General features: G+C 59.6%; 3 protein-coding genes across 8 annotated transcripts in view; all 3 read left to right on the top strand.

Moving 5' to 3' along the window:
- Window positions 1-4,491, top strand: part of EEF1A2 (eukaryotic translation elongation factor 1 alpha 2) — a 7,921-nt gene extending 3,430 nt beyond the window's left edge. Inside the window, exons 4-8 of the mRNA XM_054723731.1 lie at window positions 384-680; window positions 1,950-2,100; window positions 2,639-2,895; window positions 3,518-3,752; window positions 4,107-4,491. Of these exons, the coding sequence (XP_054579706.1) occupies window positions 384-680; window positions 1,950-2,100; window positions 2,639-2,895; window positions 3,518-3,752; window positions 4,107-4,234 (1,068 nt within the window). The 3' untranslated portion in view covers window positions 4,235-4,491. The remainder of the gene's footprint in view (window positions 1-383; window positions 681-1,949; window positions 2,101-2,638; window positions 2,896-3,517; window positions 3,753-4,106) is intronic.
- Window positions 4,492-24,930: 20,439 nt separating this feature from the next.
- KCNQ2 (potassium voltage-gated channel subfamily Q member 2) lies at window positions 24,931-79,217 on the top strand. 5 transcript variants are annotated; one of them, XM_008157114.3, is made up of 17 exons: window positions 24,931-25,226; window positions 53,149-53,239; window positions 53,733-53,859; window positions 54,151-54,326; window positions 55,232-55,357; window positions 55,513-55,623; window positions 56,350-56,445; window positions 59,403-59,497; window positions 60,579-60,608; window positions 64,018-64,086; window positions 64,914-64,943; window positions 68,587-68,640; window positions 71,526-71,749; window positions 72,335-72,443; window positions 72,884-73,015; window positions 77,694-77,817; window positions 78,402-79,217. In XM_008157114.3, exons 1-17 carry the CDS (start codon window positions 24,931-24,933, stop codon window positions 79,131-79,133), a joined length of 2,622 nt encoding a protein of 873 aa, XP_008155336.1. In that variant the 3' UTR covers window positions 79,134-79,217. The 5 variants fall into 5 exon arrangements, with proteins under 5 accessions (XP_008155336.1, XP_027989270.1, XP_008155337.1 ...); XM_028133469.2 differs by lacking the exon at window positions 68,587-68,640 and adding an exon at window positions 75,126-75,233; XM_008157115.3 differs by lacking the exon at window positions 68,587-68,640.
- A 36,463-nt stretch (window positions 79,218-115,680) lies between these two features.
- On the top strand, window positions 115,681-124,868 carry CHRNA4 (cholinergic receptor nicotinic alpha 4 subunit). 2 transcript variants are annotated; one of them, XM_054724001.1, is made up of 6 exons: window positions 115,681-115,756; window positions 116,967-117,118; window positions 119,350-119,394; window positions 119,473-119,582; window positions 121,689-123,033; window positions 124,743-124,868. In XM_054724001.1, the coding sequence occupies exons 1-6, from the start codon at window positions 115,681-115,683 to the stop codon at window positions 124,866-124,868; spliced, it is 1,854 nt and encodes a 617-aa protein (XP_054579976.1). The 2 variants fall into 2 exon arrangements, with proteins under 2 accessions (XP_054579976.1, XP_054579977.1); XM_054724002.1 differs by lacking the exon at window positions 115,681-115,756 and having other exon boundaries at window positions 117,005-117,073.
- Window positions 124,869-131,491: the final 6,623 nt, after the last annotated feature.

A 131,491-nucleotide genomic window follows, 5' to 3' on the forward strand; every position in this document is an offset into this window, starting at 1 on the left:
GTGCGGGCTCTGGAGTCATTGGAGGGTAGTAGGGTCTCCTCTGCTTCCTCATCAGGGCACAGACCCTCACCTTTGTCCCTCTTGCCCCACCTGGTACAGAGTCACGAAAACAACCGATTAAGCACCTCAGCATCTCAACCAGGATAGTTCCTCTAAGGACAGTCAGCCAGTGTCAGGGCCACCCGTGCCACAGACAGACTCGGACAGCCCCTGGCCGTGCCAGGGCATCCATCCAGACAGACAGACGGATGAGCCCCTGCCACTTGTCCTAAGGTCGAGATTCCCAGGTCCCATCCCAGGGAGTGCCCAGGCCGCTGTCTGCTGCCCGGAGGGGCCTGGGCACTAGGTGAGGTCGGGCTCACGGTGCTGCGCCTGCTGGGCAGGCGGACTGCGCTGTGTTGATCGTGGCGGCAGGAGTGGGCGAGTTTGAGGCGGGCATCTCTAAGAACGGGCAGACTCGGGAGCACGCGCTGCTGGCCTACACACTGGGCGTGAAGCAGCTCATCGTGGGGGTCAACAAGATGGACTCCACGGAGCCCGCCTATAGCGAGAAGCGCTATGACGAGATCGTCAAGGAGGTCAGCGCCTACATCAAGAAGATCGGCTACAACCCGGCCACCGTGCCCTTCGTGCCCATCTCTGGCTGGCACGGCGACAACATGCTGGAGCCCTCCCCCAATGTGAGTGCCTGGCGGGAGGTGGGAGGGCTGCTCTGACCTCTTCCCGAGGGCCCAGAGCACTGGATCAAAGGTCAGGCAGGGTCAGGGTGGGGCGCTGGGTCAGAGGGCTGTCCCTCGACTCCCTTCACCCTACTGGTCTTCCTTAATCTGCATCAGTGCTGGGGCCAGCCCCTGTGGGTGTCCTCGGGGACCACACGAGGCTGGCAGAGGGTTCTGCGGCCCCTTCTCAGGCTAGGACAGTCCCCCCAGGCCAACACTGTAGAGACGGCAGCTGCTGGGCCCCTGGGCCATCTCCGGGAGCTGCTGTGCAGGGTTAGTTGTCATAGCGTCCTGGCACCCCTTGGAGCCTGGAGCTAGCTGGGCTCTGGGAGGGCTGAGGCTGGCGCTCTGCTGGCCGCTTGGGCAGCCACTGTCCCCGGAACTCTGGGCAGGAGGCGACGAGTGGAGCTGGGGGTTTTGAATTTGTTGAACCCGAGACGTAGTGCCTTGGCACTGTCAAGCCAAGGACACCCTGGCCCAGAAGGGCGGCCACCCACACTGAGAGAGGCAGGCATGGAGGGGACCTGCAGGTGAGCCAGCCTTGAGCCTTGTGGCCTGGGTGCAGTTGGAGGGCCGCCCACCTTGCTGGACTGCGTGTTTTCACATTACAATTGCACGTTTCCTCACGGGGCCTCATGTAGTGCTGGGGGGCTGACTGCACCCTCTGCCCTCCTGGGGAGGCCCACAGGACCCCCACCTCCACCTTCCCTGCCTGGCCTGCTGGCGAGTGAGGACCCCTCACTGCTGTTGACCTGGGCTGTCTGGAGGACAGGGTCCCTGTGGATGGACTTAGCATGGTGCTGCGGGCCTTGTCTCCCTCTGGGGCTGGTGGGCAGGGGGCTCGGTGCCAAGACGGGGCTGAGTCTACTGCCAGGAAAAGCCTGAGTAATGCTCTGTTGGTCGTGCCTAGAGATGGTGGCACCGTGGCCTCTGGGGCCGAGACTGGACTCTGTGCCTCGGCTCAGAAACCCTGTGTGTGGTCTGGGCCGAGGTGGAGGCTCTGCATCCTTTTTTCTCTCTGCCCTGGTCTCTGTGGTGTTAGCAGTGAGCTTGGGAGGGGTCAGTGTTTTAGCATCTCAATGAGCCCTTAGTGAAGGGGCGGCGCTTAGCGCCCCTGCCTCCCAGGCCCCCTCAGAGCGGTGCCTGCACCAGGATTCCCCCATTGGGACTGGAGGGGGTGGGGGGAGCAGGCTGTCTCTACCATGCGATGCGTGCCTGCTTCCTGCCCAGATGCCGTGGTTCAAGGGCTGGAAAGTGGAGCGTAAGGAGGGGAACGCCAGTGGCGTGTCCCTGCTGGAGGCCCTGGACACCATCCTGCCCCCCACGCGCCCCACGGACAAGCCCCTGCGCCTGCCCCTGCAGGACGTGTACAAGATTGGTGGTGAGTGAGGGTACAGGGTGCTCCTGTAGGCGCCCAGCCCACCTCGGCCAGCTCTGCCCCTCAGACCCCTCCCCTGAGACGAGGGCCCTGGCAAGGAGCTCCCGACGTGAGGGTCTTTCTGCCTCTCCCCCCACGCTGCACACTTTCTGGGTTACCCATCCATCTATCCATCCATCCCTCATACATTCATTCAACCATTCATCCATCCCTCTGCCTACCTGTTCACCTACCCACCCCAAAACCCTGTCCATCTATCCATCCATCCCAGTGCCTCACCTGGGGGCAGGGAAGGGATCCCCAGCCCGGATGGCCTCTCCTTGCCCCGTCCCCCTCCTGAGAGGTTCTGGGATCTCTTGTGCAGTCCCTTCCTTTCCCGTGGGTCGGGGCCCCCGTCCCTGTGCGAGCCTCTGTGTGTCTGCCTCGTCTGGGGTCTCCCTGCCCCCTCACTCCCTCCATGTGGCCACGCCCCTGCCTGCCAGGGGGACCAGGGGCACCCGTTTGGCCCGCCTGCCCCTCACGGCCCCCTTCCTGGGCCCAGGCATTGGCACCGTGCCTGTGGGCCGAGTGGAGACGGGCACACTTCGGCCTGGCATGGTGGTGACCTTTGCGCCTGTGAACATCACCACGGAGGTGAAGTCGGTGGAGATGCACCACGAGGCTCTGAGCGAGGCCCTGCCCGGCGACAACGTCGGCTTCAACGTGAAGAACGTGTCTGTCAAGGACATCCGCCGGGGCAACGTGTGTGGGGACAGCAAGTCCGACCCCCCCCAGGAGGCCGCCCAGTTCACCTCCCAGGTGGGTGGCCCTTCCCGCAGGGGTCAGGGGCCGTCCTCGGTGAAGTCAGTGGCTCCCCCTGGCCTGGCATTGGGAGAACTCAGACCCTGGCTTTGCACACACGACCTCCAGGCCGGGAGAGGTTGGCACAGGGTTAGGGCTCCGAGGAAGGGTGCGTTGGGGGCGCCCGGGCCTGTCACTCGGGCTGCACCGAGGCCCCGTTGGGTCCTGAAGGTGCTTTAACCACTTACTGCAGAGGCGCCTGCATTCTCACACTAGCGCTGCACCCTCTGGTCACTCCTCACATGACGAGGACGATTTAAAAACCGGCCTCATTGAGATGTAATTGAAATGCAAAAACTGAGGCCGGTTTTGTCATCAGAGTCGTAGTTCTGGCGTGGGGGGGGGGGGGGGGGACTTACTAGCACTTCCGAACAGGGCGCCGGCTGCTGTTCGTCCCGCGTGGCTGGTTGATCTCCACTCGTTCCAAATGCTCAGTGCCGACCTCGGCGTCCAGTCTGTCCCATCGCTGGACCTTTTTCCAGTCAGCGCCCCGGGCCCCAGGGCCCCGGGAGGTGGGCTGTAGCCTCCCCCTGCTTTGATGCCCACCGTCACTGATGGCCTTATGCCACTCTGCCCGCAGGTCATCATTCTGAACCACCCTGGGCAGATCAGCGCCGGCTACTCGCCGGTCATCGATTGCCATACGGCCCACATCGCCTGCAAGTTCGCGGAGCTGAAGGAGAAGATAGACCGGCGCTCCGGCAAGAAGCTGGAGGACAACCCCAAGTCCCTGAAGTCGGGCGACGCGGCCATCGTGGAGATGGTGCCGGGGAAGCCCATGTGTGTGGAGAGCTTCTCCCAGTACCCGCCTCTGGGTGAGCGGGCGAGGGGCCGGCCGGGCGCCGCTGCAGGGAGGGGCCTTGACTTTCCGTGCGCCTGGAGCTTTAGCAGGAGACCGGCCCCCTCTCCGGGAGCACCGTGGCCCCTGGGCAGGTCTGGGGGTGCCCCCTCTCCAAGTGACCCACCCAAGGCGCACAGCTCTAGTGGCTGCCGCGCAGACACCTAGGGACACGCCGATTTCACGGGAGCCTAGAGCCCAGCGAGGGCCGCAGCCCGGCCCGGCCGGAGGCTGCATCCCGGCGGGCGGGCCTGGGCGGGGCGGGGCGCGGCCGGGGCGGGCGGGGAGCGCCGCGCCCTCACACCCTCACACCCTCACACCCTCCCCGCAGGCCGCTTTGCCGTGCGCGACATGCGGCAGACGGTGGCCGTGGGCGTCATCAAGAACGTGGAGAAGAAGAGCGGCGGCGCCGGGAAAGTCACCAAGTCGGCGCAGAAGGCGCAGAAGGCGGGCAAGTGAAGCGCGGGCGCCCGCGGCGCGACCCGCCCCCGCGGCGCCGCGCCCCGCCCCGCGCCCCGCCCCCGCCCCGGCGCCCCGCCCCCCCGCCAGAAGCATGTCTGCACCTCCGTTTGCCAGAGGCCGTCCGTGAGCGACTGGATGCTCGCCATCAAGGTCCAGTGGAAGTTCTTCAAGAGGAAAAGAGCCCCCACCGCCGCTTCCGCATCCAGCCTTCGCCACGCTCAGTGCCCGTTTCACCAATAAACTGAGCCACCCGAGCTGTGTGCGCCTGCTGCTGGGGGGCCCGGCGGGTCCTGCGCTGCCCGGGGAGGGGTGGGCCCGCCCGCCCGGGAGGCCGGCTCCCAAGGCCCGCCGGTCTGGCTTGCCAGGAGGGGCTTTGCGGATCTGCAGCGTGGGGGTGGGGGCTGGGTGTTTCGGGGTCTCCGAGAACCGGATGAGGGCTGAGGGCCCCTTCCCCACGAGGGACTCTCTCTCACACACTACCGTTCCTCACCCACTTTCCTGGGGTCCCCTCCCCAGCCGGTCATTTGCGGCGGCACCGTGTCCACCCTGCTCCTCAGCTGGGCCCGGCACCCCCAGGAACGCCACCCCCAGAACCCTTGGCCAAGCCTGAGCTTGGTCGGCAAGGACTGGCCCTGCCACAGGAAGCGGCGCCAGCCTGCCCGTGGGGGCTGCACCTGGAGCTGACGGGGGCGGGCGAGGGGGGGGGGAAGCAGACCCCCAGCCTGCTCCCAGGGCAGACTCCAGGCCAAGAGCAGGCTCCCGTAGTGTGTGAGGTCCCACAACAAATGTCAGCTGGCCGTTTAAAGTGACAGCAAGGGGCTCTCACAGCCCAAAATCAGAATCACCGGGACAAAATCAAGGTGCTGGCAGGGCCCAGGGGCTCGAGGGCAGGGGCCACTCGTGGCCTCTTGAGCCTGGGCTGTGGCTATAACTCCGATCTCTGCCTCTGCGCCACGTCTCCTTCCGCATCCCTCTTACAAGGACACTTGCAATTGCATCGAAGACCTACCTGGGTAATCCAGGACAATCTCATCCCAAGGCCCTTAATTTAGTAGCTTTTCAAAGCCCTTTCTTGCCTCGTAGGTCATAGCGCAGGTCTCAGGGTCGGGGCCTGAAATCTCAGGGGGTGCATCCAGCCCACAACACCCCTGGGGTTGCTGCCAGTCAGGAGGGTGGGGGCAGGTGGCTCAGAGAGGCCTGTGGAGGGGCTGGTGTCTCCCCGCCAGCCCCATGGGGGGACGGGCCCTTGAAGCTGCATGACGGCAGAGTAGGACATGGGTAGGCAGAGTGCCCTTTGGATTCACTTCCGGGGTGGGTCATGCTGGCAGCTGACCCACAGAGACCTCCCAGGAGGGCGGCCGAGTCAGCAAATACAGACACAAGACAGCCAGGCACATTGGGATTTTGGGTAAGTGGGATAATCTTCAATATAAATCTCCCACACAATATTTACACGGACCAAGTATTTGCTGTTTCCCCGAAATTGAAACTGGTCTCTGTATTTTGTCTAGTGACCCTGCCCAAAGCAGGGACTGGTGCTTCCTGCCACGGTGCTGAGCCCCTGGCCACCGTCATGGGTGGGGGGCCTGGTGTGAGCCTGCCCCGGGAAGGTGCCCTTACCACACGGCCCGGTTAGAATTGGGCTCAAATAAAAGAAACTTGCCAGCCAGAGACAGGGCCCAGTGTGGTCCCTGAGGGATCCTCACCCTCTGGTCCTGGTCACTGGTCCCCTCTGGGAACCCCGGTCGCCCAGACGCCGAGGCGGGACGATGTTAGCTGTCCACACAGCGGAGGCCGAGCGGGGGCCACGGCTAGCCGTCCAGGTGAGTGCGTGTGGGGCGGGCACAGGTCCTTCCAGGCTCATGGACTCCCAGGAGCAGGTGAGGACAGGCGGGAGCGCGGTCCCATTCCCATCTGAGTCCTGGTGGTGGAGGGCGGGCCTTCTGGGAAGGGTCTCTATTCCTTGGGCACCACTTCTGGCGGGGGGGGGGGGGGGTTGATGAAAGCAGGTCTGAGAAGCCCCAAGCCCACAAGTCAGAAGCCCGGCCTCGCCCCCGTCCTCCCTGCACCCTGGCTCAGGCTGGCCCACAGGGTGGGGAGGGTTGGGGAAGGACAGCGATGGGAGGAGACGGAAATCTGGGACCTGGGCCTGGTGGAGCATGCAATAGCTCCAGGTGTCCACAAGGTGGCAGCACACGTAGGCACCTCTCCTGGGATTTTCCCACGGACCTCTGGGTGGGGGCTCCCCTGCCTCCAGCGCTGCAAATGGATCCCATTTCAGGCTGTCCCCGGAGCAGCCCTCATTCAGCGGGTCTTGGCCACACCTGGGGCCTGGGCTACAGAGTCTGAGGGCGATGGGCCCGCCTGGCAGGAAGGGAGGCTGGGGTGTGGGCAGAGTCCCGAGGTTATACTCCGGGCTGTGCGTCTCAGACCCTCACAGTGTCGAATGTCGCTGAGGGTGCATCTGTGGATGCCGAGTGGACAGGAAATGAAAACAGATGTTTAAAACAAGAATGCGGTGTGGCCCGGCCAGCGTGGCTCAGTGGTTGAGCACCAACCTATGTACCAGGAGGCCATTCCCAGTTGGGCCACATGCCCAGTTGAGGGCTCAATCCCCTGTGTGGGGCGTGCAAGAGGCAGCCAATCAATGATTCTCTCTCATCATTGGTGTTTCTATCTCTCTCTCCCTTTCTCTTCCTCTCTGAAATCAATAAAAACTTATTAAAAAACAAAGAGCCAAATCTTTTTAAAAAATGCAGTGTGGCGATTGCAGGGGCAGGGGGCTGGGGGGAGTGGAGGCAGAAGAGGGTATAGGGGGATAAATGCTGATGGGAAAAAATAAAGAGAAAAACCAAGATAACCCATAATCTCACTACAAAGGAAAAATAATAAAACAAGAATGCCTAGCACACACCACAGCATCATGACACACTGCGGGAAACCACTGCGCTAGGACAGGAAGAAGGGAAGAAGAGTGGTCCGGTGTTACGGCGAAAACAGTTCTGACCGTGAGAGCCTCTGGAAGGTTCTGGGGACCTGGGGCACTGATCTTGGCAGGAGTGCCTGAGTCCTGCTCCACCCCTGCCATGCCGAGGACAGGCCGGCGGCACCTGGCCGGCTGTGGGAAGGGTTGGGTGACGGCTGTGGTCAGGTGCTCTTAGGCGCAGCGCTGTCCCGCTCTGGGAATGGCCGTCAGTCAGAGCCGAGGCCCGCGGGCAGGGCTGAGACGCAGGGACAAACTTAGGTCTAGGGGCTGGGGGCCCTTTCCCTCCACAGGTGGGCAGTGGAGCTGGGTAGGTGCTGGAGACCGGGTGTAAGCTGACAGTCCTCGCACCCGAAGATGCAGTGTCCCCTGACTTGTTTTGATCTGACTTGTTTTGATGGCACTTTCCTATTGTCAGCAGATGAGCAGAATAGAGCGACCTTTCATAGCTTATCAGAAGACTGTAAATATTTACTGAGAACTTGGCCTCCTGCTTTATCTTAGAGATTAAGAGGAACAGAGAGTACATTCCTCTTTGTTGACCTCCCATTCAGTATCCTACCTAATAAAATAGTAATATGCAAATTGACCGCACCTTCGCTACGCCCAAGCCACGCCCACCAGCCAAAGCCACACCCACCAGCCAATCAGGGTGAGTATGCAAATTACCCAACAAAGATGGTGGTTAATTTGCATATGCTGAGGGAGGGAGGAGTGAAGACTGAAGACAACTTAGAAGGAAGAGGGAGGAAAAGCAGAAAGCAAGGCAGCTGCCAGAGGGAAAGCCCGGGCGGGGCAGAGCGGGGCGGGGCGGGGAGGGGCGGGGTGGTGGGGGGGGCGGGGCGGAGCGGGGCGGGGCGGAGCGGGGCGGGGCGAGGTGGGGCGGGGCGGAGCGGGGCGGGGCGGAGCGGGGCGGGGAGGAGCGGGGCGGGGCAGGGCGGGGCGGGGTGGGGCGGGGCGGGGCGGGGCGGGGCGGGGTGGGGTGGGGCGGAGCGGAGCGGGGAGGGGCGGAGCGGGGCGGGGCGGAGTGGGGCGGGGCAGAGCGGGGCGGGGCGGAGCAGGGCGGGGCAGAGCGGGGCAGGGTGGGCAGCAGTGGCACGTGGGTACAGGCGCAGCGGCTGCAATGGCAGTGGCAGCGGCACGCGGTCACAGCGGTCACTTGCAGGGTTCTTCCTGCAAATGGGCTACTAGTTTGTGTATAAAAGGCATTGCGTAGTCAATAAAGTAGCTGCAGTCGGTCAATGACCACCTGCAGACTCCTCCCGATCCCGCTGTCCTGTCTTTCTTTCTTTTCTCAATTCCCACCTCCCTACCTCAGCCCGGTTCAACCGTCAGGCTGGCCCTGGCAATTGGCGCCCGAGCAGGCACCTGAGGACTTGGGAAGCACGGTGAGGAACTCCTCAAGGTAAAGAGTGCACTCGATAAGAAGTGAGGAGAAATGTTTTGATCGTCGGGAGTAAAGCATGGGACAAGTAGAGTCTAGAGAAAATGCCCTTTAGAGGCAAATGTTGAAGTCTATGTGATCATGATCATAAAATAATGTGTTTTCTTGTTCAAATTAGAATCTTAGTTTGTGTGTGGAATTTAAAATCTGTAATAAGTGAAACTCCACTACTGAAACTACCTCTGGTGCAGAGAAATTCAAAGGTGGCAGGAGAGGGCAGGGCTATCTGCTCTCCCGCAATAAGATTACTTGCAATAAGATTACTTAAGGTTACATTTAGAAATTATGAGAGAACTCAGAGGGAAATGCTAATTTTGGCCAAATTGGGTGTGAGTTATTACTTCAGAAATCGAAAAGGAAAGAAAAAATTTGAGATCTGTCTATCTTTTAAGCATGAAAAGAAATTCGGCCAGATCTGTTACTAATGTTTCCCCCGAAGTAAGCAGGATGTGGGGGAAGGGAGAGACACGTGATGGTCCAATATGGATGCCCACTCTCCCAGTATACAAATTTAAAGTTTCCTTTCTCGCCATGAAAAAGTCTTAAAAATTTGGAAATGTGTCTGGAATTTCTGTACTAGTGGGGAGAGAACTTAGCTGTAAGACAGAATGTGCGCATAGTCTGATTGTCTTCAGCTGGGATCTCTCTGCAAAAGCTATAGAAAATTAAAAACCCAGAACTGGTTCTTTTTCCTAGGAAAAATGGCGAAAAAGTCTTCTGGAAAGAAATTCAAGCTAATTCCAGCAACAGGATTCGCATTTCCATAATAAAGAGTAGTTTTTAGAATGCTAGTGAACCTCAGTCAAAGTTAACTTTTAAAACCTTCAAGAATATAAGTAAATTTATCTGTCATAGAATTTATCCAAAGTGATGCTTTAAAATAATTATAATTGACTCTAGAATCTCAAAGAAATTGTTACAATATAGATAACTAATGTATTAATTATAAAGATCTAAGTAGCCCAGGTGCCTGGCTACGCCCTTTACTAATAGAGGAAGAGGCTGCTTGCCTTTCCCCCAGCGGACAGGTCAGTTTCCTGCCAGGAACCATCTTTGAAAAATGTGGTAATTTACATTCGAATAAACCAGACCTGGTTTTCCAGAGCCACTGGCAAAAATAAAAATTAAAGTTTAAATTTGCCTCATGAAAAACCTAGAGGACAGAATTGAATCTATTAATTGATTATATCTTGTGTTTTAGAAATTTATTCTTAAGAATATAAAAATATTATTAATCTAAGAAATACCAAATATATTTGACTTGCCAGCTTTAAAAGTTCAAAGTACAAATTAAATTGGGAGAAATTGTATAGTTGTAGTAATTAAATATCTAAAGTATAGGAACTTATTTTTGAGAAAATAAAATGTTGTATTTTCTCTAATAACAGTTTAAAATCTAATTAATATCTTAGGATAATTATAAAAGGTATTATAATCTTTAAATCATATGTGTGTGTGTATATATATATCTATATCTATATCTATATCTATATCTATATCTATATCTATATCTATCTATCTATCTATCTATCTATATATATATATCCTACCTAATAATAGACAAATATGCAAATTGACCATACCTCGGACACACCCACAAGCCACGCCCACCATCCAATCAGAGCGAGCATGCAAATTAACCCAAACCAAGATGGCTACAGCCACAGAGAGCAAGGTTTCCTAGGTAACAGAGGAAGCCAAGCTTTCCACCTGCCCTTGCCAGGCCTAAGCTTCCACTCAAGCTACAAAGTTTCAATTATAGAAAGTAAACAAATTCAAACAAATGGCGGCAGAATGGAACTTGAGAGAGCAGGCCAGGGTTCCCGCCGGCAACAGGGGAAGCAAAGCTTTCCGCACACCCTGGCCGGGCCCACCTGCTTAAGGCAACAAAGTTTCAATTATAATCCCAACACAAATGGCTGCCGGCCTCGGAGGGAGCCCCAGGCTTGGCTCCGCTCCAGGCTACAAAGTTTCAATTGTAGAAGGAAAATAAATTCCAGATACCAGGGCCTCCGCTTGGGTTGCCAGGGGGCGTGGCCCGCCTGCAAACCACCACAGGCCCCTCGCTCAGGCTGCCCCACGCCCCAAGGGAACCCCCACCTGAGCCGGGACACCCTTCAGGGCAAACCAGCTGGCCCCCACCCCTGTACCAGGCCTCTATCCTATCTAATAAAAGAGTAATATACAGATTGATCATCACTGCAACACACAATATAGCTGCCCCCATGTGGTCAAAGATCCTGCCCCCATGTGGACACAAGATGGCCACCACAAGATGGCCAGCAGGAGAGGGCAGTTGGGAGGCACCCAGGCCTGCAAGGGAGGGCAGTTGAGAAGGACCAGGCCTGCAAGGGAGGGCAATTGGAGGTGATCAACCCTGCAGGAGAGGGCAGTTAGGGGTAACCAGGCCGGCAGAGGAGGGAAGTTGGGGGCAAACAGGCTGGCAGCAGAGTGGTTAGGGGGTGATCAGGCTGGCAGGCAGAAGCGGTTAGGGGCAATCAAGAAGGCAGGCCAGGCAAGCAGATGGGAGCCAGCAGTCCTGGATTGTGAGAAGGATGGATCGGGCCTAAACGGGCAGTCGGACATCCCTTGAGGGATCCCATATTGGAGAGGGTACAGGCTGGGCTGAGGGACAACCCCCCTCCGTGCACGAATTTCGTGTACCGGGCCTCTAGCATATATATATATATATATATATATGTGTGTATATATATATATATATTTGATGTTTTTTTTCCATGTTAAAATTTCAAGGCCTTAACAGAGATGATTCTTGGAAAGCTCCAAGGGCCCAGAGTAATACAAGAAATTTATTCTCTCTTCTTAAAGGAAATCATTTTAAATTTAACAGATCTAATATACTTGAAGTTACATGGAAAGCCTTATCAAATAAGAATTAATAGATATATTTTTTAAATATTATAAAAGTTTTAGCCTCTAAGAGGTACAAAAATATAACTAAGACCTTGTCTATACAAAAAGAAATTAATAGCCAGTTTGAAATTAAATTGCCATGGCCTAGAGCAAAGAATATCCTTACATGATATTATTCTACAATGTCATTATAATTTTTAATATTTTACAACAGCATATTGTACAATTATCCCAAACAAACTTACAGACTAATTCTTTGAATGTTTGGCAGCAATTTTAAAAAGGAGTTGAGGCCTCTTGGGAAGGCACTTGAGCATTCTATATTGGCCTCTCTTGCCCTTTTTGCCAAGAGGGACCCTCCCACTTTCTGTTCATACTGAGATTAAATCTGGTACCATGGATCTGTCTCTTGCCCAATGGTGTGAGCTGGGCCCTCCCTAGAGAAGAAACCTGGGTTCCCCAGATATGTGATCAGTGCCGGGGTCCCGCCAGCAGGCAGGGGGATCCCAAGGCAGGTGCTGGGCGTGGAGATCATGGGGGCATAGGCTACCAAGGAGACAGGACTGAACCTCACATCACCCTGCTTGGCCCCAGAGGATGGCTGGTTAGCCAGAGACCGGTAAGATTCCTCAGGGAAGGAACAATCTAAGACAGGCACAGTCACAGAGGGACCATCAGGAGAGAACTTGGGGGTCAACAGAGGTGGGGCACAGATCCTCACCCCCCCCAACATTGCAGGGGCCTGAACACTCGCCCCTTCTGAGGGAAGTCTCCTGCCCCATGGCTGCTTCACACTTCCCATGACCAGCTCAGATCGGGACCCAGGCAACAGAGACTTGGCTGGCAGCAGCTGCCCTATATCTAAATCCAGCTTAACACCAGGAATGCTTAGAGCCTTCTCAAAGATGCAAATAATCCTTTGCATTAATATTTACAGGGTAAACTAAGATTGTTGTTAGAGTATTAAATTTGACAGTAGAATAGTAGTCAAGTTTTCAGATTAATTTAAATTGGCTAATTGAAATAAGTAAATAGTTCATCTCATGGTAAAATTGCTTAATATGCAGTAAACCTAAAGCAGTCATATTTTTGTGTAAAAAATTAAAATTTAAAATTATTAAGACTGCATTATAAAAATTTTCCAAAAGCCTCCTAATAATTAAATAAAAAAGGGGGGGATAGTGGAAAAATATTATGTAAGTAAAAATATCCTAAAAGTAAATTACATCTAGAAAAAATTTTTTACTTTGAAAATTAATTTTCATTTGTAATGCTCACAGCAAGACACCCATAAAAACACACATGGTGTCAAAATAAGCCAAAGGAAAATCATTTAGACAGAGGTCAGAGGATCCCAAGTCAAATTTATAGAAAAGATTCCTTTATTAACTTTTAGTTGAGAATATGTTTGTATATTTCCAGGAAAGCCCATGTATATTCCTACAACAACGGATCCCAGAGAGGACCTAATAGAACTGTTCCAGCCACAGGATAGGCAATGGCCCACAAGAACAAAAAGAAGAAATAGTCCAGAAATAAAAATAGTGAAGACGCCTTGCCTTGCTAGCAGTCAGCACCTACACATTGCTACAGGTTGCCCAGGACCAAGGGCAAGGAAGGTCGGTGTGCGTACTTCTAGATCATGTGTGCACACCCTTCTACATAAAAGTCAATGTTTAATGTTTTATATTCTACCGGGACCACTGGCTTAGGGACTTACTTTATTTCTAACACAGTGAATAGTATTAACTACCACATTAAAAGAAATGTTATACCTCAGGCATTAACCATTTTTACAGATAGGTCCAGTTCTAAAAAGGCTGGATCTACTACAGCAGAGGAGCAAAGGTCCTTCAAACCCCTTATATTTCAGTGGAAATACAAGCTCTTATTTATACCTTAACAGATTTTACTACAGAGCCCATCAACCTATAGTAATAGTGCTTATGTGGTAAGTATAGCAAAAATTATTGAAACAGCTACTATAGGGCACACTAATTCAGAGGAACTTTTTCATTTAATTTTCAGTCTTTAAAATATTATTTGAGAACTACAATTTCCATGTTTTATTAGAAGCAATGTCCTCAATATATTATCCACCTTCCTGTGCCAACTTTAGGGGTAAATCCCCGAGGACTTAAACCTAATCAAATCTAGCAAAATAAATATCACTCAATTGTAGAAAGAGCCAATCGTACTCTTAAAATCATTTACTAAAACAAAAAGGGGGAGACAGTTGTTATGTGTCACCTCAAGAGAAGCTCAGTCATGCTTTTTTACTTTAAAAATATTTTGAATTGTGATGCAGAGGATCGTACAGCAGGTGAAAGGCATCAGACCTCCTGTACAATAGCCTCCACCGAGTCAGCTAGGTGGAAGGAAGCATAAACCAGAAAAGAGTTTTATCAGATTCAGTAATAATGTGGGGAAGAGGTTGTGTTTTATATCTTTCCAGAAGGAGCAATGCAGCCAATTTGGGTGCCAGAGTGTTATGTGTGTCACCACAATGGACTCAGAGAAGCTCCTGTGTCCCTTCACTCAAAAGGACTAAATACTGCCCTAATGACAGCAAAGTGGAGGAAGAAGAAAACTAAAAGCTATGCAAGGGACTAAGGTGCCAACATAGAGTCATCTGAAGAAGTTAACGACTAAAGTGCAGCAGATTGTGGAAAAGCAAGAAGTTGAAGCTACTTCTTCAACCATGTTCCTACTCATGCTAGCATCTGTTAGCTGCCAGTCTTCTGCAAAGTCTTGCGCAGCCAAGTTCAAGGACACCAGCAGCAAAAGAGACTTTCTTTTATTTAGTAGCTAAAAATGTTAACATGTCCATAGTTTTGATTTCTCTCTTATTGTTTTGTTATTTAATAGCCAGAGTTTTGCTCTTGACATTCAAGTTTTGAAAATGATAACATGTATGTAGTTTAGTTTTGCATTGGCATTGTTTGCAATTGTTTTAATACTAGAGCTTTATTGTTAATGTTTAAATTTTACTTTTATTATTAGTAGCTTAAAATTAAATAAAGAAGGGGGATCTGTTGGAGACCAGGTGTAAGCTGACATGGTCCTTGCACCCGAAGACGCAGTGTCCCCTGACTTGTTTTGATCTAACTTGTTTTGACGGCACTTTCCTATTGTCAGCAGATGAGCAGAATAGATCGACCTTTCATAGCTTATCAGAAGACTGTAAGCCCTAGCTGGTTTGGCTCAGTGGATAGAGCGTCGGCCTGAGGACTGAAGGGTCCCAGGTTCGATTCCGGTCAAGGGCATGTACCTTGGTTGTGGGCACATACCCAGTGGGGAGTGTGAAGGAGTCAGCTGATTGATGTTTCTCTCTCATCGATGTTTCTAGCTCTCTGTCCCTCTCCCATCCTCTCTGTAAAAAATCAATAAAAATATATTAAAAAAAAAAAGAAGAAGACTGTAAATATTTACCGAGAATTTGGCCTCCTGCTTTATCTATCCAATCAGGAAGGCAGGCCAGGCAATCAGTTGGGAGCCAGCAGTCCTGGATTGTGATTAAGAAGAACAGAGAGTACATTCCTCTTTGTTGACCTCCCATTCAGTATCCTATCTAATAATAGACAAATATGCAAATTGACCATACCTCTGACACACCCACAAGCCACGCCCACAAACCATGCCCACCATCCAATCAGAGCTAGCATGCAAATTAACCCAAACCAAGATGGCTACAGCCACAGAGAGCAAGGTTTCCTAGGTAACAGAGAAAGCCAAGCTTTCTGCCAGCCGTTGCAGGCCTAAGCCTCCACTCAAGCTACAAAGTTTCAATTATAGAAGGTAAACAAATTCAAACAAATGGCGGCAGAATGGAGCTTGAGGGAGCAGGCCAGGGTTCCCACCGGCAACAGGGGAAGCAAAGCTTTCCGCATACCCTGGCCGGGCCCACCTGCTTAAGGCAACAAAGTTTCAATTATAATCCCAACACAAATGGCTGCCGGCCTCGGAGGGAGCCCCAGGCTTGGCTCCGCTCCAGGCTACAAAGTTTCAATTGTAGAAGGAAAATAAATTCCAGATACCAGGGCCTCCGCTTGGGTTGCCAGGGGGCGTGGCCCGCCTGCAAACCACCACAGGCCCCTCGCTCAGGCTGCCCCACGCCCCAAGGGAACCCCCACCTGAGCCGGGACACCCTTCAGGGCAAACCAGCTGGCCCCCACCCCTGTACTAGGCCTCTATCCTATCTAATAAAAGAGTAATATACAGATTGATCATCACTGCAACACACAATATAGCTGCCCCCATGTGGTCAAAGATCCTGCCCCCATGTGGACACAAGATGGCCACCACAAGATGGCCAGCAGGAGAGGGCAGTTGGGAGGCACCCGGCCTGCAAGGGAGGGCAGTTGGAGGTGATCAACCCTGCAGGAGAGAGCAGTTAGGGGTAACCAGGCCGGCAGAGGAGGGAAGTTGGGGGCAAACAGGCTGGCAGCAGAGTGGTTAGGGGGTGATCAGGCTGGCAGGCAGAAGTGGTTAGGGGCAATCGGGAAGGCAGGCCAGGCAAGCAGTTGGGAGCCAGCAGTCCTGGATTGTGAGAGGCAGGGATCGGGCCTAAACGGGCAGTCGGACATCCCTTGAGGGGTCCCAGATTGGAGAGGGTACAGGCTGGGCTGAGGGACAACCCCCCTCCATGCACGAATTTCGTGCACCGGGCCTCTAGTTTGTGTATAAAAGGCATTGCGTAGTCAATAAAATAGCTGCAGTCGGTCATTGACCACCTGCAGACTCCTCCCGATCCCGCTGTCCTGTCTTTCTTTCTTTTCTCAATTCCCACCTCCCTACCTCAGCCCGGTTCAACCGTCAGGCTGGTCCCTGACAGGTAGATAGGGGTGACCTCAACTTGGGGAGCCCCAGGGGCAGCTGCACGGGACAGTGCGTGGGTGAGGGGGACACTAGCCTGGGCAGTGTGCCCTGGAGTGGGGGCCTAGAGCCTCAGGGCCGGGGTTGCTAGGGGGACGCAGGGGCCAGAGAGGTGCATGCAGGGCTGGTGCCAAGGCCTGAAGGCAGCCTGGGCAGGCGCTCCTGCCCTTTACGGGGCTGGCGGGTGGTTTAGAGCAGGGCCGCCAGGACCCCCAGTGGCTTCCACCTGCACTGTGGGAGCCTCTGACAAATTCATGAGCTCTGAGGCTGCGGGGTCCGGCTGAGCTGCCGAATCTGATCTGCCTCCTGCCCTTGTCTGGCCAGGGCACCCTGCCCTTCCCCAGGCTCCAGGCAGGGCCTGGCGGTGACCGCCCAGTGTCCTGACAGGGGCTTCAGACCCCAGTGGCCGGATGTCCTCGTGGCAACGGTGGGCTTGTCTCTGCTGGGGGCCCCGGTGTGTCTTTGAGGGGCCCGTGGGTGTGCTGCATGACATGTGTGCATCTGGTTGTGAGCCCAGCAGGCCATGTGCTCCTGTGCGAGTGTGGCCTGGGTGTGGGGTGTGCAGTGAGGTGGCCCAGAGCCCTCAGGAGCTGGGCCAGTGAGCACGTGCATGTGTGTGTGTGTTCATGGGTGTGCATGTGTGTATGCACATGGGTTTGGATCCATGTGTGTGCATGTTACAGAGAGAGCATGTGTGTGCGTGCATGTGAGCACGTGTTTTGATTCTACCTGCACTGCTGGCTGGCAGCCTGGCGTTTGGGCTGAGCCGCTGGGAGGCGCTGGGCAGCTGCCCCGTCCTGCAGCTGTGAGGGGGTGGGGAGGCCGGTGGGCAGCTGGACTGTCCGGGTGTGAGCAGGGAGGGAGGGAGGAGCGCATCTGGTCTGGAGGTGCTGGGAGCTGGCTCCTTCCCAGGCCCCACTTGGCACTCCTGGCGTCTCACGGTGGGGGAGGCTGGGAGGAGGTGGAGAGCCAGGGCAGCCGGGAAGCACACGGAAGCTGCATGAGGCAAGAGCCCCCAGGTGCGGCAGCCGCCAGGATGGAGGTCGGATCAGCTCAGCACACCAGGGTCTGGGCCAGGCTGGGGCTGGCGGGGGGCCGGAGGCAGGGTGGGGGGCCAACGTTGGGAGGAGGTGAGAGAGCACCGGGGGGCCAAATGGGCGGCCCTGCAGGTGGGGGCAGGGACTAGACAGACTTGGGTGGCCTCCCTGAGGATGCACTGCAGGCTCCGTGGAGCAGCCATGGGGGCTGTGGGCTGGGCTTGTGCCATCTCTGAGGCCTGGTGGGCCCAGCTCCCAGGGGGACTCGGTGAGGAAGACGCCACCAGTTTGACGCTGTGGAGCCAGCGGGGCTCCTGGGTTCCGGGGCTTGGCGGTCTGGAAAGGGGTGGTGGAGGGGCGGACAGAACAGGGTGGGAACCGGAGGACAGGCGAGGGGTGGGGAAGAGGGGCCATGCTGGGGGTGTAAGGTCCCCCTTCCATCGCCCAGCGTCTGGGTAGAGCTCTTGCCCCTCGAGGGGCAGGGCCCGATGGATGCCCCACACCCAGGAACACCCAGAGCCCCGCCCTGCGCCTGGCTTTCTTGGAAAGCTGCGGTGGCCTCTGCAGGGGTGGGGCCCCGGGGACGTTCGGTGCCTTGGTGTCCCCCCTCCCCCTTTCCTGACACGAGGCCGTCCCCCTGCAGGCTGGGGACAGCAGTGCACACTGAGCCAGGCCTGCCAGCGATGCGTGTCCTTCCACTGTCATGCTTACATAGTGCTGTTCATGCAGCCTCGTGCTCAGCGCTTCGAGACTGCGCCCATCGCACCAGCTCAGTCCTGTGGCGTCTTTACTGTTCTCGCCCCCCATTTGCAGCCAGGAATCCGTGCCCAGAGAGGGTCTGCGACTGACCCAAAGTCATACATGCAGCGAGGCCAGCGAGCGGGGACACAGCTGTGACAGTGCATGTCGTCATCAAGGTAGAGAGCAGCAACTGGAAAGCCTAGACCAGTGATGGGCAACCTTTTGAGCTCGGTGTGTCAGACTTCGCCAAAAAACTGAGCGTAACTCGGGTAGCGTGTCACTTTGAGGAAAAAACATTATTTCGCAAATGTTTCATCCTCAGGAGCAGCAAATGTTTCATCAGAAATGGCTACGCATGTCAGTGCTGACACGCGTGTCATAGGTTCGCCATCACTGGCCTAGGGGTACTGTGCTGAACTCTGATGATGGCCACTCTGTTTCCACTGGGAGGGTGTGGCCCTCACACGGAGGCCGGCCCCACATCCCCGCCGCCTGCCTTCTTCCCATGAAAACCCTCATCCCGTGGCTTAGGTATTTTCCCAAGCTTTAGGGAGAAAGTCCATTTGTTTGCACTATTTCGTGCTGAGGTGCGAATGACTAACTTGCTGGAAATAGCTGCCTTTAAAAAGAAAACTTCTGTCTTACCCTCAGCACTGTTGGCGTCAGGGACAGGTAATTCTTGGGGCGAGGGGTGCTTTCCTGTGCCGTAAGGGGGGCTCCCACTAGATGCCAGCAGCACCTGCTCTGTCGTGACAACCAGACGTCCCCAGGTGAGAGCGGTTGGCCTACCTGGCCCTCATCCTGTGGGCGGGACACCGGGAGAGGACGTGGTCAGATGTCTGAGTGGGGAGGGACCGACAGGTGATTCCCTTCAATGACAGCCTGAGGGGGGTCCGTAAGAAACCAAGAGGAGGTGTTTCTAAGCAGGATCTGGGAGTGCCTGGCACCTTCCTGCCACTTCCTGGACCCTCCTCTGTGCCCACGCCACCCAGGGCGTTGGATACCCTACAGGATCCTCTCGGGTTAACCCCAGCAGCTGGCAGCTGGCAGCCCTTCTCTCCCTCCACCAACGAGGAACTTGGCCTCTGGAGGTTACCTGCCCTGCCCTCAGCAATCCCGTGGCGGAGCCCATGTTGGCGGCAGAGCAGTCTGTGGGGCCCTCTCGGCAGAGCCTGGTGCTGACCGAGCATGCCAGCTCTGTCTGGGCTGATGTATCGCGGGTTTGCTGGTCAGAGAGTCCAGCCTTCCTGGCCACCCTTCTGGCTTCGTGTGGTGATCTTGTCCTGGGTGAGCGGGGTGGGGGTGGGGACTCTGACAGGCCACAGGCCCTGCCCCAGACTGGACAGCTCTGTCCAAATCCTACTGGATATCTGGCCAGCAAGCAAGGCACTCAAGTGAGCCTGGGCCAGGTGGGCGGGCAGCCAGTGTCCAGATGCCGACAGCCTGTCTGTGGGCAGGGTGGCTGACTACGCTCCTGGCGGTGTGCCTGTCTCCACGGCACGGAGTTGCAGTTGCCCACATCCTCCCAGAGTCCCCTGGCTGCAGAGCCCAGGCCAGTCAGTGACGGCGCATCCTGGCTGGAGGATCCAAGTGATGCCCACCTGAAAACGTGACTGCTCACTCATTCAGGGAAAGTGGATGAGCTGGGCAGGGGGTGTGAGTGTGTGCACAGTTTGAGCATGTGCACGGGGTGTGAGTGTGTGCACAGTTTGAGCATGTGCACGGGGTGTGTGTGTGTGCACAGTTTGAGCATGTGTAGTGGGTGTGAGTGTGTGCACAGTTTGAGCATGTGCACGGGGTGTGTGTGTGTGCACAGTTTGAGCATGTGTAGTGGGTGTGAGTGTGTGCACAGTTTGAGCATGTGCAGGGTGTGTGTGTGTGTGCAGTTTGAGCATGTGCACGGGGTGTGAGTGTGTGCACAGTTTGAGCCTGTGTATGGGGTATGGGTATGTGCACAGGGTGTGAGTGTGTGCACAGTTTGAGCATGTGCACGGGGTGTGTGTGTGTGTGTGCACAGTTTGAGCATGTGTAGTGGGTGTGAGTGTGTGCACAGTTTGAGCCTGTGTATGGGGTATGGGTATGTGCACAGGGTGTGAGTGTGTGCACAGTTTGAGCATGTGCACGGGGTGTGTGTGTGTGTGTGCACAGTTTGAGCATGTGTAGTGGGTGTGAGTGTGTGCACAGTTTGAGCCTGTGCACGGGATGTGTGTGTGTGTGCACAGTTTGAGCATGTGTAGTGGGTGTGAGTGTGTGCACAGTTTGAGCATGTGTAGTGGGTGTGAGTGTGTGCACAGTTTGAGCATGTGTAGTGGGTGTGAGTGTGTGCACAGTTTGAGCCTGTGCACGGGATGTGTGTGTGTGTGCACAGTTTGAGCATGTGTAGTGGGTGTGAGTGTGTGCACAGTTTGAGCCTGTGCATGGGGTATGGGTATGTGCACAGGGTGTGAGTGTGTGCACAGTTTGAGCATGTGCATGGGGTGTGGGTATGTGCACGGAGTGTGAGTATGTGCATGTGGTATGAGCGTCTGTATGACCCTCCTCACTGAGCTCCCTGTCTAGCGGGGAGGGAGGTGAATAGGAGGCAAGCAGATAAGAAAAACAGTCTCAGCTGTGATGAGAAACCAGGCTGCAGGGAGCGGGGAGGCCCCACTTCAGGGAGGGCCACAGCAGAGCCTCCCTGAGGAGATGCACAGGGACCTCAGGCGCCAGTGGCGGGAACAACATTCCTGGTGGAGGGAACACTGCAGGCAAAGGCTCCTTTGCTTGCTTGAGGCCCACTGGGGTTTCATCTACTTGCCGGGTGGGCCATGGGGGCTGGAAGGGGACGCGGGGGCATGTGGGGTGGGGCAGTCTGAGCGTCACAGGCCACATCACAGGGGTGGAGAGCCCGCGGTGAGGAATGCATTTGTAGAGTGTCAACGAGCCACAGGAGCGCCGACTGGGTCAGCCTCAGCACCGCAGGGCAGGGGCTGTGGCCTGTCGGCTCCCACGCTTAATCTGTAGGGCACAGGGACACTCACACACTTCACTGTGCACAGGAGTGGGGAGGGCGTGGGGGGTGGGAAATGACAAAACCCACAACCTCCCAGGCACCACCCTTGCTCTTAGAAGCTGCCTGCAGAGCGGGGACAGGGGATGTGGGACCTCGCAGCAGGGGTTCGAGGGCCCGCCCACCCAGGCACCCAGGCTCCCTCCACTGTCCAGTCGGGCTCTGCAGTCACAGGCAGCCGACCCTGGACGCCTGGTGTCGATGGGTTACTGTGGCTGAGGAGTCCAAGCAGCTCCCTCCTGCAATGAGCTCGTTTGCCAGGGGCTGGGAGGGTGGTTGATAACTGATCCTTTGAAAAATGTCTACATTTCTACTGAGTTTAGTGTAAGATGTTTTTTTAAAGTCAATGCTTTCATATGTTAAGGCTTTTCCTCATTTCCCACTCCCCCAGGAGCTGGCTAAATGCAGCCCTACCTCCTCCTAATAATGGAAAATTCCTGGGGGGGGGGATGGAGGGCTGGGACTTGCTGTCTGCACAGGCACTTCCTGTTGTCCAAATGATAGGGTTGGGATGCCAGACTCTGACCCAGGCCAAATGACTGAGAACCTGTCCGTCCTCATTTCCCCAAATTAAGTCTCGTTTCTCGGGCTGGCGAGCTTTCCCTCTGGGTCTCTGCGGGGATCATCTGTTTCTGCAGGCGTGCTGGGAAGGAGCTCTTCGGGGAGGAGACGGGAGCTGGTGCTGGTGCAAAAGGAAGCTGCTTTTCAGGCCGCGGCCCGGCCGTGGAACTCCAGCGTGGCTGGCCGCCTGGAGATAAACACTCCTGTGTGGCTTGTGAGCGGACAGGGATGTAACAGAGCAGCAGACAGGCTGTCCCAACGGGCCCACAAGCAGGGCATCAGAGCCAACAGGGCACCGGCCTCGCCGCTGATGTCGCTCAGCCGGCACGCCAGGCCGGAGAAGCCCTGCCCTGTCCCAGGTGAGGGCTGAGAGTAAGTAGGCAGGACGCCCTGGATTGGGAGAAGTGGGTTTCCAGAAAATGCTGAGCCTGCTCGCTGACCTGCACCACCTCAAAGGGTCGCTGTGCAGGTTCCCTGGACGGGATAATGTTGACGTGCTTTGATCTGGCCTCAGCCACCAGCAGTTGCCACATCTGCTGACCACCCATAGGGGCCTGATCGTGCCAGGCCCTGCGGGACATGCAGTGTCCAGAGGAATGCAGAAGCAGGGAGCTCCCTGTGGGTGGGGGCAGAGCAAGAGCCCGAGACCTCTGTGCTGGCCTGGGAGGTGACAGTGGACACCATGGTTCTCAGCTCGCTCACTGGTCTGTGCTGGGCTGCTTGGTGTGGCCACCGGCCCGTGGGGGACGGAGGAGGAGACTGGGGGCCTGGGTTCAATACAGAGGTGCTGACAGGACAGCACCCTGCTTGGCAGCTCATGCTGGCTGCAGGCCTCTCCAGGCTAGAGCTGGGCATCTGTGCACCTGAAATTTTCCACTCTTCTCTGGATCCTCATTGCTGTCTTGGCAAAGATGGCTTGAACCTGAAAGCTTTTCCATCTATCCTATATAATAAAAGCAGTTTTATTCCATCTACCCTATATAATAAAAGCAGTTTTATTCCATCTACCCTATATAATAAAAGCGTAATACGCAAATCGACCAAATGGTGGAACAGTGGAACGACCATCTGGATGACCATCCCGGACCACGCTATGACCAGGCCAGCCAAGGTGGCTGTGATGAGATTGGTCGGGGCCCGGCCATTGCCCCGTGATCGCCCTGTAGAGGGAGGCCCAGGCCACCGACTGGCGGGCTGCGGTGGGTGGACGGGGCCTCCCTCTGCGAGGGGAGCCCAGGTCCCAGGTGCTGGAGGGAAGCCGGTGCCGGCAGCCGGGGGAAGGAAGGCCTACTCTTGCACGAATTTCGTGCATCTGGCCTCTAGTTTTTAAATAAATGGTATTCCTGTCACTTGCATGGAATTCACCCCAACTGAGCATGTTTACGACTTGCTTCGCCTGAGTTGCAGGTATGCTGGGGGGACACCAGACAGCTGACGATGGACAGGACACTGAAGACATAGATGATAATGAGCCAGCTCACTGAAAGGACATCGGAACAGAGGAAGCAGAGGCTCACACCTTGACGCAGGGTGGGCCTCCTGGAACCTACCAAGTGCCTTTGCAGATGACAGAAGAGAGGGTCCCAGCATTCCCCCCACCTGCCCTCAGCCAGGCTTTCTCCGAGGGGCCTCCATCTCACCCCTCACCCCCAGCATCGCTCGTCTTTCAGGGGCTGCTTCACTCGCACATCGAAGTCCTGGAAGAGACTCCCCTGGGAGGGACTGGCCTGTCTCAGGGGACCAGGTGGAGGCGGCCCCTTCTGGAGTTTGGCATCTGAGTTGTAGTCACTTTGTCCAGCCCTCTGAAGAGTGAGAGTGAGGGTCACCCAGATGCCATCTCTGTGGGTCCAGCTGTGCGGGGAATGCAGAGCGCCCCTCCTTTCCTTTTGCCATCCAGTCCCCCCCCCATCCCCCCACAATGGACCAGGCTGGCGCCTCCTTCCTCAGCCTGGGGTCCGCAGGGGTGCAGGCCCTGGGGCTGACCACTGGGCAAATAGGCGGGGAGGTGGGGTCAGGAGTGTGGCCCCTGGGACCTGCCCTTGTGCACAGTCCAACCCCAACATTTTGGATGACTCACAAATGAGCCCTGTGCCTGCATGGACCACTGTTTTCTGTCGAATTAAAAAGAAGAAACAGGCCACTTGGCCACTAGCTTTGGAGGCCAAAGGGTAGGGCTAGAGCTGTTTTTCAGCCAAGTCACCAGTGAGGATAGCCACCACTCGGACAGGCCTTTTACTTAGTAGACCCCATGGGGCTGGGCCAATGTGGGAAGAGGCTGGATGTGGTCCCAAGAGCCCCTCCACCAGAGGTGGGGCGGGGCTTCAGCCCCTGCTGCTGCCACCGACCACTGCGCCTGCCAGGCCGCTCCAGCCCGCCCTGGGTTCCCACCCCCGCGTGCCTTCAGCCAGGTGCAGCCTCAGACCCCCTCCAAGGTCTGCAGACACAGCCCAGGCTTCCAGGGACGAGTCTCTCACGCCCCACCTCTGACCACTGTGCCCCACGGCCTGCCTGCCGGGGTGGGCAGCAGCTCTCCCTGCCTCTTCCTCCAGGACCCCTCCTCTGGGCCCAGTTCAGGTCACCTCTTAGGAATTCTCCCTGGACGCTTCCCTGCACTTGCAAGGGTCAGTGTGGGGTGGGGGTGGGGGTGGGGGTCAGGCCGGTCCACCTAAACGCCACCCCTCCCCGCTTGGAGGTGCCGGGCCCAGAGGCGCTAGGACCGCTCGGGCGTGTGTGTGCCTGGGCCTGTCCACCTCAGAGGTGACCAAGGGGCAGGCCCTCTCGTCCGGACGTACGTGGCGGAGGGAGCGGGAAGGGGTTGGCCGGGGGCGCAGACGCTCAGCTTCCTCTCGATTCCCGCCCCTCCCGCGGTCCGCACGGCTTCGCAGGGGTTAACGGGGGCGGGGCAAGGCGGAGGGCGGAGCGAGGTGGCCGCCGCGTCTCCCCTCCTCCCCCTCCCCCCCCTCGCCCCCCGCGAGGCCAGGGCCGGCTGGAGCGCGGAGCCGCCGCCGCCGCCCCCGCCGCCCCTGCCATGCGGCTCCCGGGCCGGGGGCCTGGGCTCGGGGCGCCCCCAGCGTGCCGCCCCCGCCGCCCCCGCTGAGTCCGCGCCCCTCCGCCGGCGCCGCCCGCACCATGGTGCAGAAGTCGCGCAACGGCGGCGTGTACCCCGGCCCGAGCGGGGAGAAGAAGCTCAAGGTGGGCTTCGTGGGGCTGGACCCCGGCGCGCCCGACAGCACCCGGGATGGCGCGCTGCTCATCGCCGGCTCCGAGGCCTCCAAGCGCGGCAGCATCCTCAGCAAGCCGCGCGCGGGCGGCGTGGGCGCCGGGAAGCCCCCGAAGCGCAACGCCTTCTACCGCAAGCTGCAGAATTTCCTCTACAACGTGCTGGAGCGGCCGCGCGGCTGGGCCTTCATCTACCACGCCTACGTGTGAGTGTCCGGCCCCCGCCCCCGCCGGAGCCCGGGCCCCGCCGGGACCGCGTCCCCTGGGTGAAGCGGAGGGCGCAGACTGGAGAGATTTGTGGAGCCATCAGGCCGGAAGGAGTTCTGGGGTGCGGGGTTCAGAGCTGAGTGGGGGCGCCTGTCCCCCCCTCCCCCTCCCCCTCCCCCATGCGGCTTGGCTGGGTTGCATCAGCCCCTCCCCTGCGGGATGGGGTTTGCGTAGCCCCAGCCACCCCTCCTTGGCCCTAGAGAGGCCCCTCCCCACGGCCATTGCACCAAACAAAGGGCCTGCGGGGGAGGGCGGGCGGCGCTGCCCGTCTAGCCTCTGGATCTGGACTCCTGGGGGGTCCCCCTGGGCTGGGCTTCCCCAAAGAAGGGGATGATGGGGGAAGGGCTGGCCTACCTTCCCCAGCCCCCCAAGCAACTCACTCCATCTGGGGAGAGCTTCTGGGTTGCTGAAATGGGAGGGGTCCTAACATGACTCCCCTCCCCCAACCCGAAGTTGAGTCCTGCCCCTGGTGCCTGCAGCTGGCCCTGACCGTGCCTGCATCCCTGAATCTCCCTCCGTCCCCCCTCCCCCCCCCCCCCCAGGTGGAGGGGTGCTGCTGCAGGGGCCTGCCGGCCCTGACCCAGAAGGGTAGTTGGTGCCCCAGGCCTGGTGTTCAGGGAGCTCCTGGCCCTGGGGCAGGGCCAGTGGCCTCTGGCTGGTGTCTGTGAGAGCGCGTGTGCCTGTGTCCTCCGGCATGGCCTCTGTGAGTGCGGGCACTCTCCCATCCCAGCCAGACCGGCCGCTCGGCCATTTTGCTGAGAAGCGTTTTGGGATGGGAGTGAGGGGCGGATTCTGGGAAACTGTCTCCACCTGACCTGGATGAGAGGGGTGTGTGCTTGTGACCCACTGAGTGTGACCAGGGACCTGGGCCCATGTGTCTGGACAGACCCTCCGTGGGATGGGGGCGGTGACCCTGGGAGGGAAATGCCAGGCTGCTTGTGGGGAGGGTGTCCTGGGGGGACTATGTCCCCAGCCTCAGCACCCAGCCACCCTGGGAATCCCAAGAGGCACGGGCTCCTGGCATGGAGAGCGTCAGCCCCAGGGCCCCAGGTGGCTCTGCTCTTCCTGGGCTGGCTGCTCAGATGTGCTCTTCAGCCTCGGAAGGCCCAGTGTCTGCTCACCAAGGACCCTCCCGTCTGGTTGGGGGCCCAGAGGCCTCTGGGTGGGACCGGCTGTGTTCATCCAGGTCCTGGCCCGAGGTGACCTCCGGCACATACACAGCCCATCCCCACGGCCCAGCGGGTGCTGGAGGTTGGCCATGCTTTGGGCACAGATGTCCCTGGCTGGCAGCTTTTCCTGGGGGTCCCCTCTGGGTGGTCTCTCCCTGCTTGGGCCGGAAGTGGTCGGCTCTCTGTGTCAACTGCCTCCTGAAAGCGGCCGTGTTCAGAATGAGAAGCAGGGTGTGTGCGGACCCTGGGCCAGGCTCTGCTATCCTGTTTTCTCACTGGGCAGCCCTGAATCAGGACATGTGGGCCAGCAGCGTGGGGCGTCAGTGGCATTAGTCCTCACTGCCAAGGCAGCCCTGCCTTGCAGCCTGCTCAGGCCCTCCTCGCCCTCCTCGGCCCCTCCACGGAGGGCACGAGCTTCCTGAGCTTCCCTTGCCCTCAGCTCACCAGTGGGGGGCTCAGACTCAGGGAAAGGCTGCTCAGTGGTAGGCGGTTTCTCCTGGGGGGTGGGATAGGCAGGAGGGGTCTGCAGCTGCTGTTGGGTTAGGCACTTAAGTCTAGTCTTTGTAGGCCTCAGTTATCCTATCAGTAAAGTGGGCACAGAGGGTCTGGTGGAGATGAACTCCCAGGGCTGGTGTGGTATGCTCTCCCCACGAGGCCAGGGCTGTCCTGCTGTGTGACTCGTTGCCTATCATCCTGTCCCCAGGTGTGGAATGCTCCACTCTCCCTGTGCCGCCACCCACGGATCCAGCCCCACCCTGACACAGGAAGCCTTCACTGCCCACTGGCCCCTAGGGTGTGGCCGCCCGGTGCCCTGCTCCCTTGCCCAGCTTGGGCTGACAGCCTGACTCATGCTTTGGCTTGTGGATTCATTAATTAAATGAAGGGCAAGCTCCTCCTCCTCGCCGGTTCTGCGCGGGGGTTCTGCGCCGGTTCTGCGCCGGGCTTGGAAACTGGTGGAGGGTGGGGACACGGTCTGGGGCTGGCAGTCCCAGTGGAGACCCATCCTGGGCCTGGGGCAGTACTGAGCCCTCCTGGGTCACCCTTTAGCCTTTTGTCTCCACGTCTGGTTTCTGGAAGATGGGGGTGTCCCAGTGAATCTCGGGGGACAGCTGCTGCCAGAGGTGGGAGGGAGGCGACTGCCCTGTGGACTCTGGGCTTTGTGGGCCTCAGACCAGTTCCCCCTCCCGCCCACCCCCTGAAAAAGGGGCTCTCTCTGCAGACATGCCTGGGTGCAGAGCCATGGTCATCCCTCCCCTGGCCTGTGAGCTTTGCCAGAGGCACTGAGATAGGAGCCTTCCCTGAGTTGGGAGGGGAGGGGCGGGAATTGGAGACCCCGAGGTAGGGGCCAGCCTTGGCAGAAATACCTGGGATCTCCTCCCCAGCCCCGAGGCCCCGTGAGGGTCCTTTCTCTGCTTGTGCTGGATGGAGAGTGGGCCCCGGGCAGGCGCCCCAGGGCACACATGGGCTCAGGGAGAAGCTGCGGGTCCTGGGTGGAATTCTGGGAGGGCAGCTTGAGAGTTTCCATGGCTCCCTCAGTGCTGCCTCCCTCAGGTGTCGCCTCTCAGCAATGACCCCCAGCAATGACCAGGTCCTTCCGTGGGGAGCCCAGCAGCCCTGTACTTACAGCCCTCCTCCCCATGTCCACCCCTCACACCACGGGGCAGGGACTCGGGCCCGAGGGTCTGTGCACCTGGAAGTGGGGGATTCTCTATGTAAGAGGATTTTCAGGTACAGGGCCTGTAGTTTGCAGGGGTTTTTCAAAGGGGTTCAGAGGGTGTGCTTGGGAGAGGGCCTGTGAGGGGTGGGGACTGCGGGCTCTGGGCCAGCCTGGCTGGGACCTTGCCTCCACTGATGCCCCCAGACCTCAGCCCTGAGTTTCCTCATCTGTAATGTGAGGGTGATGATTCTGTGAGTCACTGAACACAGTGCTGGGTGCATGTTACCGTCACGCAGCTCGTCACCATGACTGGTTCAGCATGGGCTGACAGCGTCCTCAGCCTCCTGCCCCTCGGTCCAGCCTTGGCCAGTTCTCAGCCCGGCAGCCAGCACCTGGGCCTGAGGGAAAGTCTTACTGCCAACAAGGGCCTGGGGCCTGATGTGCATAGAGGATAACACTGTGGCACTGTCTTCTGGAAAAAGAAAGTCTTTTCTTGTGAGGTGTACAGGCAAGGAGACAGGAGGTGGTGCTCAAATCTGTCTCCCACCCAGGGCTCCGGCCGGATTTGAGGGTTTCAGCACCGGGTCTTCCTGGACAGCGCACCTGCGCTTCTGAAAGGCTCAGGCCCCCATCCCGTCCCAGCTTGGGGCTCTGTGGCGGCAGCCGCTGCGGGTCCACAGCGTGACCGTGAGGTGTCCAAGGTGTGACTCGTGAGTGGTGTACCCTAGGTTTCAACTTTGGTTTTGGGTTTTGTTAGAACTCGGACAGGATCAGTTTGAGCTGGCTCTGTGGTTGCCAAGGGGTTCGGGGCTGCTGCTTAGGCATGAGGGCGCCCTTGGACGTGAGGCCTGGGTCTGGCGCTTGTCCAGGGACTAGCTGCTCTCCTAAGGAGACGCGAGCTCTGCGCTGCCAGGTCTTGGGAGATGCTCCCGCCCTGCTGATGGCAGGCATCCTGGCGTCCCGAGCCTGCACGCAGGGAAGGACACCACTGCGGGCAGCTTGTACCAGTGAGCCCCTGGACCGTAAAACACCACCTGGGCCCTGGGACACCGGGTTCCCACGAAGGCTGTGCTGACTAGGCATGTGCTGACCCAGCTCGTGTGGGCCGCGAGGCTGAGCCCACTTTGGATGGCACTGTCCCAGGAGCATGGGAGGTGCCCGCCAGGAGGCTGGAGCTCAGCTGAGCTTTCTGACGCCAATCTGCGGACGGCGCTGGCAGCCTCTCCCACGCGCCTCCTTCGTGGCAGCGCACAGGCATCGCCGGCAGAGGGAGCCCACCTTCCTGTTATGACTCCTGGCGCCTGTCCAGCCCTCCTACAGAGCCCAGGCAGCGGGTTTGGGTCCAAGGCAGAAAGAAGAGAAGCAGACCCAAGATTGTCCCCCAAGAACGTCGCCATCCACACTGAAGAAACAGCGTGGTGCTGGGCCTGACTCGGCCTGCCCTGCCCCGGCCACGCCCCGTCTCCCCTCTGAGCCCAGACTGGTGGCCGCAGTCGTGCGTCCCGCTGACCTGTCCGCTCGCTTCCCTGGCAGCTGGTACAGCAGTGAGCTTGTTCTTGGTGAGGCGGGTGCGTGCAGGAGAGGGTCAGTGCCAGAGGGATGACTGTTTCTAAAGCCTGGCATCACTCATGTGAAGTAAGAGAGTCAGCGGGGAGGCTCCGGCCGTCCATTGAGCACATGGACTGTCTGTTGTTGGGTGGGGCTGGGGTGTTTGTTATTCGAGCCTGAGACAGACCATGCTTTTTTGTGGTTGTTAATCCTCAGTCGAGGATATCTTTCCATTGATTTTTAGAGACTGGAAGGGACAGGGAGACAGAGAGAGAAACATCAACGTGAGAAAGACACATCAATTGGTTGCCTCATGCACACGTCCAACCGGCGCCGTGCCCTTGACAGGGAATCAAGATCCTTCAGTGCGTGGGCTGATGCTCTAACCACTGAGCCCGCTGACCAGTGCATAGATCATGCTTTTAATTCATCGGAAGGAAATAGGGCTGAAGACCTTGAGGGTCTCGGTGCCCCTGGGATGGGCGCGCCCCGGCCCTGCTCGTGCCTGCATTCCGGAGGTTCTGCTGGACCCACGTGGGAGCTGTGAGGATAACTTTGCAGAAGAATAGGGTGCTTCTAACACAGTTTGCCTCAGGAAGTTTGTGTGGCTGTTTCTGCAACCCACTCAGAGTTGTCTCACTAGAATGCCGGGCTGGTCGGCATCGGGAGCCTGCCGTGGAGGGGGCGAAGGGCAGGGATGCAGGCCCCAGCGGAGGGTTTCCTCCTGGAAAAGCGGGTCTGAGCTCTGGTTAGGTGTGGGATCAGTCACGGGGTCTGGAAGGTGTTTCTGGCTCCCTGTTCTATAGGGACTGGTGAGAATGTCATCTCTGGGATGATGGGTGTTGGAGTTTGATGTGATTCCTCAGGTGCTTCACACACCTGCTGTCATTTACCTTAGACACTGAGGTGCAGGGCCCCAGGTGAGGTAAGTGGGGCAGCCAGGGTGCAGGCCTGGCAGGCACTGGGCTTCAGGGGCTCCAGCTTTCCCCTGTAGCCCCTGCAGACAGGGAGGGGAGGCCCGCTAGGGGTGGTGACCTGCCTGCCCTCGAGAAGGCTGTGGCTTCTCTCCAGCCACTGGCTGCCCAGAGCCTCTGTCCCGCTGCCCAGCAGCAGGCGCTGCCGAAGGGCGGCGACGCCGGGGCAGGCAGCTCCGTGCAGAGCTCTGATGGTCAGGCTGGGGCTGCTCCACGGGATGTTGGATGGTGTTCTTTCTGGATCGTTCTGCAGAGTGTAGACCCCTCCCTCCCCCAGATCCTGTCCGCTCGGCTCCAGCCCTACATGGCCCCTCCATCTTCACCTAAACTAGACAGCTTAGGACTTAGAGTCTGCTTTCCTATTTGTTTGGAAAGAGTACTTGAAGCTTTGTAGGAGGACGAGGCCATTTTCTCCTGGGAGCCCAGGTTTGGGGAGTGGTGAACAGGTCTGGGGTGTGGGGTGGGAGGAGCCTGGGCGAGCACTTTGCCAGCTCCTTCAGAGATGGTGTCTGCTTCCTGTGTGCAGGGCGCTGAGCGGGGCTCCTGGTGGACAGGTTGCCACGGAGCCTGGCTGGGTCCACAGGAGTTGAGAAGTTTGTTCACCCAGAGACCCAGCCTTCATGAGGGACGAGGTGGCGTCCTGGCCCAGTCGCCTAGGGAGGGGGCCGAGCCGGGTGCTGGCCGTGGTCCTGAACACGAGCTCACGGCTGTCTCTCCTTTTGGGCAGCAGCCGGCCCTCCCGGAATGGGGCTTGGCCCCCCTGGTGCTGGGGAAGGGGCTGCTCATCTGGATCTCTTGCTTCCGTCTCCAGATTCAGCCCTGTGTGCTCACAGGGCCTCTGCTCCCCAGAGAGCATCCTCTCCGACGTGGGCGTTTAATGAGCTGAGAGCTGAATAACATCGCGTGGAAGGAAGTCGGTGTTTGACCCAGGCAGCGGGCCGACAGCGCCACTCTGTCTGAGCAAGGGGATGCTACGGCCTCTTAAACACTTGGTTACGGTTTATTACCTTTTCTGATTGCAAAAATGACAACAACCATCGTAGGAAATTGGAAAGATGCTGGAAAACGCAATGAAGATTGCTGACCCTCCGGAGTGACTCAAGCATGTGGGCTTGGCTGCGCATTTCTTCAACAGGATAGGACTCAGACTCAGGGACCCTGTGTGTTATGGTGTGCGGTGACAGTTTCCTCGAGGAATTCCAGATGGAGGCATATCTGGTGCCTCCTGGTGCAGGCGACAAGGTCGCCCTGTCCCCAGCTCCCCTTCTTCCTGGGCCCTCCATCCTGGGTTCTCCGTCCTGGGCCTTGTCCTGGGCCCTCCGTCCTGGGCCCTCCGTCCTGGGCCCTCCGTCCTGGGCCCTCCGTCCTGGGCCCTCCGTCCTGGGCCCTCCGTCCTGGGCCCTCCGTCCTGGGCCCTCCGTCCTGGGCCCTTTGTCCTGGGCGCTTGGTGGCTTAGGGGAGGAGACAGCAGCTGTGGTGCTGTCTGGAGGATGGATGCTGAGTGGTCACACATCTGGTGGCTGACCCGGAAGTCAGGACCAAGGCTGGCCTGGGAGGGGCACATTAAAATGAGGCCCTGCTGCCGGAGGCTGCAAGGACACTCACAAGAGATGTTGCAGGGCACAAGTCTGAGGGGCAGCCTGAGAGCTGATTGGAGGGTCTTTAGGATGAGTTTAGGGGAGACTGTCGTGGGGGAGGCAGGCCTGGCTGTCCTGTCAGCCTGGGGGCAGAGGGCAGTGCCCCTCCCGCTTCCCGTCCTGCGTGGTGCCTCCTGTGGTGAGGCTGAGGGCCCAGCAGGGCGGAGACTTGGGACCCGCAGGGGCAGGAGTCAGTCAGGCCAGCTCCTCGGGCAGAGCACGGCACTCGCAGGACCCCAAAGGTACCGCATTGGGGAGGGGGTGGCAGGGGAGCTCAGGACGCGCAGGCCCAGGGACACAGGCCAGGACTGGGCCCACAGAGTGAACTTGGGGGGTGCTGAAGCTGACAGAGACAGCTCAGTGTAAGCTGTGGAAGGAGACACTCCTGTGAGGGGAGCCCCCACATCAGGAAGCCACCTCCCTGTGGGGACCCATGCAGTGTCGCCCCTCAGGCTTCCCGAGCAAATGTCCTTGGTCTGGTGGCAGGGATGGGGCCCTTGCCAGTAGGTGGGTGCCCATGGCTCTCCCCACCCAAGTCTGTCCTGTCACAGAGGGAAACTGAGGCACGGGTGGGGAGGGCATGGCCTGGGCAGACCAGAGCTTCCCGAAGGCTCAGACCTGCCAGCATGGCCTTGTCTCGCTTTTTTCTCTTCGTTTCTTTGCCTCTGTTTTCTTTAGTTGTGGTGAGATTCACGGAACACACAAGTAATCATTTCCGACGGAGGGTTCTCTGGGTTCAAAATTTTCCCATCACCCCATAAAAACGCCAAGCCCGTCCGCTCTGTGTCCCCTCCTCAGCCCTCGGGACAGACTGGCTGCCCTGGAGTCACACCGTCTGTTCCTCAGGTGGCAGCCCTGTCTGTGATCATTCCTGTGCAGGGCTGAGAGCATTTGTCCACACGGATGGCCCCGCCACCTGTCCGTTCCCACCCGTGAGCCACTGTGACATCCATGTTCGCGTGTCCGCGTGGACACATGTTGCCATCCCTCAGGAATGGGGCCTTTTTAATGAGCTGCATTTGCCCCACCGTGGGCTCCCTGGGGTAGGCAGTGCCCCTCCCAGACCCCCGCCCTCCACCTCGCAGCCTGCTGTCCATGGCCCTGGCCAGCCTGTCTGAGCGGGGCTGTGGGCTTTGTCTCTCAAGCTGGATCTGACCAGGCGAGGGCAGTTTCGGCCGCCACTCGGCAGGTTGTGGGGGCCACCCCTGTGTGTGGGTTTTGCTGTGCACTTGGGGGCCTGGGAGCAGAGCACGTGAGGAGAGCAGTGGACCCCTGCTCAGAGGGGTCAGGACTCCGTACCCCTGGAGAGTAACCTGGAAAGAATTGGGTGCTGGGTAGCCTCTTGGAGAAGCTGGTGTTGAAATGAAGCCTGGGAGACGAGGCGGCGGCAGCTGTGTGATGGGTGTGGGGCAGGGGAGTTCCAGGCAGCAGAGGAGTGTGCGCAGGCTCGGGGCAGGGCAGCCGCCCGGGTGAGGCCGAGGAACAGGCAGAGGGAGTGGGGTGCTCGTCCTCTGGTCTCAGTGGCTGCAAGGGGGACGTGGAGAGATGGGACAGCAGGGCCCCTGGATGGAAGAAGAGCCGAGATGCTTGAGGTCTTGGGAAGGAGAGGGATGTGCAGAAGGACCCCTAGTGTGTGTGTGGGGGGCGTTGTCTCTGTGAAGGTGGGGCTGGGAAGGTGAGGAGACCCAGGAGGGCAGGGGAGAGCCCAGGGTGGGGACGGGGTGGCTGCTGCCCGGGTGTGTGCGCGGCCGGTGTGGATGGGGAGGCACCCAGGTGAGCTGTTGTCCCGCACTGTGGTCTGAGGTCAGACAGGTGACTGATAGGGAGCCGATCACCGAGGTGCAGCCGCTGTCTCGGGGGGTCGCCTGGAAGGCCCGGGAAGCCGTCTTTGCTGCGTGCTGAGATGCCGGGTTCCTGCCGGGCCTGGCTGCCCGGGAGAGCCCTCCACACAACCCGCAGCTGCCAGGGCACCCAGGCCTCTTCTGGAGGCCTGCTCTTCCCGGAGGAGGGCAGGACCCCGACCTCCACACCCCGTCCTAGAAAGAGCCCGTGGCCGAGCTTGGGAGGGATGCTGGCCATCCTGGGTCCCCTGAGAGCACCTTCCTGCCCTGGTTTCAGGAGAGAAGGGCTGGATGAGGGGCTGGTGTGAAAAGGCCGTGGACTGGGAGTGGCTGTCCAGCCAGCTGGGGAGGGGCTGCCGGTGGGGGTGGCCACAGCCGGCCAAGGCTGCTGGTGGAGGCTTCGAATGCTGAGGCAGGGGCTGGACCTTCCGAGGATCTGGGGCCTCTTGAGCTGTGGTCCGAGTCACTTATTGAGCATGCGTTGTACACAGGGTCCTGGGCGCTTGCCTGCATTTCCTTCCTACACCCTTAGGCTCAGGTGGAAGCTACCAGAACCCTCCACCCTCAGATTAGGTGTCGGGTTGGACAGGAGTGGCCTGGGGGTGAGCCTTGGCCCCAAGGGAGTGGTCTGTGCACAGTCTCCAGACTCGGCCCTCGCTCCCTCTGACCGGGGCGGGATCACAAAGTGATTTTTTACGTCTGGTTTCCGCCTGGAGCAGCCGTCAGCAGCTGGGCTTTCCATCACTCCGCAGATTGGAAGTGGCAGTGGGTCCTCGAGGCAGAGCAGTTTATTAGGGGGCAAAATTAGATTCCAGGCTGAAGTGCTAGCGAGGTCCTCCCAGGCGGGGCGGGCGGGGTTCCCCAGGGAGCCTGGCCAACAGGCTGCAGGGGGACCTGCCTTGGCCTCACACTGGCTGCAGCGATCACCCGGCCCAGTCCCTGGGCACTGGCTGGAAGGGACATCATTCTGGGAAGGGTGCTGGGCTCGACCCTGCAGGCCCCCACCCCCCAGCTCTTCAGAGCGTCCTGTTCTCATCTGTGAAATGACAAAGAGCGCCTCCCAGCCTTTAGGCTTGTCATGTGCCTGGTGCCGCCACCGTTCTAGCCTGTGGGGAGCTTGATGTTAGGGACCCCTCCCCACCCACCTCTTCAGCTCTGCCTGAGAGCAGCCTCAGGGCCGGGGGAGGGGGCTATGGAGTGACTTGCCTTCACCCTACCCCTGCTATTCACTTGTTAAATGTTTGTTTCATTAAATATGTAAAACGAGATTAATAACCCAGCCATCTCCTGAGTCCATCTTTGGAGGGAGTGAGGGAGTCTGGGCTGGGGGACCCTAGGAGGGGAGTGGGGATAGGGCTCCATCCACCTGCACGGAGGTACTGCCCTATTGCCCCAACCCCCCAGTGGAGGGGGGAAATAAGCAAGGAGGTGGCATTGGCTATGTCATGTTTTTTTTTAAAAAAAATATTTCCTGCATTCAAATGGGGGAGGGGAGAGGGGGAAAGGAGACAGACGCAGAGGGGCCTCTCTCTGAAGGTAAGGGGGGTCCCTCCTAAGCATGAGGGCAGGCAGAGGGCATGTGCACACACCTGCAGGCAGACGTGCACCCGGGCCTGCAGGCGTGGCAGGGGCCCACCACCTTGCCTTGGGCTCTTCTGGTTGGTGACTATGCTCTACCACCTGGTGGCTCCCATCATCCCCATCCGCCCCAGGCCCCTCCCTGCCCATCTCTCCCTGCACCAGCCTCCCAGCACTCAGGACTGCGTCCCCCCGTTTCATAAGAGGGGTCCTGTCCCTGCTCAGTACTCAGGCTGCACCTAGAAGCCCCCCGATGTCTGGCTGAGGGTCCCGGAGGATGGGGCCAACCTCCCTGTGGACTCTTGTGGCTGGGTCACCCCTCGTGATTCAGGGGCCTCTCGATTCAGGGGACCGTTCTCCCACCGCCCAGGTGAGCGCTCAGCCTGAGGTCACTTCCCACCCTGGCCACCCTGCCTGCCTTCCATCGTGGCCCCTGGAATCTGGACCAGCTGTTTGAGATGCTTGTCTCCTTGGCAACTGCTGCCAGGATGGACTCTCCACTTCAAATTCATTATCATAATTAGCCTCAGGCTGCGAGAAAACAGCCACCCACCTCCCATCTTTTCTTCCTGCAGCCTGGACAGTCACAGGCTGGAGGGCTGGCGCCTCCCGCAGGGCTCCCAGGGCCTGGTCCAGGTGTTGGAGAGGCAGGACAGGGCTGGCCTCTAGTTGCGGCAGGTAGGGCTGCTCACCTGCCGTCTCTCTTGTCTCTGTGTGGGGAGTGGAGGGTGGACGCAGGTCCTCGTGAGCTGCCCTTGTTCTCCGGGACTGGAGGGGGCAGCGCTCTGGGCACACAGGGCCGCCTCGGGGCACACGGAGTGCAGTGCTGCCCCTCGCCTCTCCCGAGGGCAGGCGCGGGAAGAGGGTGCTTTCTTTCTTTCTTCTTTAAATGTTTTTATTGATTTCAGAGAGGAAGGGAGAGGGAGAGAAGTAAAGAAACATCAACGATGAGAGAGAATCACTGATCGGCTGCCTCCTGCACGCCCCACACGGGGGATCGAGCCCGCAACCCGGACATGTGCCTTGATTGGGAATCGAACCGTGACCTCCAGGTTCATAGGTCGATGCTCAACCACTGAGCCACGCCAGCCGGACAACGGGTGCCTTCTGACCCACAGCTGCCAGCTCCCGAGCTCAGGGTGCAGGAGCTGGGAAAGGTCTGTGGGAACAGGCAGGAACACGGCCTGCTTGCATCCCGAGCATGGGAGACGCGGGCTCGGCCCACGGTGAGCCCTCGAAAAGCACGGCTGCATTGGTTCCCACGCCCTCACCCTGCAGGAGGGTGAGCCTCCTGCCTGAGATCCGCCTCCCCAGGGCTGGGCATCAGTGAAGTGTCCCCTGTCACTGAGGAGGTTGTGCCCAGAGACCAGGAGGCCAGAGGCAGAGCCCATTGTCCTCTCAGAGCTGTTCCCTTTCTGTGAGTTCCCTCTGGGCCGGGACGCCCTGTGGCTGGGTGGGGTGGTGGCGGGTCACCAAAGTGCTCACTGATGGGAAGAGGCCTGCACATAAATGTCTTTTCTCTGCTGTTCAGCTGCTTGGCAGGGGCGGGAGGGGCTTACAGTCTGTAGGAGACCGGCCTGTCTGTAGGACCGGGCCTGTCTGTATGACCGGGCCTGTCTGTATGACCGGGCCTGTCTGTAAGACCGGGCCTGTCTGTATGACCGGGCCAGTCTGTATGACCGGGCCTGTCTGTATGACCGGTCATGTCTGTAGGACCGGGCCTGTCTGTATGACCGGGCCTGTCTGTATGACCGGGCCTGTCTGTATGACCGGGCCTGTCTGTATGACCGGGCCTGTCTGTAGGACCGGGCCTGTCTGTATGACCGGGCCTGTCTGTATGACCCGGCCTGTCTGTATGACCGGGCTTGTCTGTATGACCGGGCCTGTCTTTATGACCGGGCCTGTCAGTATGACCGGGCCTGTCTGTAGGAGCCCGGCCTGTCTGTATGACCGGGCCTGTCTGTATGAACGGGCCTGTCTGTAGGACCGGGCCTGTCTGTATGACCGGGCCTGTCTGTATGACCGGCCTGTCTGTATGATCGATCTGGCCTGTCTGTAGGACCGGGACTGTCTGTAGGAGCCCGGGCCTGTCTGTATGACCGGGCCTGTCTGTATGACCGGGCCTGTCTGTATGACCGGGCCTGTCTGTAGGAGCCCGGGCCTGTCTGTATGACCGGGCCTGTCTGTATGACCGGGCCTGTCTGTATGACCGGGCCTGTCTGTAGGAGCCCGGGCCTGTCTGTATGACCGGGCCTGTCTGTAGGAGCCCGGCCTGTCTGTAGGACCGGGCCTGTCTGTATGACCGTCCTGTCTGTATGACCGGGCCTGTCTGTATGACCGGGCCTGTCTGTATGACCGGGCCTGTCTGTATGACCGGCCTGTCTGTATGATCGATCTGGCCTGTCTGTAGGACCGGGACTGTCTGTAGGAGCCCGGGCCTGTCTGTATGACCGGGCCTGTCTGTATGACCGGGCCTGTCTGTATGACCGGGCCTGTCTGTAGGAGCCCGGGCCTGTCTGTATGACCGGGCCTGTCTGTATGACCGGGCCTGTCTGTATGACCGGGCCTGTCTGTAGGAGCCCGGGCCTATCTGTATGACCGGGCCTGTCTGTATGACCGGGCCTGTCTGTAGGACCGGGCCTGTCTGTATGACCGGGCCTGTCTGTATGACCGGGCCTGTCTGTATGACCGGGCCTGTCTGTAGGAGCCCGGCCTGTCTGTAGGAGCCCGGGCCTGTCTGTATGACCGGGCCCGTCTGTAGGACCGGGCCCGTCTGTAGGATCGGGCCCGTCTGTATGACCGGCCTGTCTGTATGACCGGGCCTGTCTGTATGACCGGGCCCGTCTGTATGACCGGGCCCGTCTGTAGGACCGGGCCCGTCTGTAGGACCGGGCCCATCTGTAGGACCGGGCCCGTCTGTATGACCGGGCCCGTCTGTAGGACCGGGCCCGTCTGTAGGATCGGGCCCGTCTGTAGGATCGGGCCCGTCTGTTTGACCGGCCTGTCTGTATGACCGGGCCTGTCTGTATGACCGGGCCTGTCTGTAGGACCGGGCCCGTCTGTAGGAGCCCGGGCCTGTCTGTATGACCGGGCCTGTCTGTATGACCGGGCCTGTCTGTAGGACCGGGCCCGTCTGTAGGATCGGGCCCGTCTGTATGACCGGCCTGTCTGTATGACCGGGCTTGTCTGTATGACCGGGCCCGTCTGTATGACCGGGCCCGTCTGTATGACCGGGCCCGTCTGTATGACCGGGCCTGTCTGTAGGAGGCCGGCCTGTCTGTAGGACCGGGCCTGTCTGTATGACCGGGCCTGTCTGTATGACCGGGCCTGTCTGTATGACCGGCCTGTCTGTATGATCGATCTGGCCTGTGTGTAGGACCGTGACTGTCTGTAGGAGCCCGGGCCTGTCTGTAGGACCGGGCCTGTCTGTATGACCGGGCCTGTCTGTATGACCGGGCCTGTCTGTATGACCGGGCCTGTCTGTAGGAGCCCGGCCTGTCTGTAGGAGCCCGGGCCTGTCTGTATGACCGGGCCTGTCTGTATGACCGGCCTGTCTGTATGATCGATCTGGCCTGTCTGTAGGACCGGGACTGTCTGTAGGAGCCCGGGCCTGTCTGTATGACCGGGCCTGTCTGTATGACCGGGCCTGTCTGTATGACCGGGCCTGTCTGTAGGAGCCCGGGCCTGTCTGTATGACCGGGCCTGTCTGTATGACCGGGCCTGTCTGTATGACCGGGCCTGTCTGTAGGAGCCCGGGCCTGTCTGTATGACCGGGCCTGTCTGTATGACCGGGCCTGTCTGTAGGACCGGGCCTGTCTGTATGACCGGGCCTGTCTGTATGACCGGGCCTGTCTGTATGACCGGGCCTGTCTGTATGACCGGCCTGTCTGTATGATCGATCTGGCCTGTCTGTAGGACCGGGACTGTCTGTAGGAGCCCGGGCCTGTCTGTATGACCGGGCCTGTCTGTATGACCGGGCCTGTCTGTATGACCGGGCCTTTCTGTATGACCGGGCCTGTCTGTATGACCGGGCCTGTCTGTATGACCGGGCCTGTCTGTATGACCGGGCCTGTCTGTATGACCGGGCCTGTCTGTATGACCGGGCCTGTCTGTAGGAGCCCGGGCCTATCTGTATGACCGGGCCTGTCTGTATGACCGGGCCTGTCTGTATGACCGGGCCTGTCTGTATGACCGGGCCTGTCTGTATGACCGGGCCTGTCTGTATGACCGGGCCTGTCTGTAGGAGCCCGGGCCTGTCTGTAGGAGCCCGGGCCTGTCTGTATGACAGGGCCCGTCTGTAGGACCGGGCCCGTCTGTAGGATCGGGCCCGTCTGTATGACCGGCCTGTCTGTATGACCGGGCCTGTCTGTATGACCGGGCCTGTCTGTATGACCGGGCCTGTCTGTAGGACCGGGCCCGTCTGTAGGACCGGGCCCGTCTGTAGGATCGGGCCCGTCTGTATGACCGGGCCCGTCTGTAGGACCGGGCCCGTCTGTAGGATCGGGCCCGTCTGTAGGATCGGGCCCGTCTGTATGACCGGCCTGTCTGTATGACCGGGCCTGTCTGTATGACCGGGCCTGTCTGTAGGACCGGGCCTGTCTGTAGGAGCCCGGGCCTGTCTGTATGACCGGGCCTGTCTGTATGACCGGGCCTGTCTGTAGGACCGGGCCCGTCTGTAGGATCGGGCCCGTCTGTATGACCGGCCCGTCTGTATGACCGGGCTTGTCTGTATGACCGGGCCCGTCTGTATGACCGGGCCCGTCTGTATGACCGGGCCCGTCTGTATGACCGGGCCTGTCTGTAGGAGGCCGGCCTGTCTGTAGGACCGGGCCTGTCTGTAGGACCGGGCCTGTCTGTATGACCGGGCCTTTCTGTATGACCGGGCCTGTTTGTATGACCAGGCCTGTCTGTATGACCGGGCCTGTCTGTATGACCGGGCCTGTCTGTAGGAGCCCGGCCTGTCTGTAGGACCGGGCCTGTCTGTATGATCGGCCTGTCTGTATGACCGGGCCTGTCTGTATGACCGGGCCTGTCTGTAGGACCGGGCCTGTCTGTATGACCGGGCCTGTCTGTATGACCGGCCTGTCTGTATGATCGATCTGGCCTGTCTGTAGGACCGGGACTGTCTGTAGGAGCCCGGGCCTGTCTGTATGACCGGGCCTGTCTGTATGACCGGGCCTGTCTGTATGACCGGGCCTGTCTGTATGACCGGGCCTGTCTGTAGGAGCCCGGCCTGTCTGTAGGACCGGGCCTGTCTGTATGACCGGCCTGTCTTTATGACCGGGCCTGTCTGTATGACCGGGCCCGTCTGTAGGACCGGGCCCGTCTGTAGGATCGGGCCCGTCTGTAGAACCGGGCCTGTCTGTATGACCGGGCCTGTCTGTATGACCGGGCCTGTCTGTATGACCGGGCCTGTCTGTAGGACCGGGCCCGTCTGTAGGACCGGGCCCGTCTGTAGGATCGGGCCCGTCTGTAGGATCGGGCCCGTCTGTATGACCGGCCTGTCTGTATGACCGGGCCTGTCTGTATGACCGGGCCTGTCTGTATGACCGGGCCTGTCTGTAGGACCGGGCCCGTCTGTATGACCGGGCCCGTCTGGATGACCGGGCCCGTCTGTGGGACCGGGCCCGTCTGTGGGATCGGGCCCGTCTGTAGGATCGGGCCCGTCTGTATGACCGGCCTGTCTGTATGACCGGGCCTGTCTGTATGACCGGGCCCGTCTGTAGGACCGGGCCCGTCTGTGGGATCGGGCCTGTCTGTAGGATCGGGCCCGTCTGTATGACCGGCCTGTCTGTATGACCGGGCCTGTCTGTATGATCGGGCCTGTCTGTATGACCGGGCCCGTCTGTATGACCGGGCCCGTCTGTAGGACCGGGCCCATCTGTATGACCGGGCCCGTCTGTATGACCGGGCCCCTCTGTAGGACCGGGCCCGTCTGTAGGATCGGGCCCGTCTGTAGGATCGGGCCCGTCTGTATGACCGGCCTGTCTGTATGACCGGGCCTGTCTGTATGACCGGGCCCGTCTGTATGACCGGGCCCGTCTGTAGGACCGGGCCCGTCTGTAGGATCGGGCCCGTCTGTGGGATCGGGCCCGTCTGTAGGATCGGGCCCGTCTGTATGACCGGCCTGTCTGTATGACCGGGCCTGTCTGTATGACCGGGCCTGTCTGTATGACCGGGCCCGTCTGTATGACCGGGCCCGTCTGTATGACCGGGCCCGTCTGTAGGACCGGGCCCATCTGTATGACCGGGCCCGTCTGTATGACCGGGCCCCTCTGTAGGATCGGGCCCGTCTGTAGGATCGGGCCCGTCTGTATGACCGGCCTGTCTCTATGACCGGGCCTGTCTGTATGACCGGGCCTGTCTGTAGGAGCCCGGGCCTGTCTGTATGACCGGGCCTGTCTGTATGACCGGGCCTGTCTGTAGGACCGGGCCCGTCTGTAGGATCGGGCCCGTCTGTATGACCGGCCTGTCTGTATGACCGGGCTTGTCTGTATGACCGGGCCCGTCTGTATGACCGGGCCCGTCTGTATGACCGGGCCCGTCTGTATGACCGGGCCTGTCTGTAGGAGCCCGGCCTGTCTGTAGGACCGGGCCTGTCTGTAGGACCGGGCCTGTCTGTATGACCGGGCCTTTCTGTATGACCGGGCCTGTTTGTATGACCAGGCCTGTCTGTATGACCGGGCCTGTCTGTATGACCGGGCCTGTCTGTAGGAGCCCGGCCTGTCTGTAGGACCGGGCCTGTCTGTAGGACCGGGCCTGTCTGTATGACCGGGCCTGTCTGTATGACCGGGCCTGTCTGTATGACCGGGCCTGTCTGTATGACCGGGCCTGTCTGTAGGACCGGGCCTGTCTGTATGACCGGGCCTGTCTGTATGACCGGCCTGTCTGTATGATCGATCTGGCCTGTGTGTAGGACCGTGACTGTCTGTAGGAGCCCGGGCCTTTCTGTATGACCGGGCCTGTCTGTATGACCGGGCCTGTCTGTATGACCGGGCCTGTCTGTATGACCGGGCCTGTCTGTAGGAGCCCGGCCTGTCTGTAGGACCGGGCCTGTCTGTATGACCGGCCTGTCTTTATGACCGGGCCTGTCTGTATGACCGGGCCTGTCTGTAGGAGCCCGGCCTGTCTGTATGACCGGGCCTGTCTGTAGGACCGGGCCTGTCTGTATGACCGGGCCTGTCTGTATTACCGGGCCTGTCTGTATGACCGGCCTGTCTGTATGATCGATCTGGCCTGTCTGTAGGACCGGGACTGTCTGTAGGAGCCCGGGCCTGTCTGTATGACCGGGCCTGTCTGTATGACCGGGCCTGTCTGTATGACCGGGCCTGTCTGTAGGAGCCCGGGCCTGTCTGTATGACCGGGCCTGTCTGTATGACCGGGCCTGTCTGTAGGAGCCCGGGCCTATCTGTAGGACCGGGCCTGTCTGTAGGACCGGGCCTGTCTGTATGACCGGACCTGTCTGTATGACCGGGCCTGTCTGTATGACCGTGCCTGTCTGTATGACCGGGCCTGTCTGTAGGACCGGGCCTGTCTGTAGGACCGGGCCCGTCTGTAGGATCGGGCCCATCTGTATGACCGGGCCTGTCTGTATGACCGGGCCTGTCTGTAGGACCGGGCCTGTCTGTATGACCGGGCCTATCTGTAGGACCGGGCCTGTCTGTAGGACCGGGCCTGTCTGTATGACCGGGCCTGTCTGTATGACCGGGCCTGTCTGTAGGACCGGGCCCGTCTGTAGGATCGGGCCCATCTGTATGACCCGGCCTGTCTGTATGACCGGGCCTGTCTGTATGACCGGGCCTGTCTGTAGGACCGGGCCCGTCTGTAGGATCGGGCCCGTCTGTAGGATCGGGCCCGTCTGTAGGATCGGGCCCGTCTGTATGACCGGCCTGTCTGTATGACCGGGCCTGTCTGTATGACCGGGCCCGTCTGTAGGACCGGGCCCGTCTGTAGGATCGGGCCCGTCTGTATGACCGGCCTGTCTGTATGACCGGGCCTGTCTGTATGACCGGGCCTGTCTGTATGACCGGGCCTGTCTGTAGGACCGGGCCTGTCTGTAGGACCGGGCCTGTCTGTATGACCGGGCCCGTCTGTAGGACCGGGCCCGTCTGTGGGATCGGGCCCGTCTGTAGGATCGGGCCCGTCTGTATGACCGGCCTGTCTGTATGACTGGGCCTGTCTGTATGACCGGGCCTGTCTGTATGACCGGGCCCGTCTGTAGGACCGGGCCCGTCTGTGGGATCGGGCCTGTCTGTAGGATCGGGCCCGTCTGTATGACCGGCCTGTCTGTATGACCGGGCCTGTCTGTTTGACCGGGCCTGTCTGTATGACCGGGCCTGTCTGTAGGACCGGGCCCGTCTGTAGGACCGGGCCCGTCTGTATGACCGGGCCCGTCTGTATGACCGGGCCCGTCTGTATGACCGGGCCCGTCTGTAGGATCGGGCCCGTCTGTAGGATCGGGCCCGTCTGTATGACCCGGCCCGTCTGTATGACCCGGCCTGTCTGTATGACCGGGCCTGTCTGTAGGACCGGGCCCGTCTGTAGGATCGGGCCCGTCTGTAGGACCGGGCCCGTCTGTAGGACCGGGCCTGTCTGTATGACCGGGCCTGTCTGTATGACTGGGCCTGTCTGTAGGACGGGCCCGTCTGTATGATCGATCGGGCCCGTCTGTATGATCGATCGGGCCTGTCTGTATGACTGGGACTGTCTGTAGGACTGGGCCTGTCTGTAGGAGCCCGGGACCGTCTGTATGACCGGGCCCGTCTGTATGACCGGGCCGGTCTGTAGGACCGGTCCTGTCTCTAGGACCGGGCCTGTCTGTATGACCGGGCCTGTCTGTAGGACCGGGCCTGTCTGTAGGACCGGGCCTGTCTGTAGGACCGGGCCTGTCTGTAGGACCGGGCCTGTCTGTATGACCGGGCCTTTCTGTATGACCGGGCCTGTTTGTATGACCGGGCCTGTCTGTATGACCGGGCCTGTCTGTAGGACCGGGCCTGTCTGTATGACCGGGCCTGTCTGTAGGAGCCCGGCCTGTCTGTAGGACCGGGCCTGTCTGTATGACCGGGCCTGTCTATAGGAGCCCGGCCTGTCTGTATGACCGGGCCTGTCTGTAGGACCGGGCCTGTGGGCATGGCTTGTGGGAATCTGTCGTCTTTGGGGATGTGTCAGGGAGGTGCATGAAGCCCCCTGTCTGAGCCTCCTCGGGGTGGGTGTCAGGAACCTCACCCACTGGGTGCCATCTGTTCCCGTCTGTTCCAAAACTTCAAAAACAAGCCTGGAGCTGTTGCTGGCTCTTTCTGGGGTGGGACCACTGGTGAGGCATGGGCTTGTCTTCTCCCTACTTCCCGGCCACTGCATGGGACAGAATGTTCTGGAATGCCCATCAGAGCTGACCTCAGGAAGCAGGGCTGAGAGAGCCTGGCCACCTTGGGACTTGCGAGGAATGGCCTGTGTGGGGGAAGCCCTGCACACGTGGGTGAGGCCAGCCATCTCCCTGCCCGCTCTCCTGTCTGTCAGACTCGCCCGGGGCCGGCCTGGGACGCACCGTCCTCCCCAGCGTGGCACCCTCTTCCCTCGTTAGGAACACCCTGCCCTTCTCCGCTCTAGGCCCGACAGGAGCATCCTCACGGACACCTCCTCGGGGAAGCCCACTGGGTTACGTGACTCCTTGGCTCCCCACATCCCTGGTGCCCCTTTTGTGATGGTGATGCCTTCCATGCCAAACCTTCAGGTCCCAGCCTGGAGCTCCCACCCCACCCCTGACGGATCCACTCTGGGCACGGGCGCTCCTTTCCCACGGCCAGGTCGGGAGAAAACACCACCAGGCAGACAGATGATTACAATTATAAGACACATGAGATATCTGGACTTTTTTCCAGGGCTCAGTTAATTGAATAAATTGGCTAATGAACGAAGGAAATTAATTGCGGTTTGAAATGTGACTGGTTCTCTGTGGGCACTGTGTCAGCAGGACTGTCTGTGCCCATTACCCTCTGCCAGCGCCTCTGCCATACCCACCCTCCCAGGGAGGGGCTCTGTGTCTCTGGGCATAGTCACCAGGCTGTGGGGCACATGGGCAGGGCCACCGGAGGCTTCTTGGTGTTAGAAGTATGGCAAGTCCCCCAAGTCATGAGTCCTGGGAGAACACAAAACACACTCAGGAGCCAGGCAGAAGGCGAATATATTTACTCCTGCAGGAGGGTGCGCACATGGTCTGGAAGCGCATGCACATCAAGCAGGCGGTCAGCTCGGCTTTATAATCCTGACGCACATGACCTGTCCCTCACTCTTGATTGGAGCTCAGGTGCACAGTCTTTCATGATTGGCTAATTCAAAGGGAGGGATTGGTCTTTGCTGTTTCAAGATGGCGGCCCCCAGGGAGCTACAAGCCATGTGGCCAACATGGCGGCTGCCAAGTCACGCAGTCCAACATGGCGGCTGTCTAAACTGTTCTTTGACAGGAAAGATGACTTGTTTCTTCTCACAGTTCCCCCCTTTTCTTTACTTAAACTCTTTTCTTCAAACTCGGCTGACACCCTTGACCTTCCTGCTCTGCAGTGTCCAGGAGGAGACTACTTTGCTGTTTGGTCAACGCGGTTCCGATTAGCCTTTGGGTAAGACGCCCCACATGGGATGACGTGACACCCCGTCACTGTGGCTCCTAATCAAAGGGGTGAGGTGGACACCATCGCTCCTTCCACTTTCCAGCCATCGCTCCAGTGAATCGGAGAAGGAGCCTCGGTCCCAGGCTCCAGCTCACACGTCACCGAACCTGCCGGTGCCTTAGGCTCAGTGACGGTCCGTGTGCTGTGTCGTCAGGGACGAATGTGCAGCACTGGCCCCAACGTTACACATCTTCCTCCTTCTTCTGCCAGAACCGTATCTAAGGCAACCTGTGCCCCCAGCCATCCTGCTGCTGGCATCTAGCTGCTCACTGTCCCTTTAGCTGCCTCTCGAGCCTCGTTAACAAGCCTTTGCTGGTTCTAGTAAATACAACTAATCCGCCACATTCTTGTCACAGTGGCCACCAGCACAGGACAGACTCAAACCCTGTGGCAATCTGAGTTCTAGCCTTACACTCCTTGGCACCCCTCCTGGAACCCCAATGGGATCTGTGTGTATATGGGGATCAAAGGAGCCCCCCGGACCCTCTCTCCTCTTCCTAGTCTGTCTGTCCATTGAAGAAGGTTTACGACGTGCCAACGTGAAAGGGATAGCCAATGGTATCAGAGCGCAAGGTCCACTCCATTCGTTGGGCAAGGCCCAAGTCAGGCTCCCCCATGACACCACCAGACATCAGCACGATGGGCTTCTGAGGATACTCGGCCATTTACGCATCCGGATACATTTCTCACAAACTCTGAGCACTGTTCCCCCCCTTGAGAGGCAGGAGGTATAGTTTACATCGGAGGATGGGCCGGATTGTTTTGGGGGGTCCTTGCTCTTTACCTCTGTTGGATGGGAACAACAGGGAGAGTCTTACAGGAAGCGTTTCCCCAGGCGGTTTCCTCCTGGTACAAGGCAAGCACACATCCCATCCCGTGACTGTCTGAGGTCCATCCGAATGGGAACGGGACCACTTGGGCCTCTAGCCTTCCTTCCAGTTGCTTTTATTCAGGGCGTGAACAGAATATCTAATCCATTCCACCAGGCATTCGTTCCCTTATGTCCTGCTTCTCTTTGCATGGTGGTGGCAGTGGCCTAGGGGATTTTGTCCTGTGACATCTACTCCTAACTCTAGTCCTAGCCAATCTTTTGACCTAAAGGCTGAAATATCCAAGTCATTCAAGTTATCTATAACTGATAACTTAACTGAGTAAGCATGATCCAGATTGTACACATTTCTCCAGCCCACATTGTAAGCCCCTACAATTTGCCAGATCCCTAAAGCAAATAGAGCCCAGTACATGATGGTTATTAAGACAGCTCACAGTTTTTAGCATCAGTTTCAAGGGGATATGTCTTGGTATGGCTGTCCAAGTTGAGTGTGTCCACCCTTAACCCGTGTGTGATGGGTCCAACCTCGCTCTGTAGTTCGAACAGCAGTCTCTGTGGTAAGCAAGACAGGTGAGGTCCTTCCCAGGAGGGTTCCAAGTTGCTTCCCTTCCAAGTCTTGATTAGAACAAACAGTCTTCCGGTCGATGGCGATGACCCGGAAACTCCAGAGGGCCTTGGGTCAGGAGGCCTTCTAACCTGAGAGAGATTAAAGTAGAAGAGCTACCCAGTACTCAGTTCTGAAGAAATTGGTCCCTAGTTTCCACTGTAGGAAGATCTTGAGGCATTCCAGGGCCTACTGGAATCACCTACAGCCAGCTCTAGGTAAAAAAACAACTTTTCCTAAAATTCAAACCCTTGCCGAAACCGGTTTGGCTCAGTGGATAGAGCGTAGGCCTGCGGACTCAGGGGTCCCGGGTTCAATTCCGGTCAGGGGCACGTGCCTTGGTTGCGGGCACATCCCGGTGGGGGGTGTGCAGGAGGCAGCTGATCGATGTTTCTCTCTCATCGATGTTCCTAGCTCTCTATCCCTCTCTCTTCCTCTCTGTAAAAAATAAATAAAATATATTTAAAAAAAATAAAAAATTCAAACCCTAGGAAGGTTGTCAAACTTGATTTTACCAAAATATTATATATTAAAGTGTATTAGACAGGAACATAGGCCAGCAAACTTCAGTTCCTATGACTAAAAGATGGTCTTCTTATTAAATAACAGGTTAATATAGCATAATTATTTTGCTAGAAAAGAACTGACTAAAATAAGGCTTATTTGCTAACTTCATTTGTCCTTGGGTGTGGACAGCAAATCCCACCAATTGGATTTCTCCCATCAGTCTTCCTGAGAACCTTGGCAGAAGCTATTTACCCTCTGTTTAGGGAGGTAAAATACAAATCTTTGTATTTACCCTTGGTTTAGGGAAGACAGAGTTTTCTAGATGGTTGCAAACTGCTGTTTAAATATCTCAATTTCCCTTCTGCTTGTCCTGGCTTACTGGCCTGTATCATTTAATTAATTTCCTTTTAACATTTCTCTTTATAAACTTCACGGACATTTTTACAACTTTCAAAAACATTTTTACAATTTCTAGAAATAACCATCTTTAGAAACCACTTTCTTTTTCCTTCAAAATGCATAACCATGCCTTAGTCCTTCCATTAAGTATTTCTACTCTAATATTCTTTCTGTCATATCATCAGCAATTTGTAAACCTTCATTTTTCAATGATAACCAAAAAGTAAACAGCCAGCATTTCTTAGATTGACATTTATGAACACACTTTAAGTGCATTTTTACTGTCAAGAAAATGTACCTTCAACAAAGTACAAGAGACCTGCTGTGATAAAAATCAAGAGCAGGCAAATTAAAACGTGTAACATTATGTTAGTTTTCTGTTTTTGCCTTTCTTATTTTAATGTCCATAGACATTCAGAGCCTCTTTTAACAGCTTTTCTGCACTCTATCCTTCTAGTTCTCTACCTTGGCAGTTTTCTTGAGAAGCCAGGCCAACTGTTGGTGACAAAATATAATTTTAATATTTCTTGGCCCAGCAGGTCCTCGGGGTCTGGCACAGAGTACTTTCTCATTTGCTCTTGTAGTCTTGGTACAATTCGGAAGGCCCTCTTCTTTGCCCTGCTGAAATTGAAGGCTTTATTTAGGTTCCGAGACGGGGGAACTGTTCCCCTAATCCCTCTAATGATTCGTTCCCTGAGATCTCTCATGTGTCCCGTTTGGGCCTCATTGGTTAAGGTCCCACTGGGGCCCCCGGGTTTGGAAATCTTACATCTGCTGGAAGCACACCAGGCCAGCCAGGTGCTCCCTTCCCCAGATAGCCATAGCCGACCTTCAAATCACTCCCCCTTCTTTTAGTCTAGCTAGTCAGCTGAGCCACGTGGGTCTTCCAGCAGAGTTTTTAACTTTTTTTACTGCTCCAACTCCTTTCATAGCCTAGAAAAGTTGGTTTCTGATGGCGCAGTGACCTCATGGCGGTTGGAGCCTTATCAGGATAGCTCTCCTCCCGAGGGGGAGGCTGGGATTGTAAATCGCCATCTTGGCTGTTCCCTCAGATGATCCTCCTGGTTGCATAGGGAGGGGAGGGCAGGACAAGGGTCTCATTTCTGTCTGCCTTTGTTCTCCTTTAGATTTTTACTGAAAAGCTTTATCTAAATTCTTCATTTTAGTTAAATCTATTTATTATATCTTAACAACTTTAAGATTTTAAAAGCCAATTATTACCTAAAGCATTTTCTTGACTAATTTTGTAACAGGGATAACTCAATGTGAAAGTACCACTTTATTTGAATTATGCTGTTAACTATGATTGCCCTTTCTGTTCCAAGAAAGGACTCACTAATCTGGCTCAGAGTCCTATGCCTCCAGGACCACCCTTGGAATGCGGTCCATCCTCACTCAAGAACTGCCCATTCTCTTGCGGCTATGACCCCAAGGTCAGCCTTAGTTCCGTCTTGGCTGGCCTGCGTGGGTTTGTGACGTCACAAGCAGGCGCAGACCACCCACTTCCTGTCTTGGGCCACCTGCTTCCCATCCTGGTCCCATCCTGGTTAATACCAACGCTGACAACTGGTTGTTTAATGGATATGATGCTGGGTAGGGTTTTGCAGATTTCTCCGCCCTGCTGAGTTCCACAAGCACCCAAGTACCGCCTCCCATTCTGCCACTGGGAAACCTCGGGCTTTTTCCTTTCCCCTCCTGCTCTGCCTCAGGTGGGGAAGATAATGGTTTGTTAGGCTTGGAATTAGATGGCCTTTGTTTTAAATTTCCCTGGGTTGCAATCTTTACAAATTTTACACTTTTGAATTAATCTTAGAATCTTAAAATTTTAACCTAGCACAGAAAATCATAAATCAGGGAAGAGCAAATTAAAGTCCCTAAAAGTTAGCCAAAATTGCATCACAGACATACAGACAGAAATCTCACCAGCTAAGAGTTTCTGGCGGGCCAACACCCTGCAGGGAGAGCAGGATGAATCCCCAAGAATAAGGATTCTTGGCAGCTGCTGGGATGTACTGCAATCTCTGTCACAGGTTCAGCCCCACCACACACAACTGGGCTCCCCCCAAGGCGGGATTTGCCCCATCTTTAAACAAATTAAACAAAAAACAAAGAGACATAAAACATCAACAAACACTCTCACACAGGCACGCACAACACTAAAAGTTTACACCAAGAGCAATGTCTTCGTCCCTCGTTCGGGAACTTGCCTCCCCAGAACCTCAGCATTCTCCCAATGGACTATTCAGGGGAATGGATTCCCTAGGCCTAGAATTTCTGTTTCCCACCCTCAGCAGGTTCCCTGTGACTATGTACTCAACCCCCCATGTTGGAGGTTTCTCGTACTCCCGAGATCTGCTTCGTCCCTCTCTGGCCGCTTCCCTCCCAAGAGAATGGAACCGCAGATCAGAACTCCGCACTCGCTTTATGTCCAAGACACATCCCAGTCACATATGCCCGACCTCCGAGGACACCCAGTCACCAAAGCAGTACTCAGTCCGTTTCCCGCCTTGGCTCATGCATGAGGTCACCTGATTGCTGTGGGTCTTGCTTGGGTCCTTCCTGTGTTGCTGGCTGACTCTCGTAGTCGGCCCAGGGGTAATGGCTGTCCCTCCTCACTGAGGCCGCTGCAACTTGGCAGCGGGGCGCACCTCCTCAGGAGAGGGGTCCAATTTCCCTGTAGCGACAGACAGTATCCCTGACACGCCCCCAAATTGTTAGAAATAAGGTGAGCCCCCCCAAGTCACGGGTCCTGGTAGAACACAAGACATACTCGGGAGCCAGGCAGTGAGGCGAATATCTTTACTTCTTTACCACTTTATTTGAATTATGCTGTTAACTATGATTGCCCTTTCTGTTCCAAGAAAGGACTCACTAATCTGGCTCAGAGTCCTATGCCTCCAGGACCACCCTTGGAATGCGGTGTAGAAGGGTGCGCACACATGGTCTGGAAGCACGTGCACAAAGAGCAGGGGGCTGCTTGGGTTTATAATACCTTATGCATGTGACCTGTCCCTCGCTCTTGATTGGAGCTCAGGCGCACAGTCTTTCGCAATTGGGAGGGGTTGGCCTTTGCTGTTTCAAGATGGCAGTCCCCAGGGGAGCTGCAAGCCATGCGGCCAACATGGCGGCTACCAAGTCACGCAGTCCAAAATGGTGGCTCTCTAAACTGTTCTTTGACAGAAAAGATGATTTGTTTATTCTCACATTGGTGCTGAGTGCATGCTCGCGGCAGCCAGGCTTGGGTTCAGGCAGGACGCCCAGCAGTAGGGCACTAGCAGGACCGGGGTGGGGCTGGGCCCGAGTGGGTGTTGCCGTGGCCAGGCTCAGGTTGGACAATGTAGCGTCAGCCCCAGAGGATCTCAGCCCTTTCACCCACTGGGACACTCATGGTCTCAACTCTTGGGGCCTGTGAAGCTGGAGCTGGCAAGATGGTGTGTCCAGGCCGTTAGGACATGTGGGAGGGGTATGGTGTGGGGCCCTGGTCCAGGTTCCCATGCCGTGTGCTTTGTGCCCCTTGGAGCCCTGGAGCAGGCCCTCAGCCACCATGGACTCTGCTCCCTGAGACCCCACCCCACCCACCCTGCCTGTCCTGGCAGGTGCTCAGGGTGCTCTCGGGGCTCTGGGGGCTCTGAGGCCTCTGGGGGCTCTGGGGGTTCTGGGGGCTCTGAGGCCTCTGGGGGTTCTGGGGGCTCTGGGGGCTCTGAGGCCTCTGGGGGCTCTGAGGCCTCTAGGGGCTCTGAGGCCTCTGGGGGTTCTGGGGGCTCTGAGGCCTCTGGGGGCTCTGAGGCCTCTGGGGGTTCTGGGGGCTCTGAGGCCTCTGGGGGTTCTGGGGGCTCTGAGGCCTCTGGGGGCTCTGAGGCCTCTGGGGGCTCTGGGGGCTCTGAGGCCTCTGGGGGCTCTGAGGCCTCTGGGGGCTCTGGGGGCTCTGGGGGCTCTGAGGGCTCTGAGGGCTCTGGGTGCTCTGGCTGGGGCTAAGGGTGTCACTCTGGATGGGGCCTGGGCACCCACACTGCCTGCACAATGGCCGCCGATGCCTGTTAGTCAGGAGCTGACAGGATAGCCAGCACACGGAAGTCCGTGGACGGGACCCCCACCTGGGCACCAGGTCACACAGGAAGGGTCCCCCAGAACAGGCAAGGGTTCTATGCTGGCTGTGCCAGAAGGTCTGTATTAACAGGAAGACAGAAAAGTTTCTGCCTCGGCGCTGAGGAAGGACACGTGGACAAGGAAGCGTGGTGGTTGGGAGGCCAATGGGCGTCTTGCCGCGGTTCTTACGTGTCCAGGAAGCTGGGCCTGTCCCCTTTGACTCTGAGTTTTGAGGCTGACCAGGCAGATGAGGGGCATGGGCGAGAGTGTGGGATGGGTCCTGGGGGCTCCCCTGGGCTTCTGTTCTGTGTCCTGGCTCACGGGCTCCTTCACTGCCTCTGCTGACGGCGCCTCCCTGGTCCCAGGTTCCTGCTGGTCTTCTCCTGCCTCGTGCTCTCCGTGTTCTCGACCATCAAAGAGTACGAGAAGAGCTCGGAAGGCGCGCTCTACATCCTGGTGAGCCCGCGGGGAAGGGGCTGGCCTCGGACAAGGCATCCCACCTGCCTCTCCCCAACACCCCAGCCCCCAGTTATGCCCCAGCCTGACCTGGCCTGGTCCCCACCCTGTGTCATCACAGTCCCTGACAACCCCCATTGCCCCTACCTTCCATTCTCACAGATCCTGAGGGCCCACCTGGCCCCCTCCACCATGGAGATGTGGGATGTGCCCCGGTAGACATGGTTGCGGGTAGGGTGGGGGTTGTGCTGCTCATAGCAGTCCCATGAGGGCCAGAGGCGGACGCTATGGCAACCCCTGTAATTGCCGTGCTGCTGTTAGTGACAGAGGGGCCTCCCCAGTCCAGAATGCACCTCTTAGGAGCCCTCCCACCCCAGCCCTCTCCTGGGGCTGCCCCAGGCTTGGAGGAGGACCCCAATTATACCAGCTCAGCCAGGCCACTCCAGCCGCTGCCGTAGTCCCTGCGGTGGCTCAGCTGCGGCCTCCCCTGCAGGAAATTGTAACCATCGTGGTGTTTGGCGTGGAGTATTTTGTGCGGATCTGGGCTGCGGGCTGCTGCTGCCGGTACCGTGGCTGGAGAGGGCGGCTCAAGTTCGCCCGGAAACCCTTCTGTGTGATCGGTGAGGCCTGGTGGGGGTGCAGGATGGACTCAGGCTCTGGAAAGAGTGGGGGAGCCAGGAGAGACTGCAGAATGCGCCACCCTCTTGGCATCAGAGGTCGTGGTTACTGTGGCCTGAACGGCAGGGGCGCAGGGCAGCTGTGCCCAGGGCAGGGCTGGCGGGTGATAGTAACAGTCTCCACACTGCGTGGGTGCTCTGCATGCACCCCTGTCCATCTGTCCATCTTCCTGGAACCCAGGTGGAGGGTCCTGTCCCCCACGCACAGCTGCCTCGAGCTCCCCCTCTCCGCAGACATCATGGTGCTCATTGCCTCCATCGCGGTGTTGGCTGCCGGCTCCCAAGGCAACGTCTTCGCCACGTCCGCGCTCCGGAGCCTGCGCTTCCTGCAGATCCTCAGGATGATCCGCATGGACCGGCGTGGCGGCACCTGGAAGCTCCTAGGCTCTGTAGTCTACGCCCATAGCAAGGTGAGCCAGCCTTAGCGGAGGGTGCACGGGCTGGCTGGACAGAGCCCAGGAATTCTGGCCAGCTTTCCCACAAGCCCCCAGCCCGTTCGGCCCTGCCTGAAGCCACTGGCCCTGCGGTCGGATGGGAGTGCTGGGATCGATACCTGTCACTGCCCATTTAGGCTGCAGCTGGTGGGACAAGTGGGGCTCCAGGGAGGGCCTACAGCACTCTGGGAGCTCAGGTGCAAGGAGGTACCCTTCCTGGGAACCCAGCGGTGGTGGCCGCTGGCAGTGGGACCCTTAAGATGGCTGCAGCTGCATCCCAGCCAAAGCCTCTCCCCACGTTCTAGGGAGCTACCAGGAGGCCCAGACCCTGCCCTGCCTGGCTGTGCCTCCCTGGTTGTGGGTCGGCTCCATCGCGGTGCTGGCCGCCGGCTCCCAAGGTCCCATGTCCCCCTACCCACTCTCCCTCCTGTCTGAGCCCTGAGGTGGGGGCTTGTTCAGCAGGACCAAGGGTGTTGGTCCCTCAAGGTGCTGAGGTGCTGGACCCCTCAAGGGTGGCAGGCAGTCAGGTGTCTCCCCAGGCTCAGGGAAGTTGAGGTAGGGTGTCAGGTTCCAACATTCTTGCCTGATGGCCTGTCGGCTGCTTGGGACACTGCCAAATCTGCATAGATGTGTGTGCTGGGCTGTCCTTAGCCACTGCCCTCCCAGGTGTGGGGACACCCAGGAAAACAGCCACCCCTGTTGCCTGCTCCGAGCTTGGGGCCATGTAGCTGGGCAGCTGCTGGCCCAGGCTGCTGGGGGCTGTGCATCCACTGCCGAAGCCCTGGAGACACAGAGCCTCCTGGGGCGACCAGCCCTGGTGCCCTTGGGGGCAGGTTGGGCTGGACACTGGGCAGGTGCTGTGACATGGCTGTCTCTTTCAGGAGCTGGTCACTGCCTGGTACATCGGCTTCCTGTGCCTCATCCTGGCCTCGTTTCTGGTATACTTGGCGGAGAAGGGTGAGAATGATCACTTCGACACCTACGCAGACGCGCTCTGGTGGGGCCTGGTGAGTCCCCGCCGCTGGGCTTGTCCTTTATTGAGGATGTGCTCACTGGGCATGGCCTTCCTTGGGGACCCTCGTCTACACCCTCCCGTGTGCCCTCTGTCTCCCTATATGGCCACTGCCAGGCTTGGCGTGTGACCTGACTCGCTGTCCTGCAGATCACCCTGACAACCATTGGCTACGGGGACAAGTACCCCCAGACCTGGAACGGGAGGCTCCTGGCGGCAACATTCACCCTCATTGGTGTCTCCTTCTTTGCTCTTCCTGCCGTGAGTCCTGCTCCCCTTCCTGCCTTTGATGGAGGTGGGTGATGGGCTCCCAAGGTAGCCATAGGCTGCCCTGGGACCTGTCCCCTAGGGGAGCATGGGACAAGAGTGGGGCTCCAAGTAGGGCCTACAGCGCTCTGGGAGCTGGAGGTGGCAGCTCAGATGCAAGGAGGTACCCTTCCTGGGAACCCAAGTGGGGCTGCTCGGGCCTGGCCTGGTAGCTTCCAGAACCTAGCGTCCCCAGGCTGTGGCTTCTGACCCCATATCTGTTGGTCACTGTCAGCTCCTCCCGGTCTGGTGGAACTGGCTAGTAGGGTCCTTGTGACCAGGATCAATGCTGTGTGATGACATGGCTCCCTTGTCGGGTCTCCAGGGGACCAAACCCCCCCTCCTCAGAAGGGGCAAGGCTCTGTTCTGCCCACCTACCACCGGGCCGGGCAGGGGCCGACAGGGGAGTGGCAGGCAGCCTCGGAGAGCCTGGCCTGCCCTCACTACCGTGTGGGCAGATCGGGGAAGGATGAGTAACCTTTGGGCCCAGATGTGCTCAGTGTGGGCACTGCCATGCTCCTGCAGGCTGACATGTCCTTTACCTCAAATCCAAGTGTTCCCCCAGCCTGGTATCCGGGGGATTAGGGACTGAGAGGGTGGGAGGTGGAGCCCAAGAGGCAAGTGTGGGGTCGGGTGGAGCACTGCCGTCCTAGGGCACTTTCTGACACCAATGACTTGCAGGGCATTTTGGGGTCTGGTTTTGCCCTGAAAGTTCAGGAGCAACATCGGCAGAAGCATTTTGAGAAGAGGCGGAACCCTGCTGCAGGCCTGATCCAGGTGAGTCCAGGTGGCCCCCACTTAGGACCAGTGGAATCCCCCGATCTCGTCCCATTGTGTCCAGGAGCAAAGCCCTGCTTGGTGCGGTCCCGGTCTGTGGACAGGCCTTTGTCCCTCTAGGAGCTTGTTGGGCGGGAAGGCTAGTGTGTGTGCTGAGAAGAGGCCCAAGGCTGTCCAGAGTGCAGCACAGGCGGTGATGGTGCTGGTGCGGCTGCGTCCTGTTCGGCCCCAGGCCCAGGCCAGCCGTCACAGGTGCCATCGAGTTGCTCCTCACAGCGCCCTGGTAGGCAGGGGCACTGTCTCACCGGTCCTGCACATGTGGGGTTCAGAGACTACACTCACGCAGCCAGTAGTGCTGAGCCACATCTGTGCTACCCCTCACACAGCCAACCCCACAACTCCATGTCCAGCAGTGCTTCCTGCCTATCCGAAGAGCTTGCCTTTGTTTCATTCACCTGGAAACTCACATGTCAGGTGGTGTCTGTCAATGCAAAGGCACTTAGCTAGCTGCAGCCGCTGGGGCCAGGCACAGCAGAGGAGGCCAGCAATGGACAGATTGAAAAACCTGGGAGGTACAGGTTTGGGAAGGAGACACGTGAAGAAATTAGGACTCTGGAAAGACCCCGTATCTGAGGGAACTAGGAGACCACACACGTCCAGGGCTGGCTGCAGGGTCAGAGGTGACTGGGGAAGACCCCAAGGCTGACCTTCGGCTTTGCAAGCAGGAAGTACAGGCTAATGCAGAGCTGTAAGTGGCCTCCCCAGATGTTGAAGGAGCGTCCAACACAGAGCCTATTGGCAGAGACTGAGTCTTTGTTTCCTCTTTGGTTCCTTGGGTTTAAGGAAACCTCTGTTAAAGCAGTAGCTGACCACTGAGCGAATGGAGCAGAGACTTGAGTCACTACACAATACAAAATACAGCGTGTCTGAAATAATTTAGAGAGTCAGTAAACAAACAGCCATAATCAGCAAGCAGCAACAACAAACCCTGGGGAGGGGCAGAATCTGACTTCCAGAGGTTTTTCGTTACAACATCCAGAATATCCAGTTTTCTTTTTCTTTTATTTTTTAAAATTTAATATATTTTTATTGACTTCAGAGAGGAAGGGAGAGGGAGAGAGAGAGAGAGAAACATCAGTGATGAGAGAGAATCATTGATCGGCTGCCTCCTGCACACCACCTACAGAGTTTGCAACCTGGGCATGTGCCCTCACCAGGAACCGAACCATGACCTCCTGGTTCATAGGTTCATGCTCAACCACTAATCCATGCTGGCCAGGCCAGAACATTCTGTTTTCAGCAAAAAATTATGAGGCATAAGAAGAGAGGGAAAGAAAGGGGCAAAAAGAATATTTGAAGAAATAAGGTTGAAAACTTTCCAACTTTGATGAAAGATGTGAATCGACACATCTAAGAAGTTCAAGAACTCCAAGGAGTAAAACAAAAACCCACAAGACACATTGTGGTCAAACTGCTAAGACCCAAAGACAAAGACAGCATCTGAAGGTAGCAAGAGACGTGGCTCTTCAGGGATGAGGATCCCTAACAGCTGATTTCTCATCAGAAACTATGGAAGCCACAGGCAGTGGGATGACATATTTAAAGTCTTGAAGGAAAAATGCTGTCAGACAAGAATCATATTTCTGGCAAAACTATCCTTCAGAAATGAAGGAGAAATGAAGACATTCCCATGTAAACAAGAGCTGAGGGAGTTTGTCACTGTTAGACTTGCCTACAAGAAACACTGAAGGGCATCCTTCAGACTGGTCAGTAACTCAGGTCATATGAGCACTGGAAGAGGTAACCAGAGGCAAACAGAAGCGAGTAGTATTAAATTTTTGGGTTGTAACTCATTTTTTCCTATATGATTTCAAAGACAAATGCATAAAGCAATAATCACTGATCTCCATTTCTGGGCACGCAATGTATAAAGGTGTAATTTGTAACAGTAACAACATAAGGGGGACTACATAGCAGCAGAGTTTTGTATCCTACTGAGGCTAAGTTGGTATACACTTTTAAGTACACACCCAAAGATATTGAAAACGGTGTTTAATCAGAAATGTTCACACCAGTGTTTGTAGCAGCCTTATTCACAACAGCCAAAAGATGGAAACAACCCATGTGTTCATCAGCAGATGAATGGATAAACGGAATTGCTGTCACCCATCACATTGAATATTATTTATTCAGCCTGAAAAGAACGAGGCACGTGGATGGGCCTTGCAAACACGCTCCATGAAGGAAGCCAGCACCAGAGGCCATGCGCTATGATTCCATTGGCTGGGAACCAGGAGGACTGTGTGGACCGGGGGTTGCCAGGGCCTGGGATGTATGGGGTTATGGCTAAAGGGGATGGGGGTGGTTGATTCTGAGGTGATGAGGATGTGGAACCAGATAGTGGTGAGGATCACACAGCATCATGAGTGCACCAACTGCTGCTGGGTTGAGCACTTTAAAATGGTTAAAATGGGGAATTTTGTGTTACTTCACCACACATACAAAAGTTGGGGACGGAGACCCAGGCCAGGTCAAGGACAGTCTAGCCAGCAGGCTAGGACCCCACACTGTGCTCAGTTTGACTCCCCCACTGTCTGTGGGCCACTACGCTGGCAGGATAGAGGCCTGTGTTCCTTGCCCCCCAGCTCCCGAGGTCACATGGGCCATGTATGTCCCATCAGGACTGGGGAGGCAGGAGGTGACCACACGAAACCAGGCTATAAACTGCCAGGTGTCAGGTAAGACTGATGAGGAAAGGAACGGCCTGCTGGTGTGCCCACAGTCGCGCCGCCAGACCCCTCCAGCTGCGGCGGGCAGAGGTGCCCTCCAGTCTACAGGGTGAATCGGGGCCTGTGGGGAGGGACAGGTGCCCGGTCCCCTCGGAGAGGTGGGAGGCCCGTGTGGTCCCCACGCCCTGGCCCTGCCCTCGCGGCTGACCCGTCACGTCTCCCCTATAGTCTGCCTGGAGGTTCTACGCCACCAACCTGTCGCGCACGGACCTGCACTCCACGTGGCAGTACTACGAGCGCACGGTCACGGTGCCCATGTACAGGTACCGCCACCACCGCCCTGTCCCATCACGCCTCCTCGGCCTTTCATTTCCCATCTGTTCTGAAACCCCATTCTTTTTGATGTTCATTATTTTTATTGATTTTTGTTTATTTTTTTCTTTAAAATTTATGTGCTTTTCAAAATGGAGTTCCGTGTGGTTATTTTGCTGTTGATTTTGCTTTGTTTCATAGCTCACAGTTTTTTTTTCACCTCTACCCCCCCACTTAGCCTCCTCGCCAGGTACATGGTGTTGTGGGCACTGCGGGGATGGCCCCCGAGAGCTTGGGCACACGCCCCGGCACAGGACCGTGGGGCAGCTCCACGCTTTAGAGGACCGGGGTCTGTGCACAGGAAAGGAGGGTGACCCCTGAACACAGCGAGGCTTTTGGACCGGGGACACATATACCCCGGGTCCCAGGCGCCCTAGGTTGGGCGAAAAGGGGCGGGAAGCCCTGTCTAGCGTGGTTGGTGGGCGCTGCCAACAGGCCCATGAGGCCGCGTCACCAGCAGGCAGAGCTTTCCAGGCCAGAGCAGCGAGCAGCCCGGATGGACGAGAGTGGCTGCCCAGGGTTTGTCAGTGCCGGGCTGTTGCTTAGACAGCAGTCTGAGGTCATAGGGGCTGGGGGCTGCCCGGGACCCGCCCACGCCTCATGCTCTTGGGAGGGTGGGCGCTGCCCTGCCCTCTGCCCTATGCGGTGAAGCTGAGCCCTCGGGCTTCCCAGCCCAAGGGTGCCCCTTGCCCGCCCCAGGGTTTGCGCCCATGGATCCCTCACCTGAGGGGCTGGGCAGGGTCCTCCTGAGGGTCCTGAAGTCAGGGGTGGCCTGGCAGGACAGAGGCTGTTCCCTCTGCCACTGGCCTCAGAGGAGACTTGCCACCTGGGAGAGTGCGCCCACGTCCATGGGGAGCGCCCCGCCCTGCAGTGCCAGGCACTGTGCCCCCTCCGCCGGCGGACAACTGCGCGCTAATTTTCTGTTCTGTTGTTTCCCCCACTCTCCTCGACTGTTTTTTCATTTTCTGTTCCTTATCCCGTTCTTTTAAATGTCCATTCTCTCCCCTTGCGTGTGTGTGAAACACTTGAAAGCTCGCAAGCTCAAACCTACGGGGCCTCCAGGTAGGACATGCATGGGACGAAAGCGTGGTGTGGTCTGTCCCCTGTGTGACTGTCACGGCCACCCAGTGTGCAGGCCAGTGGCCGCCCGCCAGCCCCTGCACCCCTGCCCAGCCTGGGCCCGGCCAGGCCCTGCCCTGTCACCCTGTGTCCACGCCTGGAGTGCACTTTCCTCACCTCCCGTTCCCTCTCTCAACTGTCCTCCCTCGCCTCCCGCCCCCAGCCGCTTTCTTGTGTTGGATCTGTCTGTCCAAGTCTTGGTCCTTGTCCTGCTTCTTGCCTGTCTCAGTGGCTGGGGTCCCTCCCTGGTCCACCCCACCCCATGAGCCTGCGTGTGCACAGCACAGACGTGCTGGAGCTGGGGCTCCTCGTGCCACTCGGGGCCACTCCACACCAGGGCGCCCGGGCAGCCGGCTCTGGGCTGTAGAGTCAACGCCCCTTCTTCCTGCCGCCACAAGAGGGAGACAGGCCCTGGGAGAAGAGGTGGCCGGATCGCTGTGTCTGCGTCTGCACTGGGCTCTCCTGCCTGAAGGGAGGAAAAGATTGGGGGTGCTGAGTTGCTGCAGGAAATTTCTCCCCACACAGCACTCTTTCCTTCCCTGCCGAGCGGGTGGGACTCTGCTGGGTGTCAGCCCTGCAGCGCGAACAGCCGCTCCTTATGTGGACAGAGCAGGGTCCTGGGCAGAAGCTCTCCCGCCCCCTCCCGGGGCCCCGTCCTTGTTAGGAAGTTAACCTGGCAGCCCCAGAGGGGAGAGGGGGGTCGGGCTGGCAGTGCAGGGCCCGGCTCCGCGGTGGGCGGCCCTGAGCCCCCTGGGCATCTCCACTGCTGACCCCCAGGCTTCACGCTGAGGAGAAGGTGGTGGCGGGAGCCGGTCCTCCCCAGTCTGGGGCCAGGATTCCTGCCGAGACGCACCGGACATTTCCCTGATGGTCCTTCTGGCCGGCCCAGACCCTCGGGCTCTGCAGAGCCGCCCTCCCTCACACGGGGCCTCCGTGGCTCCAGGTGACCTGAGCTGGCTGGCCCCCAGACCAGTCGCTGTGCCTCCTGGGAGATGCCCCCGGCACATCCCTACTCCTGTCAGCACACTGCACCCCCATCCCCCACGGCGCTGCCCTCGGAGATGACGTGTGTGCCTGGCCCTGCGTGTGGTGCCTGCGTGTTCCTGCCCACAGCCCTGCCCGCCTGTGTCCCGTCCCCTGTGCTGTGTGTCCGGGCATGACGTCCCATCTGAGTGTCCCTCACCTTGGACCTGCATGTGAGGGGGCGTCCCGGGCTCGCTCTCTCCAGGCCGTGGGTGGTGGCTGAGGGGAGGGGGGAGCAGCTCTGTCCCTGTGTTCAGTCCTGGGGGAGGGAAAGGGCCACCCTTCTCCAGCAGGTCCCAGCCCGCCAGGGAGCAGGGCTGTGGGGGGGCAGGGCTGTGGGGGGGGGGCAGGGCTGTGGGCGGGGGGGGGGGCAGGGCTGTGGGGGGAGCAGGGCTGTGGGGGGGGCAGGGCTGTGGGCGGGGGGTGGGGGGGCAGGGCTGTGGGCGGGGAGTGGGGGGGACAGGGCTGTAGGCGGGGGGGGGGTGGAGGGGAGGCAGGACTGTGGGGGGGGCGGGGAGGCAGGGCTGTGGGCGGGGGGTGTGGGGGGCAGGGCTGTGGGCGGGGGGTGGGGGGGGAGCAGGGCTGTAGGCGGGGGGGGGTGGAGGGGAGGCAGGACTGTGGGGGGGGGCGGGGAGGCAGGGCTGTGGGCGGGGGGTGGGGGGGTCAGGGCTGTGGGCGGGGGGTGGGGGGGGAGCAGGGCTGTGGGCGGGGGGGGGTGGAGGGGAGGCAGGACTGTGGGGGGGGGCGGGGAGGCAGGGCTGTGGGCGGGGGGGGGGGGAGGGGGGCAGGGCGGAAGGCGGGGAGCAGGGCTGCCCCGGGAGGGAGCCGTGGGGCTGTGCCTGGCCTGCTGGGCCGTGATGCCTGTGCAGGTGTGGGTTCTGAACCAGGCTCCTGAGCCCCTGAGGTGGGATTCTGGGAGGAGGCCAGCCCAGGTGAGAAGTCCCAGCCGGGGCAGTGCCTGGGGGTCAGGGTCAGAGCCACTCTAGGAGGGTCTTCGCTGCCGAGGGGCAGGCAGGTCCTGAGTTGAAGGTTTCTGGCTGTGCTGGGCCTGCAGACGGGCCGTGCCTGGCAGGCCCGGGGAGGAGGGTGACTGGACAGAGGGGAGTGTGGAGCGGCCAGAGGAAGCCAGAGATGCAGGGGCAACCATCAGAGTCACGTGTGCAGTAGAGTCCACGACCTTTCTGAGTGGGTGAGCATGGAGTGACAGGAGCCGTCCCACGGAGGGACCGGACTCGGAAGGCCTGGGCTGAAGGTGGGAGGGGAGGAGCAGCCCCAGCAGGAGTGGGCGCGGAGGGGCTGGGTGAGGCCTGTGTGGCTGGACGCCAAGCGAGGTTGCCAAGGTGAGGCTCAGACACAGTCCCGGGGGCGGGGGGTGGGGTCAGGGGCCCCTGGAGTCGAGAAGGATGGAGGCTGAGGAGAGGGCTGGGCTGGGGCTGGAAGCGGGTCTTGCAGCCGGGTCTTAGGGAGGGACCCGGACTTAGTAGGCTGAGGGGTGAGTTGGGTGTCACAGTGATGGGGGCTGGGTCAGGAGGGAGAAGCCTGGGGTCACACAGGGGGAGTGGAAATGTGGGGGCAGGAGGTGGGGAGGAGCTGAGAGTGGGGTGAAAACGTCTCCCCGACGTTGGAGGGGACTCAAGCCCCAGACGAGGCTCCTGCCCCGTCCTGCAGGTGGAACTGGGGGGCCTGGGACCTCCCCAGGAACCTCCTGGGTCCAAGATCTCAGGCCCTGGTGTGAAGGCAGGGCCTGTATGAAGTCTGCCTGGACCTGCCCCGTGGCCAGCAGGCGGCGTGGGGTGTGTGTGAGGCTGTCCGGTGGGTGTGCCTGGGTCTGGGGAGAGGGGGCTTGGAGCAGAGCGAGGCCAGCTGTCCAGGCTTCTCCCTGTCCAAGCAGCCTCTTCACAGCTCAACAAAGCTGCCCCGTGACCCTGCCCTCGCCCTGGCTTTGCAGAGAGGGGTCTGGGAGCCAAGTCTGTTGGGTACTGTGTTTGTGGCTGTGCTGCCCTGGGGTGTTCAGAGATTGGGAAGGGGACGGGAGGGGAAGACCCCCTGCCTGTGCCCGGTGCCCTGCTTGACCCGCTCCATGCGGTCAGGGGTCAGAGTCTCCGGGGATGCCGGCCTGGGCTCTGCTCCCTTCCGTCTGCCGTGCATGCTGGTCACTGGCCACTTCCAGGGCCACGGCCCCAGGACAGGTGTGGCCAGAGAACGCAGATGGGCTTCTTCCGCCGCGACCACCCCACCCCATGTCCCTGGGCTCCTGTGTGTGAAGTGAGAGCTGGGGTGCGGTGTCCCCGGCTCAGGCGGCGGGGCTCACTGCTCTCTTTCCCCTCAGACTGATCCCACCGCTCAACCAGCTGGAGCTGCTGCGGAACCTCAAGAGTAAATCCGGACTCACGTTCAGGTCAGCAGAGGCGCTGCCGGCTGCAGCTCGGGCGCAGGGGTTGGCGTGCCCGTGCTCCTTGAGGGGCACTGCTGCCCATGGGGACCCGGAGGGGGACACCTGGCACGCTGGCCACAGGACCTGGTGATGTCCGAGTGCCTGACACAGAGGTGTGGGGTGTGAGGTGGAGAGGAGGGTCCCGGGACCCACGTCAAGAGCTCTGAGTGGGCAGAGCAGCTGCAGGGGTCAGTGCTGCCCCTCCCCCGGAGCCGTGTCTGGGCGGAGCCTGTGAGGGGCGGTAGGTGGATGTGGTGAAGTGAAGGGTCTCAGTGTGTGGCCGCTCCGGGTCGGCGAGGCCCTAAATCCAGTCACACGTGTCCTCTTGAGGGACAGCGGAAGGGCCGTGTGAGGGCAGGTGGAGACAAGCCCAGGTCGCTGGATGCAAAATGCGGGAGGAGAGGCGGATCTGGGGAGGAGCTGCTGAGCAGAGAAGCCAGCTTCAGAGACGTGGGGTTGGCCGGCCAGATTGCAAAGGACAGTGACTTGGGAGGGAGACCCATGGCAGGAAAGCGCGCTTCAGGGGGAGGCCCCGTGCGGGCGGGCGCGCTGTGGGCGAGGTTCCGGGACTGGTGCGTCCAACCAGCCCTCCTGCAGGAGCAGGCGTGGAGAGGGGCCTCGCGGGGGGGAGAGCGAGAGCCCTGGAGCGGCCGACCCCTTTCCCAGGACCTGCCTGCTCGGGGCTCAGCAGCGGTGGGCCGTGGGCGGGGCAGGGCAGCGTGGGGCCTCCTGCCCTGGGTGGGGTGTGCCTGGCGGGTCGGTCCTGACAGTCTTCTGGCCTCTGTTTGAAGGAAGGAGCCGCAGCCGGAGCCGTCCCCCAGGTCAGTGTGCGCCCACTCCCGTGTCTGCATGCACCGCCAGGGACCCGGGCTGCTCCTGGGGCTGTGCCTGGCCTGCTGGGCGGTGATGCCGGGGGAGGTGTGGGTCCTAAACCAGGCTCCTGAGCCCTGTGAGTGCGGGCCGAGCCGCTGAGGTGGGATTCTGGGAGGAGGCCAGCCCAGGTGAGAAGTCCCAGCCGGGGCAGTGCCTGGGGGTCAGGGCCAGGGCCACTCTAGGAGGGTCTTCGCTGCCGAGGGGCAGGTCCCGGTGTGCTGGAAGTTTCTGGGGAGAATGGGAAGGGTGCCTTTTAGCACAGGGTCTCAGCAGGTGCCCGCCATTCTGTTCGGCAGGCAGGTTAGAGCCCCGGCCCGAGGAGGGGCTCTGTGGGTGACCTCTGTGCAGGTGGAGACACGGTGTGGCCCAGTGTCTCCCTCGTGGCAGCAGAGAATTCAGGCCACACCACAGCTTCACGTCGTGAGCTGCAGCCTGGGGGTTGCCCAGCGCCCCGTCCACTCACTGCAGAAGAGGCCAGTCCCCTGAGGGGGCCAAAGGCACCCCCCTCCTGCTGCTCCCCACGGGGGTGCCCTCCGGGACCGCAGGTGGCTCAGCTGGCTGCTCTGGTGGGGAGACAGACTTGGCTGAGCTCACCCTCTCCAGCCCTGAGAGCACCCCCTCCGTCACCGGGCCCCAAGGAGAGGACGCTGGCGGTGCCTGGAACTGGAAGGGTGGGCAGTGCTTCTGTCCTGAACTGCCCAAAAGGGCCGCAGCGAAGGGACCCCTCAAAGAGGCCGAGGAAACGCTTTTGGACAGGAGTTGGTTTAGCCCGGGGCGGGGGGGGGGCGGTCTGCACCTCACTGGACACCTGTGGGTGGCGGACTCGGGTGCCTCGCCCACCTGCCCTCTGAGCCTTGTCTGCGAGAGCCCTGTGGCCGGAGGTGGCTTCCTGTGGGCTCCCACGCTCATGGCCCGGCTGCTCTCCCCTCCGGGCAACTCTGGTCTCAGCCTCTCTCTCTCTCTCTCTCCTCCCCTGCCCTCCCCTTCCCCAATCTGGAAATCTCGCCCCCAAGTGCCTTTAATCATGTCACTGCCCTTCTTGGGCCCTTTCCCGTGCGCTCTGTCTTTGGGGATGAGGTGCTGGCCCTGAAAGCAGGACTCAAGGTGAGGACACACGGGCGCCTGCAGGCTCTGCGGTATGCTCCCTGCCCCTCGCCAGTCCTCCGTCCTCCCCGTGTGTCCTGTGTCCCTGCTTGCCCCTGACCCAGCACTTCCCCCAGGGCCAGCCTGGCCCCGCCTCCCCCTGGGAACCAAGGGCTTTGCCTCACCTGAGAGGCACACCTATCAGCCAGGTCATGGCGAGCGCCCCCTGCTAGAACCGTCGTAGGTGTGCACTGCACTTGTCCCCAGGGGTGTCCGTGGGCTGCCGGGAACGGTCCTGTTCCGTAAGTTCAGGTGGATGGGTGGGCGCAAGGACCCTCGCTCAGCTCCCGTGAGCCCAGGCTCGTGGTGGGCACACACCATGGCTGTGGTGGCGTCAGACCAAGGCCGTCGGCACTGGGGCTGGAGCTGGGGGCCGTGGCAGCCAGGGGGCTGTGCTGCTCTGGGCGTGTCCCTGACCCACCCTCTGACCCTTCCCATTTCTGACTGCCCCATGCCCACCCCGTCCCTGGAGGAGACCCTGCCCCCATGCCCACCCCGTCCCTGGAGGAGACCCTGCCCCCATGCCCACCCCGTCCCTGGAGGAGACCCTGCCCCCATGCCCACCCTGTCCCTGGAGGAGACCCTGCCCCCATGCCCACCCCGTCCCTGGAGGAGACCCTGCCCCCACCGCTTCGCCCCTTGTCCACGTGGGTCCCTCCTTGTCACAGGTGTGTGTCCAGTGGGTCGTGGTGAGTGTCTGTGATGGGTCTTCCTCCCTCCTGGGCCTGGCCTCCCTGGGCTTGAAGCCGAAGCTCTAAGCTCTAAGACAGGTGACACGCAGGTTGGCTGACGGGGCAGGAACACCAGTGCAGCCTGGACCTTAGAGGGGACAGGCCGAGTCGGGAATCCTTGACACCCCAGGCTCAGGGTCGGGGTGCCAGTAGCCCACCGGCCTCAGCTCCATTAGGCTCTGAGGCTGCACGGCCCCACAGGAGCCACGGCCACGTGTGGCTGTTTAGGGTTCCGCTGACATGAATACAGTGAGCAGCCGCCGCTGCCCCGAGTGCTCTGAGGGGGGCGGGCGGCGGCCCATCAGACCGCAGTGGAGCCGTCTGTGCGGGGCTGAGGGGCCGGGAAATGCTTCCAGGGCAGGCGACTGAGCGGGAGGTTCGCAGCAGCAAACTGGGACCTTCACTGACTGGAAGCTGAGCCACCCCCCTGCTCTTTCCCTTCAGGGGGGGCTGCCTGTGCAGGCCTGGGACCCCGGGAAGCACTGGCTGAAGGGTCCCTGTCTTTAGCTGTCAGCAGGCTCTAATGGGCTTGTGGCTGACATGGAGGGTGCCCTGGGAGAGAATGTTTGCCCCAAATTTGAGGGGCTTTTGTGAGCAGCTAGAGCTGCCAGGCGGGGGTCTGGGTCCTGGGGATACTGAGTCACAGGGAGGTTTGCCCCATGTGAGAGCACTTGCCGGACAGCTGGGCCCCAGCTCCCTCTCACTGGGATTAAGTCACCTGGCAGGTCCCACAGGGAGGAGGCTCTAGGGGCACGCAGGTCCTTCTTGGGGGAGCATGGTGAGGCCCAGGGGGGCTTTGAGAACCCCGGGCTTGCTGGCTCAGCGGCAGTCAGTGGCTCCTTTATGTGGGAGTGGAGAGAGGTGTCTAGACACCAGCAGGTGCCACCGATGTTTAAAGAATGTGTGTGTGGGTGCTGAGCCCTCCTGGGAGCGGAGGCCACCAGGCGCATCTGGGTTCCTCAGGTGCACAGTTTGAGAACTGCTGTCTCAGGAGCAACAGCTTTGCAGGTGGAGAAAGAGGGAGAGGCACCAGGAAAGCCAAGGATTTCTTGTAGTTCTTGTTTTTTTTTTTGCTTTCTTGCGTGTTCTGGTGCAGCGATAAGTCCCCGACTTTCAGGAGGTCCTAGGGTGCTGACCATTGGAGGACACCCCCAGGTACACCCTCCCCGGCCTGGCAGGTCCACCGACTTTGGCGCCCAACCCCTTCTCCTGAGCCTCCCTCCGGGGAGAGGCGGCCTCTGACTGGGCAGCTGGCTTGGCTTGGCAAAACCTTACTGATTGGTTTGTGAAACCAAACTACACATTTTCCTCCTAAAAAGGTTCTGCTTTCCAGACCCCTGTCCATCTAGTGCAAGCCTTTTGCAAAGTCTTAGCCCATGTATTATATTTTTGTTTGCATGAATGTAGCAAAAAAATAATACATCTTTTAAAAAGATGTGGCCCCAAGCTCTGACTCTGGAAGGAAAAGGCATTTTTGGAGAGAAAACCAGGACATTTTATTTTTTCTCCTAAAATAGGGGACTGTTTTCTTTTCCAGGCCGGCAGAATACTTTATGTGCAGCCTCCGTAAGGTCCTTGCTCAGACACAAGCTCTGTGGCTGGTGGACCCTGAGCCCAGAGCTACCCCAGGGGTGGTCCTGGTGCCTCAGTTTACCTGCCCACTTGCCCAGCCCAGGCTCCCTGCCCAGGGGACTAACTGTGCTCTCCTCATTTCCAGTAAAGGCAGAGCGTGCAGAGAGGGCCTGTGTGGATGCTGCCCTGGACACTCTAGGTACCATGGACGCATGGCGCGGACGCCCTGCTGCACGGCCCTTCCGCTCCCAACACTGCTTGTTAGAATTTCTAGATGAGCCGAGAGAGGCGCCCGGCTCCCCCAGTTCCGATTGGCACAGGCCCACAGCCGCGTAGGGCAGTGCTAGGCGCCCTCTGATTCCAAAACTCTCTCTCCTTAAGCCAAAGGAGCACTGCTCCCAGCAGGAGTGGCCGGCCAGGGGCCTGAGAACCCAGAAAGGGCGTGGCCCGGGGACCCTGACCGCTCCAGAAGCCCCTCTCCGGGCGCCAGTCTAGCACCTCTACTAGGCACCTGAGGACAGCTCCCCCTCATCCGCCACCTCGCCGCCTGCCGGGGCAGCTCTGTCCTGTGTGTGCCCGGCTCCCGTGGTCCTCACACACCAAACACACCAGACAGCCAGAGGCCCACAGCTCCTTCCCACGTACAGGCCTGGCTGAGGGCACCCGTGACACCATGAGCACCTCAGCTGCACCGTGTGCTCCTCTGTCCGCTGTCGGGTGGCGGGTACAGAACTGTCTGTCTTTCTGCTTGCTCAGAGTGCACCCACCCCGTCTCCCTCCTGCCCGCCTCCCACCCTGCCCGGTGCAGCCCTGCAAGGTGTGGCCAGCTACTCACTTGTCCTGTGCATGTGGTAGGTGCCGAGGGGCAGGCGTCGGGAGGGGCCGTGCAGCAGGATCAGGGTCCGAGGGGTCGCATGCTTGCACCTCTGCATCCGCGCATGCTCCAAACCCTTCTCCACCCTGAGGGGGGCTCAGAGGGTCCCCCTACCTGTCCATGCTACCTGTATGTTCACGGACGTGGGTGCTTGTGGGATGACTTGTAGCCCCAGAAGGAGAGATCTGGGCTGGGCAGAGGCGGTCCTGCTTGCCCGGAGCTGTGTCCATGGTGCGTCTAGCCACAGGCTGCTCCCTCAGGTCAGGGCTGTGGTCAGGCAGCGTGGGGCTAGAAGGGCCAGGAGGCCAGGCCAGGTGCAGTCCTGCTGTGCACAAGCCTCAGGAATGTCACTTCATCCTGGGCATCGGGGCCCAGCCATGCCCAGCAGCTCTCCCACCGCTGTGCGGACCTCTTACCCGCCCATCCCAATTTGCCGCTGGCCCCACAGATTGAGAACTTCGCCCTGGATGTGGCAGGCGGGGAGGGGAGCTGGGCCTCGGTGTTCTCTCCCAGGCCCTCCTGAACGTGCTCCCAGCCTATGTAAGTGCCAGAGCCTCAAGCCCCTCGTGTGCGCTGGCTCTGTCCTTGGCTTGTGAGGGGAGGGAGGGAGGACCGCTGGCACTTGGTATCTGGAGTTGGGGCAGGTCTGGGTGGGATGCAAGTGGCTGGGGGCACTGAGCCTCAACGACGGTGGAGGTCCAGGTGTCCACCCTGTGACCCTCCCAGCAGGGGACCCCTCCCGGTCTAAGCAGGCGTACGGCGGGGCCAGGCGGGGCCAGGGGAGGCTCCTTCCTGTGGCTCCGTCCTTGTGGGGCTGAGTTCCTGGGGCCCCGTGTGCTGCCTGGGCAGTAGGTCCCGCCAGGGTCCCCAGCTCTCCTGACTGGGCGGGGCCACACTGCTCAGGGTCTCCCTGGACCAGCGAGTGGCCTTAGTTGGGACAGGGACACGGAAGAGGTCACTTGTTCAGAGGCCCCATGCTGCCTCGGTCCCCACCTGCCCACTCAGGCCTTGCCTGCCCTCAGTGGCCACCAGCTCGGGGCCAGTGTCCTGAGCAAGCTGACTCCTGGCCTTGTGCTCGCAGGGGCTCCGGGGGGACTGCCCACAGTGGGCTCCACACCTTGGGGCCATCTGCGCAGTTCTGTCCTGCAGAGACGCCTGGCCTAGTGCACGGCCCGCGGGCCGGGGCGAGGAGGGCGCCAGCCAGGCCAGGTGGGCCAGTGGTGGGCTGCCTCTCCATGGCCAGTCATCATGGCGCCGCCTGACGGTGCGTCCAGGCTGTGCGTTCTGGTTGGGGCCGAGGGAGGTGGCTACCCCGGGTAGCATGGGGGGGGGGGGGGGAGGGCCCTGGCGATGTCTGAGGTTAGCAGGCGTGGCGGTTCCCACAGGAACCCGTAGGCAGGTTTGTCACCAGCCACCAGGGCAGCAAGGGGTCTAGTCCCCAGAGCCTGCCGTCCTCCAGCACATGAGGGCACTGCCCAGAGGGCAGGGGAGCCAGGCACACTCAGTGTCAGACCCAGCTCCACGGTTACTACATGTGTGGACGGGGAGGCCTGCGGGGCTGTGGCTGGCCGGCCCTGGCCGCCCCTCCCTGCCGGCGGCAGGACAGCCACCTCCGGAGCGGACGTCAGTTCCCATGCGCCTGGGGGTGGGTGGAGCCTGGGCGGCCCAGGGCAGGGGGAGGTGGACAGGGACCACCCCCAGGATGCTTGTGTCATGCCCTCCCCCTGCTCCCCGGGGCTGCAGAGCTTACCCGTCCTGACTCTGGGGCAGTTATAGAGCGTGGGGGGAGGGGCAGACAGGGAGCCTGTGGGTGGCCAGGTGCCCACACTGGTGTCCAGGGAGAAGCCGCTGGTGCTGGGCATTTGGGGACTCGTCCTGCTGTGGGTGTCACTGTGGGGAGGGAGGCCTGGCTGGACAGTGTGGACAGAGCTGGGCCCCTTTTGGTGGTAGACAAAGTGACATACGAGTCCCCTGACAAGCCCCTGAGCCAGCCCAGGACCCCCTGGTGGAATTGACCTGGTGACCTCCGACCCCCGGGCTCCATGCCAGGGCAGCGGCCCAGAGGGCATTTCTCTGAGTCTGGGCTGCAGCTGTCCGGTCCATGTGGGAGGATGTCAGTTAAGAGCAGCTGACGGGTGCCAGTGTGCTGTCCAGAGTGACTCCTCCTGCTCTCTATCTGTGTGTCTGTCCGTCTGTCCTCCTGGGAGCAGTCAGAAGGTCAGTTTGAAAGACCGTGTCTTCTCCAGCCCCCGAGGAGTGGCTGCCAAGGGGAAGGGGTCCCCGCAGGCCCAGCCCATCAGGCGGTCGCCCAGCGCCGACCAGAGCCTGGAGGACAGTCCGAGCAAGGTGCCCAAGAGCTGGAGCTTCGGGGACCGCAGCCGTGCACGGCAGGCCTTCCGGGTCAAGGGCGCCGCGTCACGGCAGAACTCAGAAGGTGGGTCAGGTCTGCCAGTGCCGTGGCCCAGCGGCTTCCAGGGCTCACCCCAAGTGCAGGCCCACTCATCCGCTTCCTCTTCATTGAGGTGAAATTCACGTCACATAAAATTAGCCATTTTAAAGCGAGCCGTTCAGGGGCATCTGGCATGCCCACGCTCTAGCCCCAGGACATTCCTCTCCCCAAAAGCAGCCCCCCCAGGCCCTGCCACGCCGCGGCCTTCCTCTCAGGAAGCATCCTGAACACGGCGCACGGGGCGGCCACGCGGCTCCTGTGTGGGGTGTCCGGCTTTGTTCACGGGGTGCTCTCTGGGCTCCTCCCTGGCGCACGCTCCTTTTCATGCTGAGCGGTGTCCCGCCGTTACTGGGTGTGGACACGCCCCACTCTGGCCCTCCATCCGTCCACTCACAGTGATGCCCCCGCAGGCCGAGGCCGGCAAAGCCGCTGAGAAAGAACAGGTGGAGCGGAGAGCATGTGGGCCGGACGGTGCCCAGGGGTGCCGAGGGGTTCCCTGCCCAGGGGCGCCATGGCGCCAAGGGACTCGTCTCTTCGGCACCCTCATGGTTCGCGTCCCCTTCCACCCAGAAGCAAGTCTCCCCGGGGAGGACATCGTGGATGACAACAAGAGCTGTAACTGCGAGTTTGTGACTGAGGACCTGACCCCGGGCCTCAAAGTCAGCATCCGGGCCGTATGGTGAGTGACCCTGGGTGTCTGGGGTGAGGACGCCCCTCTCACAGGGTCCTGAAGGGCAGTCACTGTCCCTGGGATGCAGGGCTTTGGGGGGCTTGTGTGAGGGCACGCGCTCGGGCGGGGGGGAGAGACAAGGGGCGACACCCCTTCAGTCCCAGCTCCTCGTGGCTCAGAAGGCCCCTCGTGTCACGGGGTTTCCTTGCCCGGCCTCTGAGGGTGTTAGTGAACAGCCAGGAGCTGCCCACGGGTCTGTCTGGACAGCTGGGACCAGGAGCGGCTGGTGTCTTTGGTGGGTGGGTGCCCAGGTAATAGGTACAAGTTGTCCAGGGCACATTCTCGGAAGTGCTGGGAGGCCCCAGGAAGTGGACGCTGGGGCTGGCCCTGCTTGGGGCGTGTCCCGAGGTGGCCTCTGCCCTGGGCTCACGGCCCTGCCCAACCCTCAGTGTCATGAGGTTCCTGGTGTCCAAGCGGAAGTTCAAGGAGAGCTTGCGGCCCTACGACGTGATGGACGTGATCGAGCAGTATTCGGCCGGCCACCTGGACATGCTGTCCCGCATCAAAAACCTGCAGTCCAGGCAAGAGCCGCCCCTGAGCCCTGGGCGCGGAGGCCGGTCCTGCTGGGCCAGGCTGACACGCCACGAAGTGGGGAGATGGGTCCTGTAGAGGGCTGCCGCGCTCCCCGCCAAGGTGGGGGCAGGGGACAGGGCTGAGGTGGGCACAGCGGCCAGACCTCTTGCTGCCACCTCTGGGCCCTTCCTCTCGGCCCCACATGGACTTTCCGTCAGGCTCGTTTTAAACACCTCTGTTGTCTCTCCCCTTTCTTCCCTCCTGCCCGCTCTATGATGGGAAGCATGCATGTGTGAATGCACATGTGTGTGAGTGCACGGTACAGGCCTCTGTGTGCACGTGTATGGGTGCATGCATGTGTGTGCATGTGCGTGTGTGTCCTGTGTGCCGTGTGTCATGATGTGCACAGGTGTGTGTGAGTTGAGAGGTGAGGTTGTGGGCAGGCACAGACCCATCCAGTGTCAGTTATGCACCTTGGCCCCTCTTCTGCCGGGACAGAGGGCCTTGTCCCTCCACCCACCTCCTGGGCAGTAAGTGGGGCTGGGGTGCGTGACTGCGGTGTGGCAATGGCAGGGCACATACTGCTATCTCCAAGCCCACGTGTGTGAGAACTGGCTTGCTCACCCTAAAAGGTACCTCTACATGTATGTATACAGACATGAGCAAGGGCCTGAGGCACACACAACACACACATGGACAGATGTGTACACAGTACACACAAAGACCTATGCCCCTCCCACATGCACACACATGGTAGTACACATGTGTGTACATATATGCTGTTAACCTGGTTCCACATGTATGTACTGCATAATTCCACACACACAAATGCACTGCCAGTACATGTGTGCTCATAGGCACCCACCCTCCACATATAAATGAGCTGTGCACACACATGTGTTTGTGGTGCTTGTGAGCAGGTCACAGCTATTGTCGTGGGTCTCTCCTGAGGTGGGTCACATGCTCCTGCCTGTCAGAGCCCCTGCCCATTCCCGCCCGCAGCTCCTCAAACAGGGCTGCTCCACTGGGGAAGCCTGGGCCCCGGCTGGGAGGGTCTGAACGGCCCGGGGACAGGCCTGGAGGGCAGCCTAGCTCCTAGCCCCTGGGAAGGGATGAAGTCCTCATTCTGGGAAGTCGGTGCACCCCGCTCTGGGGGGCCTCCCCTGTGCTGCTCCTGGATGCCAGGGGTGGGTCTTGCTGGGCCTTAACTGACTCCTGTGGGCGGGGTCAGGGAGTGACACCTCCCTCTGCCTGGGCTCAGGCCAAGAGGCCAGTCCTCCCAGAGCATCTACTAAACCTGTGTTGTGAGTGTGAACAAATGTGTGTGTAATTGTGCACAAGGAGGAAAATGTGTGAGCATGTGAGTGAAAACATGCGAGTGTGTGCAAGCATGTCAGGTGTGCCTGTGTGCAGATGTGCATGTGTGAGCAACACACATGCTTATGCATATGACTGAGTGTGCACATGTGTGCATAAGCAGATTGTGTGAGTGTATATGAGTGTGCGAGTTTGCCCGTGTTTGTAAACAGACATGTGTAGTGTGCATATGACTGCATGTGCATGTGTGTGCATAAGCAGGCTGTTAGTGTACATATGAGTGTGTGAACCTGTTAGTGTACACATAAGCAGACGAGTGTGCGTGTGTGAGCAACATGCGTGTGCATGCGTGTGCGCGTGTGAGCAATTTGTGTGCGCGTGAGAGAACAGTCTGGCTGCCGGGCCTCCCGCGCTGCAGCTGTGGTGAGCTGTCCTGAGCTCCCCTTTCCTTCCCTTTCTGTGGGAAAAGTGAAGTGCTCCCCCAGGAGCCGGGCGTGGGTCCCCGGCCAGCAGTCCCGAGTGTCGTTAAAGCTGGCGCTTCCGGTGCTGGGCCGCTGGCCTTCGCCCTGCACACGTGCATGCCCGCCAGCAGGCTGGGCACGGCCGAGGCGCGGCGCGGGGCCCGTGCTCGACTGAACAAGGGAGCACGGAGCGAGCGTGGCGCCCCCTGTGTTGCTGCGAGGGGCATCGTGTGGGAAGGCCTGCTGCCTCGGCCGGTGGCTCCTGTCTCGGCAAGCCCAGCCGGCCCTCACGGTGCTCACGACGCGTTTGCTGGTGTCTCTTCTCTTGTTTACTCGCCAGGATAGATATGATTGTGGGCCCCCCACCCCCTTCAACTCCCCGGCACAAGAAGTACCCCACCAAAGGACCCACGGCCCCTCCGAGAGAGTCACCCCAGTACTCGCCTAGGTCAGGACGCCAGCCCTCTCCTGCCTGTGTCTGTGGAATGGCCAGCCCCCTTCGCTCCAGGCCACATGACGGCAGGCCCGTGCTCTTCCGAGGGGTGGAGGGACGTTTCTCTGCCGCTGACCGCCACACCCGGGAGCAGGCGACCCTCTGCAGAGCCCGGGGGGGCTGTGCCGGGCTGCTCCTCTCGGCAGGGCCCTGGGGAAGCTCTCCAAGGATGCCCTGTGTGACGTCCTCCTGGGGCAGGGCTTCCTGGGCAGAGGCGGAGGCCAGGATCGGGGTGCCCAGATGTGCAGGGAGGACCTTCAGGGCTCCGGGGACCATGGTGTCCTTGCCACCCAGCTCCCAGTGCGACTCAGACCCCAGCACCCGCACACCCGCGGGGTTGACCTGTGAGGATCTGAGCAGATCCCGTCACTTCTCTTGCCTTGAGCCTGTGGATCAACACGGGTCCGCATCATGGGTAGCATTACGATGAGGACGTCAGCTGATGGGCAGAGTGGATGGTGAGTCAGCACATGCAGGTTCCTCAGGAGCAAATTCAGACTTTGGAGCCCTCCAGCATCCCTGGGACCCTTCAGCGGATGCTGTGCCCTGTCCGCCTTCTCCGGCAGGTCTGGTCAGCCCCGGGAGAGTGGCGTCCCCAGAGCAGGGATGTGAGGGTGAGGAGAGATGCCCCCTGCAGTGCTGGCAGCTTGGGAGCAGAGGGGCCCAGGGCACCTGGGGGCCAAGGTCAGCATGTCAGACATCTCCACCTGGCATTCTCAGGGGAGCGGGCCTGACCCAGGGCAGCCCCAGACAATATTTTCTGGGTCCCCCGCTCTACCATGTCCCCCAGCCCCAAGGATGTGGTACCTGAGACCCAAGCCATCCTGGGAGCTGCTGCAGGGGTGGAGCTGGAGGGTGAGAGCCAAGAGCTGGGAAAGCCCTGCTGCCTTGGGAGCCCCAGGCGTCCCAGGCCGTAGTCGGAGCACTCAGCCACGCAGAGGAGGGGCAGGAGGGCAGTCTTGGCACGTGGGGGTTAAGGGGTTAAGCCACCTCCTCAGCCTGAGGCCCAGGGCAGGGTGCACAGGCTCCTCAGAGGGCCCCCTCTCAGCCCCCCAGCAGCAGGCCGAGCCCTTGGCCAGGCGGGTGGTCATCATGTGGCAGGGGTGAAGGCGCTGAGCCGGGCCTGGCCTGTATGCACATGTGGCAACACCATGAGCCCCTTCTCCGTGTCCATTTCCACGGGCGTGTGCTTGGAGCCCAGGGTCCCCGCCGTCCCTCCCACCCTGCTGGTCCTTGGGTGCATGAGTCCAGCATGAAGCCCGTGAGAGCATGAGGAGGCTGCACCATGGCTGACGCAAGCCTGAACCCCTCTTCTGCTTCCTGCAACAGAAAGAAAGTCACCCCAAGTGCTCCCATCTGAGGCCGACAGGGTGGTCCTGTGGTCAGAAAGGAATCCCAGCTGTGGCCCCAGCCAGCTCACAAGGTCCCTGCACCCCGAACTTTAGAAGTGGGCTTTGTGCTGGGGTCTCCAGGCCTGAGATGAGGCAGGGGCTGCGGGCCTCGGCCTGGGTCGCTGTCTGGCTCGTCTGCATCCCAGCTCAAGCGCTGTTTGCTGGGCAGTTTCGCAGCAGCTGCCCCAGGGCTTGCAGACAGCCAGGCCCTTGATGCTGAGTGGCGTCCACACACTCGCCCACCTAAGGCCCCTTCTGAGCCCTTCCTGCTCAGCGTGGGAAACAAGCCCTCCGGTGGCATTCATGGCCTGAGCCCTGGTGTGAGAGAAGCTCAGCTGTGTTCTGCATCCTGCACATGCACGCGCGCGCGCACACACACGTACTCACCTGTACACAGGCACACACAATACACATATGTGCACACAGTGGACACAATTCATGCACATACACATGCACAGTGCACACAAATGCACAATACACACAAAACACATGCACATACAGACACACAATGTACACTATGCATGCGCACACATGCACATGTGCAAACACACGAAGACTCCCTCTCTGGTTGAGCGTGGGCAGTTTCCGTGCTGGTCTGTGTCCCCCTCCCTGTCCTGGTGCATGGAGCCCAGCTCACCGTCCCCGCTGCCCTGCTCTGTTGTCCCCCCTGCAACGTTTAACTGTCCCCACCGGACTGGCTGGGCAGAGGGCTCAGTGGCACATTATGAAGGATGGAAGTTCAGGTGGGGGCAGAGCTGAGGGGTGAATGGCCCCAGTGCCTTCCTGGGCCTCCTCACCAATGTGCCAGCCACTGGGATGAGGTGGACAGGGAGCAGGCCCTGGGAGTCCAGAACCAGGCAAGAATAGGTGCCCGGCATCCATCTGTCCTGGCACCTGCTGCCCAGTCAGCTCTGGGTGCGGCTGGAGCCTGGATCTGGAGGCTGTGGCCCAGCTCAGGGAGATAGGGCCACGGCCACCATTCCCACTCGAACCTGTGCTGTGGGGCGGGGTCTCTTCCTGGCAGAGTGGACCAGATCGTGGGGCGGGGCCCAGCGATGACAGACAAGGACCGGACCAAGGGCCCGGCTGAAGCAGAGCTGCCGGAGGACCCCAGCATGATGGGCCGGCTGGGCAAGGTGGAGAAGCAGGTGGGCGAAGCCGGGAGAGCCCCTTGGTGTTAGCCTAGGGACGGACGCTGCAGGAGGGGTCCTCGAGCTTCCAGGGACCTGGCCATCACAGCTCAGGGTGCTGCATGCCCCTGGGGCCCTCCCCAGTCTGGGGCACGTTCCCTTCTTTGGCCACAGGCCCTCAGGGTCAGGAGCACCATTTATGCCCCCTCCCCTTCCTGGGGGGGAGGCCACTGAGCGACACCACGTACCGGGCCTGTGGGTGGCCTCTGTCACCTGGGCCTCATCCCCAGAGCCCTGTCCCGTGGACACACACAAGGACTTCCACTGGGCTCTGCCCCGGCAGTGGAGGGAGGAGGGCCATGCGTCCCTCTGGAGACTGCTCTGATGGGAGGCCCGGGTGGCAGCCAGATTGGCAGGAGCACCCAGGTCAGGCTCTGAAGCCCCGAGGCCACACACAGTAATGGGCTCCGTGGCTGAGCTGTTGGTGGGTCTGCCTCCCTCTGCCTCTGCGCCTCTGCAGGGAGCAGCCCGGTGCCCCCCTTCAGGGGAAAGCTGGGTCTCTCTACCTTAGGGAGCAGCCTGCCCAGCAGCCCCTCTTGCAGGTCCTGTCCATGGAGAAGAAGCTGGACTTCCTGGTCAGCATCTACACGCAGCGCATGGGGATCCCCCCCTCAGAGACTGAGGCGTACTTCGGGGCCAAGGAGCCCGAGCCCGCCCCGCCGTACCACAGCCCCGAGGACAGCCGCCATCAGGGCGACCGCAGCGGCTGCATCGTCAAGCTCATCCGCTCCACCAGCTCCATCGGCCACAAGAATTTCTCAGCGCCCCCGGCTGCGCCCTCCACCCAGTGCCCACCCTCCACTTCGTGGCAGCCTCAGGGCCATCCACGCCAGGGCCACGGTGTCTCGCCCGTGGGGGACCACGGCCCGCTGGTGCGCATCCCGCCACCGCCCACCCACGAGCGCTCGCTGTCTGCCTACAACGGGGGCACCCGGGCTAGCACGGAGTTCCTGCGGCAGGAGGACACGCCGGCCAGCAGGCCCCATGAGGGCGCGCTGCGAGACAGCGACACGTCCATCTCCATCCCGTCCGTGGACCACGAGGAGCTGGAGCGCTCCTTCAGCGGCTTCAGCATCTCCCAGTCCAAGGAGAATCTGGACGCGCTCAACAGCTGCTACGCGGCTGTGGCCCCCTGTGCCAAAGTCAGACCCTACATTGCGGAGGGCGAGTCGGACACGGACTCGGACCTCTGCACCCCATGCGGGCCACCGCCCCGCTCGGCCACGGGCGAGGGCCCCTTTGGTGATGTGGGCTGGGCTGGGCCCCGGAAATGAGGCCCCGCGCTCTTTTCCCTGACACTTGGCCTTGAGGTTTCGAGGTGGGACCCTCCGGTGCCCATGCCTGATGCGGTGGCAGGTAGTGGGGGCTCCTCAGTCTTCACGGTGAAGGTTAACGAAAGTCCTTTTCCAACGGTGGGCACTCAGGCTGCTGTGCCCACTCTGCAGACCGCCGGCCCAGGTGTGCGAGGGCGGGTGACGACAGAGGCTGGAGCTGTGGAGTCAGGGAGCAGGGCCAGAGTGAGGGTGCCCAGTGCGGGACAGGCCTGTCCCCTTGAGATGTGTCCCTGTCCCTTGCCTCCCAGTGCCCATCGCTGCTTTCTGAGTGTCCTGTGTGGGAGCCAGCCCTGCGTCCAGGGCCCTGGCCCGGAGAGGAGGGGCCAGGCCTCAGGACACACAGGAGCATGGGACCTCAGGCCCCAGTCTCGGCTCTGCTCCACAGGCTTCTGGCAGAGGGTCCCTGGGGGCTCACCCGCCCACAGGAGAACTGGGGGCTGGGCACCCCCTTGTCCTCTGTGCTCTGCCCTGTCCGGGTGCTGGTCAGCAGGCTGCGGCCAGCACGTTCACGGAGACCTGCGTGTGGGCAGTGGTGCTGGGCAGGTGGGGCGCCGCACTGGGGCTGCTGGGTGTGGCGAGCAGACTTCCCGCTGCCCTTTGCTGGGGTGCTGCTTCGCCCGTGCCCGTGGTGCCCTGACCAGACGCAGGGCTGGAAGAGGGGGTAACCACTGGGCAAGTCCTCAAGCGTCACGAGACAGCGGCTGTGCTGTAGGTTGTCTCCTCTGTCCTGCTGGAGCCGACCGCCCCTCCCCGGGCCCCCACACTCTTGTGGGCACCCGGCCCGAGGAGCAGCAGCTTTGAGTCGGGAGCCCAAAGGCGGCAGTGGGGCCCCAGCAGGCAGTGTGGGGCACCTGGCATTTGGGGTGATGGACAGCAAGCCTGGCACCTGGCACCCTCTGAGGCAGTGACCCCATGGGTGCAGGGCTGAGCCCAGCTAAGGCCACCAGGTAGCGACTGCCCCAAACGCTGGGTGCAGGGAGAGCTGGGCTGTCTCCTCACCCGCGTGAGCCCACACTGGCTGGGGGTCTCTGAGGCTGCAGCAGGTGGGGCTCAGGCCACGGATCTGGGGGGACCGGCCTCCTCAGGGCCCCCAGGCCCAGTGCTGAGCAGCACGTGTGCCCTCAGTGCCCGCCCACTGTGGGGCCACTGCCGAGAAGCCTTGTGCACTGTCTTGAGTGTGCGTGTGACAGACAGGAGTGTGGCTGAGGGCAGGCGTTCCAAGGACAAGCACACACTCCACCCACAGGCACACGCCTGTGCTCAATCACGTGCTTACACGTGGGCAGACATACCACACACACACTCACACATACAGAAATTGCACAAGCACACCCATGCACACGCACGTACCACTTATGCACACATGCGTAATACACCTCACACAGTGCACATGCGCACACACATGCACGCCTCACACATGTGTGGGTGCATGTGCACACAGCCGCGCACGCATGCCCTCATGCACACGCGCGCACATCACATTCTGACTGGGCTGTCCTTGGCCGCTTGGCTGCTCTCAGGCATGAGGAATCAGGGACTCGGGGAGCCGCAGTGGCCCTGGAGGGGGAGCGGGTGGTGCTCTGCCACCCCGGGCCCTGGGGGAAGTGGCAGAAGGTGCCCTGGCGCCATGCAGGGCCTCATGCTGTCCTCCCGGAACGGCAGTAGCTGTCCAGAGTGGGTGGGTGGCCAATGGCCAGGGACAGCCTGGGCTGGGCCCGGCACCTGTGGGGTGTCTGGGTGTGATGCTGGGGCTCCGGCCGGCTCCCTGGGCCCCTGGGCCAGTGGCCTGGCCTCATCACCACCAAGCAGGGTGCTGCCCTCTCCCTTTTTGGCCCATCTCCCTCCTCTGTCCCTGTGCAATCGTGAGCCACAGCCTCACGCTGGGCCACCTGGACAGACGGAGGGGCCGGGGCACAGGGGCGACCTGTCCCCACCAGAGACCACAGCTACCCGCTCAGCAGCACCGCCCGTCCCGCTCCAGGTCCCCGTGCTGCGAGGGCTGCTGCAGAGGGGTCGGCGGCCTCCAGTCACCACGGCTGAGCCCAGAGCTGCCGCCAGCCAGGCAGCGTCATGCGTCTTCAGTGTGTGAACCTGTTAACCCGCCTCTCCCTCACTAGGCTGTCCCCTCCCCTGGCCGTGGATTTGAGATGTGAACACGGGAGAAGGTCATCCTCTTTGTTGCCCCCACATTCAGGGGACACCATATATCAGGTCCCCATCCGCTGTTCTTGGAAAGAAGTCGGTGCCGAGACATTTCTAGATGCTTTCTGAAGCCCAGAGGCGCTGGTGCTGGGTGCTCTGGGGCCTCTGTAGAAACGCTGGTGTTTGTATCTATTTCATATTCGCCCCAAATTGTAAATAATGTACAGATGACCCTCAGCTGCCCTCTGGGGTGGTGCAGACCTGCCTTGGTGATCCCTCCTGCGGGTCTCCAGGCCACCGCCTGTATGTACTGACGTGGGTGTGAGGCAGGAAGGGTGGGGGCCTGGCGATGCTGCCTGCTTCCAGAGCCCGGGGAGCCTGTGTGGCTGTGCCCAGGGGCAGCCTCCGCTTGGACCCCCCAAGGATGAAGCAGAAACAACCAGGAGGGCTTCCTGCAGGAAGCAGTGTGGTGCAATCAGGCCTGCACTTCCTTCTCCCAGGGGCCTGGTAGAGCCGGCGGCCCAGGGCAGGCCACTGTGGCCCCTGGAGCAGGCAGAGCCCTGAGGGGGCGGGGCTTTAGGAAACAGGGTAAAGAGGGGAAAGGGAGGCCCCTTGGGAGGGGAGGGCCCTCTTCACAGCCTTTGAAGTCATTCGTGGGGCTGGGGAGGGGTTGGGTGGTCTTTTGTCTTGGGCACTTGCAAGGGCAACACGCTGACTAGGGCGTGAGGGCAGGAGGGCGGCCCTAGTCCTGGGCGTCTGGGCAGGTGCGCTCACCTGGCTGGGCTGCAGTCCAGCTCTGACTGCCTCTCAAAGGTGTTGCCTTAATGCACGTTGGCCGGGAGTCGCTGAGGCCGCCCGTGCCCTGGGCGACCTCCAGGCGCTGATGCCGGACCCGCCCCCTCCTCCCCGCCTGTGGTCCGCAGACCCGCTCCACCGAGGGCACAGAGCAGGCGGTCTCACCGTCTCACGCCCGCTGGCCCGAGGTGCCGCCTGCCTGGATTCGCGCGACCCGCCCGCAGCCCAAAGGCGGCTGCAGCTTCCCCCACCTGCGCTGTTGCCTTGGCTGTTTGCACTTTTGTTCACGCTCCAAAGAATATTTCATAATGCCTTGCGTGTGACACGCACGGGCTCGGCGTGCGCCCGCGCCACAGGACCGGGCCTTCCCGTGACCGTGTCACCACCGCATATTGTGTCTCAACCGCGCGTCGTTTTCCAAGGAGAGACGCCAGCGGACGGGTCCAGGTTCGCTAGGAGCAGCGAGATGCGAGCGCACGCAGCTCACTGTCGGGCCGATGCTCCCGGTGAGAACGGCCGGGCACGGGTTCCCCGGGGACCTTGGTGTGGAATCTGGCGTCAGGGATGCATATGGAAAGTTCTGGAAAGTTCTGTTGCCACAGGGACGAGTCCGGTGCGCACTGAGTAAAACACAGGGATCCAACCTGGACAGTGCGTGCCTCTTTCCTCTCGCGGCCATCCCCGGGCTGCTGGCCCGTGGCCTGGACTTGTGGTGACCGGGACAGCGACCGCCTCCCCAAGAGGCCACTGTGCTCCCTCTGGGGAGGGGTCTCGCTCTTCAGGGTCAGGGCGCTGGGCTCGGTCGGTGCCCTCTCTGCCACCACCAAGGACCACAAGCTGGTGGCCCGCAGAGCAGAGACTCCTGCTCGCCCACCGCAGGCTCCTGCCGGCGGCCTTCTCCCCACCACCCAAACGGCGGGTCCTGGCTGCGAAGCAGCAGCCGGTCCTGGGGCGTGGGCTGTGCCCTGTGTCCTCGGGGCCACCTCCCGATGCCCTTGGCACCTTCCCAGTCTCTCCCCTCACCTACCGCTCCCCCTCACTCCCCTGGCTGACCTCAGCGACCTGCCAGGGCCCAACTGGGCGAGGTGCTGGGGGCGGGGGTGACATCCTATCTCCCACCCGAGGGTCCTGGGCAAGGGCCTGGCTGTAAGGGGCTTGTGCTGAGCCGCTATGCTGCCCGCCTTCTGGAATGTTCCTTCCACCAGACCCCCTGGCCTCTGTGGGCTCAGCTGAGCAGGCAGAGCAGATCAGCAGGGCTCAGTGGCCCAGGGGACTCATGTCTAGCCCCACACAGATGCCTGGCCCTACTGTGGGGTGGGGTGTGAGGGAGGGCCTGGCAGGTCCAGATGACCAACCAGAGGTTTATACCGCAAGCCTTCCAGAAATGTCTGGTTTGGGGTGTAGAGGGGGATCCCTTTTCCGCGTCCAGCATGGATAGAAGGCAATCCAATTCCTGAGTAGGGGCCACGGGGGATTGAGAAAATGAAAGAAAGAGACAGACACAGATACAGTAGGGAAAGCTGGTCCGGGTGGGACCATGGTCCTCTGATGGAGAGACAGGGACCCAGAGCCGATACAGCGTGTTTATTTTATACCCCAAATACCAGGGAGTTTTACTAAAGGTCAAGACAAAGGAGATTATGTGCATTCTTGGGTGGGCCCAGGTCGTATTGGTCCCTGGTGCTCGGCTGGATTTACACAATAAAACCCACTCCCGGCACCTGGGCTGAAGGTGGAGCTGACACACCCTTGCCTTTTGGCAAACGGGTGTTTCCCGGATGCGGCTCTGCCGACAATAATTGAAGAATGCCCCTGTGCCTCCCAGGCGCTCTCTACATCGGGGGAGGGGGGGCCTTTCTTCGGACCAACTGGACGGAGCTCCCGGCCAGCTGGGCTGCCGCACTCAGCTCTGTCCACCCACAGCACTGACGATGGCCCTCGGCGTCCCCTGCCCGTCCCTGCTGGAGACCAGGACGGAGGGCTGCAGAGTCAGCCGGAAGCCGGAGCCTGGGCCCTGAGCGCTGGGGATGCTCGGGCCAGCACGATCCGCTGCCCTCGGGTTCTCTGCAGGCTTGAGGGGCCTGGTGAAAACCTGAACCCCCACGTGCTAGGGGTTCTCTCGCTGCCCCTCGTGCTGGGGGGCTGCAGTGGGAGGAAGGAGCACCCCGTCTGACCCCTCCACACCCACGGGAGAGGCGTTTCGTTACCTCCCACTCGGCGGGTTTGACTGCTTGCCTCAGAAAGCTCTGCTTTTCCGGAACTGTCACTGGCATTAGGATGGGGTGTGATGAACAGAAACTTCAAATAACCGCGGGTTCAACAGAATAGACTCGTATTTGTCTTTCAGGGTCGACAGTCCAGAGGGAGGCTGCCTGGGACTAGTGTGGTGGCCCCTATGGTGCCAGAGGCCCCGGTCCCTCCTGTCCTGTTTCTCTGTTCTACATGGTTTCTTCCTCAGGGTCACCACATGGGCCAGTGTGGCTGCTGGAGGCTAGCCATTGCACCTGCATTCCAGCTAGCAGAAGGGAGTGTGGGGGAAAGGGCACCCTTTCCCTTACACACACACACACACACACACACACACACACACGCACACACACTAGCACACCCGTGGTGTCTGCGTACATCCATGGACCCCAGTCACATTCTGTAGGAACGACTGGGAAATGGAGTCTTTATACTGGGTGCCCATGCTTGACTAACGCAGGGGTTTGTCTCTAAGAAAGCAGGGGACAGGCTCCTGGGGACCCAGCCCGGCCTAGGCTCTGCTCCCAGCAAGACCGACAGGCCTTGAGTGACACTGGCCGCCAGATGACAGAATAAGCAGAGCAGGGGGACAGGGCAGGTAATCGAGGGTCTGTGCAGTCCTGTGGTCCCCGCTACTCCCCAACAACGCCCAGAGATTTCACTGCCCTCTCCGTGCCCGGCCGTGCAGCCACATGCCCGCTTGGGCCTGCGCCTCATTCTCTGCTCTGTGCACGTCACCCCAATCCCATGAGGGGTATCACCAATCACCCCACTATGCAGGGGAAGAAACCATGGCACAGAGAGCTTGGGTGCGCCCAGTTTGAGGTAAGAGGGGGGCAGGATGTGGCCCCAGAGCCTTCCTGGGGATGTGGCTGGAGCACATGCCGAGCTGGGCCCTGACTCTGCCCTCTGGGGTCCCCTCGACACAGGTGCGTGGTTTCTGGAACTATCTGTGTATCATCCCACCTCCGCCCAGGACCAGAGGAGCCGGCACACCTGGGTCCCATGGGCACCTTGTCCGATCCCAGGGACGGCGCAGCAGAGCTGCGATGGCTGAGGCAGCAGGAGCTTGATGGTGGGCAGGTGGCATCCAGAACCGTGTCCCCAGCTGTGGGGTGGGGTGCCGTGGACAGGGCAGGGGGACTGAGGGCCCCGTGGCTCTGGGCTCAGATGAGGGGCCGCTGCAGAGCTCTGGGGGCCGAGCTGTCCCTCCCACAGGTGCTGGCTGAGGGGCACAGATAGGGGGCCTGTTGCCCACCCCTGGGGCCTGCCTACCACTGAGGCCCCTCCCCCTCCTCTGGACAAGTCCCCAGAGGGCAGGGAGGTGGTGATGGCACATTGCCCAGCGCTGGTGCGGCCCCCACACAGGCACAGGTGCCCCCACAGACACCCTGCCCTGCTTGCTGTCACCCACGTCCCACCAGGTTCCATCCAAGGCTGAGCGGGCACAGGGGACCCGGGGTGTGTGCGGCGGCCTGCAGGGCTCAGAGGCGACTGTGGTCAGTGGTCAGCGGTGGCCAGGACACAGTGTAGGCAGGAGCTCTGGGCAGGGGCAGGAGGACCAGCTCTGGTTGGGGGAAGGCGAATACAGACCCCACACATGCCGGGCTCCTTCAGACCCCCACCCCAGGTGGGCACCCCTCTTGCACCCAGAGGAGGCTGCCTAAGGAGCCGGCCCGAGCTCCGAGTGACCCACCACACCCGTCCTTTCATTCGGCGAGGCCCCTTGGAAAGGCTGCCTGAGTCCCGAATCCCGAATCCTGAATCCCAGGTTTTTTCTGGGCTGATGTACTCAGGCCTGGCCCTGGCCTCCGCTGAGCCTGGAAGGGGTCAGAGGAGGGCCCCTGTCCTGGGGAAGGGGGCTCCTACTGGCAGGGGGCTGGAGGGGGGCCCTCAGGCCTCAGGTCAGTGGGAGGTGTGGCCTGCCTCCTGGTGCCCACAGACTCGCCCAGTGCCCATCGTTCAGCTCCTCTTTCTGCTCTGTGCCCTGGGGCTCACATGCCCCCCCAAGACACTCAGGCCTGCAGCCCCCAAATAAAATAAAACCCCCAGGAAACCGCTGTGAGCTCCTTCCAGGAAAGCTCCCCTCTGGGTGGTTGTCAGGCCCACATCTACTGTGTGCATGTGTGTGCATGTGTGTGTGTGTGTGTGCACGTGGGTGGGTGCTGGAGCAATCAGCCCCTGAAGGAGCTCACAGGCAGAGGGGCCTCGAGGAGGCCTGTGGTATGCCAGCTCTGGGGTCTCCGGCCGGCCTGGCCAGCATGCTGGGCAGCTTTTTTCCAGGTAGAGCCCCATCCACCCTGGATCAGCATTTCGGGGGGCCCGGAGGCAAGCCTGGAGCCTGGACTTTCTGGGGTCCACAGTGGGCTGGGGATAGTGAGGGCCAGTGCTGGGATCCCCTCAAAAAGTAGAAACGCAGGGAGAGAACTGTGGGCAGGAGGCTGGCTGGTGCCAAACCGAAGTTGATCTGTTTTGGGGGCCAGAGACGGGAACAGAAACGGGGGCCCCGGCCTGTCCCCTGCCTCCAAGGCTGAAGCTGCCCAGACCAACGCCTCTGTTGCATGGCTCACTTTCTGGAAGCTCGTGCCCAAACCTCCCCTGACCTCCTACTGCAGCGCAGCCGTCCCTGGCCGGCAGTGAGGGCGTGGAGGGTGCGGGAGCGTGGGGATTGCTTGCAAACCTTGACTACATCCTCTCGCCAGGCTCCCCTTCGCCCTCCTCTCCAGTGGGCCTTCTCCCAGCCTCCAGCAGGGCTCTGTCCTTCACCCTGGCTTGTCCCTGGCCTGGGCAGCTGTGCTGGAGGACTCGCTGGGGGTGGTCATCAACAAAGCCCCAGAATCTGGATACCAACGGGTCCTCAGGAACCCCTGCCTGGTTGCAGCCATCACCTACTTTTATACGATGCAGAAAGGTGATTTCTTTCCATGTAAAAGTAGAATGTTTAGCTCAAGAAGCTGGCGTTAATTCTGCCAATGCAGCAGAGGTAACTGGAGGCCCTGGCACGTGGGTCCTCGGGCACCTTCCCACGGAAACTGCCCGCTAGTCTGCAAGGACAGCTTTGAGCGGTGGCGGCGGGCAGGAGAGAGCCCGGTGGGCAGTGTGGAGCCGAGGATCGGCCCAGCTGACCCTCCTGCCAGGAGGGAGCTGGGATGGGACCTGTCTCGATCTACAATCGGCCAGTGGACAGAGAGAGACCTGGGACCAGGAGTCCCGCTCAGCAGAGCCAGAGACCACGTGGCCAAGTGCATCTATGGAGCACCTGCTGTATGCTCCCACTGTGAGAAGCCAGGGCCAGGCCCTTGAGCCCTCAGAGCCTGCTGGACTAGGGAGGAGGTGGCGGCTGGAGTGGGGCCTCCGTGGGGTCCACTAATAACTGCTGCCCTGGCTGCAGTCTCTGTCACCCTCCCTCAGATGTCCCTTAGCTCTTCTCTGACCCAGGGCGTGGGCAGTCCTGAAGCCCCATGACGGATGGTCACTCAGCCTTGGTTTGCCCTAGCCTGTCCACTGCCCTCAGATGGCCTGTGTCACACCTACTATGGCTGCGTGCTGGCCGCCCAGTCACCCAGACTCCTCTTTGCATGCAGCCCACAGCTGGGCACGGACCCCAGGGCCCTCACCCGGTGGAGGCCAATGGCCCTATCCCCTCCCACATTCCAGACAAGAGAGCGGTTGTAACACAGCCAAACTGTATCCCGGCAGCTTGTGGTCCACTAATACCTTCTGCCTTTCCCTGGGGCCTGACTCGGCCCCGGACAGTGAAATGCAGGTCTCAGTTTGGCAACTCAGGGTCAGATATTTCCTTCGTTACATTTCATCTCTGGGTCTGGACAGGCCCTCCCTCCCTGTGGCTCTCCTGCCAGAGACCAGAGTCCTGAAGCTGCCTCCCTCCTGTGCTCGGCTTCACAGCCAGTCCAGTGGCCAGTGTGCGCCCCACGGAGGCCCCACTCCAGCCGCCACCTCCTCCCACAGCTGCAGCCCGGGAGCTGGAGATGGCTAAGCCCTCCCTCCCCCACCCCCAGCTGGAGCAGAAGGAGCTGAGTCCCTCCGTGCCATTCAGAGTTGCTGAGTTTTCAGCGCAGGCGGGCTTGACATTTGCATTGGAATCAGTGTGTTGACTTGCTCCCTGTGCTCATGTGGACTCCAAGTCCTCCTGGCCACTCCGAAGTGAGCCCTCACTGCCTGGGGCAGACCTGGTGTGGGCACCATCCCACCCAATGGACCCTCGCCCTGGGGCCAGTGCCCCATTATTTTAGTGCCTCACTCCCCTGTCACCTCCCAGGGGTCAGGGGCTGGCTCTTCTTTCAATCTCAGTGCTGACACAGGACGTGTATACACTCGGTGCCTAGTCATCCGGCACAGGGCATGTATACACTCGGTGCCCAGTCATCCGGCACAGGGCATGTATACACTCGGTGCCTAGTCATCCGGCACAGGGCATGTATACACTCGGTGCCTAGTCAGGAAGAGAAGCATCGGTGACTACCGTGTGCCACTCTGTCCCCTGCCTCCGGGGCTGACACAGATGGCTACAGGTGTGAAAGGCTCCCCGCCTCTGTAGACAAATGCAGCCTCAAGTGGGAGCTGAGAGGACCCGTGGGAGGCGCGACGCGCGGAGACTCAGCCCAACCTGGTCCCTCCCCAGGCTTGTGATGGGTGTGGAGGTTGAGGCTTGGGCTCACCTGGTGTGTGGGTCAGGGAGCTGGCTGTGAGCACAGGCCAAGTGGCTAATGGAGGACAAACACCAGACAGGGTCCTCGTCCCGGAGAGGGGGCGGGGGGGGCCTGGCTTCCCAGTGTTACCATACAACCTGTAAAGAATCTTGTGAGTTTATCTGAGCCAAACTGTCAACAATTGCCAGGAAGCAGAACCTCAATGGATTCAGACAACGCTCCGGAGAAAGGTGGGTTTTACCTGTTTTTATAAATTACCATCAAAGGTGAAGACATAGTGGTGACATGAACTCCATTGGTGGTGGAGGAGGGAGGCGGGAGAAAGCAAAGCGGGAAACCTCTGGGATCGGATAAAAAGTAAAATGATGGACACTTGCTTCTTTTACACAGGCGGGTGCAGGACAGTTAAGTCGACAATTAACGCGATAGATAATGCTCACAACCAGGGAATCTGTGGCCTCCGCCCTGGCACCCTGGCATATTGGTTGTGCCCTGCGGGGCCCGGAAGAAGGGAAGTTACAGGTTACCCGACAGTCCACAGGCATGTTATCTTAGATGCAAAAAGACAATAGACTCAGAAAAGGTCGAAAATGGATCTTTGTCAGGGAAGATACTGGCCAGGACATGACTGCCCACCGTACTGCTTTCGTTGAAAGGCTTTATTTCAGACCGTCCAGTGGTGACTGTAGGTCTATGAGTTGCAAGGCTGCCCCACAGGCCTCCCTTGAGTGAGGTTAGCAGGTGGCCCCTTCGTCCACACCAGTCAATACGGGCCAGCAAGATGCCTGGAGACAGCCCCTCTCCCTCGGCGGCTCCTGGCACTCAGCTCCTGTGAGTTCTGGGGTGTGCTTGGTCTTCCCAGGGGCTTCCTGATGGTGCACCCCACAGGACAGGCAGAGGTGGGGTGGTCCAGGTGCTGGGAGAGGGGCCCTTAGACTCGGATCTCCTTGGCCGCTGAGTCAGGGAACACACAGTGAGAGCTTGGTCCCGTGAACAGGCTGAGAGCCACCAGAGGGTTCCATGTACTAGCGGTCCTCACAGCTGAGGCACCGCCCTTCCCACCCCCAGGGAAAGGCCGCGGCCAGGTGAGGCCCTGGTTCCTGCCAGCTGCTGCTCTCTGCTTCTGCGCCCTCAGCTGTGGTCTGTGCTTGTGTCCAGGAGGACATGTTGGCCCTGAGCCGTGTGGGCAGCCAGGGCTGTCCTGGGGGAGCCAGCTTCCCAGCCCCAGGATGGAGGGAGGCTGGTCAGGGCTCGCGGACGCAGGGAGGCCGAGGTCCGACAGCACCCAAGGTCACACTGCTGCCCAGTGGAACCCCTTACAGAGGCTCAGTGAGGAAGCCACTCACCATGGCCACGTGGCAGCAGGAACCAGGTGGCTGCAGACCCCTGCCCTGCTCTCTGCACCCTGACACCCCCATTTGTGTTCTGGCCGCAACAGACTATTGGGGTGCAGGTGGGCTCACTTGCCAGGAGCAGTGGTGCCTCAGGAGCCTTGGTGTCTCCCAGTGCCGACAGATGGGGGGACACGGGGAGCAGGATGGGGTGGGCAGCAGTGAGAGAGTCTCCTTGATCCAATTCTCTACGGAAATGGTTACAGACACCACGCATTAGTTTTGTGATTTAAAACATTGAGCCAATCTCCAATCAGTTCACCACTAAGGAAATAAAACAATAAGAAGATCAGGGTAGATCAGGCAGTGAAACCCGAGTGGGGGGTCCCAGACACCGAGGCTGGGCCCCTAAAAACAAAGCTCCGGGGCCTGTGGCCACGACCTCCCAGGGCCGCAGGCCTGCTGCTGAGAAGTGAGGGTGAGTCCCTTTCTCCAGGCAGCGAGCAGGGACCAGCCAATATGTTATGTGCCTTTACTAGAACGTGCCTTTAAAAAACGAGGCCTAGAGAGGCCTCTGTTTGCCAGACACCTGCCGGCACTGATACGCCGAAACCCACAGGCACGTCAGCCGTTGGACGGTTGGACGGTTGGATGCCACAGCTCGAAGTCCTGCCTGTCACCCGCCACTGGGGGCCAGGAGGGAGGGCACCTGCCGTCTGTCTTGAGCAGCTGTGGCCTGGAAAGAGGGGTGCCTTGGACTGCAGGCCCCTGCCTTGTAAGGGCAGGACAGAGCGGCTGCCCTGTGGGAGAGCCGTCCTGGGTGAAGCCCCACGCAGGGATGGCGGAGGTCCACAAGCCCGGTTGTCCGCATAAGGCAGAAGCCAGGGCTCAGACTGCAGGGCTGTCTGGGGTACTGGAGCCCCTCATGGGAATCACCTTCTGGGGGGGGAGTGGGCAAATGGGGTTTTCTTAGTCTCACTGAGCCCCCTCTGCCCGATACCACCCAAGACTGGCCAGGCCAGGGCATGGTGGGCCAAGCTGCCTGCCCCCTGCCAGTGGGGCCTGAGTCTGGACCAGGGAGAGCCCCAGTGCCGGGAGGGTCCCCCCTCTCTCCTGTGTTTATCTTTCTTTCCAGTGTCCCCCCACTTCTGTCCAACACATGCTCCCCAAGACAAGGACCCAGACCTCGACAGCTGCAAATACATGGGGTGCTGGCAACCCCATGTTCAAGCTCAAATGGAGGAGTCAGGATCCTGTCACCCCCAGGCCCCAGTCACCAGCCACACCCCAGGCCCGGGCTAACCCTTAGCCAGCATTTGCTCAGTGCTCAGCTCAGCCTCTGCAACACCCTGACATTTCCAAGGTGGGTGCTAGAATGCGAGCGCCTTCCTGTGAGAGGGGAACACCCACCAGGACAGTGGTGCTGCCACTGAGCCCCACTGAGAAGCCACCACCACTCCCAGGTGGTCAGCATCCCCCAGGCGGGGCAGCAGGAGAGCAGAATGGGCCTGCCCGTGACCCAGAGGAAAGGAGGGTCTAGAGGAAAGGAGAAGGAGGGAAGGAGACCGGCAGACCACCACCCTCTCCTGGGACTCCCCCAGTGACACTCTTCTCCTTGGAGAGTTCTATATTCTGGGTGCTCCTAGAAGGGGGTAAGCTTGAGACGCATCTGCATGACCCCCCTCACCGGAGCTGAATGGAAAGGCTCTGTGGGGGAGCACAGGAGACTTGGTTGGAAAGTTTGTAAGGAGAAAATTCTGGAAAAAGGAGTGGGCTGAAGGTGGCCCACCCTGTTTATCGGAATTCCGACTTAGGGGAGTTTGGCCGACGGCGGCTGCCCCTAATTGTTCCTTGACCTTTCCAAACAAGTCTGTGCACGTGCAGACCCTCGGTGTTCACTGGAATCTTTATGCTTAGTCTTTGGGTGTCCTTGCTTAAAGGACACACGATAGAAGCCTGAAGAGGCAGGCGATAGAGGCTGTCTGGTTCCTTTAGCCAGGCAGTCCCTTAGCCCTCTCTTTCACAGCGAACCTGCGTCAGAGTAATCATTCATCCGTCGCTCAGGGTCTTCTGGGCCTCAGTTTCCCTGTCTTCAAGATGTGCTCCAGAATAAATGAGGCTGTGGACACAGCACCCTGCTCACTCGTCTGCCCCCTTGGGAGCTGAGCTAGTGTCCCCTCTGCTCCCAATCTCACAGCAATCCAGGTCAGGGCCAGAGCCTTCAAAGAGCTCACAGCCAGCCCAGCTGGCATGGCTCAGTGATAGAGTGTGTATCTATGATCCAGGAGGTCATGGTTCAATGCTTGGTCAGGGCACATGCTTGAGTTGTGGGCTTGATCCCCAGTGTGGGTGGTGCGGGAGGCAGCCGATCAATGATTCTCTCTCACCAGTGATGTTTCTATCTCTCTCTCCCTCTCCCTTCCTCTCTGAAATCAATAAAAGTGTTTTTTTAAAAAACAACCAAAATACAAAGAGCTCACAGCCGGAAGAGATGTGACCAGCAGAGGCACATTCAGGTTGCTATGGAAACGTGCAGGCTGTCGGCTGGGGATGGGCCCCAGAGGTCTCCGCTGAGGTGTTGAGAGATGAATGGGTTCTGAGCAGAGCAGGGCGGGGAAGAGGTGGGCGCGGGGACGTGTCCTCTGGATGATGACAAAGCTGCTGGGATACTGCAGAGGAGGCGCCCTGGGTCCACACAGGTGCAGACTGTTTCTTTAGGAACCTCTCGGCAGAACCAACAGCAGGACTCACAGGGTTGTCTCCCTGGTGTGGGTGTGTACAGACGGCCCGCGATTGCCAATTCCTCCCGTCTGTGAGCACACGCTCCCCACCACGCGCTCCTGTGACGCTCCAGGCAGACACCAGGCCAAGTGCCAGGGTCCCTCCAGTGGGCACATGAGTCCCTGCTTTGTCTGCACTCAAGGTCCCCTAATCGAAGTCCCTCCCCAGCTCTTCCCAAACAGCAGATCACTGGGGAGGCTCTTTCCTGGCTACAGCTCCGAACTGTGTCCCAAAGCGCCTGGCCTCAGCCTGGCCCTTGGCAAGTGCTGGGGAGCAGGTGGCTGTCCTGAGGGGGGCTGGGCACCAATATAGCTGTGATTGGAATAGGGAGACATGGGCGACCACACGGCCTCAGCCCTGCACATCAGAGAGCCCCTCCCCGGGAGCAGCCTGGTGCCCCCTTGCAGGGTTGCAGGCGGGTGGGGTGGAGCCGGCTGCAGCACCGGGCACAGGGCTGTGTGCTTGTGGAGAGGCAGGCACCCTGGCACCTGGTCTGAAGGAGAGGCGGGAGGGGTCCCTTTGTTCTTAGGTGGCTAGGGCCTTGCAGGGACACCCCAGCTTCCTCTGCCTTTCCCTTTCCTGGAAAAGCGCTTTTGCCATTTGCCTCGAGCCACTCAGGGTCCCAGACCCCGTGTCCAACACCAGGGCCCTGAGGCTGCTCCCTGTGTGGCTCACTTCATGGCCACCGTGGTGGCCGGATGTTTGTCCTTCTGAGTGCTCACTGGACGTGCCGCCTCGGACCTCCCCATTTCCTTCCTTCTCTGCCTGAATCACCACCTTAAAAAAAAAAAAAAAATATATATATATACACATACACACACACACACACACACACACACACACACATACACATACTAGAGGCCTGGTGCATGAAATTCGTGCATGGGGGGAGAGGGCGCTGTCCCTCAGCCCAGCCTGCACCCTCTCCAATCTGGGACCCCTCGATGGATGTCCGACTGCCCTCTCATAATCCAGAACTGCTGGCTCCCAACTGCTCACCTGCCTGCCTTCCTGATTGCCCCTAACTGCTTCTGCCTGCCAGCCTGATCACCCCCTAACCACTCCCTTGCCAGCCTGATTGATGCCTAACTGCTCCCTGCCAGGCTGTTTGCCCCTAACTGCCCTCCCCTGCAGGCCTGGGTCCCCCCAACTGCTCTCCCCTGCAGGCCTGGGTCCCCCCAACTGCTCTCCCCTGCAGGCCCAGTCGCCCCAACTTTCCTCCTCTGCTGGCCTGGTCACCCCTAACTACCCTCCCCTGCAGGCTTGATCGCCCCCAACTGCCCTCCCTTGCAGGCCTGGTCCCTCCCAACTGCCCTCCCCTGCTTGCCATCTTGTGGTGGCCATCTTATGTCCACATGGGGGCAGCCATCTTTGACCACATGGGGGGCAGCCATCTTGTGTGTTGGAGTGATGGTCAGTTTGCATATTACTCTTTTATTAGATAGGATTTTTATTGATTCCAGAGAGGAAAGGAGAGGGAAAGACAGGTAGAAACATCAATGATGAGAGAGAATCATTGATCAGCTGCCTCCTGCACACACCCCACTGGGGATCGAGCCCGCAACCCAGGCACGTGCCCTTGACCGGAATTGAACCTGGGACCCTTTAGTCTGCAGGCAGACGCTCTATCCACTGAGCCAATCGGGGGCTAAAACACCACCTTTTGACTCATAATCAGCGTGAGTGGAAAGGGCCCACCCACACAGGAGCCAGACCCATGGGCTGTCTCAGAAGGCCTGAGCCGGCAAGGTCACCCAAAGTCATCTCCTTATGTCCTAGTCATGCGTTGCTGAGGATTCAGCTCTGGATGATGGGTGTGGGCTGTGGGGAAGAAGGGGTTGGAGAGGAGAGTCAAAGGGAAGGGGGGATGGGCATGGCCCTGCCCTGGGATGTTCTCCCCGCGCATGCTCCCCCTCCCCCAACCTCCCTAGAGGCTGCATCCAGCAAGGAAGACCAGGAGCATAGAAATCCCATCACAGTCGCTGGTCTCTGAGTTCAGTCTCCCGCAGAAGCCGCAGAAGCCCCTGGTGAGTGGAGGGCCCGCGGCATCAGTGTCAGAGCCGGTAGACGAAGGACCCACACGTCCTCTGCTCAGCTCGCTGCGGGCATCCCGGCTTGGGAGGAGACAGGAGCTTGTGCGGGGCAGAAAGAGAACACTGGGACCAGCTGTAATTATAAGAAATGTCAGCCATGCTCTGTTCACTGTGATGGCTTTGTTCTGAGTAAAGAAAACACATTCTAACCTGGCTGGGGGTTGTACACGGGACCTGGGAGCTCACTTGGAAATGCGGCCCAGCCTCCCCATCCGGGGGCTGCCTGTTATCCTGGGAAGATGGACAGCCCTGTTGGGGACACCGAGGCACCAGCCCTTTGCATACGGCCCGCCCCCCCCCCCGGCCCCCCGCCGTCCGCATTGCCTGTGATCTGTAACCTTTAACCCATCTTACTCCTTTTGCCTACTTCCCCAGGTGACCTTTGTCCTTGTGCCGCATCTGCGCAGCTGGCCTGTGGGGGAGGGGCAGAGCAGATGTCTGTGGCTGACCCGCTGCTCTCCCAGCCGCAGCCGGATTGGAACAGATGCTCGTAGGGATTCAACCCCGTCTCTGCTGAGTTGGCTTAAGTAGTGACAGCAGCCCATTGTTGTCCAGTTTCTAGGCAAGGGGAGCGTTGCAGCTAATTAGCCAGGAAGGTGAAGTGTGGGGCCCCTAATAGGAGCCCTCTCATCCGCCCCAGCGCCTTGGAGGGGCTCATTAGGCAGGAGTCTGATTTGGGTGAGAGGGTGCTGGAGGCAGAAGGGGAGGCCCCCACTTCCCACACAGCCCCGCCCCGACGTGAGGCCTGGACTTTGGCTTCAAGGCCCCTTTCCCTGCAGTCCAATGGCACAGCCCCCATCCCCGAGGTCCTGCTGTGACCCTGGCCCTCATCTTGGGCCCCCAGGCAGGTCTGACCTCAGGTCTGGTCCCCTGGGGGCTCATCTGAGGGGCCTCTTTCTACTGGGCCTGTGCCATGACCCGACATTGAAGAAAGGCCTCCGTGCCACCTAGCCCCGCCCCAGGCAGCCACGTGGGCCTGGGACCCAGCAGGGAGCTGAGCGCTGATGGGAAACCTCTGAGCCACTTAATTCTGGGAGAAGATGGGGGTCAGCCTGAGCAAGCTGACCTCCCGGCACCAGGATGACGTCTTTGCACAGGGTTTTTACTATAAAAATGTTAGGGGCAGAAATAGAATATTGGGGACCAGCTATAATTATAAGAAATATTTTTTAAAATATATTTTATTGATTTTTTTACAGAGGGGAAGGGAGAGGGATAGAGAGTTAGAAACATCGATGAGAGAGAAGCATCGATCAGCTGCCTCTTGCACACCCCCTACTGGGGATGTGCCCGAAACCAAGGTACATGCCCTTGACCGGAATCGAACCTGGGACCTTTCAGTCCGCAGGCTGACACTCTATCCACTGAGCCAAACCGGCTAGGGCATAAGAAATATTAATCATGCCCTTTTAACCGTGATGGGTCTGTTCCGATTACAGAAAGCACATCCTCACCTGGCTGAGACCCCTTGATTGTCCGGTTACAAAAAGCCAACTCCGTGCTCTCCTGTAAACCTTGTGAACCGAAGCTGAGCCCTCCCATGAGGCCACGGGGAGCCCACTGGCTCTGAACTGTTCCCTAGTGCGCACACTTAAACCCAGCCAGGTTAACAGGACAGCCCAGGGGTCCGGCTGCCTGCCCCTGCCTGAGCCAATCCAGCAGGGGAGGTTTGAATCCTATATGAGCGTTTATTCCAGTTGTGCTGGCAGCGTGGGGGAGCAGCAGGTCAGCCACAGACATCTGCTCTGCCCCCATAAGCCAGCTGTTAATATTGGGAAGAAGGACAACGATTACGTGGGGAACTAGGAATTACAGGCCTGGGGAAGTAGGCAAGGTATAATGGCTACAGGCAATGTGGGCTGGGGGTTCGCAGAGGGCGGGCACTTCCGGGACGAGACTGTCTCAGCCGCGAGGTTGAAAATCTTTCCCTGACACGCAGTTCTCAGGACAGGAGGATGGCTGCTTTCCAGTGTGAGCTCCCATGTCCCAGGGTGTGCACCTCCCAGCCAGGTCAGAATGTGCTTTTTAATCAGAACAGAACCTGACACTATGGTTAACTGAGCATGGTTAATATTCCAATATTCTCTTTCTGCCCCTAGCAAAGGCTCTCGGCGCTGACATTTCTCATTGCCCTCACCCTCGGCCCCCACCCGCGCCTCGCAGCAGGCCGTCTGGAGGTGGTCGGTGATGACCAGCTGAAGCGGGGCTGTCCTGGAGCTGCTCACTTCTCACCAGGTGAGGGCAGGGCCTGGGATGGGCTTGCACATCATTGCCGGCCTCCAGCCCTCACTAACACCCTGATTTGAGCTCTGGAGCCCAGAGACCATGAGCCTGCCCTGTTTCAGTCCCGTGGGGCTGGCCAAGCACCAGGACATGGGGCTGATGGGATGTTCACAGTGTCAGGGGTGTTAACATAAGAAACTTTCAAACCTGTGAAGAAATTTTGTGAGTTTATTTGAGCCAAACTGTCAACAATTGCCAGGAAGCAGAATCTCAACCCATTGAGACAATGCTCCAGAGAATAGTGGTTTTTCACTTGTCTTATACATTGTAATCAGAGGAGATGTACGTGGGTGACATGAACTCCATTGGTGATGAATTAGGAGGCGGGAGAAAGCAGAGCGGGAAACCTCTGGGATGGATAAAAAGTAAAATGATGGACACGGCTTCTTTTACACAGGCGGGTGCAGGACAGTTAACAGTCAGCAGCTAACAGGATCACAGTAACAGCGAGGGAATCTGTGGTCTATGGCTGTGATGCCATTTGTTGAAGCCCGAGAGGTCCAGGAAAAGGGAAGTTACAAGCTGCCCTGACATTTCAAAGGGACGTTATCTAAATGCAAAAAGACAATAGGCTCTGTTAAGATCAGAGCTGATCTTTGCCAGGGAAGATATTGACCTAGGACATGACGACCCACTATAAACTGCTTTTTAATGGAAAAGTTTTAATTTCAGACCATCCTTTGTGGTTACTTTAAGACTCTGAGTTTGCAAGGCTGTCCACAAGGGGCAGAAATATAATATTGGGGACTAGCTATTAGTTATAAGAAATAATTATAAGGAATATTAATCATGCTCTGTTAACCACGTGAACGAAAAGGGGCCCCATGCTGGCCTGACTAACTCAGGGGAGGCCTGCATGGTGGCCTTGCAAACTCAAGAGACCTAAAGTCACCACAGGACGGTCTGAAATTAAAACCTTCAATTAAAAAGCAGTTTATAGTGGGCAGTCATGTCCTAGGCCAGTATCTTCCCTGACAAAGATCCATTTTCGACCTTTTCTGAGTCTATTGTCTTTTTGCATCTAAGATAACATGCCTGTGGACTGTCGGGTAACCTGTAACTTCCCTTCTTCCGGGCCCCGCAGGGCACAACCAATATGCCAGGGCGCCAGGGCGGAGACCACAGATTCCCTGGTTGTGAGCATTATCTATCGCGTTAATTGTCGACTTAACTGTCCTGCACCCGCCTGTGTAAAAGAAGCAAGTGTCCATCATTTTACTTTTTATCCAATCCCAGAGGTTTCCCGCTTTGCTTTCTCCCGCCTCCCTCCTCCACCACCAATGGAGTTCATGTCACCACTATGTCTTCACCTTTGATGGTAATTTATAAAAACAGGTAAAACCCACCTTTCTCCGGAGCGTTGTCTGAATCCATTGAGGTTCTGCTTCCTGGCAATTGTTGACAGTTTGGCTCAAATAAACTCACAAGATTCTTTACAGGTTGGAATGTTTCCTTACATTAACAACCGAGGTTGTTTTGTACTGATTAAAGAAAGCACGTTGTCAGCTGCCAGGAAGTAGCACCAGGCCCTGGGAGCTCCCCTGGAAACGCTGCCCATCCTCCCGCCCGGAGCTGCCTGTTGTCATGGAAAGATTGACAGCCCTGTTGCAGAAAGGAAACGATGGAGCCCAGGATGCCCCCGCCCTTTGCAAACCCCCAGCCCACGCTGCCCACGTTGCCTGTACTGGAACCGTTATACCCAGTCTTGCTCCTTGGCCCACTTCCCTATTGTGAGAAATTCTCACCTCTCCAAATTCAAACAACAGACTGGGATACATGAAGCATGGCCAAAGCGAGACCTTTAATACGTCCTCCATTCTCGGTTTTCGAAAGCGGGTGCCTGTGGGCAGATAGTATGCATAGAGCAGTGATCACAGGCAATTTAACCCTATGGCGTGAGAATCCCTCCTCCGGTCCTCATTGGCTGAGCACTGTGGGGTTAGCAGTCTTTCCCGTGTGTAGCCTGGATCTCGGTCCTATTGTCTCCTATTGGGCTATTTAAAAAGGGCCGAGGCCTTTTCCAGTTGTCTCCACCTCTCTTTGTCTAGGTGGGTCTTCCAGGAAAATGCTGCTGGTCCCAGCACAGTTCTCCTCCCCGCCCTCCCCGTGTCCTGTCTGCCGGGGGGAGACTCAGTAACCCCCCCGTGTCCTGTCTGCCGGGGGGGACTCAGTAACCCCCCCGTGTCCTGTCTGCCGGGGGAGACTCAGTAACCCCCCCGTGTCCTGTCTGCCGGGGGGAGACTCAGTAACCCGCTGTGTCCTGTCTGCCGGGGGGAGACTCAGTAACCCCCCCTGTGTCCTGTCTGCCGGGGGAGACTCAGTAACCCCCCGTGTCCTGTCTGCCGGGGGAGACTCAGTAACCCCCCCGTGTCCTGTCTGCCGGGGGAGACGCAGTAACCCCCCCGTGTCCTGTCTGCCGGGGGGTGACTCAGTAACCCCCCCGTGTCCTGTCTGCCGGGGGAGACTCAGTAACCCCCCCGTGTCCTGTCTGCCGGGGGAGACTCAGTAACCCCCCGTGTCCTGTCTGCCGGGGGAGACTCAGTAACCCCCCGTGTCCTGTCTGCCGGGGGAGACTCAGTAACCCCCCTGTGTCCTGTCTGCCGGGGGAGACTCAGTAACCCCCCCGTGTCCTGTCTGCCGGGGGAGACTCAGTAACCCCCCCGTGTCCTGTCTGCCGGGGGAGACTCAGTAACCCCCCCGTGTCCTGTCTGCCGGGGGGAGACTCAGTAACCCCCCCTGTGTCCTGTCTGCCGGGGGGAGACTCAGTAACCCCCCCGTGTCCTGTCTGCCGGGGGAGACTCAGTAACCCCCCCGTGTCCTGTCTGCCGGGGGAGACTCAGTAACCCCCCCGTGTCCTGTCTGCCGGGGGAGACTCAGTAACCCCCCCGTGTCCTGTCTGCCGGGGGGGACTCAGTAACCCCCCCGTGTCCTGTCTGCCGGGGGGAGACTCAGTAACCCCCCCGTGTCCTGTCTGCCGGGGGGAGACTCAGTAACCCCCCCTGTGTCCTGTCTGCCGGGGGGAGACTCAGTAACCCGCTGTGTCCTGTCTGCCGGGGGGAGACTCAGTAACCCCCCTGTGTCCTGTCTGCCGGGGAAGACTCAGTAACCCCCCCGTGTCCTGTCTGCCGGGGGAGACTCAGTAACCCCCCCGTGTCCTGTCTGCCGGGGGGAGACTCAGTAACCCCCCCGTGTCCTGTCTGCCGGGGGGGAGACTCAGTAACCCCCCCGTGTCCTGTCTGCCGGGGGGAGACGCAGTAACCCGCTGGCCACGCTGGTGCTTTTCTAAAGGTGACCATGCTGAAGGTGGATCCCAGAGGCCCGGCTCCTCCACCATGTCATCCTTGTCCTTGTGAGGGGACAGAGAAGGTTAGGTAGGTAGGACCATGGGAGGAGGAAGTGAAACTGGGAACCCAACTAGGCAGAGTGACTAAGGCACCCCAACTGGACGGGGATGGCTGTTGCTGAGACAGGCAGCTTGCAGATACCAATCCCTAAACAGTGAGGCATATAACCAATTCCAAAGATGTTATTAAGGCAAAACCCTTTGACAGGACCAATCAGGAACCAACAAGCACATACACAGAAAAGCAGGCGCTCTTCCTTCTCTCCCAGCTCCCCTGCACACAGTAAGTTCGGGTGGGGGAGCCCAGCCCTGCGCCCAGGGGCTGTGCCGTGTGGGCCTCCACACGCGGACTAATAGACTTGAATCCACTTGGATGCTCTCAATAAACTTCGGATCCGCTAACCATTTTTGTCCTCGACTTCATTCTTCGATTTGGAGAGCTAATGAACTCGGACTCAACATCCACATTTGAACTTGTACCCCATGTAAGCAGCTGGCTGATGGGGGGTGCAGAGCAGATTTTCATGGCTGACCTGCTGCTCTCCCACGCTGCCGGCAGTATTGGGATAAATGCTCATAAATGATTCAACCCTGTCCCCTGCTTAATTGGCTCAAGTAGTGACAGGCAGCCCGGACCTCTGGTGTCCAGTTTCAACAGTTCAGAGCTGCTGGGAGTGACAGCCGGGCCTCCAGGAAGGCGCTTCCAAACCTGCGAATGCTTCCATGGTACCTCGGCAAAGTGTGGAGCATCCAGGACCCCAGGGGGCCACACTCCCAGTTACCCACCCTCCTGTCTGCGTGTGTCCTGTGCCCCATCCCCCTGGGGACAGCCAGACTCCAGACCCCACTTGGGAGTGCAGGAATAGCCCCTATTTGGGCCAGCACAGGACACACAGGGACATGGGTCAGGGCGGGAGAGTGGGGGGGCCGGCCGGCATGGTCTCCATGCCGAGCAGCAGCCTGGCCCTCAGCAGCGGATCTGTCTGCCGTGGGGCTGAGCCAAAGAAGGACACATGCCTCAGCCCAGTCCGTGTTTCCAAGGCTGAGAAAACGCATTTAACTCCGCAGGTGGACGCCAGGGTAATATCTTCTCCCAGCACCGGGACAAGGCCCAGAGCACCCTGAGAGCAGGCCAGGGACGCATCAGGCGCTTTGGAGAGAGACAATGAGTTAGATGGGTCCCTGCACCTGGACAGTCAAGCAGGTACTGCTGGACCCAGAGCAAAGAGGGAGGTCCAGACCTGCCCACCTGCCAGGGCCCCAGGGCAAGAAGGAAGAGAAAGATGGGGGGCAGGGAGCCGAGTCTGAGGGATTGGAGCCTGCACAGTGTAAGAAATAAGGCGAGCCCCCCAATTCAGGGGTCCTGGGAGAACACAAAACACACTCGGGAGCCAGGCAGCAGGTGAATATCTTTACTCCTGCAGGAGGGTGCGCACATGGTCTGGAAGCGCACGCACACCGAGCAGGCGGTCAGCTCAGCTTTTTAATTCTGATGCATGTGACCTGTCCCTCACTCTTGATTGGAGCTCAGGTGCACAGTCTTTCACAATTGGCTAATTCAAAGGGAGGGGTGGGCCTTTGCCATTTCAAGATGGCGGCCCCCAGGGGAGCTGCAGGTCATGGGGCCAACATGGTGGCTGCCAAGTCACGCAGTCCAACATGGCGGCTGTCTAAACTGTTCTTTGACAGGAAAGCTGACTTGTTTCTTCTCACAGTTCCCCCCTTTTCTTTACTTAAACTCTTTTCTTCAAACTCGGCTGACACCCTTGACCTTCCTGCTCTGCAGTGTCCAGGAGGAGACTACTTTGCTGTTTGGTCAACGCGGTTCCGATTAGCCTTTGGGTAAGACGCCCCACATGGGATGACGTGACACCCCGTCACTGTAGCTCCTAATCAAAGGGGTGAGGTGGACACCATCGCTCCTTCCACTTTCCAGCCATCGCTCCAGTGAATCGGAGAAGGAGCCTCGGTCCCAGGCTCCAGCTCACACGTCACCGAACCTGCCGGTGCCTTAGGCTCAGTGACGGTCCGTGTGCTGTGTCGTCAGGGACGAATGTGCAGCACTGGCCCCAACGTTACACATCTTCCTCCTTCTTCTGTCAGAACCGTATCTAAGGCAACCTGTGCCCCCAGCCATCCTGCTGCTGGCATCTAGCTGCTCACTGTCCCTTTAGCTGCCTCTCGAGCCTCGTTAACAAGCCTTTGCTGGTTCTAGAAAATATAACTAATCCACCACATTCTTGTTCACAGTGGCCACCAGCACAGGACAGACTCAAACCCTGTGGCAATCTGAGTTCTAGCCTTACACTCCTTGGCACCCCTCCTGGAACCCCAATGGGATCTGTGTGTATATGGGATCAAAGGAGCCCCCGGACTCTCTCTCCTCTTCCTAGTCTGTCTGTCCATTGAAGAAGGTTTACGACGTGCCAACGTGAAAGGGATAGCCAATTGTATCAGAGCGCAAGGTCCACTCCAACTGCTGGGCAAGGCCCAAGTCAGGGTCCCCCATGACACCACCAGACATCAGCACGGGTACCGACAGTGCAGCACGATGGGCTTCTGAGGATACTCGGCCATTTACGCATCCGGATACATTTCTCACAAACTCTGAGCACTGTTCCCCCCCTTGAGAGGCAGGAGGCATAGTTTACATCGGAGGATGGGCCGGATTGTTTTGGGGGGTCCTTGCTCTTTACCTCTGTTGGATGGGAACAACAGGGCGAGTCTTACAGGAAGCGTTTCCCCAGTGGTTTCCTCCTGGTACAAGGCAAGCACACATCCCATCCCGTGACTGTCTGAGGTCCATCCGAATGGGAACGGGACCACTAGCCTTCCTTCCAGTCGCTTTTATTCAGGGCGCGAACAGAATACCTAATCCATTCCACCCGGCATTCGTTCCCTTATGTCCTGCTTCTCTTTGCATGGTGGTGGCAGTGGCCTAGGGGATCTTGTCCTGTGACATCTACTCCTAACTCTAGTCCTAGCCAATCTTTTGACCTAAAGGCTGAAATATCCAAGTCATTCAAGTTATCTATAACTGATAACTTAACTGGGTAAGCATGATCCAGATTGTACACATTTCTCCAGCCCACATTGTAAGCCCCTACAATTTGCCAGATCCCTAAAGCAAAGAGAACTCAATACATGATGGTTATTAAGACAGCTCAGTTTTTAGCATCAATTTCAAGGGGATATGTCCTGGTATGGCTGCTCAAGTTGAGGTGTGTCCACCCTTAACCCGTGTGTGATGGGTCCAACCTCGCTCTGCAGTCCGAACAGCAGTCTCTGTGGTAAGCAAGACAGGTGAGGTCCTTCCCAGGAGGGTTCCAACTTGCTTCCCTTCCAAGTCTTGATTAGAACAAACAGTCTTCCGGTTGATGGCGATGACCCGGAAACTCCAGAGGGCCTTGGGTCAGGAGGCCTTCTAACCTGAGAGAGATTAAAGTAGAAGAGCTACCCAGTACTCAGTTCTGAAGAAATTGGTCCCTAGTTTCCACTGTAGGAAGATCTTGAGGCATTCCAGGGCCTACTGGAATCACCTACAGCCAGCTCTAGGTAAAAAAAACAACTTTTCCTAAAATTCAAACCCTAGGAAGGTTGTCAAACCCATTCTACCAAAAGATTATATAGCATTCAGAGTGACAAGAGGGTATTAAACACAAGCATAAGCTAGTAAAACTCAGTTCCCACAATTAAGATCACTTTTTTAAGTAATTATGTACCTGATTAAAATATCACAATATATAATTATTCCAATAATTTATAGAACTTTTGCTTCGTAGGCAAATATAGGAAAAACCTTTTCCCTTTTAACAGAAAACTTTTTCCCTGGAAAAGGTCTAAACAAATTCTGTATTAGCTTACTTTAGATTCACCTACCTATAATGTCCCTTTAAGAGTTCTCTTCACAATCCTTCTATAATTTTCACAAATCTTTTATTCATTTAGCTTTAGAACAACTTAATTTTCTAATTATTTCAATAATGCATCTCCATATTTCATGGCTTCTGTTACCAAAATCATATAATTTCTTTCCCATTAGCTAGAATTTTTAACTCTTAGAAACCTTAAATTTTAGGTGGCAAATTAAATACTTAGCATTTCACAGATTAGTAATACATTTACATTTTTATTCAATTAATAGATTCAAATCTATCCTCTAGATTCTCCATAGGAGGCAAACTCAGATTAATTAATGTTTCAGTATCCTGTTACTTCAAAATACCTAGGTATTAAAATTTTTTTATTTAACCCAGCAATGCTCCAAAGCTTTTAAGTCACCAATTAGGCATCTGCGGCTGGAGAAAAGGCGAGGGCAGGAAGCAGGCGCTGCAGCCTCCTCTAGGACTGCAGTTCCCAGGCCTTAGCTGCTTGGATTGAAAACGGCCACATTTTCCCTTAGTGATAACATGAGTTCAGCTTCTGATAATATCAGGACTGTTAAGTACAGAAACTGTTCTTTGGGAAGGGGGTGAGAACGCTGGCCTTGGGGTCTAAAGGTTCAGTGCGGGGTCCCTTCCTTCTGTGTGTGTGTGTGTGTGTGTGTGTGTGTGTGTGTGTGTGTGTGTCCCATATGCTCCCCCTCTTTTGGGGGGATGTCCATAGTGTGCGGCCTCTGTTTCTGGCCCTCTGGGCCAGCCCTTCACTGGACCACTTGTTCTACACTTGTGAACATTATATTAGCTTTTCTGTACAGAAGGTCTATGCCCTTCTGAGCCTCTTTTAACAGCTCTTCGACACTTCTATCCTCCCAGTTCTCTAACTTTTACAGTTTTCTTGAGAAGCCAGGCCAACTATTGGTGACAAAATGTAATTTTAATACTCCTTGGCCCAACGGGTCCTCAGGGTCTGGCCCAGAGTACTTTCTCATTTGCTCTTTTAGTCTTGGTACAATTCGGAAGGCCCTCTTCTTTGCCCTGCTGAAAATTGAAGGCCTTATTTAGGTTCCGAGAAGGGGGAACTGCTTCCCTAATCCCTTTAATGATTCGTTCCCTGAGATCTCTCATGTGTCCCATATGGGCCTCATTGGTTAAGGTCCCACTGGGGCCCCCGGGTTTGGAAATCTTACATCTGCTGGAAGCACACCAGGCCAACCAGGTGCTCCCTTCCCCAGACAGTCATGGCCGACCTTCAAATCATTCCTCCTTCTTTTCCTGAGAATAGTATTCCAAAGATAGACATTAACTCGGTCTACATATACACTTGTGGGCCCCAAAATGGGTCTAGCTGGTCAGCTAAGCCACGTGGGTCTTCTAGCAGAGGTTTTACCCCCCCCCCTTTTTTTTTTTTACTGCTCCAACTCCTTTCACAGCCTAGAAAAGCTGGTTTCTGGTGGCACAGTGGCCTCAGGGCTGGTTGGAGCCTTATCAGGATAGCTCTCCTCCCGAGGGGGAGGCTGGGATTGTAAATTGCCATCTTGGATGTTCCCCGGATTGTCCACCCCCCCACACACCCCGTGTTGCATAGGGCGGGGAAGGCAAGGCAAGGGATGTCATTCCTCTGTCTGCCCTTGTTTTCTTTTAGGCTTCTCTACTTTTACAGGGAGAAGGACTGGCTCCTTCCTCCAACAGAGAGCACAGTCAGTCTCCTCTTGAGTGACTGGACTTTCATTATTAACATTTTTATAATTATTACTGAAAAGCTTTATCATGAATTCTTCATTTTAGTGACATCTACTTATATCTTAACAACTTTGAGATTTTAAAGCCAATTGTTAACCAAAGCATTTTTTAATCAATTTTGTAACAGGGATAACTCACCAGCCTTCAGTAGCTTTAATGTGTAAGTACTATTTTATTTCTTTTCCTTTATAAAACAGGAGTTCCCCCCCCCCCCGCCTTTCACTGCTAGAGGGTACTTCTACAGATCTGTTCCTCCCAGTGTTATGGGGGGAAAAATAGAACGTTGGCAACTAGTTATGGTTATGGGAAATATTAATTATGCTGTTAACCATGAATGCCCTTTCTGCTCAAAGAAAGGACATACCAACCTGGCTGGTAGTCCCAGGCCCTGGGACCTGGGAGTCACCCTTGGAATGCGGTCCATCTCATTCAAGAACTGCCCGTTATCATGGAAGTATTAACCTTGTTGCCCAACCCAGCCTGTATGACACATCCCAGTCACATATGCCCGACCTCCGAGGACACCCAATCACCCAATCACTTCCCCAGGCCTGTAATCCCATCTCCCCCTGTATTCTTTGTTCCTATATTCATAAACAAGGAAGGAGCAAACCAAAATCCCTAAAAGATAGAAAGCCAAAACTACATTGCAGACACACAGATAGAAACCTCACTAGCTAGGAGTTTCTGGTGGCTGAACCCTGCAGGGAGAGCAGGAAGAGCCCCATAGATTAAGGATTCTTGGCAGCTGCTGGGACATCCTGCACTCTCTGTCACGTGTTCAGCCTCACCACACAAACTGGGCTTCACCAAAGTGGGACTCGTCCCATTTTTTAAACAAATTAAACAAATAACAAAGAGACAGTAAACACCAACAGGAACACTCTCACAGGCGCGCACAGCACACTGAGTTTACACCACAGAATGCCCTGCATTAGAACCACTAAAGCAAAGCAATGTCTCTGTCCCTGGTTCGGGAACTTGCCTCCCCAGAACCTCAGCATTCTCCCAATGGACTATTCAGGGGAGTGTATTCCCTAGGCCTAGAATTTCCGTTTCCCATCCTCAGCAGGTTCCCTGTGACTATGTACTCAACCCCCCATGTTGGAGGTTTCTCGTGCTCCCCAAGATCTGCTTCGTCCCTCTCTGGCCGCTTCCCTCCCAAGAGAATGGAACCGCAGATCAGAACTCCGCACTCGCTTTATGTCCAAGACACATCCCAGTCACATATGCCCGACCTCCGAGGACACCCAGTCACCAAAGCAGTACTCAGTCCGTTTCCCGCCTTGGCTCATGCATGAGGTCACCTGATTGCCGCGGGTCTTGCTTGGGCCCTTCCTGTGTTGCTGGCTGACTCTCGATCCCGAGCTTGTAGTCGGCCGAGGACCCCTCAGCAGGCAGCACTCGTATGCTGACGGTTCCTGGGCCTCAGCCTAAGGAGCTCGGGTGCCCAGTCAGTGCTGGTCAGAAGACTGGAGTACGAGAGCCCTGCCCGCCCCATATGTGCTGATTTGAAGATCTGGTCGCCTGGCACAGGGGGGCTCTGCCTCTGGAATTAGCCCCTGGGCCTGGAGACCGGATGGTGTCCACGCCCCTGGAGTCGGCAGGCTGGCTGTCGGGGACCTGCCTTCCCTGCAGGAGCTCCCCCACCCCAGGCAGGAGAGCTGGGCATGGAGATGGGGGTGGAAATGCGGGGCAGGTCAGGCTCCAGGCCCCTTGTTGGGAACACTCCTTCCCTGAGCAAACTTGCCCAGGAAATGGCCTCTGGGCCTACAGCCGACCCACTGGCTTGGTTTGGGGGTCTAGGGGCTTCCTCTCCCACCTCCTCCACTGGCCTCAGCAGCTCAGACCCAGAGCCACACGGCCTCCGGGCCCTTCTGCCCAGCCTCTGTGTGGCAGGCAGACGTCCACAGCCGGCCGTCATTGTGTGGCCGGGCACCCCACCGTCACCGTCTCCAGCCCATGTTTGTGGGAACTCGGGCCCCTGGAAACTGGTCCTGAAGGTGCTGCAGGGAGGGTTCACCTGGCCTGAGCGCCACCTCAAGGCCATTGTTCCCGGGAAGCCAGCCAACACCCCGCCTGGTGTCAGCTTTCTGAGTCTCCTGTGCCCTCGCCTGTGAGGACCTCCCTGCTCGCCAAGCCCAGGTGGGGGGCAGCTGCTCAGTTTACGGGTGGAAGGCTGAGCCTGGCCTGAGATCCTGTGGCAGAGGGGCCGGGGCTGGAGCCTCCCAACTTGAGGTCATGTGGTTCACACATGCCTCCCAAAGGTGGGGGCCCCAGGGTGCAAGCTGGAGAGGGGCCTTAGCTCAGCCCCAGGTCTGCAGGGCACTGAGCCCTCCTTGCTCAGGGCGGTGGTCGGGCCCAGGGGCCAGCAGGAGGCAGGTCCCGATTTCCAACCCAGGAGGGCTCCTCCCTCCATTGGAGGTCCCCAGGCCTGCAGTGGGGGGACTTCACGGGCAGCGGCCAAGCCTGGTCTGGGCAGGGTACACGCCAAAGGGCGGGGTCGCAATATGATGTGATGAGAATCCAAATGGGGGCATTCGTTGGGGGCTCAGACCTCGTCAAGCAGGAGGGACTTTGGCCAAATCCTGATGTGGCTCTTCCGTTGGCTCAGAGGAGCCAGGCCTTGGGGGTCTCATGGTCTCAGTCCTGGGGACAGCATCTCATGGACACAGATGGGGTCTTCCAGGCAGAGTCCATCTCTACCTGGTGCCAGGTTTGGGGCTGAGAGAGAGCAGGTGGCTAGGATTGGAAGGAGGAAGAGGAGGATTGGGAGCTCCTGGAGGGTCACTCAGGCCTCCCCCACCCAGGCCTGCCCTCCGCCACAGCGGCCTCCGCTCGCTCAGCAGCTCCAGCCACAGCAGAGTACTGCAGCCCTGGCCTCCCTCCCTCTCCTGTCCTGGCCCCTCCTCCAGGGAGCTGCATGGGAGTCGCTGCAGGCGGCCAGCTGGCCGGGACAGGGCTTGGCTGTGCTGGTGGCCTGTCAGGACACACTTCTTTATTCACAGAGAGCGAAGGCCAGGGGCCCGTCCGAGGGCTTGGCTGTGCCACTGGCTTGAGGGGCGGCAGGTGTCAGAGACCTGTTGTTCGGGTTCGGGTTCGGGTTGCGTTCGGCTGCCAGGATGGAGCCCCACACCAGCCGCTCGGCAGCCGGGGCCTGGCCCGTGAGCTCTGCAGGCACTTGAGCTGTGCTGCTGCAGGGCCCCTTGGCCGTGGGCACAGGGACCTCCCCTTGAAGGAGCAGAGGAGAACTGCCAGGTGACTCCTGCACAATAGTGACTCAGTGGCAGTGACGACTCAGCAACTCCAGACACGCAGCGGCGCCAAGTCCGTCCTCACGACGGGCTCACAGCTGAGGGAACAGGCTCCGAGGTGCCAGCGCTTATGCCCCACTCGCTTGCTTGCTGGGTCAATGGTGAGACTGGAGACAGACCCAGCGCGCATCGTTCTCCTTCTTACAAGAAGTCTTCACTCTGCAGTGTCCACCTGGAGGCTGGGCCTCCTCTGGAGTGTGTCCATCGGTAATTAACTGCTTAGCGGAGAGGCAGGCAGGGGGCGTGGGGGTGGCGGCAGGGACACTTAGAGCTGGGAGCTGGGAGCCCAGCCAGTGGGGGATCAATACCGATGCCCAGATACAGAGCCTGGAGATGGGTCAGCTGTAGGGTACCAGCTGTGCTCGAAGGTCGAAGGTCTCCCAGGGAGAGGAGACCTGCAGGGAGATGGAGACTCCAGCATGGGAGCACATTCTTCCCCACCCCCCGGGGCTGTGGAAGCCAAGGACGCTGGGCTAGGTGTGGTCTATTGGGCAGCAGGCCCTGGGCCTGGCTTAAACCCAGATCGTGGGAGAGTGCGGCCTTTGGGCTGCTGTCTACCCCCCCTGCAAGTGGGACACTGGTGCTTTTTAGATTCCAAGCTGGGAAGCAGCCACCTCTCCCCTCCCCCTCGTCACAGCGCCTGTGCGGCCTCCAGGAGACAGGCACAGCATCTGTATGCGGAAGGGAGTGCGGTCCGAGGGAAGAGGCACTGCCCCTGGGGAGACGTGGTCCGATGCTCACATTTCTGCGGAGCTGCTTTCCGACCTTGTGCTGCCAGAAAGAGGCCAAGATGGCGCAGGATAGCCGGCTGAGCGGGCGCTGTCCGTGGTGCTGAGGGCAGGGAGGCCTCGGGCCCGAGGGGTGTGGTGGCAGGTGGAGGCTTCTGGCCCAGGAGGATACTTGTTTCCCCGAGTGGTCAGGGTGGCCTGGAGGCTGGACACAGCACCCTTCCCTCAAGGTCTCACCGGGAGCGTGTGCTAGACAAGGGCTCCTGCCGTGGGATCAGACCCCAAGGCCAGACCAGGGCCTCCTAACAGTCGAAAGAGAATGCAACCAGGCCCAGCCTAGGGCTGTGCTAGGCCGGGTCCCCTCTGTGCTGGGGAGGGTCCCACAGCAGGACTGGTTGAGGGGACTGCTTCAGGGGCAGCCTGGTCGGTGACCCCGACCGGAGGGAGGGCAGGGTGGCCTCGCCAGGCCAGAGAGGTGAGAGCCACTGAGTTCACTCCTGGTCCATTCCTGACAGGTGACAGGAAAGTCAGGGTGGTGAGCATGATGGCTCTGACCCCCCAATTTCCAGCGCCCTCGCTCCTGCCTGACCCACGGTGGCCACCATTTCTCCCTCTTGGGTATCTATCACCTGGCTGCAAGCGCAGGGCAACCCTAACACCTGGATCCTCTCAGCTGAGTGCACAGGGTCCGGGGAGCGGGGGTTGATGTGTGGGGGCCCGTGAGCTTGGCCTCCCTGGTGCCCACTTGACAGGCCTCTATTCATCCATCTACCCACCAATCATCCAGCCATCCCTCCACCCCCTCCCCCTCCCCCCCCCACACACACATTCTCTCATTAAGCACACGTGCACAGCCACTGCTAAGAGCCAGGCACTCTGTGCAAAACCCTCATGAACTCACATTTCTTGGGGGTGGGGGGAGAGGCCCCTGGGAGACATGCAGTATGATGTCTGGGGGTGAAGAGTCCTAGGAAGGGAGAGAAAAGGTGGTAATGGAGCAGAAGTGAGGGGGCTAGAGAATACACATCTGGAAAGCTCAGCTATGAGGGAGCCCTACGCTTTGCCTGTGACCCCCCCCCCCTTCAGGGGTATTTGGGTTTTAAAGGGCTGTGGCTGACCCAGGGAAGAAATGGAGGAACCTCAAAGGCTTGGGCGGGGCGGGAAGGACCTGCCTGCCCTGTAGCTGAAGCCTGGGTGAAAGGTGAAAGGACATCACAGAAGCCCCACTGGTCCTGGTGCTGCTGGCCTCTCTGCTCCCTCCCAGGCCACCTCCCGTGGTCCCCACATGCTTCCCCCACACACTCTGTGCGGCTTGGACTGGGCGCCCAGCCAAAGCTCCCACCTTTAATTCAAATCCCTGTTTATGTCAAGAGCTGTTACCATGGAAATGTCCTTGGGACAGGGAGAGAGTGGAGAGGGCAGCAGCGGGGGGGGGGGAGGAGAGTCCTTCCTGCAGAGACACTTTCCACTCCAGAGAGGCCAGCATTGGCTGGGGTGCATGTGGGGAGGGTCTTGGAGGTGCTAGCTCCCTAGCCCCACTCCCATGATCACCCTCCGAGGGAGGACACGTCCTGCACAAAGGCCAGAAGCTGGGGGGTGGAGGTGCCCACGCTGCAGAGTTGGTCTCATTTGTCCGTGAGCCAGGGTTTCCTGTCCTGGAAACGGTTCAGGAACAGCCAGGGGAGGGGCCTTGAGGTCTGGAGTAAGACTAATTCAGAGGCTTCGATGATTGCGAGGTTCCCCAAACCAGTGATTTCCAGGGGCGCAGGTGGGGAGAGAGGGCCGTGCAAATTGATGAGCTAGGCCAGTGGTCGGCAAACTCATTAGTCAACAGAGCCAAATATCAACAGTACAACGACTGAAATTTCTTTTGAGAGCCAAATTTTTTAAAATTAAACTTCTTCTAACGCCACTTCTTCAAAATAGACTCACCCAGGCCGGGGTATTTTGTGGAAGAGCCACACTCAAGGGGCCAAAGAGCCGCATGTGGCTCTCGAGCCGCAGTTTGCCGACCACGGAGCTAGGCCAATTAATCGAGCTGCATCCGCAAATCCACGTGAGGATGGACAGGAGTGTGTGTGACACGCAGGCAGTCCTGTGTCTGCTGGCTCCAGGAGCAGCGGGCCCGCTGGCCTCACCAGGCCCTCTGGCTGAACTCAGCTGTGGGAATGGCCAGGAGAGCCACCAGCTCAACTGCTTGAGCCAAAGCGAAGGGAAGCAGAGCTCAGTGCTGGCCACCTGCAGCTGCCGCAGGCCCTCCCTGTGCAGACTCCAGCCCAGGGCAATCCCAGCACCCACCAGGCCAGGGGTAGGCCCAGCCTGACTGCTGGGTCCTTGGGCCAAATCAACGCTAAGTCTGAGGCTCCCTGCATCAGAGCTGCCTGAAAATGGCTGTCATAAATGACAGGTTTGGAGAACATAGTCCAGGCTGAATGGTCTCTGAAGGTGAGGGGCCAGAACCTGGAACTTAAGCAAACTCCCAGGCACCTGGCCTGGTAAGTGTCCATGTTCCCTGGAGCTACGTTCCTGCGCCCTTCCTCCAGGCGTGGCCCAGCTCATCGTGCACCTGCCTCCTCCCTGACCCCAGCCCAGCGCTCCTGGAGCACGACGTTCACAGGCCCTGTAGGACGAGCCGAGACACAGAGGCACGAGGGAGCATCCTCACCTGGGAAGTGTGTGCCGCAGGGTGAGGGGACAAGCCCCGCTTGTGCCTCGCCTTCCAGGACTGCCAGCGGGTGATGGCCTCTGCGTCACAGGCATTCTGACATCGCTGGAGCGCAGTTGGCTCTTCCACTAATAAAAGATTGAGAAATCGCCCTGACCGGTTTGGCTCTGGATAGAGCGTCGGCCTGTGGACTGAAGGGTCCCAGGTTCGATTCCGGTCAAGGGCATGTACCTTGGTTGCGGGCACATCCCCAGTGGGGGGTGTGCAGGAGGCAGCTGATCCATGTTTCTCTCTCATCGATGTTTCTAGCTCTCTATCCCTCTCTGTAAAAAATCAATAAAATGTATTTTTTTTAAAAAGATTGAGAAATCGTTTCTGCAAACTGTCACATCGGCACTGTTTCTTTGGCTTGTCTGGGACAGGGTAGAGTAGGGGACTTCTCATCAAGACAGACAGGAAAACGAAGGGGCTGTGCACCGCTCCCACTCGGGAGTCACTAGCACTCGCCACCCTCCCTAGGAGGGGGGCTCCGGCTGGTCTAACCCTGGTTTTTGCCTGCCACTAGGGGGCAGGAGTGGTCCAGGGCCCTCCTCCCCTCCCTAGCACCCAGTCAGGGCCTGTTCACCAGCTCCTGGTTCAGTCCAACTCTCTTGGGGAACATTCCAGTTCCTGGCACAGAGCTGGCTCATGACGGGGCACAGAGACGCCAGAGGAATGCAGGTCTGGCCCTGTCTGTGGGGCTCCGGTGGCTGAGGAGGAGGAGGGTGTGAGGGCCCTCCGTGGGGGGCTTTGGCCTGCCTTTGCAAACAGGACAGAAACCAGACCAGGCTCAGGGTCTGGGGGGTGGCGCGGGTGACCCGAGGCTTCCCCAGGGCAGGCTCCTTGGGCTCCAGGAAGGAGGCCATGGGTCTCATCAGGGGCCTGGGCCAGCCCTGGGACACGCTGTGCCCGTGGCTGGACGGAGGCCAGGGTGCAGACCCTGAAGACGGGTGGCTGGGTTGGAATCCCACTACTGACTGTGTGCCCTGGGGCACGTGGCTTATCCTCTTGGTGTGTCATTTCCTCACCCATTTGCAGGGAAAAGCAAAGAGCCCGCTTCCTAGGAGTGTGGTAGGAGCCCAATGGGTCTGTGGGTCTCAAGGGCGGGCCAGCATCTGGAAGCCTGTAGGCAGTGAGCGGCCATCCTGCTGAGTCTGCGCACTCAGGCCCAGCTTGTGGAACTGCGGTGCCGGCCCCGAGCGACAGACGGACAGCTGCGGGCGATGGGGAGAGGGCGGGGCTGTGGCGAGAAGCCTGCGGTTCACAGAGCACCTGGGCCTGGGTGGGGAGACCCAGAGGGCCTCTGACATTCTGCCTCTTCGGGGGTGGGCGCCCGCGGGAGGAGCGAAGAGGCTCGCCCGCCCCTCCTTCTCTGCCCCCCCTCTGGGACCCAAGTTTCCGTTTGGGGAGCTTGGTCCCTCGCAGAGCCGGGCGCGGGAAGGGGGAAACGCGGGGGGTGCGGGGGAGGAGACTCGCATTTCTGGGCGCGCCCTCGCCTCCGGCACAAACCGGCCCCTGCCCGCCGCTCCTCCGGCACCTGCTGCTCCGGCGGGGCATCGAGTCCGGCCCCTAGAGTTGAAGACAGTCGGGGCACGCGGTCTGTTCTCCCGGCACCTGGGCCCCAATCCCTCCGGCGGGGCTGCCGCTCCTCACAGAGCACGGCTCGCGGGGGCGGGGATGCTGGGCTCCCACCCTCCCCAGAAGCGCGCCCCCGGGCTCCCGGGGACAGGCAGAGGGTGGGTTCTTTTCCGGACGCCTCGCTGGGCAGGCGACGAGGGACGTGTGATTTTCAAACGCAAAGCCGGCGGAGGGGATGGAGTTAACCAGACGCGTGCCGGGCGCCCGCTGGACGCGCGGCTGCCTTCAGGGCAGAGCGGGGACTGGGGTGGCGGCCGGTGCTTCGTGGTCCGGGAATCGACCGGCGCCAGGGTTCCCGGGTCGCGGGCAGTGACTACTGCCCCCACCGTGGCCCGGGCACGTCCCCTGCCCCGGGAGGACGAGGGAAACTTTACCCCCGCGCGGGCTAGGCAACGCATCCTCCCCTCCCGTCCTTGCCCCGCCTCCGGCAGCCTCCCTCCCCCTCTCCTCCCCCTCCTCCCCCTGCCCCTGGTCCCCCGCATCCCGCTCGCCACCTCCTCCCCCCCTCCTCCTCTCCCTCCCCTCCCCCTCCTCCTCCTCCCCCCTTCACCGCCTCCTTCTCCCCCGCTCGTCCCCTTCTCCCCCTCCCCCCTCAGCCTGGAGGCGGGCAGGGGGCGGGGCGCTCCGCTGGGCCCACAGCCCCGCGCACCGGGCCCCGCGGAAGGGACGGCCCGCCAGGCCGGGGGAACCGAGCAGCCCGCGCGGCGGGAAGGCACGAAGTTGGGCGCACGCGGGCCACCGAGCAGAGGCGCGGCCGAGTGCGGAGACGCCCGTACCTAGAGCCCGCTCGGTGCGCCATGGAGCTCGGGGGCCCCTGGGCGCCGCCGCCGCCGCTGCCGCTGTTGCTGCTGCTGGGGGCCGGCCTCCTGCCCGGTAAGTTTCGGGGAGCTGGAGGGGTCCGCTTTCGCCCCTTACAGGGCGGCCCAGGATCTCCGGAGCCAGAGGGAGGGGGGCTCCCTAGCGGCGGGTGCGCGCAACGGGGCAGCCGCGGAGGCTCCCCGACCCCGAGGCGCAGAGGCTGTCCTGCGGCGCCGGCTGAGCAAGGCAAGAACGGGGTTAACCTCCCGAATGTGGGCGGAAGGGTTTTGGGGTTAGGGGCTGCTATTTGAGCAAATGGACCCAGAAGCTCCGACTTGGGTGGCGAGAAGGGGCCCCATCTCACCACCCGTCCCCCGCACCCATCCGGCCAGATTAACCTGCAGACCCTGCCCGCACGCCTGCTACTGGTTTGGGGGGGTCAGAAGGGTGGCCTCTGCGGGGGAGTTTCAGCCACCCCCCCTCCCCTGAGCAGCCACCTTGCTATTCAGGGGGTTGAGGGACTTGAACCCCTGGCCTCCCCACTGAGGAGTGGCTGCACCTTCCTGGTCAAAGGCATCAGGGGGCAAGGTCCCGGCTGTGGGCTGGGAGGGCAGGGTCTGGGTCCAGGACCGACCCCAGGCGTGCACAGCCCTGCACACACCCTGTAGATGAGTCGGTGAGCAGGGGAAGCTGGGAGAAGCAGGGGCAGGGCCTCCCAGCCCCTCTGGTGATGCCCGTGCCGGGGAGGCAGGGCGGCCATGGGACCACAGACGGTGAACCTGCCCGTGGGGCTCAGTCAGCTTCTTGGAGGGCAAAGCGCAGGGTGCTGGGCTGGTGTCAGGTCAGCAGTCACGTGTCCCTTAGGAGATGGTAACTCCTGGGCTAGCCTTGGGCGTGCTGGCAGCCACTGAGCGCAGGCTCCCGGTGGCTGGACCCTCCCTCCCCTCTGTCCCCTGCTGGGCCTCCCCTCACTCCCCACCTTGTGCTTTGAGGCAAGGTTCTCAGGACTCTGCTGGTGGCTGGAGATACAGTCCCCGACAGGGGCGCATCCAAATCAGTGCTGCGGGGACAGCTGACCGCTTCTGGGTGAGGTGGCCGTGCTCGGAAGGACCGAGGGGGCTGGGAGGGGGAGAAGGGCAGCTGGTGCAGAGGTCCTGAGGTGAGAGGCCTGTGCCAGGAGAGATGGAGGAAAGCAGGGTGGCTGAGCACAGCCTGGCCTGAGGCTGGAGGGGCAGCCCGGGGCCACTGGACCCTGCTTCTGTGCCACTCGCCTGTCTGTCCTCAGTGAGCGGCCACGTGGAGACGCGGGTCCATGCAGAGGAACGGCTGCTGAAGAAGCTCTTCTCTGGCTACAACAAGTGGTCCCGGCCCGTGGCCAACATCTCGGATGTGGTCCTTGTCCACTTTGGCCTGTCCATCGCACAGCTCATTGACGTGGTAGGTGCGAGGGGGGAGCTCTGGGCGTTGGCTGTCACGCGTGGGCCTGGAGGTGGGCCTGGAGTGTGAGCCCAGCAAGTACACGTCTGTGGTGGGGCCTGGAGGAGAGGCCGGTTCTGTGCACACCTGCCCCGGCCCAGGCCTCTCTGCCCCACGTGGTCAGCAGTGGGCCAGCTGCCAGCCTCAGGGGCCAAGGGCAGAAGATGCCTCTGTGGGGTGGGGCAGGTGCCAGGTCAGGTTGTGGGGCTTTTGTGTGAATTGTGCACCTGATGGGGCAGTACCTGCCCTCAAGCTGGTTCAGGAGCCCCCCATTACCTGCAGGTCTGGAATGCGGGCTTTGGGGGAGTCTTAAATAGGTCTGAGGGGTGTTTATCTTCCTGGTTGGGGGCCACAGGGGTTACTAGGAGGATCCAGCCTTCGAATGGCTACTGCTGGGCTTAGAGTTCCATCCTGCGGGTGTGATCTGACTGGGTGATGGGCACACCGCCTGGGTTGGGATCCTGAGGGCCTTGGTGTGTGGGCTCTGTCCGGCCTGGCGAGGAGGGGCCTCTGGGAGCCTGGTTTGTCCAGCTACAGGGAGCTACAGATATTCCCAGATGCCCGTCCCTGCCCTGCAGGACTGTAACTTTGCGTCGGCTTAGTGAGGGGTGTGGGGGCCCGGTGCCAGGCTGCCCCTGTGAAATAGGATGAGCACGGCATTGCCGACTTGGGCAATATTTGGGAGGTGGGAGAGGCTGTGGCCTACTCTGCCCATCCGCCCTGGGGCAGAAAGGGCCAGCAGGGCCCCGTGAGCAGGGAGACCCCGTCAGCACGCCCTGTCCTCAGCCATGTCAGACCTCTGCCCTCACCATCCTTCTGCCTCACCGGCCTCCCACGGTCCCTGCAGAGTGCTCCTGGCCGGGGCACAGCCAGAAGCAGCGCAACAAGTCTAGGGCTCTTAAACCTGCTAAGGTCTGCGAACAGTTCAAAGTGGTGGCTGGTGGAGGTGGCCGCTGGCTGCACCACGGCCTGGCCGCCTGCCAGCTCCTTGGAGCTCCTCACTCCCCACACCGCCCATCTCCCCATCTGGTCCAGGAGAGTCCAAGGCCAGAGGGAGGGAGCACACTAGCTCCGAGACTCCAGGCCCCGGCAGCACCAGGCAGGGTGGGGCCAGCTCCCAGGCTCCGCTGTGGGCCTCGGGCTGGCTGAGGACAGCCTGCACCTGCACAGGTGCTGAGGAGCCGTCTTTGCAGAGGCCCGGGCCACGTGGTGGGTGGAAGGGCCTACTCTGCCCCTCCCCCCTGGGGCTCATGCATTTGCTGTCTGTCTGTTGGCCGCAGTGCTCACGTGTGTGAGCTCACGCCTGCAGAGGAGCCCAGGGCACGGTGCTTTCCAGGCCCTGGGCTGACGCTGCATGCTTGGGCTGGGCAGGCAGCTGGAGGGAGGCAGGCTGTCACCTGGAAGGTCCTGGAGCCTGGGGGTCGGGGATGGGCTAGCAGGGGCAGGCCATCCACCCGGGGCGGGGGGGGGGGGGGACAGAATTGGCAGCCATTGGTTCCTGCTCTGCTTAGGTCACACATACCCCTCACATGCTTTTCTGGGGGTGTTTCACTGGGTCAGCTGAGTGGGGACATGGTCTCTTCTCCCCAAACCGGCTGACTGGGGGCTTGTCCCCTGGAGGAGCGAGAGGGAGCAGTGGCTAGGCCTGTGCCTTTGGGACACAAGGCCGCCCTGACCGGAGTCTGGGCAGTGATGGGCCCGGTGCACACCAAGGTGCATTTGGAGGCAGCAGGAGGGGGCAGGAGCCTGCTCACCTGGGCCCATAAGCAGAGGGGCTGCCCAGCTGTGACAGAGCAATGCATGTCGTCTGGGGTGCCCCTGTTCCCCACACACAACATCCACAGCTGGGGTGCCCCCTTCCCCACACACAACATCCACAGCTGGGGTGCCCCCTTCCCCACACACCCACCCACAGCTGGGGTGCCCCCTTCCCCACACACCCACCCACAGCTGGGGGAGGGCCAGCCCCAGCTGCCTATACAGTTGGCCAACCCTTGTTCTCACTTTCCTTCTGGGAAGGTTTGGGGGCCCTTGTCCCCAGATCCCTAAGTGCCTCTGGGCCTCCCTCCTGGGCTTGGCTCCTCCGGAGAGGAGGTGCTCGGCCGGCCCGGCCTGGGGGAGAGCGCTCAGGGCAGGGAGCCAGGGGCCTGTTGCTGCGGGCCCCGCCACCTCTCCCCTCCTTTCTGTTCTAGGACGAGAAGAACCAGATGATGACGACGAATGTGTGGGTGAAGCAGGTGAGTGGGGGGGGCGCTGCAGCCACTGCCCCCAGCCCTGCCCGTCCCTCTCAGCTGTGCGTTCTCCTGCCCGTGCAGGAGTGGCGGGACTATAAGCTGTGCTGGGACCCCAGGGACTACGAGAACGTGACTTCCATCCGCATCCCCTCCGAGCTCATCTGGCGGCCAGACATCGTGCTCTACAACAAGTGAGCTGAGGGCTGGGGTCCCGGGCGCCGGTGGCAGCTCCGCCGAGGCTGGGCGAGTCTGAATCTCACCTAAAGCAGCTAGGAGAGCGGGGGCCTGGGTGCGGCATGGGCGCCTGGGGTGGCCACCTCCTGGCTCCACCTTGGTCTCTCTCCCCGGGAGCGGGGCAAAGGGGCTGGCACTGCCCCCACGACTGCAGGCCCCAGAGCTGCTCCCACGCAATCTGGAGTCATGTTCAGAACCTGTCCCCTGCCCCACGCGCTGCTCTTCGTTCCAGAAGTCTAGACATGCAGGCTTCTCTCAAGCACCTGCCCGGTCCAGCTCTCGGGCCCGGTCCCCCCTTTCATCTCCGAAGCCCTCACCGCAGGCGACCCTGCTAGCGGTTTTCAACCTGTGGGTCGCGACCCACAGGTTGAGAACCGCTGCTGTAGAGCTTAAGACCATCGGAAAACACAGATATTTACATTACGATTCATAACAGTAGCAAAATTACAGTTATGAAGTAGCAACAAAAATAATGTTATGGTTGGGGGTCACCACAACATGAGGAACTGTATTAAAGGGTCGTGGCATTAGAGAGGTTGAGAACCACTGCTCTAAGACAAGCACTTAGTTCCCCCCCTCCCCCTCCCGTCCCCCCTGCCGCCCATCTGAACGCAGCCCCTGCCTCCCCACAGCCCAGCACACAGCCCCTCCTGCCTGGGGGCGCTGGGCCTGACCTACAAAGGGTTGCTCTTTGATTAAGAATGACTGGGCTCCTCTTCCAACGTAATTGATTGCAGTGATGGCATGTGAGGCAGCTGGGAGATGGTTTCGGGATTCATTAGTGGGGTCGGGGAGGGGAGTGGGCGGGCAAGCTCTCTGCTCTCCACAAACCACTGGTCTGAACCATGACCCTGAGTCCTCCAGCCACCCAGCCACCTGGGGTCCACGCTCAACTCCCCAAGACAACAACCCCCCCCTCCCCCCAGGACCTTTGATCCAGAGAACACACATCAGCTCAGCGTTCTGGGACCCAGGGGAGCGTCCTGTTCCCGGGAGAGCTAGAAACCTCCCATGTCTCTGGGACCTGTGCACGCCCCCCAGGCTGCAGCCCAGGAGAGAGGGGGCTGCCCCCAACCCCTCCCCCTGTCCTCCCTGCCAGGATCTGTGGGAGGTAGCGGGTGGACACCAGCTTCTCTGTGGGGCTGTGGTCAGCGCCAACTCTGGACATGGCCTGGAGGGAGGGAGGGTGAGGAGCTGGTGGCTGATGCTGGCCGGGCCACAGCCGCTGAAGAGGCCTATTTCCAGAGGCAGCGGTGGCTGCTGGCCAGACATGTGCACCTGAGCACGGCTGCGTGTCCAGGCTGAGCTGATAGGTGAGGGGAAGGGCAAGGGCAGGCCCCGCTTTTCTGATGGCTTTGGAGCGCCCCTGGTTTGGAAGTCATGCAGTGAGGGTGTGCTGTCCACTGAGGCTTTTCTACAGGGTCCCTTTGGGGCAGAGGGTGTCACAGTCCTGGGGCATCTCAGGGCCCGGAGCAGGAGCCTGGACCAGCCACAGCCCCACACAGCCAGCCCCACATAGAAGGGCTTCCGGCTGGACGCCAACCCCAATGCCACAGCCTGCGGGCTGCGGGGGTGGGCGGGACCAGAAGCTGCCAGCCGTGCTCATCTCTGCCAGGCACAGAGGAGCCAGCGGGAGGGTCCCAGCCTGGCTGTGGGGGTCACAGCCTTGCTCCTGCTGCCCGGCAAGGTGCGGGCCCCCCGTGCAGAGCGGGACCTTGCAGGGCTGGGCTCACCGGCCGCTGAGACCAGCATGAGGCGGGCGGCACGGTGAGTGCAGGTTTCATGGGGCCGAGGAGAGATTTCCCGTGAGCATTTCAGAGCCGAAGGTGGCAGGTCTGCCCGAGGGGCTTGTGGAATGGCTGCCGCCTCCTCCTGTGTGTGGGCCACACCAGGTCAGAGTGGACAGCCTGGGCCTAGTGGAGAAACTGAGGCTGAGAGTGGCATAGCCAGGTTACACCGGCCCGGGGCCCAGACTCGCAACCAGGTGTGTGTGTGGCAGGCGCCCTGGGGGCCAGGCGTCAGGGCCGCCTGTTCCTGGGCCTCACCCCTCTCTTCCTACCCAGCGCGGACGGGGACTTCGCTGTCACCCACCTGACGAAGGCCCACCTGTTCCACGACGGGCGGGTGCAGTGGAGGCCGCCCGCCATCTACAAGAGCTCCTGCAGCATCGACGTCACCTCCTTCCCCTTTGACCAGCAGAACTGCACCATGAAGTTCGGGTCCTGGACCTACGACAAGGCCAAGGTCGACCTGGTGAGCATGCACAGCCACGTGGACCGGCTGGGCTTCTGGGAGAGCGGCGAGTGGGTCATCATGGACGCCGTGGGCACCTACAACACCAGGAAGTACGAGTGCTGCGCCGAGGTGTACCCCGACATCACCTACGCCTTCGTCATCCGGCGCCTGCCGCTCTTCTACACGGTCAACCTCCTCATCCCCTGCCTGCTCCTCTCCTGCCTCACGGTGCTGGTCTTCTACCTGCCCTCCCAGTGCGGCGAGAAGGTCACGCTGTGCATCTCCGTGCTGCTGTCGCTCACCGTCTTCCTGCTGCTCATCACCGAGATCATCCCCTCCACCTCCCTGGTCATCCCGCTCATCGGCGAGTACCTGCTCTTCACCATGATCTTCGTCACGCTCTCCATCATCGTCACCGTCTTCGTGCTCAACGTGCACCACCGCTCGCCGCGCACCCACCGCATGCCCGCCTGGGTGCGCCGCGTCTTCCTGGACGTCGTGCCGCGGCTGATCTTCATGGAACGGCCGCCCGCGGTCAAGGGCAACTGCCGGCGGCTCATCGAGTCCGTGCACAGGATGGCCAGTGCCCCTCGCTTCTGGCCGGGGCCCGAGGAGGAGCCCAACTTCATGAGCAAAGTCCAGAGCCGGGGCCCCTCGCCCACCCCGTCCTTCTGTGCTCCCCTGGATGCGCCAGGCAAGCCCCAGCCGGCCTGCACGTCGCCCTCAGACCAGGTGCCCACTCTGCAGCCAGCGGAGACCGAGAAAGCCAGCCCCTGCCGCCCAACCACCAGCACCCGGGACCCGGGGCTCGCCAAAGCCCGGTCTCTGAGCACCCAGCCCATGTCCAGCCCCAACAAAGCACCGGAGGGCGGCATCCGGTGCCGGTCTCGAAGCATCCAGTACTGCGTTCCTCAAGACGAGGCCGCCTCCCAGGCCAGCGGCCCCGTGGCCAGCTCCCCTCCCTCCTGGGCTGAGCTCCCACCCACAGACCAGGCCTCTCCCTGCAAATGTAAGTGCAAGGAGCCGTCCACGGGGTCCTCAAACACAGCGTTCAGAGCCCTCAGCCCCAAAGCACCGCCCCACCGCCTGCCCCTGCCGCCCGCCCTGACACGGGCTGCTGAGGGTGTCCAGCACATCGCAGACCACCTGAAGGCGGAAGACACCGACTTCTCGGTAAGCCCCTGCCCTGGTGCATCGGAGGTGCCCCTGGCCCTGGTGGGACGAGCAGACACTCTGAAGGAGGGAGTGACTGGTGACAAAACCGAGAAACTGGACCCAGACCCAGGCTGCCAACTTTGGCAAGCCCCCCCTGCCCCCGGCCTGCTCCCTCTTCCCTGAGCCCCCAGATGGCCAGGTCCCTGGGGTGGAGCTGGGGCAGGCCGCCCAGAGTAGCTTGTGGAGCAGATCCCGGGGACACCCCTCTAGGCTTCAGGACCGAGGTGCCGACGGGAGGGGCCACTAGCCCCACCTGTGGCTGGCCAGCTGCTCCGTGTCCGCCGCAGTGCGCTCCCTGTGGCCTGGCTCCCTGCGTCACCGGCTCTGGGGAAATGACATGATTTCACTAGTTGCCTGAGCGACCTGCACGCCATGGTGGCTTTGGTCCGTGCTGGCCTTTCATCCTCAGGATGGGGCACACAGCAGGGCGAGAGGCAGGGAACAGCGTGCCTCCACCACAGCAGGGTCCTGGGCGGCCTTTTTATTTTTAAGTGACCCTGTGCACTCAGGTTTCCTGTGAACAAACAGCTCTGTTTAGGTTTGGTTTAAAACCGTCAGGACACCTGATTATTTTTAAAAATCAGAGCAGAAAATGGCAATGAAGAATCCATTTTTCCTCGGCGCTCCACAATGGGCGCTGAGCCCTGCCCTCGCTCGGCCTGTCTCACCCACTAGTGCCCCGATGCTGCTTCCTTCCCAGTCCCGCAGGCGCCAGCAGGCTGCCCACCCAGGACCCGCTGTGAGGCAAAGGCCAGAGGAGGGTTAGCCAGCACCTCAGAGCGGCCGGGTGGGGTTGGGGCTGCTCCCCCTCCTAGTCACTCTGTGCCTCAGGGTCCCCATCTGCAGACAAGACAGTGCCGCCTCCTTCATCATCGGCCCTCACGCAGGTGACGTGCTCGGCATGCTTGCGTGCTGCGTCCATGGCCGCCCGCTGGCCTCAGCATTCAGGATTCCCCCTGAGCCCTGGCCCCTCCCTCCTCCTCCTGCTCACAGCACCCGGGCTGTGCCCCACCCCTTGGGCTTAAGGGACAGAGCTGAGAGACTCCATTGATCTCTGAGGGACCTCGGGCCCCCTGGGCAGCTGACTCCTGAGCACCCGCCCAGGAGGGGAGGGCAGTCAGGCCTCAGCTGTCACTCAGACACTGGGCCCCTGGGGGCTCCTGTTAGAGGTCAGGCCTTGTCACTCAGGGTGCTCCTGGCCCTTGTCGTGCGGCCAGGGGGTGCAAGTAGCTCTTTCTGGGCTCAGTTGGTCCATTTGAAAAATGGGGATGCACAGGATGGCCTCCATGGCATCCCCTCAGCTTTAGCAAACCTGGAGCAAATTCCACTGTGAAGCAGCCTGGACCCTGGTGTTCCTCCATAGAACCCCCCCCTGCACCCTCCCCGCCCCCCCCCCACCGGCCTCTGGGCTCAGGCACCCTGCCAGGCACAGCACCAGACCCGTCTCCCACGGCAGCCGTGATGTTGGCCACTTCGAGGGTGTTGCCCCCTCTGAACCCGACTTCAGCGGACATGTGGCTTCTCCGCACCCTCCCCACTCGGCTCCCCAGCAGGTGCGCCCGCAGCCCTGGTGGCCTTAGGGGCAAGGATGGAAACCGAACCTGTCACGCAAAGCGCCGGGTCCTAGAGGGTTCTTGCTGCCTGTGAGATGCATGTCTGCGTTGCAGGTGAAGGAGGACTGGAAGTACGTGGCCATGGTCATCGACCGCATCTTCCTCTGGGTGTTCGTCATCGTCTGCCTGCTGGGGACCGCCGGCCTCTTCCTGCCGCCCTGGCTGGCCGGCATGATCTAGGGGCCCCTGGGGCCACGCAGCCTCTGTGGTCTGTCCCTGCACTGTACGGGGCCTCGCACCTGCCAGATTGTCCCCGCCTCCTGTCCGCTGCCTCCCGGGGAAGCCCGTGTGGCTCTGGCTGGGACCTGCCCAGGAGGCAGCGACCGGAAAAGGCTGGTTCTCACTGAAGGTGGCGGCGCTGCCTGAGCCGCACTGAAGTGCCCCCAGCGCGTGGCTGCCCTCTCCTCACAGGTCCCAGCGTCCCCACGTCCGGGCCACGCCTCGGCCCTCTCAGCCCGCCTCCTCCCTGTGGGATCCCGGGCCCCTGCCTGTCCACCCCCGAGTGTGGGGACACCACGCCTACCTTGGTCCTCGGGCCTGCTCTCTTTGACCCCACAGAGGCCAGTCACAACCATGCGAGTCTCACTTGCCAGGTGGGCCTAAGCAGGGGCTTTATTTTATTTTATTTTTAAACATTTTTATTGATTTCAGAGAGGAAGGTAGAGGGAGAGAGAAATAGAAACATCAATGATGAGAGAGAATCATTAACTGGCTGCCTCCTGAACACCCCCATTGAGGATCAAGCCTGCAACCCAGGCATGTGCCCTTGACCAGAATTGAACCTGGTACCCTTTAGTCTGCAGGCCGATGCTCTATCCACTGAGCGACACCGGCTAGGGCTCTTTTGATTTGTTTTGATGAATTGGTGAAAACCTAAGTTTTGTGTCCAGGGGTCTTTGGGAAGTGGAGCTGTTAGACCTGGTCCTGCTTGGAGGAGATTGGGGGGGCAGGACCCCAGGAGGGAGGGACCTTTGGGTTTGGGGAGTTCAGATGTTTGCCTTCCAAGGGTCCTGGGGGCTCCCGGGAAGCTCTTTGCAGGGGTCGTCGGTCCCCGGGGGCACTGGGAGTTTGTGAGGACAGCCTGCCAGGGCCGACTCCGGGGCCTCAGAGTATGGCGCTGGGGTGGGGCCCCGAGGAGGCCGAGGGGAACCTCCACAGACCGCCTGCCCTTGGACTCCTCTCTCCAACTGTGGGAGGCCAGCTCAGCCAATGGGCCTCTCTCACCCACAATGCACGGGCCCTCTGGCCAGAGGGGTAGGGGCTGCCCCAGAGGGACGGTCCTGGGGGCCTAGTATCACCCAGGGCAGAGTGCTGGGTGCCACCCCGGGTCCCCCTGACCCTGGCACCATGGTCCTGGGTGCTGTGATGATTTGGAATCCTCAGTCTCCAAGTGGAGGTGGCAAGGACACCGTGTCCCCTCTCTGGGGTCGAGGCAGGAGGAGGAAGCTATTCCTGCTGTCCATGGTCCAAGTCCCTTCTGCAGGGCAGCCACGGGCAGGGCAGCGGTGCCCCGCCTGGCCAGTGTCTGGGTCACCAGGGCCTTGGGAGAAGTGAGTGGACGATTCAGTGAAGTCTGGAGCCGAGTGGGCCTCGTTGTGGCAGAGGTCAGAGTCCCTGGTGGCAGCCAGGCAGCAGTGCCGTGCAGGAGCTGAAGGGCTGCACCCCTCACCAGGCACGAGACAGGGACCTGACTTGGGACAGGGGTCCTCATGCCCGAGAGGGGTGCAGACCCCAGTGTCTAAATCCCGGTGTTCTCTCCTCCCGGCCCCTGGGCCACGTGGGACCTGCTGCCCAGCTCTGCTCTGCACCTGCTTCCTGGGGGCGTCGGGCATCAGTCCCAGGACGCTGGGGCAGTTCACCCAGGACAAGTGAGACTGAGCGGCCGGGACACCAGGCCCCGGGGGCATCAGGGAGGTGGATTTCAGATGTAAGCACCTCAGTCTTTACATAAGCACATTCGGCCGCCAGATGCGCAGGCCCAGCACTCTGCCCTGGCGCTGGGCCCACTGAAGATGTGCTTTTTTGGGTCGCCAGGGAGACCTCAGACAAAGCTTCTGGAACTGGGAAAAAAGTGTCAGGAAATGCACAGAAATAACCAAGTGGGCATAGTCCCACCACAGCAAACCAGTCCAGCCTCCGTCTGCCTCCAGCGTGTGGTTTCTTTCAAGTAGATTTACATAGGGAAAATGCGTGATCTAAGCCCTCGAGGGAGTTTTACTAAAATTTGGACCAAGGACCTAGGGCACCATTCCACAGGCAGGACGCCACCCTCCCCCTGCCCCTCAGGCAGTCCCCTCCTGCCCCCCAACCTGGGCTTCTCCATCAGCCGGTTTCTGCTCCTGAACTTGGGGTACGGCCTTCCTGCTGCCGCCCTCCTAGTGTGTTGAGACTCACCTGGTCCCGTCTCGTCCTCGGACAGTCCTGTTTCAACTGTGAGCAGAGTTCATCTGAATAAACGGAACACGGCTGTTTCTCGCCCCCTTAATGAACTTGGTCTCCGGGTCTCCGCTGTCACGACTCACGCGGCTGTGACGTCTTTGTGGATTTCCTCGTATCTCTGCATCAACCATGTTTTTGTGATGTTCTGACATCTTGGGGGCCTTACGGAGCCAGGAGTGGTGGACAGCTGCCCCATCCAGGGCCCTGCTCCCCCTCTCACTCACACACCAGGCCAGTATTTCCCATCCTAGATCGCAGGGGCCAGACAAGGAGGGACGGCCCAGGGCCCGGAGGCCCGCTGGATTGTCCTAGCTGGTCACTCCTGAGCTGCGTACCTGCGCTGCCTGGCCCTCCCCTCGCCCCCTCTGCCTCTGACCAAGGTCCGTGCTCCCCCACACAGTGTGACATACCCCTTCTCTCCGGAAATTAAGTAATGGATTCTCTTCTCAGTGGCATTGGCCCCTTCGGGACATCCCTCGGTCACCTTTGTAAGTCATGGTGGCCCTGGCCTGTGTAGCTCAGTTGTTAGAGCGTTGGCCCATGCACCCAAGGTTAGCGGGTTTGGTTCTGGTCAAGGGCATGTACCTCGGTTGCAGGTTCAATCCCCGGCTCCAGTCAGGGTGCATGTGGGAGGCAACCAGTTAATGCGTTTCTCTCACATCCGTGTTTATCTTTCTCCCCTTCCCTCCCTCCTTCCACTCTCTAAAATCCATGGAAGAAAAAAAAGAGATAAGTCATGATGGGACCCAGAGCACTCCCAGGTACACACCTGTGTGGGGTCACTAGGTCATGGGGTGCCGAGTCTTCCCAAGTGGACACTCGCTCCCCCAGAAGCGTCTCCAGTTAGTGTCGGCTGGAAGTTGGCTCATCGTTCTATCGTGTGGCCTTTAGAGGGTGTAAGTCACCTGTGTGCTCTGGGCCCAAGGCCTGTGTCTGTCCCACCGTGGGAGACTCCCCTATGCGTGAGGGTATTTTTCACCAACTGTGTCTCTCCAAGAAAAGCTTTTAATTCTGACGGGGCACTGTCTTATTCTTTCTGTCTGTGGTGGTTGCTTTATGGGGCCCGGGTGAGAGATCCTTGCCTCCCCTGGGCTTGGGATGCGCCCCTACCCTGCCTTCTAGCATCTGGAACATTCACAGCTTTCACATGTCTTTAGGGTGACCATGTTTTTCTTTTTTTGTTAATCCTCACCCCATTTTTTTTTTAGAGAGAGGGTGGAAGGGAGGGGAGGAGAAGAGAGAGCAATGATGTGAGAGAGACACATCGATTGGTTGCCTTCCGCATGCACCCCCCCTGGGGCCAGGGATCAAACCTGCAACCCAGGTGCGTGCCCTTTTTTTTTTTTTTTTTTAAGTTTAAAACCAGATTTAATAAACTGTGGTTCAAATTTAACACATAACTTCCAGGAAGCAAGGTTTAAGCTGATGACATTACAGGATGCATCATCTTTTCACACCCTTCAAACAATGAATCCCTTCATATTCATGAAGAGGAAAGTGAAATTTTTCTTGGGCCTGAAGCCAAATTAGCTGCCACTCTGTTAGCCTCATAGATCTGCTCAAGTCTCCCACGTGTACAGCAGAATCCCCAGCTTGTGCTCGAACTCCTCCGAGGACGGAGCGCTCACTGTCTCTCATGGGAACCCACTTTGGACAATGCTTCTTATTAGATCGTTTTACTCATATTAAAATGATATTTGCTTCCCTGAAGTTTTTTTTTTTCCCTTTAATTCATCAACAAAATTATACTTCAGGAAGGATTTTTGAGCATCTGCCACATCTCAGGTCCTGTTAGTCTGCCTTATTTTCTTATCCTCCTTCTAAGGCACAACAGATTGTTCCTTGATCGAGGTTAGAAAGGATAAGAAAGCATATTCTGTACTGATTGGCGAAAGTTAGGATTAAAGGGAGGTGGGGTTGGGGAAGAGAGAACGAGAGAGAGAGAGAGAGAGAGAGAGAGAGAGAGAGAGAGAGAGAGAGAGAGAGAGAGAGAAGAAAGGCCCAGGTGCGTGCCCTTGATCGGGAATCGAACCTGAGACCCTTGTGGGTGGATGCTCTAACCACTGAGCATTCTAGGCAGGGCTACCATGTTTTCTAATTAAGTTTTGTGCCTGGTGTAGACAAGGGCAGGGCATCAATGCTTCTGGTTCGAACCTCTAGCAGTTTCGAACCATTTGTTGAAAACACTGTCCTTCCTCAGTAAGAGGCCTGGCGACGTGGCCCCTGATCTGCTTCCTGGTTTCTCGCGTGTTGGTTCCTCTGGCCCGTGGGAGCAGAAAGTGTGTCCTGGCTTCTGACGCATTGGAGAGCTCCCCGCCCCCCGCCCCCCGCCCCCCGGCCCGGAGCAGATGTGCCCGCAGGCCCTCCCCCTGGAGCACAGCTGCTGCTCCAGAGCTGCAGGAGTTGATAGAAGCCCCCCAGGCCGCCACAGAACTAGCGCCTGCCTCGCGGTGCTGTGGCCCCGGAACAATCTAGAATTCTAGGCTGCTGCGGGTGATGTCTGCGGAGGGCTAGGCTCTTTGGATTGTGTATTGGTCACTTGTGACTCCGTCTGTCCTTCCTGCGAACGCCTCCCGCCGCTCCTTGGACTCGGGCCTCGTCACTCTGAGGGCCTTACGGGATAAAATCCGTGCTTTTCCTTCCACTCCTCCCGCCTCTGCCGTCCAGTGGCTCTCGTTCTGTGGGCGTTTGAAGTCTGTTTTGTGTGAATGAATCTACATTTTAAAAATCAGCCCCGGTTGGCACTCTGAGCCTTTTGATCTGAGATCATAAACTTCCTCTAATTCTCAAATCTTTAAAAAAAGAAAAAGACCACTTTTCAGCATTCCCACGCGCTTGCTGGCCTCCCTGCCCCGGGAGCCGCAGGCGCCGCCGCCTCCGGGCAGCCCTACCTGACCCACAGCTCCGTTCCCGCTGTGTCCGTGGTCCCTCGGCCACCGGCTGGTTGTTCTCCCAATTCGTGTTCTGACCACATTTCCCGTCGCCGTTTCCCGGTGTTTCCATGCCATTGATGCCCACCTCCCTCCGCGCAGACACCGCAGCGTTTCGTTACGGGCCGTGGAGGACCGTCCTCTGCTGCCCGCTGTGCTCACAGGTGTTACACCTTCCCCGTGAAGCCCTCTCCCAGGCCTTACCAGGAGCACTGCGCACGAGGAGGCGTGTGAGAGTGTGTGCACACGTGTGCGTGTTAGCAGTGGCAGGTGTGTATGGGAGAGTGTGTGCATGTGCAGATCTGGCTGTGGTGGCTTCACGTGGGCCCCGTGCAGCAGCCAGGCTCAGGTCGAGGGGTCGAGAGGCAGCACGGGCGCGTGTATTTCTCCGGCCGGACTGTGCTCCGCTTGGCCCCATCGTTCCCAGGATGGTCGTGCCCTGAGGTCACCATGGTGACCAAGAGGCATCTCAGCCCTGGCCGGTGTTCCCCAGTGGTTAGACCATCAGTCCCAGTACCAAAGGGTCTCGGGTTAGATTCCTGGTCAAGGGCATGTACCTGGGTTGCAGGTTCGACCCCCAACCCCAGTCTGGGGTGTGAGAGAGGGAACCAGCTGATCTCTCTCTCTCTCTCTCTCTACACACACACACACACACACACACACACACACACACACACACACACTCCTTCCCTCCCTTCTCTCTCTGAAAAGCAATGGACAGAATATCCTCAGGTGATTAAATAAAAACCAAGGTGCTGGCTCCTTGACCAAACAGCCCTCTGGCCCAGGGTCTTCTCCTCGCTCTCTCTGGAGCATCCCAACAGGTGGTCTCTGCACCCACACCCTCCGGCCTCGGAGATGAGCCTGGGACTCAGTCCTGGGACGAGCCAGGCTGCCTTCACCCCCAGGGAAGCCAACCCTCTGGCTTCCACTCGCCTCCCAAATGGTGGAGTTCATGCTTCTGCCCCGTGAACACCAGACTCACCAGCCCCCCGCCTGCTCCTCTTCACCACCTGCTGCTGGAGGCACCGGGACCGCTCTTCAGCCTGGGGCCTGTTCTTGGGGTCCCCCCAACCAGTGGCTTAGCCAGCAGCAGCCCCAAATCTGCCTCCCCACAGCCCAGCCAGCTCCATCTCAGTGGACAGCAGGTGAGGTCCCCAAACTGGCTCTCAGGCGGTCACAGCAGTTCCCGCTCAGGAGCCCCGTGGCTCCCAGAGCTCCTCGGAAGAACCCAGACTCCCCGAGCCCTGGAGGAGCGCCCTGCTGACCCGCTCCTGGCCCTGGGCTCGGCCCTCCTGCCACACCAGGTCCCGCCTGGCTGGCCCAGCCTCCGGCCTCTCGGGGCTGTGCCCCTGCTGGAGCCTCCTACCACCTCACGCCCCACTGGGGTCCTGCCTCTGCCCCACTGTCTCCGTGGAAGCCCTTGGCCACTGT

The sequence above is a fragment of the Eptesicus fuscus genome, chromosome 12 (assembly GCF_027574615.1).
Source record: "Eptesicus fuscus isolate TK198812 chromosome 12, DD_ASM_mEF_20220401, whole genome shotgun sequence".
Classification (NCBI taxonomy): Eukaryota; Metazoa; Chordata; class Mammalia; order Chiroptera; family Vespertilionidae; genus Eptesicus; species Eptesicus fuscus.

Bases quoted from the DNA above. Each gene is read 5' to 3' on its own strand.
- KCNQ2 (XM_028133469.2), top strand. From the start codon at position 24,931: ATGGTGCAGAAGTCGCGCAACGGCGGCGTGTACCCCGGCCCGAGCGGG. The intron at 64,087-64,913 runs GTCAGCAGAGGC...CTCTGTTTGAAG, and splicing joins AAATCCGGACTCACGTTCAG to GAAGGAGCCGCAGCCGGAGC. The intron at 64,944-71,525 runs GTCAGTGTGCGC...TCCTGGGAGCAG, and splicing joins CAGCCGGAGCCGTCCCCCAG to TCAGAAGGTCAGTTTGAAAG.
- CHRNA4 (XM_054724001.1), top strand. From the start codon at position 115,681: ATGGAGCTCGGGGGCCCCTGGGCGCCGCCGCCGCCGCTGCCGCTGTTG. The intron at 119,395-119,472 runs GTGAGTGGGGGG...CTGCCCGTGCAG, and splicing joins CGAATGTGTGGGTGAAGCAG to GAGTGGCGGGACTATAAGCT. The intron at 119,583-121,688 runs GTGAGCTGAGGG...CTTCCTACCCAG, and splicing joins GACATCGTGCTCTACAACAA to CGCGGACGGGGACTTCGCTG.